This window comes from Neoarius graeffei, chromosome 16 (assembly GCF_027579695.1).
Source record: "Neoarius graeffei isolate fNeoGra1 chromosome 16, fNeoGra1.pri, whole genome shotgun sequence".
NCBI lineage: Eukaryota > Metazoa > Chordata > Actinopteri > Siluriformes > Ariidae > Neoarius > Neoarius graeffei.
In genome coordinates this window covers 2,526,173-2,666,641 of record NC_083584.1, presented here as the reverse complement: position 1 = coordinate 2,666,641, position 140,469 = coordinate 2,526,173, and the positions used below count along the sequence as shown (strand labels likewise).

The 140,469-nt window shown below is 43.3% G+C and overlaps 1 protein-coding gene across 1 annotated transcript; it reads left to right on the top strand.

Annotated features, from left to right (window-relative positions):
- Positions 1–61,815: 61,815 nt before the first annotated feature.
- stx1b (syntaxin 1B) lies at positions 61,816–122,238 on the top strand. Its single transcript, XM_060942306.1, has 10 exons — positions 61,816–61,916; positions 104,813–104,887; positions 108,477–108,576; positions 113,212–113,286; positions 114,734–114,807; positions 119,353–119,461; positions 119,546–119,619; positions 119,992–120,129; positions 120,219–120,329; positions 121,796–122,238. Exons 1-10 carry the CDS (start codon positions 61,887–61,889, stop codon positions 121,874–121,876), a joined length of 867 nt encoding a protein of 288 aa, XP_060798289.1. The 5' UTR covers positions 61,816–61,886; the 3' UTR covers positions 121,877–122,238.
- Positions 122,239–140,469: the final 18,231 nt, after the last annotated feature.

Below are 140,469 nucleotides of genomic sequence, written 5' to 3'. Positions count from 1 at the left end.
AGGAGAGGGGTTGTGGAGGGGGGAGGGGCTGAGAGGGGTGGGGAAGGGCTGAGGAGGAGGAGTTCAGGAGGGGAGGGTTGAGGAAGGAGGCAGGGCTGAGAGGGGTGGGGAGGGACTAGGGAGGGGGAGTGGCTGAGGATGGGGTGGGGAGTGGCTGAGGACGGGGTGGGGTGGGGACATAAACTCCTGTGACTGAAGGCCTCTGCATGCTCTTGCGACAAGGCTTTCGCAGATAGCTTTTCGCAGACAGTTGTAATTTATCGTTGAGCGGGGAGTATAGGCATGTATAGGCGTGCGCGATGTTATTCACCGCCACAACGCAAGGGGGCGCGAAGTCACGAAATCGCTAGGAGTAGTTGGTGGGTGTGGTTAGTGGAGTGTTTACCTTCCGGTTACTGAGCAACAGGTCATTCAACACCGCTGTCCTTATAATGACTAGAACTGGAGTCGTATAGATGTACGTACTTCCTCACTTCCTCGATCAACCGCTCTTCGTGCTGCTCCATCTTCGCTCGTGTTTTTAAAAATGGCGGTCGTGAAAACAAACCAAACCGGGGAAGTAGGGAAGCGGAAGTGCATGTACAGCGGATGTAGAGTGGACCAATCAGAGCCCTCTTGTCTGCGACGCTGTCTGCGAGGCTGTCTGTGGTGGTCACAAATTTTGGGAGGTGCGCGTAGAGTGTCTGCAAAGCGGGGGGGGGGGGGGGGGGGGGGGCTTCGCAGACGCCATCTGCGACGCCGTCTGCGAGGACTGGGTTGTCAGCATAAATTTGCCCCGAGTCTCCATCAGCAGATATTTAAACCTGAGCAGGTTCACAGATGATCAGTCTCATTATTTTTGGAGCTCATTTTTATAAAGGGCTGATTTTATTCAGTGAAACATCAACAAGGGTTAAACTGTTTGATTCTGTTTTTCTATTTAATTTTTTACTTCATAAAATATGTTTATATCCTGTCAACGACAATAATTATTAAAGTAAAAAAAAAAAATCAATCAGTTAATTGCAAATGTGATCATGTGACCTCTCCACTTAATTTATTTTTAGCCAGTGGCCGAAACAGCCCAGTGCTAACATTAGCCAGCTAATTATTTAGCTTCCATAAGAGTAGATACGTATCATCAAGTTTATGTCTGGCTGATCAGCTTTACCACAAGCTCCGCCCTCTCCATCAGCGTTGGCAGGTTTATGCAAAATTTGTGCATCATCATAAAAAAAACAAAAACAAAAAAAAAGCCCTTTGCCTGTAGCTCTGCTGTAGCTTCAGTACAGAATCATAACCAGAACAGCAGAGGATGGAAAACATACCGACATTTTACCACAACGATTTTCAGAAATTTGTGAAACAGTTGGAATTTTGTTTGAACTTTGAGTTTCAGAAACAGAATTTTGTACTTTGAGCCTAAAAGTTTCTAAAAGCAGACATCATACTGCGTAATGATTTTACTGAGCATGACTTGTGATTATACATTTAGCTTGCAAAATATACTTTGTTTATTATTATTTTTTTATTTGTTTGCTTTGTTGTTTACTGTATTAAATGATTATTACACTTTTAATTATTTACAGTAATTAAAATTTTTGTTGTAATGAGATCTTTCTAGGCGGCACGGTGGTGTAGTGGTTAGCGCTGTCGCCTCACAGCAAGAAGGTCCTGGGTTCGAGCCCCGTGGCCGGCGAGGGCCTTTCTGTGTGGAGTTTGCATGTTCTCCCCGTGTCCGCGTGGGTTTCCTCCGGGTGCTCCGGTTTCCCCCACAGTCCAAAGACATGCAGGTTAGGTTAACTGGTGACTCTAAATTGAGCGTAGGTGTGAATGTGAGTGTGAATGGTTGTCTGTGTCTATGTGTCAGCCCTGTGATGACCTGGCGTCTTGTCCAGGGTGAACCCCGCCTTTCGCCCGTAGTCAGCTGGGATAGGATCCAGCTCGCCTGCGACCCTGTAGAAGGATAAAGCGGCTAGAGATAATGAGATGAGATAAGAGATGAGATCTTTCTAATTTCTCTACAGTCGCAGTAAAACATCCAGCACACTCATGAAATCCCAGAATGCACTGCTCTTGCATTTGCTTTTGCATTTACTATTATTTTAAATTGAAAATTTATTAAAATAATCTGTAGCATGAAATGAACCAGTTGATAAAGCTTTAATAAAATGATTATCAGAATGTGTCATCATTCCTGCAGAACAAAAGATGGAAACTAAATACTGATACTGATGAGTATAAATATTAAAAACACTTAGGGCCTCTGCATGCTCTTGCGACAAGGCTTTCGCAGATAGCTTTTCGCAGACAGTTGTAATTTATCGTTGAGCGGGGAGTAATAGGCGTGCGCGATGTTATTCACCGCCACAACGCAAGGGGTCGCGAAATCGCTATCCATGCCCAGATTCTGCGATATCTCCCTCCACGAATTATTGGAGTATGCGCGGTCCTTATAATGACTAGAACTGGAGTCGTATAGATGTACGTACGTCCTCACTTCCTCGATCAACCGCTCTTCGTGCTGCTTCGTGCTGCTCCATCTTCGTTCGTGTTTTTAAAAATGGCAGACGTGAAAACAAAGCAAACCGGGAAGCGGAAGTGCGTGTACAGCGGATGTAGAGTGGACCAATCAGAGCCCTCTTGTCTGCGAGGCTGTCTGCTGTGGTCACAATTTTTGGGAGCGTCTGCGAAGGGGGGGCTTCGCAGACGCCATCTGCGACGCCATCTGCGAGGACTGGGTTGTCAGCATAAATTGGCCTTTATAGTTGAGGTGGGGGGAAATAAATAATGGTCACTCACTGTCTCACTACAGTGTATGGTAATGCAGGAATTTCTAGTAACATTATCTTAAAGGCCATTATTGGCATAAAAGACTCATCTGACATTTAATTTTAATTTATAACAGAACAAAATGTTCAAAACTGAAAAAATGCTCCCTCAGTTAAATTCACAGTCCATCAGTTCACACACAGAGACTCTGATTTTGTGGCTGTTGGCAAATTGTTTCATGATTTTCTGCTCTTTGCTTTCTGCTAAACTGTTAGTTACTGACTCCGGAAATGAATTCCGGTGTTGTGGGTCATCAAGCTACGTTCAGTCGCTCACCAACTTCACCTGCATCCAACTGCTTTAGGCCCATCAGAGTTTCAGACACGCCCAACTCGAGTTGTTTCTGGGAATAATTAAATCAAGTCAAGTTTATTTGTATAGTGCTTTTAACAATAAACATTGTCGCAAAGCAGCTTTACAGAATTTGAACGACTTAAAATATGAGCTAATTTTATCCCTAATCTATCCCCAATGAGCATGCCTGTGGCGACAGTGGCAAGGAAAAACTCCCTCAGACAACATGAGGAAGAAACCTTGAGAGGAACCAGACTCAAAAGGGAACCCATCCTCATTTGGGCAACAACAGACAACATGACTATAACATTAACAGTCCTAACATAAAGTCAGCTTCGTTGATGCTATAAACCCCCCACCGATGGAAACCTGAGCAAAAAAACATTCATGACAACCATAGTCCCAAAGTCAGCAAGTCAACTGCAGTCCCAAAGTCAGCAAGTCAACTGCAGTCCTAAAGTCAGCAAGTCAACTGCAGTCCCCAGCCACAAAAGCACCACTGCAAGAGTCCAGAGCATCCTCCAGGCGCGACCCCCAACTGTCCACATGGGGCCGCCCTCCATGGGAGCGATGCGATGAGACTCCAACCAGACACAGGGCACCAGGATGGATCAGGTAGGTCCGAGGAGCAGAAAAGGTTCAGCATCTTGATCCCAGGACCAACATGTAACTCAGAGGGACAGATTTTTTTTTTTGGGGGGGGGGGGGGGGGGAGAGAAGGAGAGAAAACACAGGTTGTTAGGTATGCCCAATGTCACCTGAATAAGTAGGAGCAGTATACATATTGCACTGAGTACACGCAGGGACTCCAGCAAAACTAACTATGACAGCATAACTAAAAGGGGAGAGCCAGAAGGTAACACAAGCATGAGGGAGCCCCGGGACATAAAGCAGCAGCCACTACACCATCAACAAACTCGAGTGAGCAAGCAAGTGGGGACTGACAGCATCCATACATCCCAGTTTACCAAAACACTCTGTCTGAGGATCCTCCAGATCTACACCTTTACCTCATAAACACCATTAGCACAAGGCTTGACTAAACAGATATGTTTTCAGCCGAGACTTAAACACTGAGACTGTGTCTGATTCCTGAACATTACTTGGAAGGCTGTTCCATAACCGTGGGGCTTTGTAAGAAAAGGCTGATGTAGCCTTCACTATACGAGGTACCAGCAGATAGCCTGCACCTTTTGATCTAAGTAGGCGTGGCAGGTCATAGAGGAGCAGAAGTTCACTCAGGTACTGTGGTGCGAGACCATTCAGTGCTTTAAAGGTCAATAGTGGTATTTTATAATCAATACGAAATTTGATTGGGAGCCAATGCAGTGTGGATAAGACAGGGGTGATGGGGTCATATTTTCTAGTTCTAGTAAGGACTCTTGCTGCTGCATTTTGAACTAACTGGAGCTCATTTATGCACTTATTGGAACATCCAGACAGTAAGTCAAGTCAAGTCAAGTTTATTTGTATAGTGCATTATAACAATAAACATTGTCACAAAGCAGCTTTACAGAATTTGAATGACTTAAAACATGAGCTAATTTTATCCCTAATCTATCCCCAATGATGAAGCCTGTGACGACGGTGGCAAGGAAAAACTCCCTCAGACGACATGAGGAAGAAACCTCGAGAAGGAACCAGACTCAAAAGGGAACCCATCCTCATTTGGGCAACAATAGCATGACTATAACATTAACAGTTTTAACATGAAGTCAGTTTCGTTGATGTTATAAACTCTTCATTGATGGAAACTTGAGTGCAAAACTGTTAATGACAACTGCAGTCCTAAAGGTAGCAAGTCAACTGTAGTCTTCAGCCATAAAAGCATTACTGTAAGAGTCCAGAGCATCGTCCAGGTGTAACCCTCAACTGGCCTCATGGGGCCGTCCCTCACAGGAGTGATGCGATAAAAGTCCGACCAGACACAGGGCACCATGATGGATCATGCAGGTCCGAGGGGCAGAAGAGGCCAGCATCTCAATCCCAGGACCAACATGTAACTCAGAGGGACAGATGGGGGGGGAGAGAGAGAGAGAGAGAAAACACAGGTTGTTAGGTATGCCCTAAAAATGACACAAGTATTAAATCTGTGTGGTAGGCTCGCAGAGATGAGAGTCTTGACATCAGGCATAATACACAACAATGGCATGTTAATATGGTTAAAAAATATCATGACCTGCTCTGGCTGGATGCTTGATTGGGTGATGGGAGCACACTCCTCAGCAATGATGGGATGCAGATGGGACCCTTAGGGCTGGCCAAGACAATTCAGTTACATTTCACCGGGTCTGGGACATGCGACAGAATGTCTGACGGCCGATTCCCTGCAGGCTACGATAGCCAGTCGAGGTCTCCACCCTCTCCACCAAAAGATTTCCTGTTAACTCCATGTAACTCAGAGGGACAGATTTTTTTGGGGGGAGGGAAAGAAAACACAAGTTGTTAGGTATGCCCAGTGTCACCTGAATAAGTAGGAACAGTATACATATTGCTCTGAGTACAAGCAGGGACTCCAGCAACTAACTATGACCGCATAACTAAAAGGGGAGAGCCAGAAGGTAACACAGGCATGAGGGAGCCCCGGGACATAAAGCAGCCAGCCACTACACCGTCAACAAACTCGAGTGAGCAAGCGAGTGGGGACTGACAGCATCCATACATCCCAGTTTATCAAAACACTCTGTCTGAGGACCCTCTAGATCTACACCTTTACCTCATAAACACCATTAACACAAGGCTTGACTAAACAGATATGTTTTAGCCGAGACTTAAAGGCTTAAGGTATTACAATAATCCAACCTGGAGGGAACGAAAGCATGAACTAGTTTTTCCATCCAGGTAATGTTATCAATGTGAGTTTCGAATGAAAGACTGGGGTCAATAATCACTCCGAGGTCTTTTACTGTCGCAAAAGAGCCATCAACATCATCAAAGACCCCACCCACCCTGCACACAAACTGTTTACCCTCCTACCGTCTGGCAAGCACTACAGCAGCATGCGTTGCAGGACTACCAGACTCAGCAACAGCTTTTTTCCCACAGGCCATCAGACTGCTCAGCTCACTCATGAAAACTCCAAGAACATAAGCCCCCACACATAAAATACCAGCAACTGTCAAACAGTATACTCAATGTCTATACAATGCTCTTTATATACACATATGCCGATATTCTTTTTTGCACAAGAACATACAAGTTTACAATACTTATTTATCTCCATGATGCTATGCTGTATTCTGCACGTTGCACTTTACCATACTGCACCTTGTATTATTGTACCCTTGTACTATTGCACCCCAGTAACATACCTCAAACGGACTACATTTCTGGAACTACAACCCCGATTCCAAAAAAGTTGGGACAAAGTACAAATTGTAAATAAAAACGGAATGCAATAATTTACAAATCTCAAAAACTGATATTGTATTCACAATAGAACATAGACAACATATCTGTTAGGGTTTTGCTGGGATTCGAACCTGGTTCGTTGGTGTGATAATCCAGCAAACCCCCACTAGGCCACCAGGGGGATGACTCAAATGCAGAGGCGTGAGGCGGAAGTAGAAAAAGAATCAAAAGGTTTATTTAAACTATATACACTATATACAGGGCAAAACAAAAGACAAAAAAAAAACCAAAGAGTATAATCCAAAAGAAAAGCAAAGTGCAAAAATACAAAAGCTAAGAAGATCAAAAAACACAGTACAAAGGAAACTGGAGATAAACATAACAGCACAAAGACTCCGTGACAAGAGGACTGAACTCAGGGGTATAAATACACAAACTAATTAAGGACACAGGTGAAGATAATTAGGCAATTAACACAAACTCAAAACACAGGAACAGTGGCGGCCTCTAGAGGCCAAAATGAACACGACATGAAAAGGAAATAACAGCGGCCTCTAGAGGCCAAAACAGTCCTAGTCCTAACAGGACCCCCCCCTCTAGGAGCGTCTCCTGACGTTCCCAGGGCGATCCGGATGGGCCGAATGGAAGTCCCGACATAGTTCTTTATCAAGGACATCCCGAGCAGGAACCCAGCAGCGCTCCTCAGGACCATAGCTCTCCCAGTCCACCAGATATTGCAACCCGCCGCGGACCCGGCGGGAGTCAAGCAGGCGATTCACAGTGAACACAGTCTGCCCCTGGAAGATGCGGGGGGGTGGGGGGTTCCTAGGGGCAGGGGCATACGTAGACGTCAGTACGGGCCGTAACAGGGAAACATGGAAAGTGGGGTTGATCCTCAGAGTCCGGGGCAACTGGAGCCGGTAGGAGACAGGGTTCACCCTGCGCACCACCTTGAAGGGGCCAATGTAGCGAGGAGCAAGCTTGCGGTTCTCCACCCGCAGTGGAAGGTCCTTAGTGGACAGCCAAACACGCTGCCCAGGGCGGAAAGCGTGTGCAGGTCTTCTATGGCGGTTGGCCTGAGTCTGGTTGGTTCTGGAGGTCTGTATGAGGGTCTTCCTGACCTTGCTCCAGGTCTTGCGACACCGTCTCACATATTGGTTGACCGAGGGCACCCCCGCGTCCTCCTCCTGGTCCGGGAACAGAGGTGGCTGGAACCCGAATTGGCACTGGAATGGCGACAGCTTGGTGGCCGATGACTGCAGGGTGTTGTGGGCGTACTCCGCCCATGGCAGCCAGGTGCTCCACGATGTCGGGTTATCCATAGCCAGGCCTCGCAGGGTGGTTTCCAGGTCCTGGTTGAGCCTCTCCGTCTGACCATTGGACTGTGGGTGAAACCCAGAGGAGAGGCTGGCAGTGGCTCCGATGACCTTGCAGAACCCGTGCCACACTCGGGAGGAAAACTGGGGCCCTCGGTCTGAGACGATGTCCTGTGGAAGACCAAAGACTCGGAAGACATGATTAAACAAAAGTTTCGCAGTTTCAAGAGCAGAGGGGAGTTTGCACAGTGGTATGAAGCGGCAGGCCTTGGAGAATCTGTCAACTAAGACCAAAATGACCGTGTTACCTTGTGACTCAGGGAGACCCGTGATAAAGTCGACTGCTACGTGGGACCAGGGACGCCGGGGAATGGTCAGAGGATGCAGGAGACCCTGGGGACGCTGTCGTGGGTTCTTGGTTCTGGTGCAAACCTCACAGGACAGGACAAATGACCTTACTTCCTTCTCCATGTTAGGCCACCAGAAGCGTCTTTTCAGGAAGTCCAGGGTCCTCCGAGCTCCCGGGTGGGCGGTGAGAGGGGAAGAGTGACCCCACTGGAGAACCTTGGCCCGGGCTTGATGTGGGACGTACAAGAGGCCTGGTGGCCCCGTCCCAGGACCGGGGTCCTGGCGTTGGGCTCGTCGGACAGCCTCCTCAATACCCCAGCGGACAGGGGCCACAATCCGGGACACAGGGATAATAGGCCCGACTTCATTCTCCCTGTTAGTGGCAGAGAACAGTCTGGACAGTGCATCAGGTTTGGTGTTCTTGGAGCCGGGGCGGTATGAGAGGGTGAAGTCAAACCGACTGAAAAACAGGGCCCACCTAGCCTGTCGAGGGTTCAGTCTCTTGGCTTGCTGGAGGTACTCCAGGTTCTTGTGGTCAGTCCAAACCAGGAATGGATGTTGTGCTCCCTCCAGCCAGTGCCTCCACTCCTCAAGGGCCAGTTTGACCGCTAGCAGTTCTCGATCCCCCACATCGTACCGGGACTCAGCAGGACTCAGGCGGTGGGAGAAGTAAGCGCAGGGGTGCAGCTTTCCTTCCGAACGTTGAGAGAGCACCGCGCCGACACCACTGTCCGAGGCGTCCACCTCCACGATGAATGGTTGGGAGGTGTCCGGGAGAACCAGAATGGGTGCCGTGCAGAAGCGGTCCTTGAGGTCTTTGAACGCCTTTTCTGCCTGAGGAGACCAGCCATAAGATCCACCTGTCCCTTTGGTGAGGTCTGACATGGGTGCTGCCACAGAACTGAAGTTCCTGATGAACTTGCGGTAGAAGTTAGCGAATCCTAAGAACCGCTGAACCTCCTTAACGGACTTGGGAGTAGGCCAATCCCGGACGGCCAGGGTCTTGGCAGGGTCCATTTGGAGTTGGCCTGTCCGTACAATAAATCCCAGAAAGGAGACCTCGGGAACATGAAATTCGCATTTCTGGGCCTTGGCGAACAGATTGTTCTGTAGCAGCCTCTGGAGAACCTGGCGGACATGGTGGCGGTGCTCCTGCACGGTCTTGGAAAAGATAAGGATGTCGTCGAGGTAGACAAAAACGTATAGGTTAATCATGTCCCTTAAGACGTCGTTGATTAGGGCCTGAAAAACAGCTGGTGCGTTGGTGAGTCCGAAGGGCATCACCTGGTATTCGTAGTGCCCAGACGGGGTGTTAAAGGCAGTCTTCCACTCGTCTCCCTGTCGGATACGGATGAGGTGGTATGCGTTCCGTAGGTCCAACTTGGTGAAGACGGTGGCGCCTTGGAGCAGGTCGAAAGCTGTGGACATCAGCGGAAGGGGATATCGGTTGCGCACAGTGATCTTATTCAGGCCCCTGTAATCAATACATGGTCGGAGCCCCCCATCCTTCTTGCCGACAAAGAAGAAGCCGGCTCCAGCAGGTGAAGTGGAGGGTCGAATAAACCCAGAGACCAGGGCATCTTTGAGGTATTCCTCCATGGCCTTGCGTTCTGGCTGAGAGAGTGAAAACAGTCTGCCACGAGGAGGGGTAGTCCCAGGGAGCAAGTCGATGGCACAGTCGTAGGCCCGGTGCGGAGGAAGAACGGCGGCCCTGCTCTTGCTGAATACCTCCTTGAGATCCCAGTACTCTGTGGGAACTTGAGATAACTCGGTGAGATCAGGGGGCTCGGCAGGAGACACAGGAGAGCTAGAGAGCAGACAAGAGGCATGGCATGCAGGGCCCCATTCCACAACCTGGCTTGTTACCCAGTCTATGCGAGGGTTGTGGCGAGTAAGCCAAGGAAGGCCTAGAATAACTGGGAACTCAGGTGAAGGAATCAGGTGCAGGGATATTTCTTCCTTGTGACCTTGAGACTGGAGGAAAACTGGAGAAGTAACTTGGGTGACTCTTCCATCACCTAACGCTTGGCCATCGAGGGCAGACACAGACAGAGGGACTTCAAGAGGTGCAGTAGGTATATTGATGCTTTGGGCGAAGTGAATATCCATAAAGTTCCCAGCCGCCCCTGAGTCTATCAAAGCTTGACAAGAGTGGACAGACTCACCCCAGGAGATGGAGACCGGGATGTAGATTCCTTGGCCAGGGAGTCCGGGAGAGAGGGTAGGCCCCGTCACAACCCTCCCTCGGCTGGACGGGGCGGTCCTTTTCCCAAGAGTTCGGGACATGATGCTCGGAAGTGACCAGGCTTGCCACAGTAGATGCAGCACTTGTCCCTCCTTCTGCGCTCCCTCTCAGATGCGGAGAGGCGAGTACGACCCACTTGCATGGGTTCTGGACAGTCACTGAAGGAGGTAGACGGTCTCCAGGTAGAGGTAGGGAGGCTGGGGGGGCTCAAGGCTTGGTGGCGTTCTCTCATCCTGTTGTCCAGACGAATAGCATGTGAGATGAGGGTTTCGAGGTCACTTGGGCATCCAATAGAGGCCAGACCGTCCTTGATGGGGTCAGACAGACCATGGTGGAAGGCTGACACCAGGGCAGTCTCGTTCCATCCACTTACTGCTGCGAGTGTTCGGAACGAGATGGCGTAATCTGCGACGCTTCCTCCTTGCCGGATGGACATGAGCTTTCGGGCTGCGTCGGTACTGATGTCTGCCTGATCGAAGACCCGAAGCATCTCTTCAGAAAACAGCTGGAAATCAAAGCACTCAGGTCCCTGTCTTTGCCAGATAGCAGTAGCCCAGGCTCGCGCCTTACCAGCTAATAAGGTGATCACAAAGGCAATCTTGCGGCGATCCGTAGTGTAGGTGGTAGGCTGAAGCTCAAAGGTGAGTTGACACTGGGTAAGGAACTCTCGGCACTCACTGTGCTTGCCGTCATACCTCTGTGGTGCAGGAAGGCTGGGTTCGCGAGGTGAAGAAGGCAGCATTGCAGGAGGCACTGGAGCAGGAGTGGGAGCTGGATCAGGAGCAGGAACTGGATCAGGAGCAGGAAATGCAGGCAGAGATGTCAGCTGTGCCAGGGTTTTCCCAATTTGCTGAAGCAGTTCCTCGTGGCGAGCGAGGGCCTCACGTTGGCTGGTGAGCGTACGTCCATGAGCGTCCATGGTTGCTCCGAAGCGTGTCAAAGCTGCCATAATTCCCTGAAGGTTGGCCGGGTAGACAGTTGAAGCAGCCTCTGCTGAGTCGGTCATGACGGAGTCTTTCTGTTAGGGTTTTGCTGGTATTCGAACCTGGTTCGTTGGTGTGATAATCCAGCAAACCCCCACTAGGCCACCAGGGGGATGACTCAAATGCAGAGGCGTGAGGCGGAAGTAGAAAAAGAATCAAAAGGTTTATTTAAACTATATACACTATATACAGGGCAAAACAAAAGACAAAAAAAAAACCAAAGAGTATAATCCAAAAGAAAAGCAAAGTGCAAAAATACAAAAGCTAAGAAGATCAAAAAACACAGTACAAAGGAAACTGGAGATAAACATAACAGCACAAAGACTCCGTGACAAGAGGACTGAACTCAGGGGTATAAATACACAAACTAATTAAGGACACAGGTGAAGATAATTAGGCAATTAACACAAACTCAAAACACAGGAACAGTGGCGGCCTCTAGAGGCCAAAATGAACACGACATGAAAAGGAAATAACAGCGGCCTCTAGAGGCCAAAACAGTCCTAGTCCTAACAATATCAAATGTTGAAAGTGAGACATTTTGAAATTTCATGCCAAATATTGGCTCATTTGAAATTTCATGACAGCAACACATCTCAAAAAAGTTGGGACGGGGCAATGAGGCGCTGGAAAAGTTAAAGGTACAAAAAAGGAACAGCTGGAGGACCAAATTGCAACTCATTAGGTCAATTGGCAATAGGTCATTAACATGACTGGGTATAAAAAGAGCATCTTGGAGTGGCAGCGGCTCTCAGAAGTAAAGATGGGAAGAGGATCACCAATCCCCCTAATTCTGCGCCGACAAATAGTGGAGCAATATCAGAAAGGAGTTCGACAGTGTAAAATTGCAAAGAGTTTGAACATATCGTCATCTACAGTGCATAATATCATCAAAAGATTCAGAGAATCTGGAAGAATCTCTGTGCGTAAGGGTCAAGGCCGGAAAACCATACTGAGTGCCCGTGATCTTCGGGCCCTTAGACGGCACTGCATCACATACAGGCATGCTTCTGTATTGGAAATCACAAAATGGGCTCAGGAATATTTCCAGAGAACATTATCTGTGAACACAATTCACCGTGCCATCCGCCGTTGCCAGCTAAAACTCTATAGTTCAAAGAAGAAGCCGTATCTAAACATGATCCAGAAGCGCAGACGTCTTCTCTGGGCCAAGGCTCATTTAAAATGGACTGTGGCAAAGTGGAAAACTGTTCTGTGGCCAGACAAATCAAAATTTGAAGTTCTTTATGGAATCAGGGACGCCGTGTCATTCGGACTAAAGAGGGGAAGGACGACCCGAGTTGTTATCAGCGCTCAGTTCAGAAGCCTGCATCTCTGATGGTATGGGGTTGCATTAGTGCGTGTGGCATGGGCAGCTTACACATCTGGAAAGACACCATCAATGCTGAAAGGTATATCCAGGTTCTAGAGCAACATATGCTCCCATCCAGACGACGTCTCTTTCAGGGAAGACCTTGCATTTTCCAACATGACAATGCCAAACCACATACTGCATCAATTACAGCATCATGGCTGCGTAGAAGAAGGGTCCGGGTACTGAACTGGCCAGCCTGCAGTCCAGATCTTTCACCCATAGAAAACATTTGGCGCATCATAAAACGGAAGATATGACAAAAAAGACCTAAGACAGTTGAGCAACTAGAATCCTACATTAGACATGAATGGGTTAACATTCCTATCCCTAAACTTGAGCAACTTGTCTCCTCAGTCCCCAGACATTTACAGACTGTTGTAAAGAGAAAAGGGGATGTCTCACAGTGGGAAACATGGCCTTGTCCCAACTTTTTTGAGATGTGTTGTTGTCATGAAATTTAAAATCACCTAATTTTTCTCTTTAAATGATACATTTTCTCACTTTAAACATTTGATATGTCATCTATGTTCTATTCTGAATAAAATATGGAATTTTGAAACTTCCACATCATTGCATTGCATTGCATCATTTCGTTTAGTTGTGTGTCAATTTTTTTAATACTGCACATTTTTGAGTTTGGGAAAACACAATTTCAATCCCCTGTGTAATTCTGTTACATGGTCTGATTGACAATAAAGTTCACTTTGACTTTGACGCACGTGAAGAAACAGAAAGGCCATCCAGAGTTACTGTGAAATCAGAAAACTTACTTCTAGCTGCATGTGGTCCTAGTACAAGTGCTTCAGTCTCGTCAGAGTTAAGCAGAAGGAAGTTAATAAGCATCCAGTGTCTAATGTCCTTCACACATTCCTCAATTCTATTAAGCTGGTGTCTCTCCTCTGGTTTTGCAGAAACATACAACTGTGTGTCATCAGCATAACAGTGGAAACTAATACAATGGTTATGAATAATATCACCCAGAGGGAACATATATAAAGAAAGAAGCAGTGGACCCAAGACAGAACCTTGTGAAACACCAAACTTTACCTCAGTACGTCTAGAAATATCACCATTTATATCAACATACTGATAGCAATCAGTTAAATAAGACCTGAGCCAGGAGAGGGCCGTTCCCTTAACTCCCACAACATTTTCTAGTCTATCCAGGAGAATGGAATGATCAATGGTATCAAATGCTGCACTAAGGTCAAGCAACACAAGCAGCGAGACACAGCCCTGATCAGACGCCAGCAGTAGGTCGTTTACTACTTTAACCAGAGCTGTCTCTGTGCTATGATGAGGTCTAAATCCTGACTGATACATTTCATGGATGTTATTTCTATGCAAATATGAGCATAACTGTTGTGCCACAGCTTTTTCAAGGATCTTGGAGATAAAGGGGAGGTTTGATATTGGCCGATAATTGGAGAGCTGACAAGCATCAAGGTCAGGTTTTTTAATCAGGGGTTTGATAACTGCTAGTTTAAAGGATTTGGGTACATAGCCAATCGTAAGAGAATAATTTATTATTTTTAGAAGCGGTTCAATTACTTCAGAATCAGAATTTATTAATCCGCAGAGGGAAATTCAAATTTACAACCAAGCTCCTGAATCAAAGAAGAAGTAAACATGTCTAAAAATAGAAGATAAAATAGTCTTTAAAAAAAGAATAAATAAAAATAAAATAGGGGTGGCACGGTGGTGTAGTGGTTAGCGCTGTCGCCTCACAGCAAGAAGGTCCTGGGTTCGAGCCCCGGGGCCGGCGAGGGCCTTTCTGTGTGGAGTTTGCATGTTCTCCCCGTGTCCGCGTGGGTTTCCTCCGGGTGCTCCGGTTTCCCCCACAGTCCAAAGACATGCAGGTTAGGTTAACTGGTGACTCTAAATTGAGCGTAGGTGTGAATGTGAGTGTGAATGGTTGTCTGTGTCTATGTGTCAGCCCTGTGATGACCTGGCGACTTGTCCAGGGTGAACCCCGCCTTTCGCCCATAGTCAGCTGGGATAGGCTCCAGCTTGCCTGCGACCCTGTAGAAGGATAAAGCGGCTAGAGATAATGAGATGAGATGAAAAATAAAATAAATTTAAATAAGTTCAATAACTTAAGTAAAAGCAAAATGAAGTGATTTTATATACAATGATTCCTATATACATACAGTGGTGCTTGAAAGTTTGTGAACCCTTTAGAATTTTCTATATTTCTGCATAAATATGACCTAAAACATCATCAGATTTTCACACAAGTCCTAAAAGTAAATAAAGAGAACCCAGTTAAACAAATGAGACAAAAATATTATACTTGGTCAATTATTTATTGAGGAAAATGATCCAATATTACATATCTGTGAGTGGCAAAAGTATGTGAACCTTTGCTTTCAGTATCTGGTGTGACCCCCTTGTGTAGCAATAACTGCAACTAAACGTTTGCAGTAACTGTTGATCAGTCCTGCACACCGGCTTGGAGGAATTTTAGCCCGTTCCTCCGTAAAGAACAGCTTCAACTCTGGGATGTTGGTGGGTTTCCTCACATGAACTGCTCGCTTCAGGTCCTTCCACAACATTTCCATTGGATTAAGGTCAGGACTTTGACTTGGCCATTCCAAAACATTCACTTTATTCTTCTTTAACCATTCTTTGGTAGAATGACTTGTGTGCTTAGGGTCATTGTCTTGCTGCATGACCCACCTTCTCTTGAGATTCAGTTCATGGACAGATGTCCTGACATTTTCCTTTAGAATTTGCTGGTATAATTCAGAATTCATTGTTCCATCAATGATGGCAAGCCGTCCTGGCCCAGATGCAGCAAAACAGGCCCAAACCATGATACTACCACCACCATGTTTCACAGATGGGATAAGGTTCTTCTGCTGGAATGCAGTGTTTTCCTTTCTCCAAACATAACGCTTATCATTTAAACCAAAAAGTTCTATTTTGGTCTCATCCGTCCAGAAAACATTTTTCCAATAGCCTTCTGGCTTGTCCACGTGATCTTTTGCAAACTGCAGATGAGCAGCAATGTTCTTTTTGGAGAGCAGTGGCTTTCTCCTTGCAATTCTGCCATGCACACCATTGTTATTCAGTGTTCTCCTGATGGTGGACTCATGAACATTAACATTAGCCAATGTGTGAAAGGCCTTCAGTTGCTTAGAAGTTACCCTGGGGTCCTTTGTGACCTTGCCAACTATTACACGCCTTGCTCTTGGAGTGATCTTTGTTGGTCGACCACTCCTGGGGAGGGTAACAATGGTCTTGAATTTCCTCCATTTGTACACAATCTGTCTGACTGTGGATTGGTGGAGTCCAAACTCTATAGAGATGGTTTTGTAACCTTTTCCAGCCTGAGGAGCATCAACAACGCTTTTTCTGAGGTTCTCAGAAATCTCCTTTGTTCGTGCCATGATACACTTCCACAAACATGTGTTGTGAAGATCAGACTTTGATAGATCCCTGTTCTTTAAATAAAACAGGGTGCTCACTCACACCTGATTATCATCTCACTGATTGAAAACACCTGACTCTAATTTCACCTTCAAATTAACTGCTAATCCTAGAGGTTCACATACTTTTGCCACTCACAGATATGTAATGTTGGATCATTTTCCTCAATAAATAAATGCCCTGGTATAATATTTTTGTCTCATTTGTTTAACTGGGTTCTCTTTATCTACTTTTAGGACTTATGTGAAAATCTGATGATGTTTTAGGTCATGTTTATGCAGAAACATAGAAAATTCTAAAGGGTTCACAAACTTTCAAGCACCACTGTATATTGTGCCTGAGTTAAGGTTACATGGTAAGACAGTGTAGCACAGTTATACAGTGGCATTGTACAGCTTGACTGCAACAGGTAGGAATGATTTCCTGTGTCTCCCAGTTGTGCAGCATGGAAGAATCAGCTATTTACTTCAGGCATTATCTGTTTGAATAGATGTGTCGGTAAGGGATCTAGTACACAAGTTGAGGCTTTTGATGCGGAGATTAATGAAAGTAATTCAGTTTCTCTAAGGGGAGTAAAACATTCTAATTGCTGATCTGATACAGTTATATTGTTAACTACAAGGTCACTTACATTGTCTGACCTTAAATTAGTAGTTTGAATTTTTTGTCGGATATTCTCAATTTTGTCATTAAAAAAATTCATGAAGTCGTTGCTACTACATACTGCAGGTGTGCATGTGTCTATAGTGGACTTATTCCTGGTTAATTTTGCTACAGTATTAAATAGGAATCTAGGATTATTTTTGTTATCTTCTATTAGGGAGGAGAGATATGTTGATCTCGCAGCACTAAGAGCTTTTCTATACTTCAGGAAGCTCTCCTTCCACGCTAATTTGAACACTACCAATTTTGTTTGACGCCATTTACGTTCCAATTTTCGAGTGGTCTGTTTTAAAGTGCGAGTGTCATCATTATACCAGGGTGCTAATTTTTTTTGTCTCTGACCATTTTCCTTTTAAGAGGAGCTACATTATCTAAAGTATGGCGGAATGTTGACTCTAAGCATTCAGTTGCCTGATCAAGTTCTGCAGGGGCTGACAGTGACCCAATCAAAGCTGATAACTCTGGGAGATCATTTATAAAGCTCTGTGCAGTAGTTGACGTGAATGTATGTTTAATACAGTAGCGTGGTGAGGTGCATATATTATTACTCAGACATATTGTGAATGAGATGAGATAATGATCTGAGAACTTCAGACTGTGGAAGTATGACTATATTTTCTACGTTTAACTCGAATGTTAGTATTAGATCGAGAGTGTGACCACCATTATGGGTCGGTCCTATGACATTCTGCTTAATCCCGACTGAATCTAAAATGGACACAAACGCTGTTTTCAAAGGGTCTTCTGGGTTATCGAAGTGAATATTAAAATCTCCAACAGTTAAAGCTTTGTCTAAGGAAATAACCAGATCTGAGATAAAATCCGCAAATTCAGAAAGAAACTCAGAATATGGCCCCGGGGGCCTGTAAATAATAAGTAACAGAATTAACTGGGTAGACTTATTTTTTGAGGCTACATACATTATATGAGTATGAAGAACTTCAAATGTATTAAATTTATAACCAGGTTTTTGTGTTACACCTAGATAATCATTATAAATAATGGCGACGCCTCCTCCTCTGCCAGTTAGACGAGGCTGGTGTATATAACTGTATCCAGGAGGACTCGCTTCATTTAATGCTATATATTCATTTGGCTTCATCCATGTTTCAGTTAAACACAGTACATTAAACTCCTGATCAGTAATGAGTTCATTAACCATTAGCGCTTTAGATGTAAGAGAGCTACTATTTAATAGCCCCACCTTTAGATCAAAGGTGCTGGCAGCAGCTGTACAGTCAGTCTGATCTAATTTTATATTGATTAGGTTACTGGAACAAACTCTCTGACTATTTCTACCTTTTTGTTGAGCTCGGGGAACAGACACAGTCTCGATGTAGTGGGCCCTGAGTGACGACTCTGTGCAGCTAGCAGACAGTCGGTTTAGCCTGTTCGTCTGCTCCCTGGCCTTGGCTCTGGATTGTTAGAAATTAACTAGGCCTGTTCTGAGACTATGACCTATGCTGCAGGAAATGAGAGCAGCACCTTCCCGAGTGGGATGGATACCGTCCCGCCCTAACAGGCCAGCAGTGCCCTCAAAATTAGCCCAATTATCTATAAAGCCCACACTGTTTTCAGAGCACCACCTGGACAACCAGCAGTTCAGCGACCATAACCTGCTGTAAGCTACATCGCCACGCCACATTGGGATGGGGCCAGAGCATACTACAGCATCGGACATTGCCTTCGCTAATTTAAACACCTCTACAAAGTTACTCTTAGTAACCTCAGACTGACGAAGGCGTATATCATTAGCTCCTGCATGGATAACTATCTTTGAGAACCTATGCTTGCCTCGGACCCTAAGATTACCTGCTATGTCTGGCACCCTGGCTCCCAGTATACACCTGACTAAAGCTGCTGGTGCCCCTAAAGGCTGAGCTAATTTCACATGCCATATGATAGAGTCCCCTATAACCAGAGCTCTTTCAGGTTTCTCAGCGGGTGCATCCTGTTCACAGGAGAGCAAACCTGTTCGACCCGTGATGCGGACAGGAGTGGTGCTCCCATGGGTGAGCCTCAGCGGTAGCTTTGGCTCTACGCTTATGCCGCCAAGTCGTCACCCATTCGCCCCGCTGTAAGGGCTCTAATGCCGGAGTTGGGGGATTGCTAACTCCACCTAGGGCATCCAGACTTTCCCCTACAGAAACTACACTGTTCTCACGCTCACTAACCTGCTTTAAAGCCTGGACACATGCTTCTAGCACTATAATCTTCTCCGTCAGAGAGATAACTAATCTGCACTTATCACAAATAAAGCTATCGCTAGCGACGGAGGAAGAATGACTAAACATCCTGCACTCAGCACACTGAACAGGCTGAAGGTGTGCCATGATGAAAGGGTTCACGTACCTTAATCGAAGATCTGTTGATATTAAAGCAGATCTGATGTGGATGACCTCTGCTTGTGGTCTTTACGCAGGAGGAGAAAAAAAAGAACATTAATTCATTTACAGTTATTCCATGAAATCGAGTCGTACACGAGCTGATAGTTCATGAGGCGCGTAGCTCTGAGTTGTCTATAATCCATGTACAATGAGATTGAGTGGAATCACTGTTTTATTCTATCCACATTCACTGGATTTTGAGAAACAGAGCATTTTCATTTTTATTTTTTGCAAATTCGATAAATAAAAATACAACATGTCCGACAAAATAATTTCCGCTTAGAATGTAAACAAACCAGCAAAATGACAGGAGCAATTTGTGAAAAATGCAATAATAATAATTCTTGAAAAATAAAAAAATAGTTCTTACCATCAAATACTTTATTCCATATTTTGTTATTGTTTTTTTGGGTTTTGTTTTTGAGCAGTTTTTATTTCATCCTCAGTTGGTTCAGTTACATGCTCTGCCATTTTCTTCTTCTTTAGGGTTTTTTGGCAGTTGGCAAACCAACTTAAAGATGCATTACTGCCACCAACTAGGCTGGAGTGTGGAACAGGAGATATTGGGGGGAAAAACAAACTATATTCTTTTAGCTATTTCTGTTTCTTTTAAATACTTGATAAAGTGATATATCTCACTTGATGCACTCCGCCATTTTGTTTATCTCTACTCATGGTATATGAGCTGATATCCTAGTAGTAGAGTAGCCAATCAGAACGTGCGATCGCTCAGATCCAAGGAACGTGGAGAGAATAATCACTGATATCTGAAGTAATCCTTGGTGCAGTTTCTCGTCTGTTTTTGTTGTTTTGTTTTGTTTACTTCACTCAGTGTGCTGCTGGTCTCTCTGTGTCTGTGGTTTGTACATCATCTGCTTTCACTCACAGTCCTACAGGTTTTGCAGATCTGGTGAATAAAGTGGCCTTCCCTGTAGAAAACAAATAATAAACCATTTCTTAAGACTTACTTCCCTTTTCTTAAACATTTTGTAATTACTTTTAAACAGTTGGTCTCAAGGTAATTTATAGTATATTATTTAACAATTATTCACCAAAGTTGAGGTTATTATTCACCGATATTCACTGAGCCTGAGGCAGATACTTGTTTTAGTATAAATACACAGGTGAATATTTAAATACGATTGTTTTTAAATAATCATTTATTTCAGTTTTCAAAATCTTCATGTAACTTTGTGGTGCAGACTTGTGTCAATGATCTACGGCGAGTCACACAAAATACTTTGTTTTGAAATCGATAAAATAAATCCCAACCCCACCTTCCCTTTGAATAGTTTTAACCAAACTTCAGAGCATCTTTAGTGCTTTTAGGAACGGCATTTCCTTTCATCATTTTTAATTCTTCCTCACTTACGGTGACAAAGCGATTGGACGCCAGTTTGCTGAGTCACCTGAGGTGATTATCGAGAAATAATCCAAATCTCTCGCCCAGTCAATGAGCTCAATTTCCTATAATCACCTCTGTATTTATACTTTTTTGTCAAATGTTGAACAGAAGGTCATTATTTGTAAAATATATTTACGATAAGATCTGTTGTCCTTCAAAGCTCCTCAGTATGATTACTTCAACTTCAACTTTCAACTTTATTGTCCCCAAAAGGGGCGATTGAGTGTGCAGCAAGACAACATAAACACATATAAACAACACATACACAGGACAGACCATAAAGTGCAATTGGTCATTAAAAAAAAATATAAAACTTCATTCCACGAGGACATGCATGGCACTGTTTGCTTCAACGGTGCAATCTCAGATGCCTTTCCTGTGAACAATGGTGTAAAGTATTGTTGTGTCTTGGCATCGACCCTATTCAGAGGTTTCTTCTCCATGCTCTTCCAGTATGCCTTCGCACACTGCAATGAGGGAATTTTCCTTCGCAATAGAGACAATGGGAAACTCTACAATATTGCCTGACTCCTCTCTGAAACAAAGGTCAGGGAAGTCCCCATACACGAGTTGCTATTTGCAGATGATGCAGCACTGGTGTCATATCATGAAGCTGGATTGCAGCTGTTAGTTGACTGTTTGTCTTATGCCTGTGAAGAGTTCAGGCTGACTATCAGCCTTCTTGATACCGTCACCACACTGGGGATTATCATCGACAATACCCATCTTGAAATAGTGGACTCATTCATCTACGCTGGGTCTACCATCTAAAGCTCCCTTTCCTTGGATGCTCAAGTCAAGTCAAGTTTATTTTTATTGCTGCAATGCAGCTTTACAGAAAATTAAAGACTTTAAACATGAGCTAATTTTATCCCCAATTTATCCCCTATGATGAAGCCTGTGGCGATGGTGGTGAGGAAAAACTCCCTCAGATGACATGAGGAAGAAACCTCAAGAGGAACCAGACTCAAAAGGGAACCCATCCTCATTTGGGTGATAACAGACAACGTGATTATAAATAACTTGCTTGTATAACTGTGTCCTATAGAGTCACAAAGTATAACTGGAAAACAGGAAATTCATTATAGTTGAACAGGAAGTCTGTTTTGTTGAAGTTATAAACTGTTCATTGATGGAAACTTGAGTGCAAAACTGTTCATGACAACTGCAGTCCTAAAGTTAGCAAGTCAACTGTAGTCCTCAGCCATAAAAGCATTACTGTAAGTGTCCAGAGCATCTTCCAAGTGCAACTTTCGACTGTCCATATGGGGCCGTCCTCCACAGGAGCAACATGATGAGACTCCAGCCAGATGTAGGGCATCAGGATGGATCAGACAGGTCTGAGGAGCAGAAGAGGTCAGCATCACTGGTGTCTCAGGATTGACATGTAACTCAGAAGGACAGACTGAGTGAAGGGGGGAGCAGAGAAAGAGAGAGAGAGAGAGAGAAAACAGGTTGTTAGGTATGCCCAATGTCACCTAATGACTAAGAACAGGATACATTTTGCACTGAGTGCAAGCAGGGACTCTGGCAAGACTAACTATGACAGCATAACTAAAAGGGGGAGCCAGAAGGTAACACAGGCATGAAGGAGCCCCGGGACATAAAGCAGCAGCCATTACACCGTCAACAAACTTGAGTGAGCAAGCGAGTGGGGGACTGACAGCATACATCCATCTTCTACCACTTATCTGGATCTGGGTCACAGGGGTAGCAGCCTAAGCAGAGCAGCTCAGACTTCCCTCTCCCTGGCCACCATCACCAGCTCTTCCGGGGGAATACCGAGGTGTTCCCAGGTCAGCCAAGAGATGTAATCTCTCCAGTGTGTCCTGGGTCTGCCACAGGGTCTCCTCCTGGTGGGGCATGCCCAGAAAACCTCCTTTGGGAGGCATCCAGGGGGCATCCTAACAAGGTGCCCAAACCACCTCAACTGACTCCTTTTGATGTGGAGGAGCAGCGGTTCTACTCTGAGTATCTCCCGAATGACCAAGCTTCTCACCCTGTCTCAAAGGGAGAGCCCAGCCACCTTGCAGAGAAAACTCATTTCTACCACTTGTATCCGTGATCTCATTCTTTCAGTCACTACCCATAGCTCGTGACCATAGGTGAGAGTGGGAATGCTGATGGACCAGTAAATTGAGAGCTTTGCCTTTTGGCTCAGCTCTCTCTTTACCACCACAGACCAGTTTAGCATCCGCATCGCAGTCCCTGCCCCGATCCGTCTGTCCAACTCCCGCTCCCCCTTACCCTCACTCGTGAACAAAACCCTGAGATGCTTAAACTCCTTCACTTTTGGTAGCAACTCCCCCCTGACCCGGAGTAGGCACTCCGCCCATTTCTGGCTGAGCGCCATGGCCACAGACTTGGAGGTGCTGATCCTCATCCCAGCCACGTCACACTTGGCTGCAAACTATCCCAGCGCATGCTGTACAGTAAGTCACAGACTGATGAAGCCAACAGGACCACATCATCCGCAAAGAGCAGTTCAAGTAACTTTATTTATACTTGAAGGTAAACTTGTTTTGCAGTGAAGTGAGTCAGCTTTCTCTTCCACACATGCCAAACAACACTTAAAACATCTAACATAAAACACATAAAACGCAGTGTGATAAACATTCAAGATTCAAGATTTTTATTTGTCATATACACAATAACAGACACAGTGGTTTATTATTGGGTAATGAAATTCTTATTTTGCAACTGCCCGACCAAACTATGCTTACCAATATAAAAAGAAATATATATATATAAAATACAAAATATAAAATATAAAGTGCATATGGAATGCAAAATATAAAAGTAGAATGAAAAAACAAAGATAACATTAAAAAAAGGCAAACAAACAATGTGCAAACATAGGAGTAGATATACTGTGCAATGTCTTGTGCAAAATTCCTAATATAGAGGTAGATGGTGATTATAATCCGTGGTTCAAAAGCCTGATGGCCTGGGGGTAAAAACTGTTTGTCAGTCTAGTAGTCCTTGCTTTCACACTCCTGTAGCGTCTGCCAGATGGTAGGAGTGTGAATAGTCTGTGTCGTGGGTGTGTTTGGTCCCTGATGATGCTCTGTGCCCTTTTTGTGACCCGGGTGTTGTAAATGTCCTGTAGTGAGGGGAGGACTGCTCCACAGATGAATTGTGCCATTTTAATGACATGCTGGAGAGCCTTTCTGTCCTGAGTTGTGCAGTTCCCGTACCACACAGTGATGGAATTTGTCAGGACGCCCTCCACTGTGCACCTGTAGAAGTTCCTGAGGAGTTTGGTGGACAATCCAAATTTCCTCAGCTTCCTCAGGAAGAAGAGTCTCTGTTGAGCCTTCTTGATGGTCTGCTGTGTGTTGTGTGTCCAGGTGAGATCCTCACTGATGTGAGTTCCAAGGAATTTAAATGTTTTAAACATAACATAGAATAAAAAAAACCATGATAAAAAACACGTGACATAAAACACAACATTTAAAACCTAAAAACATAAAACCTCACATGAAGCTAAGACTTATTAAAAAGGCTTATGGCAGCAGGAACAAAACTGGTTTTATAATGCTTGGTTTTACATTGTGGTACTTTATATCTACGTCCTGATGGATATAAAGACGTGATCCTGCTGCCACCAAACCGGACACCCTCCGCCCCTTGGCTGCACCTAGAAATTCTGTCTATAAAAGTTATGAACAGAACTGGTGACAAAGGGCAGCCCTGGCAGAGTCCAACGTGCACCGGGAACGAGTCTGACTTACTGCTGGCAATGCGAACCAAACTCCTGCTCCGGTCATACAGGGTCCAAATGGCCCGCAGTAGTGGGCCCTGAACCCCATACTCCCGAAGCGCCCCCCACAGGGCACCATGAGGGACACAGTTGTAAGCCTTCTCCAGGTCCACAAAACACATGTAAACCAGTTGGTCAAACTCCCATGTACCCTCCAGTACCCTTGCAAGGATAAAGAGCTGGTCCAGTGTTCCATGACCAGGACGAAAACCGCATTGCTCCTCCTGAATCCGAGGTTCGACTATCGACCGGACTCCCCTCTCCAGCACCCCAGCATAGGCTTTCCCAGGGATGCTGAGAAGTGTGATCCCCCTATAGTTGGAACACACTCTCTGGTCCCCCTTTTTAAAAAGGGGGACCACCACCCCAGTCTGCCAATCCAGAGGCACTGTCCCCGACCTCCAAGCAATGTTGCAGAGGCATGTCAGCCAAGACAGCCCAACAACATCCAGTGCCTTCAGAAACTCGGGATGAATCTCATCCACCCCTGGAGCCCGGCCACCAAGGAGCTTTTCAACCACCTCAGCCCCTGTGATGGGTGAGTCCTCCCAAGCACCCCCAGACTCTGCATCCTCCTCAGACAACATGAAGGTATAACATTTTAATGAATTGGATGGCTTTATTGGTGAATTATTCCACCAAAAAAGAACTTTACAGCCGAGGAAGGTGAGGACATTAAAAAGTCACTCGACTTTCTGGCAGAAGAAGTTTCTGTTATTAAACAACAACAGAAAACCATCATGGAGCTGGTGATGGAAGTGAAGTCGCTCAGGCTGCAGAACACCGAGAAGGACCAGCGTCTCGCCCACCTGGAAAGCAGAGTTGCTGAATTAGAACAGTACACCAGGATGAATGACATCATCATCACTGAGATTCAGATTAAACCCAGATCATATGCAAAAGCAGTGACAAGGGAGGGAAAATCTGACGAACTGGGCAGCAACTCCGTGGAGCAACAAGTGTCGGCATTCCTACACTCAAAGGGAATCGATATTGATTGCAGCAATGTTGAGGCCTGCCACATTCTACCAGGAAAGACAAGGAAAACACTGCCATCATCAGGAGATTCATCAATTGGAAACATAAAGCTGCATTGCTGAAACAAGGAAGGAAACTGAAAGGTACAAATGTCTACATCAACGAGTACCTGACAAAACGCAATGCTGACATCGCTAGAAAAGCACGACATCTGAAGAAAGAAAATAAAATTCACTCTACATGGATCACCAACTGCAAAGTATTCATTAAGTTGAACGGGACACCGGAGGAGGCGAGAGTTCTGGTCATACGAAACATCAAGGACTTGGACAAATACCAGTGATGGCTATCGGGACTGTACGGTAATCAATACCGACGTGACACTACACCAAACTCAACCATGACACACACCGAAATAATTTTTTCATCCATTACTCGGAACACTACTCGGCTCACGCAAATGCTTGTTGATTATGAAAACCTGGAACTGAAACCACATGAATTCACTGACCATAAACTATTGGATACAGAAAATCACACAGACCCGGACAATAACTTTTTCTCAACCATTAATGATAATCGCCACCATTACACAGAGGAACAGTCCAATCAGTCCACTGAGGCTGTGGGGAAATGATCAATAATATACTTCAACAGCAGAAGCATGGACGCTAACTTCAAACACATCAAGAAATACTGAAGTCAGTTTACTCATCCATTCAGCATAATCGCCATATCGGAGAGCTGGACTGACCTGGAGAAAGGAGTGGATTTCCAACTGGCTGGATATGAATTTAATTCTATAAACAGGAAAAATAAAGGTGGAGGAGAAGTGGCGGTGTATGTGGACTGTAATTTGAATTATAAGTTAATAGATGGCATGACAACGGTGATTGATAACTTATTAGAATGTTGAGCAATCAAAATTAATATTGAAAAAAGTAGAAATGTATTAATTAGCTGTATATATAGGGCACCAGAAACTAGTGTAGAGGCGTTTAAGGACTGGGTAGAAAAGACATTTACAGTAGATAATAAAAAAGTTATCTTCATTTGTGGGGATACTAATATTGATCTGCTGAACCCTAATAAGCACAGTATGACTGAGGAATTTATTAATACCATGTACAGTATGAGTCTCCACCCAAAAATTACCAGACCAGCCAGAATTACTGACCATAGTGCTACCTTAATAGATAATATATTTACCAATGATATAGATAATAACATTATAAGTGGAATATTAATCAATGATATCAGTGACCATCTACCAGTTTTTACAATTTATGACTGTAATTGTAAGAAAAATGTGACGGACCATAAACTGAAGTATAGAAGTGTTAGGACTGAGGAGGCCATGTTTGCATTAAATAATGATCATACATGTCAACCTTTGATCAATCAAACCTGTATAACCAACCTCCAAAACCTGTATTTCCCTTATAAAATCCGTATAAGATGCAAATTAAAATAATTTACCTAAAATTTGAAGGATAATTAACAATGATATATCCCAGTTACTTTTTATTCAATATTAATAACAATAAACCTTCAGAATGAATACAAAGCTCCAATGTTTGACAAAAACACAAAGTGTTATCAGCGTAGTTACGAAGGAAATACTTCGTTGTTTGGAGACAGGTTTCACCGAGCGGCTATTATGCGCGAGACTTCATATTAGCCACAAGGTCAGAAAAATCTGTTCGTAAAATTACGTTATAATGACCAAATACAATGAAAAGTATTTTTCCAGTCTCGCCTGTGAAAGGTAATCCCATGTGATCTCGTTTGGATGGTAAACCTGTTGGTACAGTTAAACGCAGCACATGAATGAGGCATCTTTATTCTCGGCTACTGTCTAGACGGTTGAAGAATCTCCACTTTGCCACATCCAATATGGCGGCGAGGATGACGTATGATTCTACACAGAAGGCGGCGTCTATGACTTCCCTGTTGGCGGGATTCTCGCAATGCGGTGTGCGCATGATCAAAAGTGGAACGAAGTCTCGCTACCACAAGATAACGCGCGATTTCATAAGACTCTTTACTGGCTTTCTGTGGTGTACAGTACGTTTGTAAATGTTATGCGCTCTTTTATCATCGTGGGAATTGATTATAGCTCTAAATAAATATTGAAGTTTTTTTAAAGAATCTGTATAACTTTATTTGTACGCCCGTATACTACGTTTATTGAATCAAATCCGTATAAAATACGGACATTCCGTATAGGTTGACATGTATGAATGATTTATTAATACAAAACTGGGAATCAGTTTCTATAGAGAATAGCATTGATCAGACCCTCCAGGATCTCGCGATGTTGCGATTTGCAACTTCAACGCAAATTCAACCAATCCCCGCGAATTCAGGGCGGGGCTGCAATTATATCCAATCACCGCAACTTTCCCGCAAATTTGACCAATCGTTGGCGTCGCCTTGAGGTGACATCAACAAACTACCTTCCGCCTTACTTCCGTGTTTCCGTTCAAGAGCAGCAGCGTGTGCGAGGGTCAGGAGAGCCTGGCTGCACACAGCACTAGTGTTAATAGTTTATTTTCTTTCTGAAGGCTGAGGCTTTTCCTTTTCACTCTGAACTCCGGGTTTATACAGGATTCAGTTATCTATAGTGGTACTGAAAGTGTGTGATGTTTACAGTGAAGGACTGTGCGCACTTACAGTTTTTTTACTTAATACAAGAAATTAATGGATGCCAACATTTTTGCCAAAATGGTATTTTATTTTCCATTGTTTAGGCAGCTTCAGCATCATACTGTGAGATTCTGTTCAAATTGTTTTTTTTTTCTTCTATGAAGCCTGAGCCATTTATTTTATTAGTTTATAATTATTGTTTAATTTAGTCTTCAGGAGAGACTGCCTGCACACAGTACTAGTATTAATAATGTTTTTCTTACATGAAAGCTGAGGCATTTATATTATATTTTAAGGTAACTTCATGTTGTGCTGTGAGGTTCTATGCACTTTAATTTTTGAACCAACAGGTGCATTTGGATAAGTAAAGCCTATTTTTCTGCATTTTTGTAGTCCTGGTAATCTTTTATATTGGTAAAGTTGTTTATAGGACCATTTCTCAGTGTCTTTGTTTTTTTTTAATCAATAGTTTTTCAGTAATAACTTAATATTTAACATATCACTCAATTTTAATCACAAAAAGAGAAAATTGCAACAATTTCTCACAACTTTCACCTCCTCCCGCAATGTAATCGCAACAAAAACCTAAAAAACACCGCAACTTTCATCGCAATTTTTTGGAAAACCCCCCGCAACATCAGACATTTTAGCCCGCAACAATCACAAAAAAGGCCCGCGGAATCCTGGGGGGACTGAATGATAGCGCATATGATAACTTAAGTATATTCAAATTATTATATGATAAAAATTGCCCACTGAAGCAAGAGAGTACAAAACAAAACGATAATGACCAACCTTGGATTACTAAGGGATTACAAAATGCTTGTAAGAAGAAAAACACTCTATATAGAGAATTTATTAAATTAAGAACCAAAGAGGCAGAAAATAAATACAAAAACAAGTTAACGAGTATCATAAGGAGATGTAGGAAGGATTATTATGGTAAATTAATATACAGTGGTGCTTGAAAGTTTGTGAACCCTTCCAAATTTTCTATATTTCTGCATAAATATGATTGAAAACATCATCAGATTTTCACACAAGTCCTAAAAGTAGATAAAGAGAACCCAGTTAAACAAATGAGACAAAAATATTATACTTGGTCATTTATTTATTGAGGAAAATGATCCAATATTACATATCTGTGAGTGGCAAAAGTATGTGAACCTTTGCTTTCAGTATCTGGTGTGACCCCCTTGTGCAGCAATAACTGCAACTAAACGTTTGCGGTAACTGTTAATCAGTCCTGCACACCGGCTTGGAGGAATTTTAGCCCGTTCCTCCATACAGAACAGCTTCAACTCTGGGATGTTGGTGGGTTTCCTCACATGAACTGCTCGCTTCAGGTCCTTCCACAACATTTCCATTGGATTAAGGTCAGGACTTTGACTTGGCCATTCCAAAACATTCACTTTATTCTTCTTTAACCATTCTTTGGTAGAATGACTTGTGTGCTTAGGGTCGTTGTCTTGCTGCATGACCCACCTTCTCTTGAGATTCAGTTCATGGACAGATGTCCTGACATTTTCCTTTAGAATTCGCTGGTATAATTCAGAATTCATTGTTCCATCAACGACGGCAAGTCGTCCTGGCCCAGATGCAGCAAAACAGGCCCAAACCATGATACTACCACCACCATGTTTCACAGACGGGATAAGGGTCTTATGCTGGAATGCAGTGTTTTCCTTTCTCCAAACATAACACTTCTCATTTAAACCAAAAAGTTCTATTTTGGTCTCATCCGTCCACAAAACATTTTTCCAATAGCCTTCTGGCTTGTCCACGTGATCTTTAGCAAACTGCAGACGAGCAGCAATGTTCTTTTTGGAGAGCAGTGGCTTTCTCCTTGCAACCCTGCCATGCACACCATTGTTGTTCAGTGTTCTCCTGATGATGGACTCATGAACATTAACATTAGCCAATGTGAGAGAGGCCTTCAGTTGCTTAGAAGTTACCCTGGGGGCCTTTGTGACCTCGCCGACTATTACACACCTTGCTCTTGGAGTGATCTTTGTTGGTCGACCACTCCTGGGGAGGGTAACAATGGTCTTGAATTTCCTCCATTTGTACACAATCTGTCAGACTGTGGATTGGTGGAGTCCAAACTCTTTAGAGATGGTTTTGTAACCTTTTCCAGCCTGATGAGCATCAACAACGCTTTTTCTGAGGTCCTCAGAAATCTCCTTTTTTTGTGCCATGATACACTTCCACAAACATGTGTTGTGAAGATCAGACTTTGATAGATCCCTGTTCTTTAAATAAAACAGGGTGCCCACTCACACCTGATTGTCATCCCACTGATTGAAAACACCCGACTCTAATTTCACCTTCAAATTAACTGCTAATCCTAGAGGTTCACATACTTTTGCCACTCACATATATGTAATATTGGATCATTTTCCTCAATAAATAAATGACCAAGTATAATATTTTTGTCTCATTTGTTTAACTGGGTTCTCTTTATCTACTTTTAGGACTTGTGTGAAAATCTGATGATGTTTTAGGTCATATTTATGCAGAAATATAGAAAATTCTAAAGGGTTCACAAACTTTCAAGCACCACTGTATAATAACAAAAATAATATTAAAGGAATATGGAATATATTAAATAGTATTATTAAAGATGGCTCTGAACAAATACATTACCCTAAATACTTTAATGACAAAGGTATCGAAAATTTTAACATGGATAGTTGCTAATAGTTTTAATAATTTTTTTTGTTAAAGTTGGACCAAGATTAGCTCAAAATATCTCTGATTCGGTAACAAATGATGATTGTATAGATAATATTATAAAGAGGAATTCTTGTTCTATGTTTCTTACACCAGTAGATGAGAGGGAAATTATTGATCTAGTTAATAAATGTAGTAATAAAATATCCACAGATTGTAATGATATTATGATACTAGTAAAAACTATTATTGGGGGGATTTCTAAACGATTAACATACATCTGTAACTTGTCATTTCAAACCGGTACATTTCCGGTTAAGACAGAGTGCTAACCTCCTAGCGGTATCCTCCGGGCAACAGCTACAGCAATGACCTTGGGTTGCAATACCACCGGGGGCATGGAGGAAACCATCAGGCCTGTCCTGTAAGGTTCTCCCTGCTCCTGGCAGGTTCTACCATGGTGGGACGGATCCCAGGGGAGCTGCTGCTGGCTAATAGCACCTGCACCACCTCAGTCCTCGATGGGCGGTCTACAAAACCAGGCGGGGTTGTGCGCAGGGCCAGCAACCCGCCACTTAAAAAAAATTCTTGCGACGAAACCTCGACAAATGAGAAACTCTGATCTGACTGATCTTAACGGAGCATTGACCCAGGAACGACTAGATATACGGAAGAAGCCTAATTGTAACACTTTGAGGATAGCAACATGGAATGTGCTGTCCATGGGAAGGGAAGGGTCAGCACAGTTAGTCTCAAATGAACTTGCATGCCTGAACATCTCCATGGTGGGCCTCACCAAGGTCCGCTGGACTGGCGCAGGAACCCATACAGCAAATGGATACACCTTTTTTTGGTCCGGAAGGGAGGACAACATACACCGCCAAGGAGTGGCACTTGCCCTCGCACCCCCAGCTCAGCGTGCTCTGATCTTCTGGAAACTTGTCGACAATAGGCTGCTCCTAGCCCGCCTATGACATAAATATGGAAGGATCACAGTCATCATAGCTTACACTCCAATGGACGCAGCCTCTGACGCTGAAAAGGATGATTTCTATATTAAGCTGTCAGACCTCACAGCCGGGATTTCCAGGCACGACATCATTTGGGTTCTAGGGGATCTAAATGCCACACCAGGCACAGACAGACAGACAGACAGTTTGAGGGGTCACTTGCGCCCCATGGTACAGGCACCTGCAACGACAGGAGACTCCAGGAGTTCTGCTCTAGCTACAACCTTCGTTCTGAACGATCCTTCTTCCCACACAAGAGAATCCACTGCATGACATGGATTAGTAATGACGGCCACACCACTAAGGAAATGGACCACATCCTCACCAGTAGGCGTTGGCATACCTCCACTGACTGCTGGGTCTACCGCAGTACAGAATTTGGAAACACAGACCATCGGCTGCTTGCCATGACTGTCAGCCTGCACCTGCAGAAGAACTCCATGTCAAGCAAGCAACACAAGTTCGATCTGTCCAGACTCAAGGCAGAAGTCATCAAAGCCACCATGGTAGAACCTGCCAGAAGCAGGGAGAACCTTACAGGACAGGCCTAATGGTTTCCCCCATGCCCCCGGTGGTATTGCAACCCAAGGTCATTGCTGTAGCTGTTGCCCAGAGGATACCGCTAGGAGGTTAGCACTCTGTCTTAACCGGAAATGTACCGGTTTGAAATGACAAGTTACAGATGTATGCTAATGGTTTAGAAATCCCCCCGATAATAGTTTTTACTAGTTTCATATCAATATTATTACAATCTGTGGATATTTTATTACTACATTTTCAACTCGATCTTCAAAACCGCTTTGCAGTATTATCTGAACCCTCTACTGAGGACAGTCCGGAGGAAATCTGGGGAGCGTTCAAAGAAAATATTACAAGCTCTGCAGCAAAGGTACTTGGCCGTAGGAGAACCAGAAAGAAGGACTTTCTATCTGAGGAGACACTCAGAGTGGTGGAGGAATAAAGAGAGGCCAGACTGAGAGGGAAACAAGATGAGTACAGATGCCTGAACCTGGTAAGAAACCAACTACTGCGCAGAGACAAGCAACAGTGGCTTGACAAACTCACTGATACAGCAGAGTACGTAGGGGGAACCAGGGCACCCTGTACAAGACACTCAGAACTCTCACAGGGAAAACAACCCCTCCCACAGCCTGTGTGACCGCTCTAGACGGATCTGACCTGGATACGCCTGAACAACAGCTGGATCGCTGGCGAGAACATTTCTCTCAACTCCTCAATTGGCCACTGCCACCCCCATCTCCAGAGCTGGACACCTTAGCAGCCCAGGCCACTGAGGACAAGTCCATCTCAACCGAGCCCCCCAGCCCAGATGAGGTAGAGAAGGCCATACGCAAGCTCCAGCCTGGATGGGCTGCTGGTGCTGATGGCATTCCTCCTGAACTGCTGCTATACGGCGGTCCACCCGTGGTGAAACAACTGCACTCTCTGATCTCCTGCGTCTGGAACTCTGAGACCATCCCTACCAACTGGCGTCATGGAATCATTCTTCCCTTTTGGAAGAAGGGCCCCAAGAGCAATTGCAGCAACTACAGGGGTATAACCTTGCTGAGCATCCCAGGGAAAGTGTTTGCCCACATCATCCTAACCAGACTGTGACCGCTTCTTCTCTGGAAGCAACGACAGGAACAGAGTGGATTTACCCCAGGTCACTCCACAGTCGATAGGATCCTGACACTTAGGCTCCTAGCAGAGATGAGACGGGAGTACAGGAAGCCTCTCTACGCTGCCTATGTGGATTTAAAGCAAGCATTTGACTCCATGGACAGGAAAGCTCTGTGGAAGATTCTCAAGTTCCTGGGAGTCCCTGCAAAGCTGCTGGACTTGCTGTCCCTCCTCTACTCCAACACAGTCTCCTGCGTAAGAGTGAACGGGATGCTGTCGGACGACTTCCTCATAAACAGCGGCGTCCGGCAGGGATGCATTTTGGCACCAACCATCTTCAACACCGCCATCGACCATGTGATGGGAAGCACTGTGGCTCAGAGTGCCTGTGGAGCTAGCTTTGGCAACGTGACCATCTCTGATCTGGACTATGCGGGCGATGTGGCCATTTTTGCCGAATTAGTTCAGACCCTCCATCTCGCCCTCAAGGTCATGGACAAGGCAACCAAACCACTGGGACTAATGATCAGCTGGAACAAAACAAAGATCCAAAGCCTAAGCAACTTCGAACCATCCCCAGCTACACCGGTAATCAGCACCCAGGAGGTGGAAGCGGTGGAGAAGTTCAGCTACCTTGGCAGCATCCTGACCTCCGACTGCAAAAGCACAGCAGACATCAGGACCCACATTGGCCGGGCTACTGCAGCCATGGCAGCCCTTTCCACCATCTGCAAGGCAAGGCAAGTTTATTTATATAGCACATTTCATACACAGTGGCAGTTCAATATGCTTTACAGAAGTAAAAGCAAAACAAGATAATAGAAACAATAGAAAATAAAATTACATAAAATAAATGGGGAAGAAAAATAATAAGAATTAAACAATAGTAGAAATAAAATAATAAAATGAAGTAAAAGTTCAGTAAAAGAAAAAAAACAGCAGAATAAAATAGAATAAAAGTTAAGTAAAATTTAAAACATGCAGAGACTGTAAAAGTTAAGAGTTTAAAACATGTAGAGATGACAATATTAATAATTTAGCAGAAAGCATCTGAAAACAGCTTGGTCTTTAGTCTAGATTTGAAGCTGCCAACAGCAGGAGCATTTTTGATGTCCTCTGGCAGTTGGTTCCATAGCTGTACTGCATAGTAGCTAAAAGCTGCTTCACCACACTTTGTTTTAACAACAGGTTTTACCAGTAAATTTTTCTGCTGCAATCTGGTAGATCTGATTGGGTTAGGCCGCTGTAACATATCAGAGAGGTAATTGGGCCCTGTACCATTTAAAGATTTGTACACCAGCAGCAATGCTTTAAAGTCAATTCTGTAGCTTACTGGAAGCCAATGAAGGGAGCTTAGAATTGGAGTAATGTGCTCTGTTCTTTTTGTTCGTGTGAGAACCCTCGCCGCTGCATTTTGAACCAGCTGAAGTCGTTTGATGGTCTTTTTTGGCAGGCCTGTGAAAAGGCCATTGCAGTAATCAACCCTACTAGAGATGAAGGCATGTATAAGTTTTTCCAGATAATTTTTTGACATAAGTCCTCTTAGTTTGGAAATGTTTTTTAGGTGATAAAATGCCGTTTTAGTGATTGCTTTCATGTGACTGTCAAAATTTAGCTCGCTATCAATGAAAACACCAAGATTTTTAACCATTTCTTTTGTTTTAATCCCTTTTGTGTCAAGAATAGTGGTAATCCTGAGTCTTTCATCTTTTTTCCCAAATAGAATTACTTCTGTTTTATCTGTGTTCAGCTGAAGAAAATTTTGTGACATCCAGTTGTTGATTTGGTCGATACACTGGTAGAGACATTCAAGGGGGGCATAATCATTAGGTGATAGAGCAAAATAAATTTGGGTGTCATCTGCATAGCAGTGATACAAAATTGAGTTGTTCTTGATAATTTGCCCAAGTGGGAGCATATAAAGGTTGAATGGTAATGGTCCAAGGATCGACCCCTGGGGGACACCACAGGTCAAGGACATTGATGTTGAGGTACAATTTCCCATGGTAACAAAGAAGCTTCTATCTTTTAAGTATGATTTTAACCAATTGATAACTTTACCAGTCAACCCAACCCAGTGTTCAAGTCGATATAGCAGTATGTTGTGATCAACAGTATCAAAAGCTGCACTGAGGTCCAGTAATACCAGGACCGATGTTTTGCCTGCATCAGTATTAAGACGTATGTCATTTATAACTTTAATCAGCGCTGTTTCAGTGCTATGATTGGCACGAAATCCTGACTGAAAGTTATCAAAACAGCTGTTTGACATCAAGAAGGCAGTTAATTGATTGAAGACAATTTTTTCAAGGATTTTCCCGATGAATGGTAGATTTGATATTGGCCTGTAGTTGTTTAATACTGAAGCATCCAGATTATTCTTTTTAAGTAGGGGCTTTACAACGGCTTTTTTCAGAGACTCAGGAACAATGCCAGTCTCTAGGGATGTATTTATGATTTGAAGCACATCTGTAATTATAAGATGAAGAACAGACTTAAAAAAGTTGGTGGGCAGAATGTCCAATTCAGATGTTGAGGAACTGAGATTTTGTAGAGTTTTTTCAAGACAGTCGTCCAACAGTCATCTCTCTCTCCACACTAAGATCAGACTGTACAACAGCCTGGTACTGTTGATCCTGTTGTACGGCGCAGAAGCCTGGACCCTGACAGCCACTCAAGAATGGCTCCTGGACGCCTTTGACAGCAAGTGTCTGCGTAGGATACTGAGGCTCCAGTGGTACAACTTCACCTCGAATGCCACAGTACGCCAGCTGACCAACCAGCCACCAGTCTCCAGACTAATCCGATCAGCTCGCCTCCGTCTCTTCGGCCACATAGCCAGAACAACACCACCTTTCGAGCTGGCCAACCTGATCAGGGAACCCGCCCCACCCCACTGGTCCCGCCCCAGAGGGAGACCCCGGACCAGGTGTCTTGACCAGCTTAAGGCAGACCTGAGAGAGGCTGGACTCAACCTCCGCACAGCCTGGCTCGCTGCCGAGAACAGAACGAACTGGAGGGTCATCTGCCGAGGCGTCACGCTCTCACGAGCCAGCGAGGATGAGTGAGTGAGTGAGTGAGTGACATTTCCAAGCAATATGAAAACAGCAAAAGTAATTCCGTTGTATAAATCTGGGGACAAACACAACTTCACAAATTACAGACCTGTTTCTTTACTTCCTCAATTCTCCAAAATTCTTGAAAAACTATTCAATAACAGATTAGATAAATTCATTGAAAAATACAAACTACTCAGTGACAGTCAATATGGATTTAGAGCAAATAGGTCAACAGAGATGGCACTAATGGAATCAATTGAAGAAATCAGTAACTCTATAGATGATAAAAAATGTTGCTGGGATATTTATTGATCTTCAAAAAGCTTTTGATACTATTAATCATGATATATTACTAAGATGGAACAATATGGGATAAGGGGAGTTGTATTAAATTGGATAAGAAGTTATTTGAGTAACAGGACACAATTTGTGAAGTTGGGTGACGCTGTGTCATCTCGTTTGAATATTACTTGCGGTGTCCCCCAGGGGTCAGTATTGGGTCCTAAACTGTTCATTCTTTATTAGATTAGATAAAACTTTATTGATCCCTTTGGGAGGGTTCCCTCAGGGAAATTAAGAATGAATTATATTCTAATTAGAATTATATAAATGATATGTGCAATGTATCAAAGCTATTTAAGATGGTATTATATGCAGATGACACGAATATGTTTTGTTCTGGAACAAATTTACATGAGTTAGAAAACATAATCTCTTCAGAATTGTGCAGGTTAAAAAGTTGGTTTGATCAAAATAAATTTATCATTAAATCTGTCTAAAACAAAAATCATGTTATTTAATAATTATAAAATAAATAAGGCAATAAATGTACAGGTAGACAGTGTTGATATTGAAAGAGTTTCGAATAATAAATTTCTTGGGGTAATAATAGATGATAGAATTACTTGGAAATCACATGTAAAATACATACTAATTAAACTATCAAGAAACATATCTGTGTTGAGTATGGCTAAGCACATCCTGGACTATAATTCACTCCGCATTCTTTACTGTTCCCTGGTTTTACCGTACTTAAATTACTGCTCAGTGGTGTGGGGAAATACGTATAAATGTTCACTTCATGCAATAACTATACTTCAAAAAAGAGCTATAAGAATAATTCATAGTGCTGGTTACCGAGATCATACTAATTCACTATTCTTAAATTCAAAATGTTTAAAATTCAGGGATATTATAGAATATAAAACTGCCTTAATAATGTACAAAGTAAGGAATTATAAAGTACCAAGGAATATCCAAACAATGTTCTCGGATAGAGAGGGGGGCTATAATTTTAGGGGGAAATTGAAATTTAAAATTCGCAGTGCTAGGACAACGTTAAAAATGTTCAGTATCTCTATTTGTGGAGTAAAGCTATGGAACAGTTTGAATGTGGAGCTCATGAAATGTACAACTATAAACCAGTTCAAAAAAAGGTATAAGGAACAGATCTTTATGAGGTATAGGGAGGAGGAATTACAATAACATTCTATTGATAATATAAGTGTTTATGTGTGGGTATATGTATGTACGGACATTATATATATATATATATATATATATATATATATATATATATATATATATATATATATATATAATGTGAGTATATATATATATATATATATATATATATATATATATATATATATATATATGCATAATTATGATATTAATGGGTGTCTGTGTATGTATGGATATGTGTATAGTTATAGGTATGTGTATATGTATGTACTGTATATATGTATTCTCTGTGTGTGTATATGCATAACATAAGTATCTGTATAGGGCGGCATGGTGGTGTAGTGGTTAGCACCGTCACCTCACAGCAAGAAGGTCCATGTTCGAGCCCCGTGGCCGGCGAGGGCCTTTCTGTGCGGAGTTTGCATGTTCTCCCCGTGTCCGCGTGGGTTTCCTCCGGGTGCTCCGGTTTCCCCCACAGTCCAAAGACATGCAGGTTAGGTTAACTGGTGACTCTAAATTGAGCGTAGGTGTGAATGTGAGTGTGAATGGTTGTCTGTGTCTATGTGTCAGCCCTGTGATGACCTGGCGACTTGTCCAGGGTGTACCCCGCCTTTCGTCCGTAGTCAGCTGGGATAGGCTCCAGCTTGCCTGCAACCCTGTAGAACAGGATAAAGCGGCTAGAGATAATGAGATGAGATGATTTGGTCGATATTATACCATGTTGGTATGTTTTCTTTTTTGTTTGTTGCTTTTGTATATATAGTTTATTATGGCGGAAAGTGACGTTTGATTAACGGTGGTATAAAGGGTTAGGATCTCATCTCATTATCTCTAGCCGCTTTATCCTGTTCTACAGGGTCGCAGGCAAGCTGGAGCCTATCCCAGCTGACTACGGGTGAAAGGCGGGGTACACCCTGGACAAGTCGCCAGGTCATCACAGGGCTGACACATAGACACAGACAACCATTCACACTCACATTCACACCTACGCTCAATTTAGAGTCACCAGTTAACCTAACCTGCATGTCTTTGGACTGTGGGGGAAACCGGAGCACCCAGAGGAAACCCACGCGGACACGGGGAGAACATGCAAACTCCGCACAGAAAGGCCCTCGCCGGCCGCAGGGCTCGAACCCAGACCTTCTTGCTGTGAGGCCACAGCACTAACCACTACACAACCGTGCCGCCCGAGGGTTAGGATTTGATAAGTTATTTACTTTTTCCTAATCCTTTCCGAACATTATTATGTTACTGCCTTGTGGCTATGCTATTCTGTTTATGACAATGTTTTAATTATTGCATTTTTTATTTTTGTATTTTATATCTTCTTTACTGTTCGGAATAAAGCAATCAATCAATCAATCAATCAATCAATCAATCAAAAAGGTGGGATTGAGGAGATCCTTAAAGTATTCCTTCCACCATTGGATGATGTCCCCAGTTGAGGTCAACAGCACTCCATCCTCGCTGTAAACAGTAGGGACAGAGCACTGCTTTCCTTTCCTGAGCCGCCGGACAGTTTGCCAGAATCTCTTCGAGGCTGACCGAAGGTCACTTTCCATGGTCTCACCAAACTCCTCCCATGCCTGAGTTTTTGCTTCAGTGACCACCAGAGCCACATTCCTCTTGGCCCGTCGGTATCTGTTAGCTGGCTCTGGAGACCCACAGGCTAACCAAGCCTGATAGTACTCCTTCTTCCATACATCCCAGTTTACCAAAACACACTGTGTCTGAGGACCCTCCAGATCTACTCCTTTACCTAATAAACACTATTAACAAAAGGCTTGACTAAACAGATATGTTTTCAGCCGAAACTTAAACGCTGATTGGGAGCCAATGCAGTGTGGATAAGACAGGGGTGATGTGGTCATATCTCCTAGTTCAAGTAAGGACTCTTGCTGCTGCATTTTGAACTAACTGGAGCTTGTTTATGCTCCTACTAGAACATCCAGACAGCAAGGCATTACAGTAATCCAACCTGGAGGGAACAAAAGCATGAACTAGTTTTTCTGCGTCATGTAGTTACATTAAAGTTCTTATCTTGGCAATATTTCCGAGGTGAAAGAAAGCTATCCGGGTAATGTTATCAATGTGAGTTTCAAATGAAAGACTGGAGTCAATGATCACACCAAGGTCTTTTACTGCTGCATGTGAAGAAACAGAAAGGCCATCCATTGTTACAGAAGTGAGCTCCAGAATCGCCAAAGTTACAGCTGTCATGGCCAGACTGAACAAGCAAGTTTGGAACAATAGCCATCCAGCTGACTGAGAAAACCAAGCTACACATCTACATAGCTTGTGTACTCAACACACTTCTATACATCAGCGAGACTTGGACAACATACACCAAACAAGAGAAGCGACTCAACAGCTTCCATCTTTGCTGTCTCAGATGTATCCTCCAGATCAAGTGGCATGAGAAAGTGGCTAACACAGAGGTCCTAAAGTGTGCTGAAATCCCTCGCCTGGTTGCACTTCTCAGCCAAAGACACCTCAGGTGGCTTGGTCATGTTCGACGGATGGAGCCAGGTCGAATTCCAAGGGACATACTTTATGGGGAGTTGGGCGCAGGGTCTTGCTCAGTTAGGCGTCCAAAACTCCAATACAAAGATGTTTCTTCACATGCAGCAGTAAAAGACCTTGGTGTGCTCATTGACTCCAGTCTTTCATTTGAAACTCATATCGATAACATTACCCAGATAGCTTTCTTTCACCTCAGAAATATTGCTAAGATAAGAAATGTAATGTCACTACATGAGGCAGAAAAACTAGTTCATGCTTTTGTTACCTCCAGGTTGGATTATTGTAATGCCTTACTGTCTGGATGCAAAAGGGACATGTGGCTAACCAACATCAACACTAACAACTGGGAATACATGACAGACAGACGTGATGAATGGAGAGCTCTCGTCAGAGATGGAGTGCAGAAGGCAGAGAACCACAGAAACATCCAGCAAACTGAGAAGAGAAGCAGAAGGAATGCAAGGGCAGCTTCAACAACAGTGCCATCTACCTTTGTCTGCAGACAGTGTGGAAGAGACTAGCCACGCTAGAAGGTGTTCTTCCAACTCCTGACGCTATACCATCGTCTCCCAAGATGGACAGGTGCATAAGTATTCACCCCCCCCCTTTCTCACATGTTATAGGTAAAATGTGTTTATTTCACTAATTCCCTTTACTGTGCCATGTCTCTTTACCGCACAGGAGTCAGAAGATATTTTGTTGAAAGTCTGGTAACTTGGCTGTGAGGACAGAAAATATTTTTTTAACACCAAAATCTTCCCAAATCACAAATGCATTAAAACTGCATCACATGCACCAAAATGTGTGAATGGAGAAACGTAGCCATCTCATAACAAAGGACATGTGACGTCAGTCTGTCAGTTTCCATCCCGGAAGTGGATGGAAACGGGTGGGTTCCCCTGAGCTGCACAATGCGCATGTGCAGTACGAAACTAAGGCTCAGACCTTTCCCATTAATGAGGTGTTACTGTGCTGACGAAGGCATGTGTACGGCAGGAGAGAGAGAGAGAGAGAGAGAGAGAGAGGAGAAAGAGAGAGAGAGAGAGAGAGAGAAGGGAGAGAGAGATACAGAGAAGGGAGGGAGAGAGAGAAGAGAAAGAGAGATACAGAGAAGGGAGGGAGAGAGAGAAGAGAGAGAGATACAGAGAGAGAGAAGGGAGAGAGAGATACAGAGAGAGACTCCACACTATTGTACTAAACAGTGTTAAAGATGAGTGCGGAAATCTCCCTAGCTAAGGGTTTTACGTCCCTGTTACCATGACAACCGGTTCCCTCTGAAATAGTAGGCACTCAGAAACATGGAGAAGAATAAACCTGAGTGATTTGAAAACCTTTAAGGCTCAGTGTAGTACCACACTACACCACACCACAATACACCACACCACAATACACCACACACGACACTACACTACACCACAATACAGTACACCAGGCCACACTACACTACACCACACCACACCACACACGACACCACACCACAATACACCACAACACACTACATCACACTACAGTACACCAGGCCACACTACACTACACCACACCACAATACACCACACCACACTACATCACACTACAGTACACCAGGCCACACTACACTACACCACACCACAATACACCACACCACACTACATTACACTACAGTACACCAGGCCACACTACACTACACCACACCACAATACACCACACCACACTACACCACACTACAGTACACCAGGCCACACTACACTACACCACACACTACACTACACCACACCACAATACACCACACTACACCACATTACAGTACACCAGGCCACACTACACTACACCACACCACACACGACACCACACCACAATACACCACACACGACACTACACTACACCACACTACACCACACACTACATTACACTACACCACAATTCAGTACACCAGGCCACACTACACTACACCACACCACACACGACACCACACCACAATACACCACAACACACTACACCACACACTACACCACACTACAGTACACCAGGCCACACTACACTACACCACACCACACACGACACAACACCACAATACACCACAACACACTACACCACACACTACATCACACTACAGTACACCAGGCCACACTACACTACACCACAATACACCACACCACACTACATTACACTACAGTACACCAGGCCACACTACACTACACCACACCACAATACACCACACCACAGTACACCAGGCCACACTACACTACACCACACACTACACTACACCACACCACAATACACCACACCACACTACACCACATTACAGTACACCACACCACACTACACTACAACACACACTACATTACATTACACCACACTATACTACACCACACTACAGTACACCAGGCCACACTGCACTACACCACACTACACTACACCACACACGACACTACACTATACCACACCACACCACACACGACACTACACTACACCACACACGACACTACATTATACCACACCACACTACACTACACCACACTACACCACACCACACTACAATGCACCACACCACATTACACCAGGCCACACTACACCACACTACACTACACCACACCACACACTACATTACTCTACACCACACTACAGTATACCAGGCCACACTACAGTACACCAGGCCACACTACAGTACACTACACCACAATACACTACAGTACACCACACCACACCACACACCAGGCCACACCACACTACACCACACACTACATTACACTACACCACACTACAGTACACCAGGCCACACCACAATACACCACACCACAATACACTACACTACACCACACACTACATTACACCACAATACACTACACTACACCACACCACACTACACCAGGGATTCTTAACCTTTTTGACACTGAGGCCCAATTTTTTCAGTGCCGAGTGACCTGGGGCCCTAAATAATCACGGTGTAGATTTAATTGATCTCACTCATTTGTATTCAATGATAAATCAAATCCACTCACAGTTTAACAAGCTAACAAGCTAAAACATGAGTAAATTTTAATGAATAATAATGAGATGATGAAATGTGATCACCACAAAGATTTTTATTAAACCTACTGTATGTTAACTTTTGTGAATCATGGAACAAATCAAGCAAGGAAAATCTGAAGGCTTACATCAGACTTATTAATAATGAAGACCAATATTTAGATTTAAGATTTAACAAAACGGGACTAAGAAAATCAATCAGTAGATCAATAAAAAGATAGTGGTTAAAACATACATTCAAAGTAACATTTCTTTAATTAAACTGTAAATAATTTTAAATGCAGGAAGAACCAAATCCTCCGCTATGGTGAAGGGGGTTTTGGTTTGTGCCACACGTCTGGCTACCAGATAACTTGCCTTTAATGCACATTTAGAGCTGCCAGTCAGTGACACGATACTTCTTTTCTGTATTTGTAGTACGTTTTCTTTTCGTTTGAAGTATTCGGTCGGCTTTCCCACCAGTGCGGGATGCTTTGTTTCGAGATGCCGCTGCAGCTTTGACGGCTTCAGCACTTCATTGGAGAGCGTGAGCCCGCACTCCACACATTGGGCTCGTGGCTCCTTCTCGCTGCCCCCATTTACAAACCCGTACTTAATAAACTCTGGGTTGTACTTACGTTCAATATTTGTTTTTTTGGGTGGGTTGTCATCTTTCTTTTCATCTTGTTTACGCTTTAAAAACTTATCCATGGCTGTGCTTGTTGCTGTTGCGTTACCAGCATGGATAATAGTTCCGGTTTGCAAACATGTCATACAACGTCACAGCATAAACATTTTATTATAATGCATTATAGTCACGTTAAAATAATAATAACTAAACTATAAATGTAGTGTGTTATTGCCTATGATTGAGTGTGCTGCCAACAAATTTCGATTCTGGAGTAAAAAATAATTTTGTGTGTCTGTAAAGCTAACAAGCTACAGTCCCACGGCCCTCGCGGCCCATTGGTCCAAAACTGAAAGTTTTTTGCGGCCCTCCAGGTGGCGCTTGCGGCCCAAGTTTGGGCCGTGGCCCTATGGTTCAGAATCCCTGCACTACACCACACCACACACTACACCACACCACATTACACTACACCACACACTACATTACACTACACCACACTACAGTACACCAGGCCACACTACACTACACCACTCCACACACAACACTACACCACACACGACACTACACTACACCACACTACAATACACCACACTACAATACACTACACCACACTACAATAAACCACACTACAATACACTACACCACACTACAGTACACCAGGCCACACTACACCACACCACACTACACCACAATACACCACACTACACACTACATTACACTACACCACACTACAGTACACCACACCACACTACACACTACATTACACTACACCACACTACAGTACACCAGGCCACACTACACTACACCACACTACACTACACCACACTACACCACACATGACACTACACTATACCACACCACACCACACCACACTACACCACACATGACACTACACTACACCACACTGCACTACACCACACCACACACGACACTACACTACACCACACCACACCACACACTACACCACACCACACCACACCACACCACACCACACACTACATTACACTACAGTACACCAGGCCACACTACACTACACCACACTACACCACACATGACACTACACTATACCACACCACACCACACTACACCACACATGACACTACACTACACCACACTGCACTACACCACACACGACACTACACTATACCACACCACACCACACTACACCACACTACAGTACACCAGGCCACACTACACTACACCACACTACACCACACATGACACTACACTATACCACACCACACCACACTACACCACACATGACACTACACTACACCACACTGCACTACACCACACCACACACGACACTACACTACACCACACCACACCACACACTACATTACACTACAGTACACCAGGCCACACTACACTACACCACACACTACACCACACCACACTACACCACACATGACACTACACTACACTACAGTACACCAGGCCACACTACACTACACCACACACTATACCACACCACATTACACTACACCACACACTACATTACACTACACCACACTACAGTACACCAGGCCACACTACACTACACCACTCCACACACAACACTACACCACACACGACACTACACTACACCACACTACAATACACCACACTACAATACACTACACCACACTACAATAAACCACACTACAATACACTACACCACACTACAGTACACCAGGCCACACTACACCACACCACACTACACCACAATACACCACACTACACACTACATTACACTACACCACACTACAGTACACCACACCACACTACACACTACATTACACTACACCACACTACAGTACACCAGGCCACACTACACTACACCACACTACACTACACCACACTACACCACACATGACACTACACTATACCACACCACACCACACCACACTACACCACACATGACACTACACTACACCACACTGCACTACACCACACCACACACGACACTACACTACACCACACCACACCACACACTACACCACACCACACCACACCACACCACACCACACACTACATTACACTACAGTACACCAGGCCACACTACACTACACCACACTACACCACACATGACACTACACTATACCACACCACACCACACTACACCACACATGACACTACACTACACCACACTGCACTACACCACACACGACACTACACTATACCACACCACACCACACTACACCACACTACAGTACACCAGGCCACACTACACTACACCACACTACACCACACATGACACTACACTATACCACACCACACCACACTACACCACACATGACACTACACTACACCACACTGCACTACACCACACCACACACGACACTACACTACACCACACCACACCACACACTACATTACACTACAGTACACCAGGCCACACTACACTACACCACACACTACACCACACCACACTACACCACACATGACACTACACTACACTACAGTACACCAGGCCACACTACACTACACCACACACTATACCACACCACATTACACTACACCACACACTACATTACACTACACCACACTACAGTACACCACGCCACACTACACCACACCACACTACACCACACACGACACCACACCACACACTACACCACACCACACTACACTACATTACACTACAACACAATACAGTACACCACACCACACTACACCACACTACACACTACACCACACTACAGTACACCACACCACACTACACCACAGTACAGTACACTACACCACACTACACACTACACCACACTACAGTACACCAGGCCACAATACACTACACCACACATGACACTACACTACACCACACTACACTACACCACACACGACACTACACTATACCACACCACACCACACTACACCACACACGACACTACACTATACCACACCACACTACACTACACCACACATGACACTACACTACACCACACACTACATTACACTACAGTACACCAGGCCACACTACACTACACCACACACTACACCACACCACACTACACCACACATGACACTACACTACACTACAGTACACCAGGCCACACTACACTACACCACACACTATACCACACCACATTACACTACACCACACACGACACCACACCACACACTACACCACACCACACTACACTACATTACACTACAACACAATACAGTACACCACACCACACTACACACTACACCACACTACACACTACACCACACTACAGTACACCACACCACACTACATTACACTACACCACAGTACAGTACACTACACCACACTACACACTACACCACACTACAGTACACCAGGCCACAATACACTACACCACACATGACACTACACTACACTACACCACACTACACTACACCACACACGACACTACACTATACCACACCACACCACACTACACCACACACGACACTACACTATACCACACCACACTACACCACACATGACACTACACTACACCACACCACATTACACTACACCACACACTACATTACACTACACCACACTACAGTACACCAGGCCACACTACACTACACCACTCCACACATGACACTACACTACACCACACTACACTACACCACACTACACCACACACGACACTACACTATACCACACCACACTACACTACACCACACACGACACTACACTATACCACACCACACTACACCACACATGACACTACACTACACCACACCACACACTACATTACACTACAGTACACCAGGCCACACTACACTACACCACACTACATTACACTACACCACACTACAGTACACCAGGCCACACTACACTACACCACACCACACACTACATTACACTACAGTACACCAGGCCACACTACACTACACCACACCACATTACACTACACCACACACTACATTACACTACACCACACTACAGTACACCAGGCCACACTACACTACACCACTCCACACACGACACTACACTACACCACACACGACACCACACCACACACTACACTACACCACACCACACTACACCACAATACACCACACTACACACTACATAACACTACAACACAATTCAGTACACCACACCACACTACACCACACTACAGTACACCACACTACACACTACATTACACTACACCACACTACAGTACACCAGGCCACACTACACTACACTACACCACACATGACACTACACTACACCACACTACACTACACCACACACACACACACACTGTTCGGTTCTTCCTGATTTTCCCACCGAACGGGGCATCAAAAGAGCACACTGGAAGGTTATAACTCGTCTTTGGTTTATTTTATTTTGTCCACAATTTGCTTCAGTAGCTGTACATGCTACAGTATTAGGCAGTACAGTACATTAGTGGCAGTACAGTAGCAGCGTTTGGCAGGTTATAAACCGGTGCCGTGTAGCTCTCTTGACAAGATGGCAATACTGACTTTGTGCGCACTCCAACTTTTATACATTCTAAATTTCATTGGATACAAACCAGCCTATGAGGATTTACCAGCTCCAAACACTTTAACAAGGTAAGTAAGAAAGTCCTCTCCACTCATTGCATCCAATTGCTTTAATTGATTGCCCAACTTGACTCCTCCTACTCACTAATAACTTAACGGACGCAACACCTCCCACTTGACCGACTGATCAAAAATGATTCAAAGAGGTCACAGCCAAACCCATTATACATCACAACATTTTTTTTTTTTTTTGACACAGTTAATAACAGTTTTCTTCACTATTCTCCGCCCTTGTACAATCCACGTCCTTTTTCTGGTGCGTAATAGAGTGGCAGCAACACCTTCATGATTCTCATCATGCGCTTCTCTTGCCACCAGGGTCGCGATCCAGGATTTAAAGGGGAGGAGAGGAACAGCTGCTCCATCTACAGTCCAGGACTGGATTCTGCCTCCACAGAGGAGTCGTCCTGACTTCTTGTCCTTGTACACAACCAAGCGGTTCAATGTTGAGTCCAGAAACTGACTGCCATTTTGGACTGCAAGGACCAGGTCTTGGAAGGCTTGTGCCCTTTCTTCAGCAGACAATGCAGGGCGAGTTACCTCCCACTTTGGATGCACAGAGACCTGGCATTTTCCCAGCCAAACTTTTGCAGCTCGTCGCGTCCATGCTATTGCAGCGCACAATCTGGACAGAGAACTGAAGCGCTCGGGATTGACAAGGCACACCAGCCCAATTCCCCAGGGTCTTTGTCTGTCTGCAGATACTGTACTTGATACATGTTGTGGAGGCGATCCATCTTTGGCTCCTTCATCCTTGATGTCAGGGTGTTCTGTGGTGTTGGACTCAGTTTTCACTTTTGACTGGGCCCGAGTAGCCACTGCCGAAAAGGCCTTTCGCTGCAATTTTCCCACAACTTCAGCAGCAGAAGATATGACTTCATTGACCATCTTCATTGGCCATTCTGATTCAGGCAATTGCAAGAATTTGGGGCCTTGTTGCCATTCTGAGCCTTCATCGAGTTCCTCAGGAGTTGCACCTCTGGTAAGTATATCAGCGATATTTCGGTTGCCTTCGATCCATCTCCAGTTCTCCACTTGAGTATCCTTCTGGATCTCACCAATTCGGTTAGCGAAGAAGGTCTGGTAACCATAGCTGTCATTCTGTACGGCTGCCAGGATTGTCTGGCTGTCCACAAAGTGAATCCAGCACCTGACTTTTATATAGCAATGCTTTTCAAAGTACTTCTTAAGACGAGTAGCAAAAACCGCACCACATAGTTCCACCTTTATCACATCTCCCTTTTGATCAAGGGGTGTCAGCTTCGCTTTTGACTCTACTAAGGTCACTATGACTTCTCCATTAGTCTCCCACTGGAGATAGAGTACAGCTCCATATGAGGACTCGCTTCCATCAGAGAATGTTATTTCCATCGGTGGGCCCAAGGCATCAGGTGGTGTAAGGCTCCTATTAAACTTAATCTGGCCCAGTCTCACATATTCTTCAAAAAGGTTTACTGCAGCATCTCGAAGCTTGGGCGAAAGTGGGACATCCCACGTGTCCTGGTTGTTCTTACCAGCCTCCTGGAATGACTCCCTAACCAACATCACTCCCTTCTGCTTTGCTAGTGAGGCAAGACCAATTGGGTCATAGAACCCAGCAATCTGACTAAGGAGTATACGTCGAGTCAGGGGGTTGGGCGTTTCTTCCCTGACTTCATCCATATGCAGATTGAGTCCAGTCCTCATTTTTCCCCTTTTCTTTGAAAAGTTCACAGATGTGAGAAGCCGAAGTTGGTCTGTTCTGGGTTCGTAGCCAGCGCCAAGTGCTTTGTTCTCACTATCGGACATTTGATTAGGCAGTACTAGTGTCTTGGGTGCAGCACCATCTTCACTGGGACCAGAAAGATCTTCACTCCTCCCACTTTGATGAGACAGGACCCAAGGCTTAAGAAAGAAGCCTCCTGCTTCCAGAATTTCCTCCACTCCTTTAATGATCCTCTTCAAAGTCTCAAGATTATTGTGGGAGGTTAGAATATCATCCACATAACTGTCCTCAGTTAGGACTCGCCGTTCTTCAGCCATGTTAGCGAACTGAGGAAGGCTGGCCGTTTCCTTCATGGCAACTTGGGCGATACAACCCACAGGTTTGTCACCAATATTGACCCTAACGACTGCATACTCCTCAATGTCATCTTCTGGGTTGTCTCTCCATAGAAAACGATGGAGGTGGACTTCATTGTCTTTAAGCCACACTGAGTTATACATTTTCTTAACATCACCCAGTGCAGCATAACGTCCACTTCTGAACCGCAAAAGGACTCCCCTAATGGGGTTGAGGACATCAGGGCCTTTGTGAAGGAGATCGTTAAGACTTATGCCATGGAACTTCTGACTGCTATTCCAAACAATTCTTACAGGGGTTGAAGAAGAATGAGGGTTAGGGGCGACGAGATGGCTAATATACCATTTGGGCCCCTTCCAAACATTAATTTCTTCCTGTGAAAGTTTCACAGCAGCTCCTCTGGAGACCATTTCATTGATTTGGTCCCGGTATGCAGACTTCCATGCAGGCTCCTTTTCCAAACGTTTCTCCATATTTTTAAATGTTGCCTCCACTGCTTGCCGATTGTCTGGAAGCATTGTAAGATCTCCTTTCCAGGGATATGCAGCATCCCAATGAGGAGAATTACTGTGTTTGTCTGCCAGCATGTAAGTAAGGCAGTCTTTAATTTTTTCAAGATCCCGCTCTTCCTTGAGGGTCATTTCTTTTCCTCCTGGGGGGCACATGCCACACTTACAGCCACCACACTGAGGACTGCAGGCCGCTCCTATGCTGTCCCACTTAAACCATTCAAGGACTTCCTTGTTGGACGTTGCTGTGCTCCAGGCTTGGGCATTTCCCTGCTGGGGTATGATTGTCTCTATGTATACAGCTGAGGCTGACCTCATACTCCTAGCAAGGTGGGTGTCAGAGCGGTGCACAGTCAAGTCCACCCTCTCAATAAGGTTGGGATGGGTTCCTCCGACGGTCTTACCCAATGGACCGTCCCAAAGTACTAGGTCCCCCACAATGTTGATTGGCTGGGGAACAAGTCGACCTTCTCGGTGACTGATCAATAGGTCTATCTTTGTGGGACGGACCAATTCGTCCCTTGACACATTTGGAAAGAACTCTTGCAGCCGCTCAGGAGATACAGCATAAGTTACCTCTGCAATGCTCTCAAGGCCATAGCAAAGGATCTTGTGCACTGCAACTTTTCCTTTGGAAGTTTTCACTTTCAGCCGCAGGAAGTAACGTTTGGTCAGGACAGTCCTCTTCATGCCCCCAACTCCATGGACTATAAGTTTAATGTTTTCACCACACAGTCCAAGGCGATCAGCCGCCACATGGGTGATGTAATTTGTGTCGGAGGCAAGGTCAATCAAGGTGCCGATTAAACAGCCGGAGTTTGTGGTGACCTCCAGTAGCATCATCACCACTGGATGTTCTTTTGCCCCATCTCTGTACTCTGTGCAAGCAGTTGATGACACCTTATTTGAGAACGCCTTCTTGTACTTTTCCCGCAGGTCCGGAGTGAGCTCAGCTAGGAACACCTCCTGTTGAGTGGTTAGGCCCAGGGGTACCTTCCCTCGGTTTCTTGTGCCACTTTGCCCTTCACTGCTACCGTCCCTTTTAGCAGTTGGTGGCTTAGAACACAGCAGGTAGTTGTGGTCCGAACCCCCTTCCTTCCGACAGTCTACCTTTGGGCAGAGAAATCTGGGCGTACATCCTTTCCCATCCTTGGGGTGAGACCGTAAACACTTAGTGCACAACCCCATTTTTTTCACATGGGCCATTTTACTTGAAAAGTTTTGTTCTCTGAACACTTTGCAAGAAAACAGCTTGCCGGCATGGGAGTTATCATCACAGACAGGACAGCTTAGCTGATCATCCTTTTGACCTGCCGTAGACTTGGTGAAAGACTTCTGGACTGTTTTGTTTGAGTGGCCTTTGAGACCTCCAGGGCCTTTTTCTGCTGGACTCTGCTCCAACTGATCCAATTCTTCCAAAATTTCTTCCTGCTTTTTTAGGAATTCCAGGAGAGAATCAAAGTGATTTAGTGGAGAGAAATGATTTGCAGGGTCAATTTTATACACTATCCACTCCTTCTTAAGAGAACTGGGCAGCTTGCTTTCTAGGGATTGAGCAACAATGCGGTTTTTTACAGCATCCTCTTCGCCCAGGATCTGGAGGCTGCACAGCGCTCTTTCCACAGCCTGAATGAGCTCGATTGTTTTCCTCGGGTTGTTTCCTTTGATGGGGGGCAGAGACTGGACCTCGTTAATGATGAGCAAAACTATCTTTGCCTTGTTCCCATATTTATTATCCAGCAATTTAAACACATCTTTAGTTGATCCACAACTGGTTAGGACAAGCTCCTTTTTGACCTTCTCATCTAAACTATTTAATAGGTGGAATTTTGCAATGCAGTCCACACCTTCTGGGTTGCCCAATTCCTGCAAGTCCTCCCACTCAGACTTCCAGTGATAATAATCCCTCATCTCACCAGAGAATGTGGGCAATCGTGCTCGTTGAAGGCTGATTTGGGGCTTGGAATTACTGTCTACTTGGGCTGGTCTTGGGCTGCTTTGCCGGGAGGGTGGCTGAGTATTTATGATTGACACCCCGACATTCATACGGGGCTTTATCTTTGTGTCAACCGACAGGTCAGGAAGGGAGAGGAAGGAAGGATCCTTTATTCGATCAGCAGCGATGTCTCCATCCACTCCTTTTCTTCCTCCACTCCTCAGCTCTTCTGCTTCGTCTTCCTCCAACTTGTCACACAATACCAGGACTCGCTTTTTCAGTCCACCATAACACATTTGCAGGTCCAAGGACTTTGGTCCCGGAATCAGCTCTTCCCACTCCATCAGCATGTGTCCAAGCTCCACAATCTCACGGTCCAGGACTCTGTTCCTCAGTCTGCGGTCCTTGAACGAGTCTTGAGAACTGATTTCCTCCTCCTCGGCTTGTGTGACAGCAGACTCAGCCATTCTGGCTTGTTTAAAAAATGCCTCCTCAGCATAATTATTCCAGAAAGTCTCTTGAGTGGTCCTTTTAACTTCCAGGAAGCGATTTTCACACTCCTGGGTCTTTTTCTCAATCTCATTTGCGCATGCTTCAGCCTCTTCACCAGGGGTTTCCCGTAGAACTTCTACATACTCATACCCCGCGTCAGTGACTTTTGAGAAGTCAGCTTTGAAACTTTTCCATTCTTTAATAATTTCAGTTGACTCCAATAGTCCTGGCTTGGTGAGTGCGTTGGCCCTCTTGGTGAATACTGCTTGTGCTCTTGAACGTGCACTTTTAAATTTATCCAAGTCTGCCATTTTACTTGAACTCCTTTTATGTTGACCGGGGAACTAACTTTTGCCACCAATGGGCCTTTAGAACTTCTTTATCCTCGTCAATGGGCTATGTAGTCAGTGGCAGGGCTGGACAATGGTGCAGGCAGGCACAGGAGTGACAGGCTGGCTATTCCACAAGCAAATAATTGAGTCCTTTTTGAATCAGTCCCAGGGATTAATTTGCTGCACTTCCTCCGGTGCAGTGGGCGTCGGTTTATAACTGTTCGGTTCTTCCTGATTTTCCCACCGAACGGGGCATCAAAAGAGCACACTGGAAGGTTATAACTCGTCTTTGGTTTATTTTATTTTGTCCACAATTTGCTTCAGTAGCTGTACATGCTACAGTATTAGGCAGTACAGTACATTAGTGGCAGTACAGTAGCAGCGTTTGGCAGGTTATAAACCGGTGCCGTGTAGCTCTCTTGACAAGATGGCAATACTGACTTTGTGCGCACTCCAACTTTTATACATTCTAAATTTCATTGGATACAAACCAGCCTATGAGGATTTACCAGCTCCAAACACTTTAACAAGGTAAGTAAGAAAGTCCTCTCCACTCATTGCATCCAATTGCTTTAATTGATTGCCCAACTTGACTCCTCCTACTCACTAATAACTTAACGGACGCAACACACACACAACACTACACTATACCACACCACGACACTACACTATACCACACCACACTACACCACACACGACACTACACTATACCACACCACGACACTACACTATACCACACCACACTACACCACACACAACACTACACTATACCACACCACGACACTACACTACACCACACCACACTACACCACACATGACACTACACTACACCACACACTACATTACACTACAGTACACCAGGCCACACTAAACTACACCACACACTACACCACACCACACTACACCACACATGACACTACACTACACCACACCACACACTACATTACACTACACCACAATACACTACACTACACCACACCACACACTACATTACACTACACCACACTACAGTACACCACAATACACACCCCACCACTCCACTCCGCACTACACCACACCACACTACACCAGACCACACTACACCACTCCACATCACACTACACTACACCACACTACAACACAGTACACCACTCGACTCCACACAACACCACACCACAATCCACCACTCCACTCCACACAACACCACACCACAATCCACCACTCCACTCTACACTACACTACACCACTCCACAGTACACCACTCCACACAAAACCACACCACAGTACACCACTCCACTTCACACTACACCACACCACACTATACAACTCCACAGTACACCACTCCACACAACACCACACCACTCCACACTAAACAACACCACAGCACACCTCACCACTTCACCACACCACAATTCACCACAACACAGTACAATTCACCACACTACATCACAACACACCACACTTCAACACACCACTTCACCACACCACACTACATCACACAATACTTCACCACAACTCATGACACTACACCACAACTCATGACACTACACCACACCACACCACACTTCACCATACTACATCACACCACACCACACTGCACCACACTACATTTCACCACACCAAACTACACTAGACAACACTTAACCACACCACAACACACTACACTACATCACACCGCACTACATCACACCACACCACACTTTACGATACAACACTTCACCACACTGCACCACATCACACGACACTTCACCACACTACACCGCACCACACCACACAAAACTTCACCACATCACACCACACAACACTACACAACACCAGACTTCACCACACCACATTTCACCACACAACACTTCAACACACTGCACCAAACCACACTACATCACACTTCACTACACCACACTACACCACACAACACTTTACCACACTACATCACACCACACTTCACTATACAACACTTCACCACACTGCACCACATCGCACTACACTTCACCACACTACACCACTCAAAACTTCACCACATCACACCACACTTCATCACACTACACCACACCACATCACCACACTACATCACACAACACTTCACCACACCACAGCGCAGCACAATATACCACACTTCACCACACGACATTACACTGCACCACACTTCAACACACTACATCACACTTCACCACACTATACAACCCTTCACCCCACCACACCACACTTCATCACACTACACCACACCACACAACACTTCACCACACTATACAACACTTCACCACACCACACTTCACCACACACACTGTGTGAAGTTGTATAGTGTGGTGTGATGTAGTGTGGTGACGTGTGGTGTGGTGTGATGTAGTGTGGTGTGGTGTATTGTGGTGTAGTGTTGTATAGTTTGGTGTGATGTGGGGTGGTGAAATGTGGTGTGGTGAGGTGTGGTGTGATGTGGTGTGGTGAAGTGTCGTGTGATGTGGTGTAGTGTGGTAAAGTGTGGTGTGATGTGTGGTGTGGTGAAGTGTTGTATTGTGTGGTGTGGTGTACTGTGATGTAGTGTTGTGTGGTGAAGTGTATTGTGACGTGGTGTCGTGTGGTGAAGTTTTGTATTGTGTGGGGAAGTGTTGTATAGTGTGGTGGGGTGAAGTGTGGTGTGGTGTACTGTGATGTAGTGTTGTGAAGTGTGATGTGATGTGGTGAAGTGTGGTGTAGTGTGTTGAAGTGTTGTGTGGTGTATTGTAGAGTGTTGTGGTGTGATGTACACTACACCACACCACACTACACACAACACTTCACCACACTATACCACACTACACTACACCACACTACATCACACTTCCCCACACCATACAAAACTTCACCACACGACACCACGTCACAATACACTACACCACACTTCACCACACCACACAACACTACAGCACACTAAATCACACCACACTACATCAGACCACATCACACCACACCACACGACTTCACCACACAACACACTTCACCACACTACATCACACCACACTTCACCACAGCACACCACATCACACTACACTACATCAGACCACATCACACTACACCACAACACTTCACCCCACTACATCACACTACATCACACAACACAACACTACATCACACTACACCACACTTCACCACACCACACTACATCACACCACACTTCACCACACCACATCACACCACACTTCACCACACCACACTACATCACACCACACTTCACCATACTACACCACACCAACCACACCACACTAAACAATACTTCACACCACATCACACCACACTATACAACACTTCACCACACTACATCACAATACACTTCACCACACGACACTACACTACACTTCACCAAATCACAATATATCACACCACACCACACTACATCACACGACACCACACGACATCACACCACACTTCACCACACAAGAGTTCACCACACAACATCACACTTCACCACACCACACTACACAAAACACGACACCACACTACATCACACCACATCACACAACACTTCACCACACTACATCATATGACACCACACAACACTTCACCACACTACAATCACACCACAACACACTTCACCACACAAACCACACTACATCACACTTCACCACACCACACTACACAAAACTTGAACACACTACACCACACCACACTTCACCACACCACATCACACGACACCACAATACACCACACAACACTACACCACACCACACCACACTTCACCACACCACATCACACGACACCACAATACACCACACCACACAACACTTCACCACACTACAGCACTTCAACACACTACACCACACCACACTTCACCACACCACATTTCACCACAACACACAACCCTTCACCCCACTACATCACACCAACACCACAATACAACACTTCACCATACCACACTTCACCACACCACAACACATCACATGACACCACACTTCACCACATCACACCACACTTCACCACACAAGAGTTCACCACACTACATCACACTTCACCACATCACATCACACTTCACCACACAAGAGTTCACCACACTACATCACACTTCACCACACCACACTACATTTCACCACAACACACAACCCTTCACCCCACTACATCACACCACACTTCATCACTCTACATCACACCACACTTCACCACTCTACACTACACCACACCACACTTCACCACTCTACACTACACCACACCACACTTCACCACTCTACATCACACCACACTACATCACACAACACTACACTACACCACACTTCACCACACAAGAGTTCACCACACCACATCACACTTCACCACACCACACTACATCACCCCACTACACCACACTACATCACACCACACCTCACCACACCACAACACTTCACCATACTACATCACACCACGCCACACTTCACCACACCTCACCACACCACACAACACGATATAACACTTCACCACAATACATCACACAACATTTCACCACACTACATCACACCACACCACACGATACAACACTTCACCACACCACACTACATCACACTTCACCACACTACACGATACAACACTTCACCTCACCACATCACACTACATCACACCACTGCATCACACGACACCACACCACACTTCACCACACCTCACCACACTACACTATACAACACTTCACCACACCACATCACACTTCAGCACACCACACCACACTACATCACACTTCAGCACACCACACTTCACCACACTACACTATACAACACTTCACCACACCACACTACATTACACCACACAACACTTCACCACACCACACTACACTTCACCACACACCACACTACACTTCACCACACACCACACTACATCACACTTCACCACACAACACCACACTACATCACACTTCACCACACAACATCACACTTCAGCACACCACACCACACTACATCACACTTCAGCACACCACACCACACTACATCACACTTCAGCACACCACACTTCACCACACTACACTATACAACACTTCACCACACCACACTACATTACACCACACAACACTTCACCACACTACATTACACCACACAACACTTCACCACACCACACCACACCACACAACACGATATAACACTTCACCACAATACATCACACAACATTTCACCACACTACATCACACCACACCACACGATACAACACTTCACCACACCACACTACATCACACTTCACCACACTACACGATACAACACTTCACCTCACCACATCACACTACATCACACCACTGCATCACACGACACCACACCACACTTCACCACACCTCACCACACTACACTATACAACACTTCACCACACCACATCACACTTCAGCACACCACACCACATCACACTTCAGCACACCACACTTCACCACACTACACTATACAACACTTCACCACACCACACAACACTTCACCACACTACATTACACCACACAACACTTCACCACACCACACTACACTTCACCACACACCACACTACATTACACTTCACCACACAACACCACACTACATCACACTTCAGCACACCACACCACACTACATCACACTTCAGCACACCACACCACACTACATCACACTTCAGCACACCACACCACACTACATCACACTTCAGCACACCACACTTCACCACACTACACTATACAACACTTCACCACACCACACAACACTTCACCACACTACACTATACAACACTTCACCACACCACACAACACTTCACCACACTACATTACACCACACAACACTTCACCACACCACAACACACTTCACCACACCACACTATAGAACACTTCACGACACTACATCACACCACAGCACACTACATCACACCATACGACACTTCACCACACCACACTATACAACACTTCACCACACTACACTTCATCACACCACACCACATTACACCACACAACACTTCACCACACCACACAACACTTCACCACACCACACTATACAACACTTCACCACAGGGGCTCAGATACGTTTTTTGAACTGGGGGGGACAAAAAACTGGGGGGGACAAAGCTGCCAGCAAACCAACCCCAACATGCCTGTCAAACTTGTTGTGGGTTACCATAGCAACCAAGCTCGAGCTCGCAACCTGTGCAGTCTGCGCAGCTAAACCAACCGAATATCAGTCTTTGTTTTGTTTTATGTGAGTTGTTGCAACTATGTATACACTGCCGTGCACCTCAATAAACCGAATGGTAATTAGTCTTTTGATTTTTCCGTGAGGTTTGCCTTATGCAAAGAAAGACAGCATAGACGTTTTTTTCCTCCCTATAAGTGGGGGGGACCGAACGAGGTGAATTTAAATCTGGGTGGGATGAATCCCACCCATCCCACCCATCCCACCCTCTATCTGCGCCCGTGCTTCACCACACCACATTACACCACACTTCAGCACACTACACAACACTTCACCACACTACACTATACAACACTTCACCACACCACACTACACAACACTTCACCACACCACACTACACTATACAACACTTCACCACACCACACTTCAGCACACTACACAACACTTCACCACACCACACTTCAGCACACTACACTACACAACACTTCACCACACCACACTTCAGCACACTACACAACACTTCACCACACCGCACTACACAACACTTCACCACACCACACTACACTATACAACACTTCACCACACCACACTTCAGCACACTACACAACACTTCACCACACCACACTTCAGCACACTACACTACACAACACTTCACCACACCACACTTCAGCACACTACACAACACTTCACCACACCGCACTACACAACACTTCACCACACCACACTACACTATACAACACTTCACCACACCACACTTCAGCACACTACACAACACTTCACCACACCGCACTACACAACACTTCACCACACCACACTTCAGCACACTACACTACACAACACTTCACCACACCACACTTCAGCACACTGCACAACACTTCACCACACCACACTACACTATACAACACTTCACCACACCACACTTCAGCACACTACACAACACTTCACCACACCACACTACACTACACTTCACCACACCACACTACACTATACAACACTTCACCACACCACACTTCAGCACACTACACAACACTTCACCACACCACACTTCAGCACACTACACAACACTTCACCACACCGCACTACAGCACACTACACAACACTTCACCACACCGCACTACACAACACTTCACCACACCACACTACACTATACAACACTTCACCACACCACACTTCAGCACACTACACAACACTTCACCACACCACACTACACTACACAACACTTCACCACACCACACTACACTATACAACACTTCACCACACCACACTTCAGCACACTACACAACACTTCACTACACTATACAACACTTCACCACACCACACAACACCATACTACATCACACAACACTACACCACACTTCATCACACCACAGTACATCACACAACACAACACCACACCACATTTCATTACTCTACATCACACCACAATACATCACACAACACCACACCACATCACACTTTATTACTCTACATCACACCACACTTCACCACACTACACCACACAGAACTAAACAAAACAGTAGACCACGTCAATGACGGATGCTGCTCGCACGTCGCCATAGCTACTGCGCATGCGTACTGCTGTATCCGCACTCCATCCCGGAGTGTTTAGTATGCGGTGTGTTGAGTGGCGCTGTCAGTGCTCCACCTCGCCTACTGTTCAGGTTTCCTCTTTAGTACGGGAGTATGCGGAAATGGATGAAGGGAGGGAAGAAAAAAAGGGGGAGGGAGTTTCGCGCATGCGCAATGTGGCTCCATCCCTCCGCATCGCTCCCCCTTTTTTTCTCTTTTCTGCAGCATCAGTACCGAGCGCGCACAGGCACACCGAGAAACGGAGAACAGGGGAAAGATTATTCCTTTTTAACAGAAAAAAACCCAGCCCACCCTTTCTTTCAGAAAATAAAGAGAGCAGGACGTTTTAAAGAGGAAGGAGGAATCCGGGGGAAAAGCGTCGGAGAGGTGAAGAAGAACCAGCTGAGGGAGAAGAGGGAGAGGTGGAAAAGCCGCTGTCTTTCATTTCTGCTGATTTCGGGGCATTGATCGCACCACGGCGGGGCAACGATGAAGGACCGCACACAGGAACTGCGGAGTGTAAGAGCTTCTTCTCCATCATCCATCATCCATCCTTTCACACTCTGCTCCTTTCCACATCCATTTGTTTGTTTGTTTGTTTGTTTGTTTTAAAGGCTCGCTGTACATTTTCACGGCCATGTTAGGGCTGTGGTGCTGAAATGGCTCGGTGTGGGGCAGAGGGAGAATCGCGCACTGCCCTGTGCAGCACAGCCTGGAGAGCAGCTTCATCTCCATCCACATGCAGTGCGCGCTCTGTAGGGAGGAGGGAGCCATTTCGGGTTCTCAATGAGTGCGCGCGCGCGCGCGTGTGTGTGCGGTTTGAGGTTCTTTAGGTGCGTTTATGTCAGGATGGTTAATCCCCCCCCCCCCCCCCCCCACACACACACACACCTGTGCTGACTAAATGCACTGCTGTAACGCTTCAGTGTGTTGCTGTAACCTGTGTGGGATGAACATGTCCCTCATCACTGCATCAAAAGCTCTCTCTCTCTCTCTCTCTCTCTCTGCATCTCTGACTGGTTTCTCCACTTCTATTGATTGCTCTGGTGGTGGTTGGAGGATGGAGAGGGGGTTGGAATTGGAGGAGGTGGTGATGGAGGAGGAGGAGGTGTGGTGTGTTGGTCAGAGTGGGGGTTATCAGGCCCAAATCCAAATCACTTGCATTTTTAGGATCGATCTGGACTCCTGGTTTTTATATTCCATCACCGTGTGTTTTATTTATTAGGAGGCTGGACATGTTGCTGCTGCTTCACTTTATTCCTCTGCATTTTATTCCTCCCTTTTTTTGCAGGAATGTTTTTGACATTTTTTAAAATGTAAAAATGTAACTTGAATTATAGAGCTGAAATGGCTGGCCATGAGGCTTTATACATACATATTAAAAAAAAGAATATATATATATATATATATATATATATATATACAAAGTTTGCAGAAAACCCGCAGGCCGCATTTTACTACCAACACACACACACACACACACGCACACACACACACACACACATATATATATATATATATATATATATATATATATATATATATATATATATATAATATGTGTGTGTGTATCTGTGTTGGTAGTAAAATGCAGCCTACAGGTTTTTTGCACCATCACTGAGAGAAAATGCCTGAACCTCAGTGCACCGTGTGTGTGTGTGTGTGTGTGTGTGTGTGTGTGTGTGTGTGTGTGTGTGTGTATAAGAGAGAGAGAGCGATCTCCCAGTGTGTGTTAGTCCACAGATATGGCTACCGCACTGCTGTACCTCATTGGCACACACCATGCATCTTTTCCTTTATCTCCCATCATCTCGTCCATTTTCAAATGTGATTACATCATCATGCTGCACAAGATATAAATATTATATAATGTAAAATATATTCAGACCTAAAAAGGAGGAACCTGAGTGTGGAGTGAGCTCGGTGTTCTTTAAAAGCACACACCAGTGAACACCTCGCCTTCAGACACGCCATTGTGTTATTTTATATATTACATAATCCCTCAGGAAAGCGCCGATGGTGGATGTGATTGTGGAAATAATGACTGAATAAATTTTATGTAATCATCATCATCAAAAGCAGCAGCAGCATCACCATGACGTGACACACATCTTCATCTCCATCATTGTCCTCCTGCGAAGAAAAGCCTGCATGGCACATAGAGACAGAGATAGAGATAGAGAGACAGTCTGAGAGAGAGAGAGAGAGATAACCACATTTAGACCACATTTTCACCTGCCGTTGCCGTTTTTCAGATCAGTGCTGCAGCATCGAGCAGGAGTGTGCACTCACTGACCTGAAGGGACCAGGAGAGTGTGTGTGAGTGTGTGATGTGGGTGGGCACTGCAGCATGAATCCTGCTCTCGTTTATCCAGTAACACACACTGCTGGGTGGAGATTTTAGAACCCAGTGCTCCAGGGGTTGAGGAAACGAGTCTAAAGTACAGAACTGATAATGCTGATGATGACGGGTGCACAGATGTTACAGATATTAAAGATGTTGGAGAAGTTATAGATGTAGGTGTTACAAATGCTGTTGATATTCTGGATGTTTTAGATGTTCTGGATGTAGATTTTGTAGATGTTATAAATGGTTTAGATGTACAGAATGAGTCAGAAGTTTGGACACGCCTTCTAATTCAGTATTTTTTCTTTATTTTTATGAATTAAAAGTCACTTCCTGTCTTAAAGTAATGATAGATGTTGTTTCTCTTTACTGAGTTGTTTGGTTCTTGATATAACATGGATGACTACAGTTGTGGTGTTGAATTGGGCTATTTACTGTAATGTTATTATTTACTATTTACTGTTTGAGCTCAAACACATTAAGAAGGTAAGAAACTCGTTCACTAATTATCTTTTGACGAGACACAGCTGTTAATTGTAAAGTATTCCAGGTGACTCCCTCATGAAGCTGGTTAAGAGAATGACAATAGTGTGTAAAGCGTCATCAGGGGAAACACTGAAGAATCTAAACTATCAAACAGATTTTGTTTAACACTTTTCTGTTTCGGGCGGCACGGTGGTGTAGTGGTTAGCGCTGTCGCCTCACAGCAAGAAGGTCCTGGGTTCGAGCCCCGGGGCCGGCGAGGGCCTTTCTGTGTGGAGTTTGCATGTTCTCCCCGTGTCCGCGTGGGTTTCCTCCGGGTGCTCCGGTTTCCCCCACAGTCCAAAGACATGCAGGTTAGGTTAACTGGTGACTCTAAATTGACCGTAGGTGTGAATGAGAGTGTGAATGGTTGTCTGTGTCTATGTGTCAGCCCTGTGATGACCTGGCGACTTGTCCAGGGTGTACCCCGCCTTTCGCCCATAGTCAGCTGGGATAGGCTCCAGCTTGCCTGCGACCCTGTAGAAGGATAATGCGGCTAGAGATAATGAGATGAGATGAGACTTTTCTGTTTCCCACATAATTCCAGATTTGTTCCAGATGTTATTACATAGTTTTAATGTCTTCAGTTTTGTTCTACAGTGTAAAGAATTGTAACAATACAGAAACACGTATCAATGAATACAAACTTTCGACTGGTGCTGTAGATGTTGTAGATTTTGCAGAAGTTATCTAAATATAGATTATTTTGATGTTGTAGATGTTGCAGATGTTGTAGATGTAAATGTTACAGGTGTTGTAGATGTTGATGTGGATCTTGTAAATGTAGAAGATGGTATAGATGTAGAGGTTGTACATGTGGAGGTTATAAAGGGTTATAGATGTTACTGATGCTGTAGACATTATAGATATTTTAGATGATGTAACTGTTACAGATGTTATAGATGTTAAATCATGTAGATGTTATAGATGTTTTAGAGTTGTAGATGTTATAGGTGATGTAGATGTTATAGGTGATGTAGATGTTATAGATGATGTAGATGTTATAGGTGATGTATATGTTGTAGATGATGTAGGTGTAGATGATGTAGATGTTATAGGTGATGTAGGTGTAGATGATGTAGATATGATAGATGATGTAGATGTTGTAGATGATGTAGGTGTAGATGATGTAGGTGTAGATGATGTAGATGTTATAGGTGATGTAGATGTTGTAGATGATGTAGGTGTAGATGATGTAGATGTTATAGGTGATGTAGGTGTAGATGATGTAGACATGATAGATGATGTAGATGTTGTAGATGATGTAGGTGTAGATGATGTAGATGTTATAGATTATGTAGATGTTGTAGATGATGTAGGTGTAGATGATGTAGATATGATAGATGATGTAGATGTTATAGATGGTCTAGATGTATCACAGCTGTCATGAGCTTTGTACATGTCCATGTTCCAAAGAACCCTTTAGATTTTACCAAGAATGGGATTGGATATTGAATGGGCTGAGGAATGAACTGACCGTGAGTTGGCCTAGTGGTTAGCGTGTCCACCGTTCGACCAGGAGATCACGAGTTCTACTCACGGTCGGGTCATACCAAAGACCATCATAAAAATGGTACCTACTACTGTCTGGCAAGGCACGCTGCAATACAGATGCGAGTGGGGAAGTCAAACTCTCGCGGTTACCAAAGGACATGCCCCCCACTGTAACCCAAGCTGTATAGGCGAGAGGCTAAGGGCTGTAGGAACGGAGATCGGTGCCGCACCCATATGCCTCAAATAGCTGGTTAGGACTGGGACAGGAGACTGCCTGGGTAGACCGTTCTGGCATGAGAGGGACTTTGACTTGAGGAATGAACTGATGGATGGATATGTTGATATGTATTGGATGAAGCAGGAGAGAGATGGATGAAGCGATAGAGACATGGATGACACAGTAGAGAGACGGATGAAGCAGGAAAGAGACAGATGAAGCAGGAGATATGAATAAAGCAGTAGAGTGATGGATGAAGCAGTAGAGAGACAGATGAAGCAGGAGAGAGAAGGATAAAGCAGTAGAGTGACTGATGAAGCAGGAAAGAGACAGATGAAGCAGGAGAGATGGATGAAGCAGGAGAAAGACTGATGAAGCAGGAAAGAGACAGATGAAGCAGGAGAGATGGATGAAGCAGTAGAGAGATGGATGAAGCAGGAGAAAGACTGATGAAGCAAGAAAGTGATAGATGAAGCAGGAGAGATGGATGAAGCAGTAGAGAGATGGATAAAGCAGGAGAGATGGATGAAGCAGGAGTGAGACAGATGAAACAGGAGATATGGGTGAAGTAGTAGAGATGGTTGTGTGGATTAGAAGATAAACAGATGGATAGATGAACAGATGAATAGGTGGATGAACAAACAAATGACTTTGCTGGTTCTGCACCACTGTATTTTATGGCCTGATTTATGGCAGTACAGCTGTATGGTTTATAATGTAATTCTGCCCCTCCCCCATAAACCCTCCCCCCACATCTCCTGATAGCCGCTGCAGTATAAATCTGACAGGATGGTGATGGAGGCCACTGACACCACCTTCAGATTAACATTTCATAACATCAGCAGTTTTTAGTGCGCACATTTTTTCCCCATTCGTTCCTCTGAACATCTGAACATCGCCTCCATCTCAGGAATCCAATCTGTAAAAACTATTAATCATGTGAAAATAAAGATGGAGTGTGCCAGAGAGAACATTATCAGTGTGGCACTTCTTGAGCTCAGTGGAAAAACACCATGACCTCCACAAAACAGACGAGTGGAACAAAGGCATACAGGATTAGAAAGATGGATGAACAGATGAATGACTGAGTAAATAGATGGATGGATGGATGGATCTCTCCTTTTGTTTAGAAAGGCATCTGCGTTTATTATATAAATGTATAATATGTAAAAAATAACACACGCTGTTATATGAATATAATCCACATCACAGTAGTGTGACAGATTCGTCCCGAGGTGAAACGGAGAGTTTTATTCCTCTGATAACACAGTGATTTACAAACAGTTACAGTTTTTATATTAGTGAACAACACGTTGTGGTTTTAGCTGTTTGTAGTTACATTTAACGTTGTTGAACATCAGTGAAAGAACTTTCTGTTTGCATGTTAAAAAAAATGCAGCTTTATCAAATAATCTGAAATCAGTCATAAATTAACTGATGGATGAATAAGTGGATCAGTTCTGTTCTGATATTCTGTTTATCACCACTTTAGTGACTTATGCAAATAGATTTTCTGTAAATAATAAATGCCCTTAAAAGACACTGGTTCTTAAACTCCCTTCTGAATGAGACACACTTTAAGTGGGTGAAATTGTGCCCTACCTAGGGACCCTCATTACTGCCGGATTTAGTTTTAACTGATTATTGAAATAATGTGCTCTGTCATGGAGTTGTGTTTACTCTGCAGTGTGTGTGTGTGTGTCTGAAGGAGAGAGACGGGTGTATAAGGTCACATACAGCCACCGGCAGCCTTTGATACTAAATTTAAAACTGCTGCGGTGGTTTGAAACTGTGGTTACGACAGAAATGTCCACTGCTGCTGAATGCTGGAACGAAGCTTCACCACCGCGTCAAATATAAAGACGTTTATTATTTAGTGTTTTTTTCATTGTCTTATCTCTTTTCAGTGCTGCAGATTATTTTTCTCAGCATATCTAAAACATTTTCTGTATTGAATAATGAATTATAAAACCTTATATGTTTGCTGTCTGAAGCCACAATGCTAATGTAGCTAACAGGTAATGGAAGTGCTTTTTTTTTTTTTATTTATTAGGTTAAAATGCAGTGCATACAAAATACAGCATGAACATGACATAAAAAACAGGATTACACAAAAAAGTGTGAACACTTGTTTCCATTGTGGTCCCAGAGACTTATCACAGACAGCCATGATTACTATACTAAGTAGCTACCCAAATTATAAATAATAATAAAACTACTACTACTACAACATAAATAAATAAATAAATAAATAAAACTGTTATGGTAACAAAAAGGACATAGCACCAGAGTAAAAAACTAGAACAAATTTACAAGAAGAAAACATGACGAGTGAACATTAACACAGACCACAGTGGAAGCTAATAGTAAACAAAAGTGTTTCTCTCCTGGTGTGATCTCTGATTAAAATAATGACTTTTTACAGCTTTCTTAAAATTAGACAGCTCTTGTATGTAGTGTAACTCTGAAAGAAGACTGTTCCATGCCTGAATACCAGTGCAAAGGAAACTAGATTTACCAAAAGACTTGACCCTAGGTATCTGCAAGGATGATGCATTAGATCTTGTATTGATTGAATGGAGTTCCTTTGTATAGTTGAAGCCTTGGGCCAAAAAATTTTGGGCAGAACCATTTAGGATTTTGAAAACAAGATTAAGCTTCAACTGGGCAATGCGCATACTCACTGGTAACATATTGGCCTGCTTAAATTCCTCAGCACCAATATGACTTCTGGCTGGTGCATTCAAATAATACCGAATTAATTTATTCTGGGATACCTGTAGTCTATTTTGGAACTTTTTCGATAACCCAGAATACCATGAAGTACTGGCGCAGTCATAGTGACTTTGAATAAGGGCTGATACGAGCAATTTCTTTGTTTCTCGGGTCACATGATTTACTTGCTGATAGAGAAACTTTAGTTTAGCATTGGATTTTTAAACTATATTATCCACAATGTTTTCTCCATTCAGAGATTTGTCTAAAGTTAAGCCCAGATACTTGACATGCGAGCAGCATGCAAGTTTGTCACCAGTACATTGCACCTGAATGGCATTTATATTGTTGAGTTTTCTCTTTGAAGCAAAGAGAATTGTCTCAGTTTTGCCGAGATGTAGGGAGAACCTATTGTCAATCAGCCATTCTCTGATTGATTCTGTTTCCCTTGAGAGTCTATGTTGGATAGCCTCAGGACTCTTGTCTGCCACAATAAAGGCTGAGTCATCTGCATATAGGAGCAATTTACATGTAACAACTGTAGGTGCAATCACAGTTATTATTAAGTGATCTCATTAAATCAGTCTCATTAAATTTGAAGGTTAATAATCAAATTGAATCAGTCTCATTTGAATCGTTGAAGTGAATCATTCGAGTGAATCATTCAAGTGAATCGAATCAGTGAATCATTCAAAGTGAATCAGTGAATCATTCAAAGTGAATCAGTGAATCATTCAAAGTAGTGAATCATTCAAGTGAATCATACCATTAATCCTGGTGCTTAATAATAAATTACCAAACAGCTAAATTATGGTATATTCCAAATTATTATGATCACTTACCATATTACATAACTTATATGCACCTTTTTGAATTCTTTGGGAGATTGGGTGACTTCGGGGCGGCACGGTGGTGTAGTGGTTAGCGCTGTTGCCTCACAGCAAGAAGGTCCTGGGTTCGAGCCCCGGGGCCGGCGAGGGCCTTTCTGTGTGGAGTTTGCATGTTCTCCCCGTGTCCGCGTGGGTTTCCTCCGGGTGCTCCGGTTTCCCCCACAGTCCAAAGACATGCAGGTTAGGTTAACTGGTGACTCTAAATTGACCGTAGGTGTGAGTGTGAATGGTTGTCTGTGTCTATGTGTCAGCCCTGTGATGACCTGGCGACTTGTCCAGGGTGTACCCCGCCTTTCGCCCGTAGTCAGCTGGGATAGGCTCCAGCTTGCCTGTGACCCTGTAGAAGGATTTATTATAACAAAGATAAAAATGGATAATCAATATATACAAACAGTGAGGTGTGTGTGTGTGTATGTGTATGTATGTGTGTGTGTTAGGCCTAGCTTGTTGCTAGCTAAAACAAAGGAATGTTATCTAAATAGAACAAAGGATTAGCTCTGTTGCTAATGTGTGCTTGTGTGTGTGGTAGGCCCTAGACTAGACCCGTGTGGCTAAGTTAAGAAGGGTGTGTTTGTGAGTGGGGGAGGGACTGCCACGTGTGGAGACAAAAGGCTAGCTCTGTGTAGCTAACCAAGGTGTGTTTGAGCACGTGGTAGGCCTAGATTAGCTTTGTGGCTAAGCTAAGACAAAGGGAAGCTATCTAAGGTGTGGTTGTGTGTATCAGGCCTGGTCAGGCCTCCTGAGCACATGTTTTCTAACGGTAGCTAACCCACTAGCTCATAACAATACTGAATCCACTGAAATCTTGATGCGATCAAGATATGTCATAAGAATCAAAATGTTAGTAAGAATAAGAGAGAGAGAAAAAAACATGCACAGCCTATTAAACAATTGAGATTAAACATAGAACAAGATAAATCAATTCAACACGCTAAGTGTCTATAGTGTGCACAATTAAACAGTTTGAGTTTAAATTCACACTTTCAATAAAGCAAATTCCTAAGACTATCTTAATTATGCCCAAAACATATTTTACTCAATATCTTGCCTCTAGCAAGGTTCTGAGAAGATGTTTGCTGTTGTAGAGCTTCGCTGTTCATGAAGCACGTGAGCCGCTCGTGTAGAAGGCGCGGAGAAACTTCTTGGGTCCGGCGTGATGAACAGAGAGTCTCTGATCAGAATAATGTGCACAGCGCTTCAATCAGGAGGAATTCTGGTTGCCCCTGATTATAAATTAACTACTTAGACTGCAGTTTGTAGTTAATTAATGAATGAAAACCGGCTATAACTCACGGAGTTTAAAATCACACTATTCTGGATTTTTACCGTGGCCAGTGGTAAACCAGAAATCGCTCTAACTCGTGGATTTTGCAAGAAAGAAAGAAAAAGACGTCTTTATCTGGTTTTCTGGTGGAGGGTCTCTCTTTTCTGCGTCCAGATGGCTTGGATCCAGACACCAGAAAGGAGGAGCTAGGAGTTCGCGGGTTGTTTTATGCTTTCATGGCGGACGCTGTAGATGATCCCGCCCCGGTGTGACGCAGGTCAACGCGGAAGTGGGCTGATGGGAAATGTAGTTTCTTAGTGGAATGTACCTACAGTCCCCCTTTTGGTCTCAGGGGTATGATGGAGTCGTAGCACTGAGAGCACAGTACCGTACAGTCCACATGTTCATAGTCCTTGAGGTAGCCTTGCTCTGCACAGTCCATGGTGTCCTGCAAAAACTGTGTAAACTCATGAGTTCCAGTAAGACAGTTGGAGGCAGAGGCATTTTGGACATGTACTCACTATAGGCATTTTGGGCATATAATCACTCTAGCTAACTAGGTCAAAATCACATCAAAAAAAAAAAAACAGTAAACATGAAACATGTAGTGTTTAATTTCCTATGCATAAAAAAACAAGAAAAGAGAAGATATGAAGGAAGGAAAGAAGTATTAGTGTTTGGGGTTGGCAAACCTAATCTTCTGGGAAGGTGATAGCCGTGGGTGGTCTGGCTAGAAAGCGTGCGCTACTGCGGCTAAAGCTGTCAGGGACGCAGACCATCTTATCCAGCTTGGCGTAGTGTCATGTATGGGTTGCCTGGGCAGAGCCAGTGGATGTCTTTAGTGGAGGTGCACATCTCTAAGTCTTGTGGATTCATAAAAATGAGGATAGCACTGCCAAGACTATATGCCAGGTGTATTTGCGATGAATACACACTAGTAATAATAGCCGATTTTAGTATTTCATCTACCATGTTATACCGAAGGGTTATTACGTCATTGGGTTGGTGAAGTCTGACCGGGAATGTTAGTGTACGCTTATAGGTGAGTGATGCGTACAAACTAGGTGGACAGGATGGGCCTAGCTGTCGTCCACCCCCTTTTGGAGTGAGGACTGTTCAAAAGGTTTGATTCGATTATTATGGACCCATCGATATGAGAGCGTTTGATTAGGTCTGGATGTCCTAATGCGATACGCGACGGGGAACGGTTTTCCCACGATCAAAAGGTCTCGACCAGGGTGGTAGGAACTTCTCTAAGATTCGGGCGTAGTAGGCTTTGTGTCCTTCTACTCTCGAATCGAGATTCTTTTGGGCACCTATAAAGGTTGACTGTAGGTGGCGTCGTAGGTCGGCGACAGGTTGATGTGCGGTGTATGCAATTGCGACGCTCATGGCCTCTGGTTTGTATAGGAGATGCGGGGGAAGAACCGTCTCTCGCCCAGTCATCATCCCAAAGGGTGTGACTTCAGTGGCGCACTGAGGGGTGGACCGAATGGCCCTTAGCACCAAGGGAAGTTTCACATCCCAAATTTTACCATGGTTTGTGACATGCTTTCGCAGCATGCTCACATTGGTTTGAATGGCTTGGTCAGCCTGACCAGAGAATTGAGGGTGGTATGCGATATGGAATTTCGCCTTGATGCCTAACATGTTCCACAGCGCAGCCATTACACCAGCAGTGAAATGGGTGTCTGTGTCTGAGTCGATGGATAGAGGGAGGTTTTTCAAAGAATTGTGGCCACTAGGGGAAATCGCTATGTCGGGTGTTTCGACACCGGACTCGGTGTGCAAAGACATGAACTGAAGTTCATCGGAAATTTGATCTCGCGTGGCGCTTGGTTGATAGGTGTTTGCACTAATCTCATCGCAACGAGTTTGTGCATGTTTTGTGGGATCCAACGACTGTGGGATTTTGTTTTGTGTGAAGCTGACTAAGTTTATGTTGCAGGGCTTGGTTGGGATTGGGTCACCTTGTGAGAGCCGTGTCTGAGAGATGGTGGTGAAGACTTTAGTGCACTTGAGAGGTGCATCTTGTGTGTTTGCCTTTGCCACCAGGGGGCCCTACATCCTGACCCTCGCCTGCTGTTTCAGAGGGATCTCCTTCCCCCTTTTACGAGATATACCCGTGGTTCCTGGCCTAGTCATGCCAGCGAATAGCTTGTCATTTTTCTTGGGCTCTTTTATCTTATCTGTTGAGGGGTCTGACCTCTTTTGTAACACTTCTTCAATCTCAGCCAACTGGGCTTTCAAAGAGTCCAGCTCTGAGCGGATCTTACCAGGTTGGTCTGAGTCACTGTGTCGGTCGTCTCTACCCTTACGTTTAGAGCTACGGTCGGAACGCTCCTGCCGTTTCTGGCCAGAGCGGGGATGACGGTCTTGCTGCCAACCGCCTTGTTCCCTACGACCCTTTTCATGTGATGGGCGGTTGCCATAGTCACTGTGGACTTGCCCTTGGTCCCTCCTGGCCTTACCTTGCCGATTTCTCCACTCACCCTTGTGATGGCTCGGCAAGGGGCGGTTTGGACCGGGATTTCTCCAGGGGGGTCCCCCTTTTGGAGCTTCGCCTCCTTCTAAGGCTAGCGGGGGCTCGTCTGCATCCTGGAGCCTAAGGACTCTGGGTTCATCATTGTTTCCGTTTGCGGTTTTGACAATGGTCTCCCAGGTCATTTGGGCTAGTCGCCTAATTTCCCTCATCGAATAGCGACCTCGTCGACACGTCAGTGTGACTTGAGTCCGCATGCTTGGGTGGAGGTTATGTAAGAAGAGAGATTTGAAACCTCTATCTTCTTCCAAGCCTGGTGCGCTACTACCCTGGAAATAGGCAGTACGTAGCCGTCTATATTATTCACGAGGCGCCTCAGACCATTTTTGTTTGATTTGTATAGCACACAATGTCTCGGAGGTTTAATCCGTGTATGGCGCATATTCTTCCCTCAAGTAATTGCGAAGTTTTGAATAACTATCGCGAATGTTTGGGGGTAGAGTCTCTAAAAAGGCGCGAATGCTGCTACTGGAGGTTTTCCAGATTAGTTTGAGTTTCTCTCGTGTTGTGGCGTTCGGCAGGTCCTTCAGGCATCGGTCTATTTCTCGCAAATAATCATTCACATTTGTTCTTTGATTGTTGGGATCGAATTGCTCGACATCTTTGGCAAGTAGGTCAATTTGCCGTAAGCGAAGGGTTTGGTGCACGTCCTTGTGCGACCTTCTTGGCTCTTCTGAGCACTCACTATCTAAGCTACTCTGGTGTTGCTCCCGTTTCGCACTAGATTCATAGCCTGATTCATCCGAAGACTGATCAGGGATACTGTAGCACACTGACCTGGGTGTGCTATGGTCCTGGGCTCGGGATGAGCACAGTACGGCTCCACCCTGGCTAAACGACAAAGTCGTGTAGCGAGTTGGAGTTTGGCAGGGTGTTTGGTTCTCGACCAGATCATCTACGGTGTCCGGTTCGGACGCCTCTTCCCGCTCTGAACTTTGGTGCATTGTTGGGGGTCTTTCATGCCCCTCGTGCTCTTCTTGGGGGGTCTGCTCTTCGGCAGCCCTCTTGGCAACCATTTCGGCTTTCTCTAACCGTTCGGTGCAATCATCAAGGGAGGTCTTCAAGAGCTCACACTCCCTATGTAAATCATTATTATCGGCTGCCAGCTCGGCGTTGCTGGTGGTCAGCCTTTCAACCTCTCCGCGGAGGCGTCTGATTTCTGAATCAGTATCTCGGAAGTATGATAGGAATAGCTTACCTAGTGCCGCTTGGACACTAAAAGTTGTTCTTTTTGGATCTCTCATATGTTCATTCGAGTTATCTATGTTGTTTTGGCATTCACTCTTACTCGTGTTCCTAATGTTTGCTTTTTCGGAGGCAGAGCAATGAATGAGGTCTGCGATGACCTCAAAGAGAGACGTCTTGAGCGTTGTCTTCAATTTCTGAGACACGAGGGGATGCCATTTTGCTTAGGCTGGATAATAGGATAATTAATTAATCAATGAGTTAATTTATTAATTAATTTTTATTAATTAACATTAACTATGTAATTAATTAATTAAGGTTTGTTTGTAAATGCTGTCTTATCCTAAGTTATGAATAGGTTATGAGTATTGGTGATATGGTTATCATGCTACTGTTAACCGTTTTAACACACCTGGGGATATACCTTTGCAGTTGATGAATCAAACTGGTAGTTTAGTTGTTGTTGCAACAATATTCAAGAAGTCAACAAACCAATCGCCTCACACGGGGCACCAATTTAACTGTAGGTGCAATCACAGTTATTATTAAGTGATCTCATTAAATCAGTCTCATTAAATTTGAAGGTTAATAATCAAATTGAATCAGTCTCATTTGAATCGTTGAAGTGAATCATTCGAGTGAATTGTTCAAGTGAACTGAATCAGTGAATCATTCAAAGTGAATCAGTGAATCATTCAAAGTGAATCAGTGAATCATTCAAAGTAGTGAATCATTCAAGTGAATCATACCATTAATCCTGGTGCTTAATAATAAATTACCAAACAGCTAAATTATGGTATATTCCAAATTATTATGATCACTTACCATATTACATAACTTATATGCACCTTTTTGAATTCTTTGGGAGATTGGGTGACTTCAGGATATTATGCACAAATAAATACACAGTTTGTTTAATAAATGAATTTATTATAACAAAGATAAAAATGGATAATCAATATATACAAACAGTGAGGTGTGTGTGTGTATGTGTATGTATGTGTGTGTGTTAGGCCTAGCTTGTTGCTAGCTAAAACAAAGGAATGTTATCTAAATAGAACAAAGGATTAGCTCTGTTGCTAATGTGTGCTTGTGTGTGTGGTAGGCCCTAGACTAGGCCCGTGTGGCTAAGTTAAGAAGGGTGTGTTTGTGAGTGGGGGAGGGACTGCCACGTGTGGAGACAAAAGGCTAGCTCTGTGTAGCTAACCAAGGTGTGTTTGAGCACGTGGTAGGCCTAGATTAGCTTTGTGGCTAAGCTAAGACAAAGGGAAGCTATCTAAGGTGTGGTTGTGTGTATCAGGCCTGGTCAGGCCTCCTGAGCACGTGTTTTCTAAGTAACAAAGGGGCTAGCCGGTAGCTAACCCACTAGCTCATAACAATACTGAATCCACTGAAATCTTGATGCGATCAAGATATGTAATAAGAATCAAAATGTTAGTAAGAATAAGAGAGAGAGAGAAAAAAAACATGCACAGCCTATTAAACAATTTAGATTAAACATAGAACAAGATAAATCAATTCAACACGCTAAGTGTCTATAGTGTGCACAATTAAACAGTTTGAGTTTAAATTCACACTTTCAATAAAGCAAATTCCTAAGACTATCTTAATTATGCCCAAAACATATTTTACTCAATATCTTGCCTCTAGCAAGGTTCTGAGAAGATGTTCGCCGTTGTAGAGCTTCGCTGTTCATGAAGCACGTGAGCCGCTCGTGTAGAAGGCGTGGAGAAACTTCTTGGGTCCGGCGTGATGAAGAGAGAGTCTCTGATCAGAATAATGTGCACAGCGCTTCAATCAGGAGGAATTCTGGTCACCCCTGATTATAAATTAACTACTTAGACTGCAGTTCGTAGTTAATTAATGAATGAAAACCGGCTATAACTCACGGAGTTTAAAATCACGCTATTCTGGATTTTTACCGTGGCCAGTGGTAAACCAGAAATCGCGCTAACTCGTGGATTTTGCAAGAAAGAAAGAAAAAGACGTCTTTATCTGGTTTTCTGGTGGAGGGTCTCTCTTTTCTGCGTCCAGATGGCTTGGATCCAGACACCAGAGAGGAGGAGCTAGGAGTTCGCGGGTTGTTTTATGCTTTCATGGCGGACGCTGTAGATGATCCGGCGTGACGCAGGTCAACGCGGAAGTGGGCTGATGGGAAATGTAGTTTCTTAGTGGAATGTACCTACACAGCTGAGGCAATATAATTTACATAGACTAAGAACAGCAACGGACCAAGAAGAGATCCTTGGGGTACACCACAGGTAATATTTGCTGGTTCAGATAATGTGTTCCCCAGTTCAACACGTTGCTGTCTGTTCTGTAAGTATGAGGCAAACCAGTCTATAGCTGATTTGTGAAGCCCTATTGCTTCCAGTTTCATAAGTAGAAATACTGTGGTCCACTGCATCAAAGGCTTTCTGGAAGCTTTCCAGCAATACCATCTCTATGTAATTCCCTTTGTCTTTTTCCAATCTTATATAATCCATAAGGTGGACCAAGCATGTTTCAGTCGAGAAAGATGATCAAAAACCTGACTGAAACTCATCTAGGAGTTTCTGATCAGAGAGATAATGGTACAGTTGGTCATACAGTACTCTTTCAAATAATTTGGAAATGGTGGAGAGGATTGACACAGGTCGATAGTTACCAGGATCCATTTTACTGTTTTTCTTATGTAGTGGAATAACTCTTGCCATCTTTAAATCATCTGGGATTTGACCTGAAGAAAGAGATAAATTTAGAATATGGGCAAGGGGTTCAGAGATGAGCTTGGCACCATCTTTAACAAATTTGGGAGATACTGTAACTGGTCCAAACCGGTAGCCTTGCTCGAATTTAGATTAGACAAGATCTTACAAACATCCTCTGTAGATACCTGGGAAAGACAAAAACCATTTACCACATTGTTATAAAATTGTTGAATGTGAGTTCTACCATATTTACCAGTGCTTTTGGGCAGTTTACTCACTAGACATGATGCAACAGTTGGAAAAAACTCATTGAACTTGTTACATACTCTTACATGATCACAGCATACTTTACTGTCAATGTCGAGACCAATAATGCTCAGTTTAGCCTTGTTTTTAGTTGATGCACCAATATTTTTCAAGATATTCCACATCTTTTTGGGTTCACAATGATATTCAGTTAGCTTGGAATTAATGTAATCAATTTTTGCTGCTTTTTTCTTGTACTGAAAAATGTTACGTAGTGAAATGTACCGTTTATAATGTTCCCAGTTTGAGGTCCTTCTAAACTTCCTATAAACATTAGTCCTTTCATGCATCAGGTGTAAAATTTCACCTGTCATCCAAAGTTCTGTATTACCCTTTACACAAATAGTCATAGATGGTGATATTTTTAGCTTATAGCTATGTGTTTAGCATTGATCACCAAACTGCATGTGTCACTCGGCACACTGTGGCCTTATAATGTTCATGTCCAAGGGAGGCACGTCTCTACAACATCCCCCTAATTAAAAACACCAGGCTTTATTAATACACATGGATATGCAAATTATGAGATGCCTCCATACAGTGCTAATTTTGCTAACTTAGTTAGTGGGTTAGCTTTTAATGCTAGTACACTAGCTCTCATGAGTCACACAATTCTTGAATTGCATTCTCGTTTTCTCACTCATTTATTTAAACCTGTCACAGTATATTTTTATGTGACCATGACAACCACCGTCTGTTGCATTGCTAAGATGAGCTGAGTTAGCTAGCTAGTTTAGCAAGCTGTGATGTAATTGGTCCAAAGTTGTGGAGGTCAATTAGTTCTTAGTGAAGTCACAATCTGATCTCATATTTAACTCTACTCCTGAATCAGTTTTATACAGAAATACCGGGAAAGGCTCTGTTTTACATGGAAAAATGTGAATTTAGCAAAACTAAAATGTTAGCAATTTTGATACAAAACTCTTAAAGTTTTAGAATAAACAGCACATTTCCATAACCATTTGTGTTCACCAATGTAATGAAGTTAACTTGTGAAAACAACAGACAAACACACTGGAGCATTTTGTCCTCAGTTAAACTGTTAACAGTTGATTTTTATTTTATTATGTTTAGGTTTTTGAGGCTTTTGAAACAATATTTTTCTTTGCTGTAACCTCAGACTCACTGAAATTCATTTACTGCCCGATTTACTGCTTTCCTAACATCTTGGAAAACTGAACTCTGTTGAATGCTTTTATTGGCTCAATGCCACAACATCTGTATAAATATGGGCGCGTCTTTGTCCATTAGATGAAAGTTGCTGCATGCTACATACATATGAGATGCAAATAAAGGAGTATGAAGCAGAGCTTATTTCCATGCAGCTGAAATTGATTCATCATTTACTTTCTGATGACTGGGAATGGAAGCAGAAAGCAGTGTGAAGTTTTTAACACCATACTCGACAGCAGTATAATAACATTTAACATTTTAGCTGTTGATCATGTGATGTGGGCTGTGCAGTTTTTTGTTTTTTAATTTTGAAAATTTATGATTTAATGTCAGAGACCTCCACATTATTATTTTAATTTGGGTTTCTGGTCATTTGGGTTTTGCAACCCAAAACTGACATGTAGGGGATCTCAGAGCAACAAGCAGCCCTGGAGGTGCAGTATGCATGACCCACCAGTGTGTGGATACACTCTGGTACTCACCAACGCTTGTCCCAGCTATGAGTTAAATAGTAGGACAGACTGGGTTCTTAGCCTTGGCAGGTAACCAGTCCAGCAGAGTCAACTCCACACAAACACAGTAAAGGATAGATGAGACTCTAGTTTGCAAGCAGCTCATCTAGGAGAAGGACACACCAAAATCAAACATGCAGCCAGCTTTCTACCTACTCTGTGGCTAACTTAGCACCAGTAGGAACCAGACAACTGGAGGAGAGAGTGGAACTTGTTCTGCACATGCAATTTCCACTTCTGTTTCTGCAGGTTGTCTCAACCACCTCAAGTCCAGTGGCAATGGAGTAGTCAAGTCAAGTCTAGTCAAGTTTATTTGTATAGCGCTTTTAACAATAAACATTGTTGCAAAGCAGCTTTACAGAATTTGAACGACTTAAAACATGAGCTAATTTTATCCCTAATCTATCCCCAATGAGCAAGCCTGTGGCGACGGTGGCAAGGAAAAACTCCCTCAGACGACATGAGGAAGAAACCTCGAGAGGAACCAGACTCAAAAGGGAACCCATTCTCATTTGGGTTCTCAACAGACAACATGACTATAACATTAACAGTTTTAACAAGAAGTCAGTTTCGTTGATGTTATAAACTCTTCATTGATGGAAACTTGAGTGCAAAACTGTTCATGACAACTGCAGTCCTAAAGTTAGCAAGTCAACTGTAGTCCTCAGCCATAAAAGCATTACTGTAAGAGTCCAGAGCATCCTCCAGGTGTGACTTTCAACTGTCTACATGGGGCCGTCCTCCACAGGAGCGATGTGATGAGACTCCAACCAGACGTAGGGCACCAGGATGGATCAGGCAGGTCTGAGGAACAGAAGAGGTTCAGCATCTCGATCTCAGGATTGACCTGTAACTCAGAGGAACAGATGGGGGGAGGAGAGAGAGAGAAAACACAGGTTGTTAGGTATGCCCACTGTCACCTGAATAAGTAGGAACAGTATACATATTGCGCTGAGTACAAACAGGGACTGTGACAAAACTAACTATGACAGCATAACTAAAAGGGGAGAGCCAGAAGGTAACACAGGCATGAGGGAGCCCCAGGACATAAAGCAGCAGCCACTACACCATCAACAAACTCAAGTAAGCAAGCGAGTGGGGGAGTGACAGCATCCATGCATCCCAGTTTACCAAAACACTCTGTCTGAGGATCCTCCAGATCTACACCTTTACCTCATAAACACCATTAACACAAGGCTTGACTAAACAGATATGTTTTCAGCCGAGACTTAAACACTGAGACTGTGTCTGATTCCCAAACACTACTTGGAAGGCTGTTCCATAACTGTGGGGCTTTGTAAGAAAAGGCTCCGCCTCCTGATGTAGCCTTCACTATACGTGGTACCAGCAGATAGCCTGCACCTTTTGATCTAAGTAGGCATGGTGGGTCATAGAGGAGCAGAAGTTCACTCAGGTACTGTGGTGTGAGACCATTCAGTACTTTAAAGGTCAATAGTAGTGACGATAGGAACAGGCAGAAATGCTGCTGGGAGTTTCCAGTCATCTACTCTGCACACAGGTGGTCTAAGGGTGACGGTTGGCTGGCCAAGAGATGGGACAGATTGACCGTTTGTACCCTCCTTAGATGACAGAACAGGCCTTTTTAGGATTAGCGCTGCTCTCAGGCTGGGGAAGGGGCGAGAGAAGGAGCCCTAAACATCGCTTGTCCCTTTTAATCTTACTGGGTAGCCACACCCAGTTGGACATCCATTCCTGCTGCAAGAACAAAACAGCATGACATCCAACCGTAGGTGTCGAGGTGATCATCCATCGTGACTGACAGGATACTCCAGATTATTTTAATTACACATTTCTGTGTGTTCTGAGTGGCCGCCACATTTATAATTTGTATCTGAGTCTAACTTTTACATACAGTTTTTATCCGCTGTTCAACATAAACATCCACAAGTGATCTCTGTGTGTAGAGCTGATTAGATTTAATGCTCTTACTTAATACTGTATTTATAATGTATGAGTGTCACTGGTGATGTTCTCACTGAGACACTAAACCAGGGGTGTCGAATTCAAACAGAAGGTTATGAATAAAATCAGAGTCCAGACATTTATTACAGTGATTATTTTTCATTGAAGAAATATAAGTAGGCGAGTAACTGTATTCAATTAAAAAAATATTGCATGCATTCACAGTTCAGATGTGATGTTTTGTCCGTGTTTGTGGGTCATTCTTACCAGCAAAACTGATTATTAAAGCACCATAGTATTTGTCCTGAACAATTTTTTTTGTGTAAAACAATAACTGTACAATTAACCAAAGCACATCTGTATCACAGTTTTTCTGTCTTTAACAAAACAACAAAGGTAATGGTTTTCGACAAAAGTGTTCGATAATACAAAATGGTCAGTGCAACGAGTCGTATCTCAAATTGTACGGCTTACTATGGAAACTTGACATGACACAACATGGCCTTTAATATCAAACCTAAGTGAAACAGGCATTATGCTTGTGTTTTACCAGGCACTCTGCACCTTTTCTTAGAACTGATCCCATCTATTCTAGACCTAATGTCCTTCACCACAACCACTTTCAATACTGAGATCAGATGCTGGTCTGTGAGGCCGGATCTTTGGGACATCTTGTTCAGTTTCATGACAGTATGTGCTTCTGTACATAGCCATGATGCGTGTACTGTTAAGGCAAAGCTGTGGCATTGATTTGAAGGGTCCAGGACCGAACTCAGCAGCCCCAACTGATTGATATGGGGTCTTCAGAGCATCATTACACTGCAAATCGCTGAGTTCCAACTGCAGGTGCTCAGGATCAGTGTCAACATCAACTGCAAATGGATTTACAAACAGATAAAGGTTGAATTTCTGTGATTCAGCAAATCTGTTGAATTCCACTTTGAGTGTGTTCAGCTTGGCAGCGTACACTTTGGTCATGAATGGGATGGTGACTGTGTCAAAGACAAGTAGGAAAGTAGGACAAGTTGCCTTGTTGCAAGCCTTCCCATAGATGCAGTTTCATTTGAAATGCCTTTACTGAGTCTCGCATTTCAGCGATCAGCTGCTTTCAACCCCAGAGTTTTACAGTCAGGGCATTGAGGTGCTCAGACATAAACGCCAAGTCATTCACTCACTTTTCATCCCCAAGCTCGGGGATGACCTTTTGTTTGCACCGCTGTGTGCTATGGCACATCCTCTAAAAGTGCCCTGAATTTTCGGTGATTCAAGCCCTGTTGTGACAGAGGGCTCTGTCTAGCTCGTCTTCAAGTTTGTTTTCCCTTTCCCAGTTAGTTACTACAGCAGGGGTGCACACCTGACTTTAGTAGCAGCACACACACACAGTAACAAACAACAGTACGTGAAAACAAACACACACACACGCGACTACACGCAAATACAATTAAACTCGCGTCTTTTTCCCTACCGCGGTAAAAACACAACTCGCTAAAATAAACATATACTTACTTGTTTGAGCTGTCTGGGTGGTGTTGGTTGTGTCTTGTGTTTGGTTTTTTTTCTGTCTTGTCCATCTTTTCCGTGGGGTTTTAGTCCGGTCGGCATTTGTTTGGGGAAGGTTTGAATGGCTTGCGTGCCGCCATGACAGGCCAACCCGAGCAGCACTAACTGAGGGCTAATTCAGTAGCGTCAGGGCTGCGCAATGCAGCGTGGGTACGGGCAAAACTAAGTTTTGAGGGGTGTTTTGTAAACTAATGAAATAATAGTGTTTGGGGGGTATAAACTGTTGTGAAATGGATGCTTATGCAGGGTATTGTTGATAAACTATTTGATGGCTGTGTTATTTATATCTGAAAATGTTTACTTGTGGTAATTTATTTAAAACTGTGTAATAGTATGACCTGGGGGAGGGTTTGAGAGCCTAAAATGTTCACCCTGATCATTCTGTGGCAGAGAGAGTGAGGGAGAAGCAACAGAGTACCAGCTCAGGTAACCAATTGTAATGCAGATTGCGGCTGTAGTTGTTGGATGTAATTTAAACTGAACTGAATTGCTTTGGAATATTCTCGTGTTTGATTTGTTACACTAGGAAAGTATTTTTTTTTTCTTTAGTGTTAGTTTCTTTTTTCTTAGTAAATTTTGCTACTGGTCAGCTTTATTTGCAATCCTCACCTTTGCACTGTTGGACTATTTGGGTGCACTTTTTAAAATAAACACCTTGCACTAAAGTGCTGCTGTGGCGGAGCCAGTTTATTTATGAGTGGACCTACACCTGAGCTGTGCTACTCCATGATACATGGTGTCAGAAGTGGGATTGGCCAGCCACAGGAAGTGCATCTGAAAGACCCAAAATGGCGGATGTAAAGGGCGAGAAGGGCGATGAGTGGGCGGATGCCTCTGAGGAGCAGTTGGAGCAGATGCAACCAGATGTACGGCCAAAGATGATGGCTAGCACACCAGCAGACCAGCATGCCAAAGCCCGAGCACGGTTCCACACAGAAGCAGCGGCTACAGCGACAGCACCTGAGACAGACAGGGCTATGGGAGAAGTAGCAGGCCTGCTGAGGGATTTCCTGACCACCCAGCAGCAACGTGAGGAGAGCATCTTGGCAGAATTCCATGGCCTAGCTACATACTTTGTCCAAGGGCAAGCAGGAGGACAACAGCCACACCACACAGCCCGGCAGCATCAACAACTGTGTCTGAGAGTCCACAGATGGGCCTCCCCACACCAACCCCCCATCGATGTCCAGCGGCCCGAGAGACACCGGCAGATTCTTTTGTTGAGTTATGGCAAGTTCCTGCTCTTCAATTCACCCAGGGTCCTGCTTCTCAGCCATCCCGGCCAGAGGGGTTGTGTGTAAGGAGCCCAAGATGCCTGTTTATCAGCAAGGGGAAGACATTGAAGATTACCTGCTGCGGTTTGAGCGCAAGGCCAGAACCTGGGCTTGGCCAGAGCGAGACTGGGCATGTCGCCTGGTGCCACTGCTGACTGGGGAGGTGCTTGCTGCATACACAGCCATGGATGAGGAGTGTTCCAACACATACAAGTATCTGCGAGAGGCCCTGCTGGAGAAGTTTGATATTGCACCGGAGACGTATCGTCAGTGCTTTAGAGCGTCCACGACACCACCTGGAGAGACCCCTACTGAGACCTATAACCACCTGAAGGGCCTCTATCGTCACTGGATACGACCTGAGCAGCATTCCAAGGAGGACATCACAGAGATGATTATTCTGGAACAGCTGATCCAAGTCCTACCGTACGACATCAGAACCTGGGTCAGAGAGCATGAGCCAAAGGATGAGCAAGTGGCTGCAAAACTTGCCATGCAGTACTTGAACGCGCATTGGAGGGGTAATCAGCGACCTCAAGCACCACTACGATCTCAAGCAACACCACCACCTCAAGCACGACCTCAAGCATCTACGCGGGACAGTAGAGGTACCGTGGGTGGGGCTGTAAGATGGGACAATGCGCAGAATAGATTTCAGGAGTTAGTCTGTTTTTACTGTCAGCAACCGGGTCATAAAGCTGTTCTATGTCCTATGAGAAAGCCAAAGCTGAATGGATTCTGTTATGTACCAAGGGAGGGGGACCGTCTTTGTGGGGATGCTGATGGTGATGAATTGAAATGTGAACTTTTGTTGAATGGTCAAGCTGTGCAAGCACTGCTTGATACTGGAAGCTCTGTGACTCTTGTTAACAAATGTGTTGTTCCTGCTGATAATCTGAACTATGAAAAGAAAATGGTTGTGCAATGTGTACATGGTGATAAGAAAGAATACCCAACAATGGAGGTCATGGTAACTGTAAATGCACAAATGTTTTTGATTAATGCTGGAGTGGTGGAGGGTTTACCAGCTGACATGGTGTTAGGCAGGGACTTACCAGTGTTGTCTGATCTTGTGACTGCCCCTAAGGGTGAAACTGCAGATGTGCATCTGTCTTGTCCAGTGTTTACAAGATCCCAAACTTGGGGAGGACTGGAGCCCCTACCAGACTTGTGTGGTAGTCTGTGCCAGGGTGGGTCCAAAGCCCCCAGAAAGATGCGTAGACAACGGCGTCTAGAGAAGCATCTGGGTACACTGGTGGTCAAACCGGAAGTAGGTGGGCTTGAAGCTGAGGGGTTGTGGGAGGTACCAGAGAACATTGGGGCCTTGCAAACTGCAGATGTGTCTTTGAAACCTTTATTTGACAAAGTAAATGGGAAAGAGGGTGATCACAAGGGGGTAGATGGGGAAAAAGTGTTGGTGGAAAATGGTATTTTGTACATTGAGGGGGATAATGTCAAATGCCTAGTCATACCAACAACATGTCGACCGTTAGTGCTTCACCTTGCACACACGCTTCCCTGGGCAGGTCATTTAGCTCTACAAAAAACCTACCTTAGGTTAAGTGCACGGTTCTACTGGCCCTCTATGTATGCCAACGTGCGTGCATATTATGCATCCTGTCCTGTGTGTCAGAAAACAGGTGCTGTGAGGAGAGCTGACAGAGTCCCTCTGCATCCACTACCCATGATCGCCACCCCCTTCCAACGGATCGCTATGGATATAGTGGGACCACTTGAGAAGAGCAGCTCTGGGTACAGGTTCGTCCTTGTCATATGCGATTACACGACTCGCTATCCAGAGGCCTTCCCACTTCAATCAATCACCACGCCGAAGGTCGTCAGTGCCCTGGTCCAGCTGTTCTCCCGGGTCGGATTCCCAAAGGAAATCTTTACCAACCAGGGGACAAACTTCACATCGAGACTGATGCAGCAGCTCCACCAACAACTGGGTATCAAAGCCCTCCGGACCAGTCCCTACCATCCACAGACGGACGGGCTTGTGGAGAGGTGCCTCAGGCATCCACAGGGTTCTCCCCATTTGAGTTGGTGTATGGCTGGCAGGTTCAGGGCCCATTGGACCTGCTGAAGAGAGCCTGGGAGAAATCACCTGACGCTTCATCAGAAGTAGGAATTGTGCAGTACATGCTGTGAATGAGGGATCGCCTGGACCAGTACAGAGAAGAGGCTGCAGAGAATCTGAGGAAGGCACAGAAGGCCCAAAAGCTCTGGTATGACCAGTATGCCAGACACCGTGAGTACAAGCCAGGTCAGAAGGTCCTGTTGCTGCTTCCCACTAGTACCAGCAAGCTCCTTGTGAAATGGCAAGGCCCTTATGTCATCACCAAGAGAATGGGTCCAGTTACATATGAGGTACATCATCCTGACAAGGGCAAGATTAAACAGGTGTACCATGTGAACTTGATGAAGGAGTGGAAGGAGATGAAGACAGATGAAATAAAAGCAGAGACAGAGGTGGACAGAAAGGAGGTGATGGCAGAGGTGGACAGAACGGAAGCCAAGGTGATGATGGTGCAGAGGGTGGAGGCAGATAGAGCGGATGAAGACAATGTGCAGACCTGGCAGCAGCAGAGAGAGGCAGAACCAACCCTTGATCATTTGAAGAATGACCTACAGAGGGATCTTCTGAAGGTCTTTGACCTCTTCCCAGCTTTGTTCCAGCCTAGACCGGGCCGCACTGGAGTGTTGGAGCACAGAATACATTTAAAAGACCCTACTCCAATTCGGCAAAGGCCTTACAGGGTGCCAGAGACCCTGGTGTCTGGACTGAGGGAAGAAATTCAAACCATGCAGGAGCTGGGGGTCATTGAGCCGTCAACAAGTGAATGGAGCAGTCCAATTGTAGTTGTCCCAAAAAGGGATGGGTCCCTGAGGATATGCATGGACTTTAGGAAACTCAACGCAGTGTCACAGTTCAATGCCTATCCAATGCCCCGAATAGATGACCTGCTAGAAAAGATTGGTCATGCCAGGTACATCACAATGCTAGACCTCTGCAAAGGTTACTGGCAGGTGCCACTGGAGGAGAAGTCCAGGGAGTATACAGCATTCAGAACACCTGTAGGGCTCTTCCAGTTTACCGTAATGCCCTTCGGGCTGCATGGAGCTCCAGCAACTTTCCAACGGCTTATGGACAGAGTCCTACAGGGGTGTGATGACTGCTGTGCTGCCTATTTGGACGACGTGGTCATCTTTAGCCAGACCTGGGCAGAACATTGCCATCACTTGCGGAGGGTCCTCCACCGTATCCAAGAGGCAGGACTGACCCTGAATGTCCAGAAGTGCGAGTGGGCCAAGGCTGAAACCAAGTACCTGGGATACCTTGTTGGCAATGGGGAGGTTCGGCCACAAGTGGACAAGGTGGAGGCCATTAAGAACAGTTCACGTCCTCGCACCAGAAAACAGGTCAGGTCTTTCCTGGGTCTTGTTGGGTGGTATCGGCGTTTCATACCCAATTTTTCCACCATTGCCACACCCCTAACTGACCTTACAAGCAAAGCCGCCAGGAATCTAGTTGAGTGGATGGAAGAGTGTGAGGGAGCTTTCACCACCCTGAAGACATGTCTGTGTTCCTCTCCTGTTCTGCAAAGTGCTGACTTCACTCAGCAATTTCTTGTGCAGGTTGATGCCTCATCTGTGGGGATTGGGGCAGTCCTGGCACAAGGGAAGCCAGGAGAAGAAAGACCAGTCCTCTATCTCAGCCGGAAGATGCTGCCCAGGGAACAAAGGTACTCCACCATTGAAAAAGAATGTCTTGCAGTTAAATGGGCACTGGATAGCCTTCATTATTATCTGCTAGGAAGAGAGTTTGATCTGGATACTGACCATCGGACCCTGATGTGGATACAGACCATGAAGGAACATAATGCCAGAGTGACAAGATGGTATCTGGCATTACAGCCTTATAGATTCCAGATCCCTCATAAAACGGGAAAACAAAATCTGATGGCTGACTACCTGTCCAGATTGCCGATGTTCTGCAATCTAGGCGAATGGGGAGGTAATGTGACAGAGGGCTCTGTCTAGCTCATCTTCAAGTTTGTTTTCCCTTTCCCAATTAGTTACTACAGCAGGGGTGCACACCTGACTTTAGTAGCAGCACACACACACGGTAACAAACAACAGTACGTGAAAACAAACACACACACACGCGACTACACGCAAATACAATTAAACTCGCGTCTTTTTTCCTACCGTGGTAAAAACACAACTCGCTAAAATAAACATATACTTACTTGTTTGAGCTGTCTGGGTGGTGTTGGTTGTGTCTTGTGTTTGGTTTTTTTTCTGTCTTGTCCATCTTTTCCGTGGGGTTTTAGTCCGGTCGGCATTTGTTTGGGGAAGGTTTGAATGGCTTGCGTGCCGCCATGACAGGCCAACCCGAGCAGCACTAACTGAGGGCTAATTCAGTAGCGTCAGGGCTGCGCAATGCAGCGTGGGTACGGGCAAAACTAAGTTTTGAGGGGTGTTTTGTAAACTAATGAAATAATAGTGTTTGGGGGGTATAAACTGTTGTGAAATGGATGCTTATGCAGGGTATTGTTGATAAACTATTTGATGGCTGTGTTATTTATATCTGAAAATGTTTACTTGTGGTAATTTATTTAAAACTGTGTAATAGTATGACCTGGGGGAGGGTTTGAGAGCCTAAAATGTTCACCCTGATCATTCTGTGGCAGAGAGAGTGAGGGAGAAGCAACAGAGTACCAGCTCAGGTAACCAATTGTAATGCAGATTGCGGCTGTAGTTGTTGGATGTAATTTAAACTGAACTGAATTGCTTTGGAATATTCTCGTGTTTGATTTGTTACACTAGGAAAGTATTTTTTTTTCTTTAGTGTTAGTTTCTTTTTTCTTAGTAAATTTTGCTACTGGCCAGCTTTATTTACAATCCTCACCTTTGCACTGTTGGACTATTTGGGTGCACTTTTTAAAATAAACACCTTGCACTAAAGTGCTGCTGTGGCGGAGCCAGTTTATTTATGAGTGGACCTACACCTGAGCTGTGCTACTCCGTGACACCTGTGAATGAATAAAGTTTATAGTTTTGGTTACTACTGTCACTACATGTCTCATACCCAACACCTTTCCACAGAGGGCTTCCTGGTGGAAGATGCAGTGGTAGGCTATCAAGTTCTTGCCTGTGTATCCCATCTTCTCTCAAACCAAACCACAGACCTCCCCACACATCATAGGTGGACCACCCATTGTTTATTCCACTTCAATTCCATTTCACTGATGCACCGCTCCACTTGTGAAAATGTCCTGTCTAGTAGTTGTCCAATGAATCACTTTTAAATGCAGAAGTTACTCAGTGATGGAAAACTGAGCATCCACTCACCCCCCTGGATGAGTCTAGAAACCTGGGCAGTGTCCATCGTGGCTATAGATTCATCTGCAGTCAATAAATACAAAACAAATTCCTTGGCTTTAGTTTTTAGCTGGATCTGTAATTCTGAGGCCATCTCATCCACCCGACAAGCCACGGTATTTCCGGAGGCTGATAGTCGCACATGCCTGCTTCTTGTCGTGGCATACATCATCACATCCCTTTTCAAAAGACGTCCGTGGACGGTTTGCATGGTCTTACCATTTCCTCTGCTATTATAAAGCTTGCCTTCACAGCTCCCTCACTATGACTGTTGACACGAGTAAACGTTTTGCTGATGTTGAAGCTTAATTTTTAATCTTTGACTTTTTGCAGCCGCTGTGCCATGTCTGTGTTTCCACAATGCTCATGCTTTGTTTCGGAATGGCTCCAGAGGTTATACTCTTTGAAAACTGCCAATGATTCTTGACATTCTCGACTTTTGTTTGAATTCACAAAACAAGTATTCTATTTCCCGTCTTTCTTGAAATTGTTGATATTCATTGTCCACTTTAATTTTTCCACCCATTGCATTAACAGCTACATTTTTTTATACTGTAGTCTAATTCTGTGATAAAAGTATGAGTGGAGCGTAGGCGCTCCTCCTGCGTTTCAGTGTTGTATTTTTCACGTATATACATTTAAACACCGGCACACGGGCCACATTAAATTGATTGTCAGAATTTATTGGAAGGCCTGATTAAAAATTGTAAAGGGCCATGTCTGGCCCATGGGCCTTGATATTGACGTATGTGCAGTAAACATTAATCTACCTCCAGCTTTGTGTGTCAGATAACAGAGCTTTAACTTTACGCTTTATTTCATTACACACACTGCTCACTGTGCATTATGGGTAATATATACACTCTCCGGCAGCATGGTGGTGTAGTGGTTAGCGCTGTCGCCTCACAGCAAGAAGGTCCTGGGTTCGAGCCCCGGGGCCGGCGAGGGCCTTTCTGTATGGAGTTTGCATGTTCTCCCCGTGTCCGCGTGGGTTTCCTCCGGGTGCTCCGGTTTCCCCCACAGTCCAAAGACATGCAGGTTAGGTTAACTGGTGACTCTAAATTGAGCGTAGGTGTGAATGTGGGTGTGAATGGTTGTCTGTGTCTATGTGTCAGCCCTGTGATGACCTGGCGACTTGTCCAGGGTGTACCCCGCCTTTCGCCCGTAGTCAGCTGGGATAGGCTCCAGCTTGCCTGCGACCCTGTAGAAGGATAAAGCGGTTAGAGATAATGAGATGAGATGAGATATACACTCTGCATACACACACAGACCAGAAGAACACTCAGACATCCCATAACCACCATCAGGAACAGTATCAGTGTTCTAGTGTTAGCATCAAATGTCATGCAAAAGTTCAAGAGTTGGAGACTTTGGAAGGGTTGCTGGTGTTGGTGGGAATGGAGATGTTTGTTGGGGTGGAGGTGTTGGATGGGGGGTTGGTGGGGTTGGAGGCGTTGGACAAGTTTGAGGTGTTGGAAGGGTTGGACGTGTTGATTGTTTGGAGGTATTGGAAGGGGCTGGAGGTGTTGGAATGGGTTGGTGAGGTTGGAGGCTTTGGAAGGGGTTGAAAGGTGTTGGTGTAGTTGGAGGTGTTGGAAGGTGTTAGAGGTGTTGGAATGGGTTGGTGGGGTTGGAGGTATTGGAAAGGGCTAGAAAGGGTTGGAGGTTTTGGAAGTAGTTGGAGGTGTTGGAAGTAGTTGTTGGGTTGGAGGAATTGGAAAGGATTGGAAGTGTTGGAAGGCGTGGTTGGCATTGGAGGTATTGGAAGCACGGGCGATTGCTCTAAGACAACGAGGGAGGCTCAGCCTCCTCTAAAAATGCCCTTATAACTTTAATGTGTGTGTGAGTTTTTCCCCCTCGTGACAGCGTGATGCAGCGCAGCCTCAGTGGACTTCAATGGCATTTGGGAGCTCTGCGCTTTTCAATCTCAAAATGCAAGACGGTTATTGGACAAATACTGCGAAAATGCCCGCCTACGGACTCCGAGCCTCACATGGGAGGGACATGGCAGTTTCCGCAAGGAGACTGGTGATTGGTGAAAGTGGCCGGATATTTTCTTTGATTGACAGCTCGTTTCAAATATAGACAGGCAGCAGTGAATCTCAGTTCAGTCCCATGCAGAATCGCAAGTGCTGTGGTGTATTGTAAGAGATCAGCTTACATTTCGATTTCATTCATTACATACGGTTTCTACCAGCTTTTTTAGTTTGTATATATTTTCATTGTAAATAAAGTGTAAATATAGTGTTGTCAAGTTTGCTATCTTAGTTCCAGAAATTTCGTTGATTTGAGTGACTGAACTTGAACTTGAGGGGGCTAGTCAGCTAGCAAGAAAGCTGCGCACGGATGCCAAGCATTGCTGATTTAATTTTCGCGAAGCCATTTGCCAGTCTTCCTTTCGAGGAAAAAATTAAAATTAAAGAGCAGGGTAGACCAACGCCTCAAATTGACTTGGTGAAAAAGGTCGGGAATAATACTCGTTCCTTTCAGCTCTCCTGGTACGAGAAAGTGAATTGGCTAACAGCAAGTGACCCACGTCAACAACAGTAAATAGGCTACTTTAGTAATATGTCATGGATGGACCAAAAATATAGAATCTATTTAAAATGTTTATGCTGAGTATATTATATTGGAATATATATTTCTCTGGATATGAATTAAACACAGCTACAATTTGGAAAACATTTTTAAACAAAAACACAGCCGAGAACATTTCACACTACAGACCTGGATTAAAAGTGAAGGGTTATCAAAATTGTCAATAAAACATTTCTCAGTCAAAATAAGTAAAATATAGGGAAAGTGTCATTGAATGAAATGTGTGGCACCCAGCTCTACTGCTGAGGTTCCTGACAAAGAGCTGCTTTCAATAATGATCAATTTTTAAACAACATGCCACAATTTTAAAATATAAAATGTTAAAATATACCCCTCCCCCCAACACCACCATCATGTATATTGGACAGTAGGCTAATGGGCCAAAAGAACCTGTTATTTCACAGTTTGTGACGCTGCCAACAATCAGCCAGATCAGAGGCAAGAGTATGGGCAAAATTGATGTGTTTTCTTTTAAAAGCTGGAAATATTGTAACCGACCAGCCTCCCCTGTTTGAAAGACTACCAGCCGCCACTGATTGGAAGGGCTTGAAGGTGTGGGAAAGTGTTGTTGGTGTTGGAAGTATTGGAGGTGGTGGAAGGGGTTGGAGGTGTTAATGGGTTTTGCGGTGTTGAAAGGGGTTGGAGGTGTTGGAAGTAGTTGTTGGAGTTGGAGGTATTGAAGGTTTTAGAAGGTATTGTTGGCACTGGAGGTATTTGAAGGGCTTGAAGGTATGGGAAGGTGTTGTGGGGGTTGGTGGTTTTAGAAGAGGTTGTGGGGGTTGGTGTTGGAAGGCATTGGAGGTGGATTGGAGAGGAATTGGAAGTGTGTTGTTGGGGTTGGAGGTGATGAAGGGGTTCATGGGGGTTGGAGGTGTTGGTGGGGTGGAAAGTGTTGGAAGGTGTTGTTGGGATTGGAGGGGTTGGAGAGGTTGGTTGGAGGGACTTTGGTCTTAGTTTCCATCAGGATTGATTTCGGAATAAATGACGCAGTTGTATTGCTGTAGAATGTAAAGAGACAGCTGGGGCAGAGGGTTAACTCGCCTCTAATGCACTTTAATCGTGCTTAGTCATTCTGAAGATAGTTTATCGATCACTTGCTTCAGGATGCAGAAAACAAAACCCACAAATCCCACAAAGAGCTGCGATGTGCAGCAGACTACTAAAATAACCATCACTACAGCTCCGGGAGAAGGACACACACTGCTCTGTTTTTTCTTCAAGGAAAGAAAAATAAACACACTGATAATCATCATGGATGGAAGGATGGAAACACTCACTCTCATATTTCATGATATAATTATGATCCTTCTGCGGCGCTTCAATGCCAGTTCTTAAACACCCCCCACACGGTGATGAGTCACATCACACTCACATGTACATCTGTCTTTAAAAGTATCATTTATTCTGATCCATGCCTGTGCATCCAGAGCAAATAAATTTCCATCTCAATACCAATATCATTTCCCTAAACTCCTGCACACAGGCCGCACCCGGGAGACCGAATGGTTGGATCATGGAGTTTTCAGCCAATCAGATTCTGTTACCTGAAGTCCGAGTGAAGTGTGAGTTTGAGCTCTGCCTCTCAGTGTCTCTGTTCGAATGGATTTTCTGAGCTTCACATTCAGATCATTGAAATCACCTGTGTGAAGTTCATGCCTCTGAGGTTGCCAGATGTTTCTGTGTAGAAACATCAGAAACAGAGTTTTTTCAACAGCATCTAGACCACTGGCTTTAAACACAAACACTCACTTTTAAAGCTGAAAAAAAACTATCAGGGATAGAAAATGTGGACTGAAATAACTTGTTTTCTTTGGTGACCATGACCGTGCTAACCGCTTACACCACCGTGCCACCCTAATATAAAAGCAAAATAATTTAAAAATTAAAAATAAAAGGCTAAGCTGATGATATATAAATGAGAAGATGGCAAGTGTTGAAATAAGTCTTGGACATCACTAATATATTACTGCATGAACAGTCCCAGTTGTCATGATCACTAGATTAATTTAACAGAACGGCTTCCACACTCATTATTCAGCACAGAGAATAGCACTTGATCCAGCACAGAGTGTTATTTTACATTTTATGCTCTAACAGTTACTTGAGTACAATTTAATGAAGCCATGAGATTCTAAATCAAGGTGATGAAATCATAATGTGTGTTAATTCACTATTCTCTCCTGTAAAGACAACATGCTCATAGTGTGAAGGATAATCTGACCAAGCGCTCATCTGCTACGCGTACAGTTGTACATATTAAATTGAATGGTGTTCCAGCGTAAATTTCAGCGGGACATACTGAGATTCCATCACACTGTCAGACAGTGGCTCTGGGGTCAGTACCGCTCCTCACTCGAGCTCAAATCACGCAAGAAAACTGCGCTGAAGTTCAAGATCAGAGTCACACCTCTGTTTTAGACAAACTCCGCCTTCTGTGTGTGTAAGTCTCACATGGCTTCTGGATAGCGCTTTCGTCTATAGTTATGTCTGAGGTCTGAGTAGTGGTGTGTGTAATGTCAGGATTAAATTGACTCTGAATTCAGGCCTAAGTCGATGCAAACATTATTTCAGATTGTCACACTCACCTCAGATTAATGACTGTGCTGGTTATTAAATACAGTTTCATATGCTGCAGTTTCATCGGCTGTTTTATACGCATTAGTGGCTTCAGTATAGAGAATAATATTAGATTGTTTATGATTATATTCATTTAGCCAGAGAAGTTAGATGAGCAGCAGTGCACATTGGGACTAAAAAGTGATTCTGTGTTTTTGTTCATCTTCAGTAATGGCTTTCTGCTGCTCAGAGTCACGCCGGGTTAAATACGAACCTGTTCATATTTTGGGAACCAATTAAGTTTAACAGAAAAATATCTCAGGCAGGTACAAGCAAAAATAATACGGACAGAGTTAATAAAACAGTCTCTCTCTCTCTCTCTCTCACACACACACACACACACACACACCATATGAGTCAAATGTGGTAGCATAAAGCGCCACTATGAAACAAAGTGACCACTTTGACTTGATTTATTTATAACCAGTAATTAATCATTCATGTTTAAAAGTTAACTGCTGTTATTCAGGGGTGTGACCGTTTTTTTTTTCTTCATGTAATGAGAGCTTTATAGTTTAGTTAAATATGAGTTTGATTTGTCCTGTAGATATTTATCATGGAATAAACCACACTGTACAGTAAATTAGCATACTACTACTATTACTGATGGTAATAATAATAATAATAATAATAATAATAATAATAGTCAAACGGTATTGTTATAGGAAACACTATACACCTGCTTTCCACTTCACCTGAGGCTCCTAAAGTCCGTCCCATTATCAACCTTCTCATGTGTTAGCCTGTTTACTTGTCAGGGAGATTTTTTTTTTTGAGAAATCAGTCCCATAATTCTATTCAGCAGTTCGCCTGTGTACTGGAAAGCTCCACCCACCTGACATCATCAACTCTGTTCCACATGTTTACCTACACTGCTTACATTAAGGTCACACAGCTACTATACTCTGCGTGTGTGTGTGTGTGTGAAGCTGACAGATGGTCTGAGGTGTGTAATCTGAACCTTGTTTTATGCAATGCTGCACTGTTCATCTCACACACATCCAGCACAGTCGTAAACTAAAACCATACACCCTGATTTAGATGTAAAAAAATCAACATAGTGTCATTACCGAATATTAAAATATTAATTAGATTTTATTACACCACAGGGCTGATGAATTAAATTAAAGCACTCATTCTGATACATTATTGTTTCTATAGTAACAGCTCATTCACAGGGGCGTGTCCAGCAGACGCTCCACTGATCATAAACTGATCGAACAGTTGTTGATGTGAAGTTTTCGTAAAGTAAGGAGATGTTTATTTGTGTAATGTTTCTGGAAGGAGTCTCCAGTGTGAGCGCTGTGTATCAGTCAGAGGTGAAGCTGGAACTTGAAGTTTTCTGACGTCTTCAGGACAGAGGAGTTTACACTTTACGGTTTCTCTGTTTTTTAAATCTTATTAACTTATGTCACAGCAGTAAATGTAACTATAAACAGATAAAATGTATGATGTCATTCTTTAATGATTAATACAACCCCGATTCCAAAAAAGTTGGGACAAAGTACAAATTGTAAATAAAAACGGAATGCAATGATGTGGAAGTTTCAAAATTCCATATTTTATTCAGAATAGAACATAGATGACATATCAAATGTTTAAACTGAGAAAATGTATCATTTAAAGAGAAAAATTAGGTGATTTTACATTTCATGACAACAACACATCTCAAAAAAGTTGGGACAAGGCCATGTTTCCCACTGTGAGACATCCCCTTTTCTCTTTACAGCAGTCTGTAATGCCGCTTTTCCACTACAAACGCGGCTGAGTCGGGCTGAGCCGTGCCGTGCTGAGTCGAGCTGAGCGGGGCTGTTGGAGTTGCATTTCGACTACAACCGCGCTGAACCGTGCTGGCTGGAAGTGGGTGGACACATTGGGTGGAGTTAGCGAAAGTGGGTGGACGTCACGTGATGTCGTTAAGCAGCGCAAACAGTGACATCAGTGAGCTTTTAAGCGGTAGTCTCACGACCCGAATAGTAAACAATAAACATGGAGGACATGGAGTCGTTAGTGTTGCTGGTCTTGATGCTGTGGCTTGTTGACGCCGACAACGCCAACAGATACTGGCAAGAGCGTATAGATGAGGCGAGGCGCATAAGGCTTCAGAAATTCTCGTAATTCTTCTTCCGGGTTTACAGTGTTTACAGATCCCAGCGTGCTCGCGGGGCGTGTGTGGGCATGTGAGGACACTCCTCCTCACCAATCAGTGCACAGGGGAGTGTCTGCTCATGCCCCCAGCCCCACTTAGCTCGCTTTGGCTCGCTTCAGCCCCACTCCAAAACCGTGTGAGTTTTAGGGGCTAAGCAGGGCTGAAGCGAGCTGAGTCGTGCTGTTCTTTGGTAGTCGAAACGCGAGCCATGTCGGGCTGAAGCGAGCTGAAGTGAGCTGAAAAAGGGTAGTGGAAAAGGGCCATAAATGTCTGGGGACTGAGGAGACAAGTTGCTCAAGTTTAGGGATAGGAATGTTAACCCATTCTTGTCTAATGTAGGATTCTAGTTGCTCAACTGTCTTAGGTCTTTTTTGTCGTATCTTCCGTTTTATGATGCGCCAAATGTTTTCTATGGGTGAAAGATCTGGACTGCAGGCTGGCCAGTTCAGTACCCGGACCCTTCTTCTACGCAGCCATGATGCTGTAATTGATGCAGTATGTGGTTTGGCATTGTCATGTTGGAAAATGCAAGGTCTTCCCTGAAAGAGACGTCGTCTGGATGGGAGCATATGTTGCTCTAGAACCTGGATATACCTTTCAGCATTGATGGTGTCTTTCCAGATGTGTAAGCTGCCCATGCCACACGCACTAATGCAACCCCATACCATCAGAGATGCAGGCTTCTGAACTGAGCGCTGATAACAACTTGGGTTGTCCTTCTCCTCTTTAGTCCAAATGACACGGCGTCCCTGATTTCCATAAAGAACTTCAAATTTTGATTCGTCTGACCACAGAACAGTTTTCCACTTTGCCACAGTCCATTTTAAATGAGCCTTGGCCCAGAGAAGATGTCTGCGCTTCTGGATCGTGTTTAGATACGGCTTCTTCTTTGAACTATAGAGTTTTAGCTGGCAACGGCGGATGGCACGGTGAATTGTGTTCACAGATAATGTTCTCTGGAAATATTCCTGAGCCCATTTTGTGATTTCCAATACAGAAGCATGCCTGTATGTGATGCAGTGCCGTCTAAGGGCCCGAAGATCACGGGCACCCAGTATGGTTTTCCGGCCTTGACCCTTACGCACAGAGATTCTTCCAGATTCTCTGAATCTTTTGATGATATTATGCACTGTAGATGATGATGATGTTCAAACTCTTTGCAATTTTACACTGTCGAACTCCTTTCTGATTTTGCTCCACTATTTGTCGGCGCAGAATTAGGGGGATTGGTGATCCGCTTCCCATCTTTACGTCTGAGAGCCACTGCCACTCCAAGATGCTCTTTTTATACCCAGTCATGTTAATGACCTATTGCCAATTGACCTAATGAGTTGCAATTTGGTCCTCCAGCTGTTCCTTTTTTGTACCTTTAACTTTTCCAGCCTCTTATTGCCCCTGTCCCAACTTTTTTGAGATGTGTTGCTGTCATGAAATTTCAAATGAGCCAATATTTGGCATGAAATTTCAAAATGTCTCACTTTCGACATTTGATATGTTGTCTATGTTCTATTGTGAATACAATATCAGTTTTTGAGATTTGTAAATTATTGCATTCCGTTTTTATTTACAATTTGTACTTTGTCCCAACTTTTTTGGAATCGGGGTTGTATTACATTATAGGCATTTAGCATATGCTCTTATCCAGAGCGGCATATAGCATACCCAGAGCAGCCTGGGGAGCAGTACAGGGTTCAGTGCCTTGCTCAAGGGCACTTCAGCCATTCCTACTGGTCCAAGGAATTGAACTGGTGACCTTCTGGTCCCAAAGCTGCTTCTCTATCCTTTAAGCCATGGCCTCCCATATGGAATAAGATGCCCTTATATGTTATACATCAGAGTAGAGTGAAATCTTTTTCTTCACATATCCAAACTTGTTAGGATCTCGGGGTCAGTACTCAGGGTCAAGTGTGATTCAGACCCCTGGAGCACAGAAGGTTAAGGGCCTTGCTCAAGGGCCCAACAGTGGCGGCTTGGTGGTGACCAATGACTGAAGGAAATACGGACGGTGTGGCTCCATGCGTTTACATTTTAGAAAATGAAGCTGAAATTCCTCCGCCATCTTGTCAAATTTGGAGCCAGACTCGAAGTCAGGTATACCTACTTATTTGGTAGTCCTGCCCGCTTCTCCCAATACCAAGATCCAGTGCATCACCAAGGCTGTCAATCACTTCATTCCCAAGTGTATCCACAACTTCTTATGATGCAGTAGAATAACATTTTAAAAACTAATTTCTGGGGGAAAATTTAAAAAATGTGCAGAAGTCAGCATATAAAAAACTAACTCTTTGAATTATTCATTGTGGATGGAAGGACAATTCAGACTGCTTTGTCATCGAAGCAGATGGGAATGGGCGGAGCTACACATTGTACTTCAGCCAGCCAGCAGGGGTGCTAGACCTGTGGTGGCTTAACTTTTTAGAGACAGCTATGTTTTTCACAGTCCTTGGTGGTGACTTTCTAATCAGTAACTCAGAGCCTTTAACCATTGAGCCACTGTTGTGGTATAAGGGGGATAAAACACAAGGGAATGTGATATTATTGGAGAATAATCAACTTTTCTGTGCTAACAGTGACTCCACTTTGTGTCGGTCCATACTGCAGCCCCCCGATGTTGATTATATTCCTTTAACAGCAGCCCAGCGTGTGTAATTCCTCAGATATTAAACTCGTCCTGGATCTTTATTGTGATTCTGTAGATTTTAGTGTTTTGATAAAATTTGTACTGAAGTCACACTTTTCCTTTTGAAACTGTGCCAATCAGCTTCAGCTGCCTGGAAACAAGCTCTCCACACTAGTCTTTTATTTACTCCAAATGTGGATGACACACCCAGTTTACCTTCATAGAGTTACCTAATTTACATAAAACACTCCCCAGTTTGTGCATGTGTTGCGACTGAGCCAATAAAAGGAAACAATTCAGCAACGTGCAGTTAGCCAAGATCACAGAAAATTAAAGTGAGTAAACTGAATTAAACTAACTAAAGGTGATTTAGAGGCTACTGCAAATAAAACTATTTTAAAGGCCTCGAATAACTTAAAATGAAATAAAATCTTATCTTTGATTTTAAAGAAATTACTGGTATATTATATTGGAGAATAAATGATTGAACACATTGTCTGACCGCTAAAACACACACACACACACACACACACACACACACACACACACACACACACACACAAAGCCCCAGGGTGTGGCACACAGTGTGTGTGTGTTTATTTCAAGGGTAAAGTCGTTCTGTCAGTGAGCTGAACACAGCTTTAGTTCTTATTTCAGCTCTGATGTGTTTAATATTGTCCATGAACACAAACACACGTCTCTCAGCACTTTACACGTCTTTATATTTTACATGACAGTTTATGTTAGAGATATATAAATGTATACAGACTTAAACACACACCCACATTACCTCACTCAGCTCTCAGGACATCCCTCATGTACATATATAGACTAAAAGGCAACTCCCACATTCCTATGTTTGGTTTGCAGGAAGGGCATGGCCTGGTGCACACTGAGGATGGCATTAAAATTGAAGTGTGTGTGTGTGTGTGTGTGTGTGTGTGTGTGTGGCCAGACAGAGTGAGACAGCAGTAAACTTCATCCATTATTCACCAGCAGATAAACACAAAAACATGAGGAAGTGGAGGGCGGCACGGTGGTGTAGTGGTTAGCGCTGTCGCCTCACAGCAAGAAGGTCCGGGTTCGAGCCCCGTGGCCGGCGAGGGCCTTTCTGTGTGGAGTTTGCATGTTCTCCCCGTGTCCGCGTGGGTTTCCTCCGGGTGCTCCGGTTTCCCCCACAGTCCAAAGACATGCAGGTTAGGTTAACTGGTGACTCTAAATTGAGCGTAGGTGTGAATGTGAGTGTGAATGGTTGTCTGTGTCTATGTGTCAGCCCTGTGATGACCTGGCGACTTGTCCAGGGTGAACCCCGCCTTTCGCCCGTAGTCAGCTGGGATAGGCTCCAGCTTGCCTGCGACCCTGTAGAACAGGATAAAGCGGCTACAGATAATGAGATGAGATGAGATGAGGAAGTGGCAGTGAGACACACTGATGATCAGTCATGCAATACATCTGTGATATTACACACACATTACTGTAATAAGTACAGTGTGAACAGTACAGTGTGATGAGTACAGAGTGGACAGTACAGTGTGATGAGTACAGCACAATGAGAACAGTACAGCGTGGTGAGAACAGTACAGTCAGAATAGTACAGCACAGTGAGAACAGTACAGTGTGATGAGTACAGTACAGTGAGAACAGTACAGCATGGTGAGAACAGTACAGCGTGATGAATACAGTACAGTGAGATGAGTAGAGCACAGTCAGAATACAACCCCGATTCCAAAAAAGTTGGGACAAAGTACAAATTGTAAATAAAAACGGAATGCAATGATGTGGAAGTTTCAAAATTCCATATTTTATCCAGAATAGAACATAGATGACATATCAAATGTTTAAACTGAGAAAATGTATCATTTAAAGAGAAAAATTAGGTGATTTTAAATTTCATGACAACAACACATCTCAAAAAAGTTGGGACAAGGCCATGTTTCCCACTGTGAGACGTCCCCTTTTCTCTTTACAACAGTCTGTAAACGTCTGGGGACTGAGGAGACAAGTTGCTCAAGTTTAGGGATAGGAATGTTAACCCATTCTTGTCTAATGTAGGATTCTAGTTGCTCAACTGTCTTAGGTCTTTTTTGTCGTATCTTCCGTTTTATGATGCGCCAAATGTTTTCTATGGGTGAAAGATCTGGACTGCAGGCTGGCCAGTTCAGTACCCGGACCCTTCTTCTACGCAGCCATGATGCTGTAATTGATGCAGTATGTGGTTTGGCATTGTCATGTTGGAAAATGCAAGGTCTTCCCTGAAAGAGACGTCGTCTGGATGGGAGCATATGTTGCTCTAGAACCTGGATATACCTTTCAGCATTGATGATGTCTTTCCAGATGTGTAAGCTGCCCATGCCACACGCACTAATGCAACCCCATACCATCAGAGATGCAGGCTTCTGAACTGAGCGCTGATAACAACTCGGGTCGTCCTTCTCCTCTTTAGTCCGAATGACACGGCGTCCCTGATTTCCATAAAGAACTTCAAATTTTGATTCGTCTGACCACAGAACAGTTTTCCACTTTGCCACAGTCCATTTTAAATGAGCCTTGGCCCAGAGAAGACGTCTGCGCTTCTGGATCGTGTTTCGACATTTGATATATTGTCTATGTTCTATTGTGAATACAATATCAGTTTTTGAGATTTGTAAATTATTTTATTCCGTTTTTATTTACAATTTGTACTTTGTCCCAAGTTTTTTGGAATCGGGGTTGTAGTACAGCACAGTGAGAACAGTACAGCGTGGTGAGAACAGTACAGTGTGATGAGTACAGTACAATGAGAACAGTACAGCATGGTGAGAACAGTACAACGTGGTGAGAACAGTACAGCGTGATGAGTACAGTACAGTGAGATTAGTACAGTGTGGTGAGTACAGCACAGTCGGAATAGTACAGCACAGTGAGACCAGTACAGTGTGGTGAGAACAGTACAGTGTGATGAGAACAGTACAGTGTGATGAGTACAGTACAGTGAGAACAGTACAGCACAGTGAGAACAGTACAGCACAGTGAGAACAGTACAGCGTGATGAGTACAGAACAGTACAGTGTGGTGAGAACAGTACAGCGTGACGAGTACAGAACAGTACATCACAATGAGAACATTATTGTGTGATGAGTACAGAGTGATTAGTAGAATGAGAACAGTACAGAGTGAACAGTACAGGGTGATGAGTACAGAGTGAAAAACTGATGAATAGTCATACATTAGCGTTATTACATCACTGAACATCAATGGCCCTCACTGTGTGTGTGTGTGTGTGTGTGTGTGTGTGTGTGTGTGTGTGTGAGAGAGATCATGCCGATACCGGTGTCTTTCAGAAGGTAGTGCTGGACAGTTATGCGCCCTGAGATTCTTTAATTTGGATAATTTTTACATTCAGGTTAATGTCTGAAATTAATGCTGTAAATATTTACACACGGCCAGATTCAGAAGTTCACAATTCAGACTTTACATGAGAGTTACACTGTAGTTTATCTGAAAGGAGGACAATATTAAATACGTAAATATGACACTATTAATTAATTTATAATGTTGTTTTGAGAATCATTGCTTTATGTTGATCTTCTTCTGATCTCTGACGCAGCGCTATGTTCAGTGCCCATAGTTGAGTATCACACAGGGCTGTGTTCTGACTTTTACAAAAGGAGAAGTTACAGAGAATTCATGAAGAAGTCGATTTCCAAAATAATGCCTGAATATTTAGCTGATAATCATATCAATAGGAATGAGTGTCTGATGAAATGGAGAGGATCCTTCTGTCAACATCAGAACACAGTGAGATAATCGACTCCTGGTGGTGAACAGGGCGCCGTGTCAGCGAGCAGAGGAAGAGAACAATAAAACGCTGAGTGCAGAAACACACATTTTCTATAGTTTATTTACAGTTACTGAAGGAAACACACACAGGGCTATCTCTGTATGCATCTACTCCATGTTCTCGCACATTTATAATCACATTCTGAGCCTCTCAGTAGCCAAAGCAGTGTTTTACTGTAACGCAGATGTTCATTCTGTAGGATTATGGTGTACAGTTGGTTTGCAGTTGCTAGTTATGGCATTCCAACTCAATACTGCACTGATTTCTATCGTTTTTGTCCGTGGTAAATATTTGGACCCAAAGAAATTGGAAAATAGGGCCCAGGTTAAAAAATCCCCGTAAAGTGCACAAAAGTTTTTTTTTTTTTTTAATTTTTTCAAATGGAGGAAACATGTTTGAAACCGAGACAGTTTATTTCCAGGAGTGAAGCTGTGCTTGGTCAGATTATCCTTCACACCGCGAGCACGTTTCCTTTAGCAGAGAAAAGTGCCTGTACAGAAACACGCAGTAATCTCATCTCATCTCATTATCTCTAGCCGCTTTATCCTGTTCTACAGGGTCGCAGGCGAGCTGGATCCTATCCCAGCTGACTATGGGCGAAAGGCGGGGTTCACCCTGGACAAGTCGCCAGGTCATCACAGGGCTGACACATAGACACAGACAACCATTCACACTCACATTCACACCTACGCTCAATTTAGAGTCACCAGTTAACCTAACCTGCATGTCTTTGGACTGTGGGGGAAACCGGAGCACCCGGAGGAAACCCACGCAGACACGGGGAGAACATGCAAACTCCACACAGAAAGGCCCTCGCCGGCCCCGGGGCTCGAACCCGGACCTTCTTGCTGTGAGGCGACAGCGCTAACCACTACATCACCGTGCCGCCCAGTCACATGACATTCACTATAAAATTAAATTTCATTCATTAAAGGAGCTCATGTGACAGCTGTCATGAAGTTTGATTGGCTGATGATTCAAACACTTTCATTTGTTTCACACATAAAATTATGAAGAGGGATTTCAGTTGATATAGGTGAACATCTCTGCCCACACGGCCATATGTGAGCGCTCTCTCTCTCTCTCTCTCTCTCTCTCTCTCTCACACACACACACACACACACACACACACACACAGAGTTATTTATATCGCACTCATGCAGTCTCTCTACATGTGATCTGTGTATCAGTGGCCCATTTTTCCGGTCAACATGTGAAGAGCAGCAGCGTGTGATTTCATGTCCTTCATGCAGCTGCCATGCTGTAAACGAATTTCCCTTCCTGTGGTTCGCACTACTGAGCAGTGTGTGTGTGTGTGTGTGTGTGTGTGTGTGTGTGTGTGTGTGTGTGTGTGTGTGTTCTAAAAAAATAACACAGCACTAATCAAGTGTAAAATCTCTGTTTGATTGTCTCTGGATCTCAACCAATCTATAACAGACTCCCAGAAGTTAACCCGAATAAGGCGTGTGGTTTGGGACACGCCCACAGTGGACAGATGATGGTGTTTATATATTTTGAAGCTGTTTAATAGATTTTGTTTCTTGTAAAATTTAGTTTAATGTGTGTGTGTGTGTGTGTGTGTGTAATTGTTGATTTTTGTGTGTTTGCAGGCTAAGGACAGTGATGATGATGAGGAAGTCGTTCACATCGACCGAGGAAACTTTATGGATGAGTTCTTCGAGCAGGTTCGTCATCAGGAATGCACTTATTATAAACAAGGAAACAAATAAATAAAAATACATCAGCAAACTTCAGGAAGAGAATGTGTCAGAAAGCCACGCTGCTGTCTGTAAACAATACGCCATAGTGCCCTACTTCTCCTCCCTACAGACACCACAGTGCATTATGGGTATTCTGTCTACAGCATTTGGACAGTGAACCTGCCCCAGTGCATTGTGGGAATTTAACTGTGTTTTGGAAATTTGCTGCTACTGCTGTAACGTGCAGAACAAATAGTGAACAGACTGGACTGAGACACCATGCAGAGGGGTGTGTGTGTGTGTGTGAGATCAGGAAGCAGGTGATCATGTTGAAATAAATTCTCAATATTTGTTTGTTGCATTATTTGATCCCATCATGTCACAGCACTCACTATGCCCTCTGCTGGACCTGTGTGTGTATGTAGGTTCACTACACACACACACACACACACACACTCTATATCCTGGGATCCTGGGATTGAGATGCTGGCCTCTTCTGCCCCTCGGACCTGCTTGATCCATCCTGGTGCCCTGTGTCTGGTCGGAGTTTTATCGCACCGCTCCTGTGAAGGACGGCCCCATGAGGACAGTTGAGGGTTATACCTGCTAAAACTGTTAATATTATAGTCAGGCTGTCTGTTGTTGCCCAAATGAGGATGGGTTCCCTTTTGAGTCTGGTTCCTCTCGAGGTTTCTTCCTCATGTCATCTGAGGGAGTTTTTCCTTGCCACCGTCGCCACAGGCTTCATCATTGGGGATAGATTAGGGATAAAATTAGCTCATGTTTTAAGTTGTTCAAATTCTGTAAAGCTGCTTTGCGTCAATGTTTATTGTTAAAAGCGCGATACAAATAAACTTGACTTGATTTGATTTGATATATGCCCTATACACACCACTGTACACACTATACACATTATACACACTATACACCACTATACACCCTGTACACACTACTATACATGCTACACACGTTATACACACTGTACATTATACACTACTATACATCACTATACAACAGTATACACACACTATCCACACTGTACACACTACTACACACACTACACACATTATACACTACTATACCCTATATACACACGCCACTATACACCGCTGTACATGCTACACATATAATAAACCCTGTACACACCATTATACACACTGTACATAATACACACTATACACCACTACATACATTGTATACTATACACACCACTATACACACTACACACTTTATACACACTATACATCATACACAGTATGTGCTACTAAACCCATTGTACACGATATACACCACTATACACACATTATTCACACTATAAACTCTGTACACACCATACAGAATGTACAGGCTATATCCACTCTGTGGGAATTTGACACACTGTAATATGAAACTTTTTAAATTGTGTAAAATTTATAAAAAAAACGAAACTACACACACACACACACACACACACACACACACACACACACACACACACACACACACACACACACACCAGTGTGGGAAATAAGGAATTTTAAGCAGACTGTTACAGGACAGACGAGTCTGAAATGTTGTCTGTCTGTCCAAATTTCAGTCTGTCCAAATGATGGGCCAAAGGCCTGGAACAATGCAGCTGGGGGTCTGGGGCCCGCCTTAGGGCTTTAGATGCCTGAAGATGCTTCTCAGCTATTTCCAGGCACATTTTTGTGATCTTCAAAGGCCAAATTACACTCGACATTAGTTGCTAATTACACTACAAACTGAATATAATTTACAAGAAAATGTCAGAAGATTCAAGAAAAACATGTTTAAAGTTCTACCCAAGAAAACAGTAGCACATACAGGTCAGTTCCATGTCTAGAACAAAGTCTGGGGCCCAAGGATGTTCCAGTTGGTTACAGCTTACTGGGACTCATATATCGGTACTATATAACACTCATCAAACATTCTGTCAGCAATGACTATTTTATACTGTGTTTATAATCAGTCTGTTGTGTAGTAATTAACAACACAGCTCATCTCATTATCTGTAGCCGCTTTATCCTGTTCTACAGGGTCGCAGGCGAGCTGGATCCTATCCCAGCTGACTATGGGCGAAAGGCGGGGTTCACCCTGGACAAGTCGCCAGGTCATCACAGGGCTGATACATAGACACAGACAACCATTCACACTCACATTCACACCTACGCTCAATTTAGAGTCACCAGTTAACCTAACCTGCATGTCTTTGGACTGTGGGGGAAACCGGAGCACCCGGAGGAAACCCACGCGGACACGGGGAGAACATGCAAACTCCACACAGAAAGACCCTCGCCGGCCACAGGGCTCGAACCCGGACCTTCTTGCTGTGAGGCGACAGCGCTAACCACTACACCACCGTGCCACCACAACACAACTCTTTTTATATAATAGAGTTAAAATTTTGAGAACGAGATTCCAAGTAACTTTGTAAGAAAATAACTTTTAAAATGACTCAAAACTCGACATGGTCATATCATTCGGCATTCAGACTCAAATCTGTGGGACTAGAACTTAGAAAATAGAAGAAAATTCTATTAAACTATTAAAATATAAATCTACATCCTATAAAGCATAGAACTGACTGTCATTCTTATTATGAATAAAAAAGTGCACATAATAACAAAACCATTGATTGGCAGTTTGGGACTTAACCTAATACTGTACTGCAAAGTTTCATATAAACTGAACTCTTAATCATCCGACTGGATCCATCAGAGACCGTCAACCCTAAAACACGAGTTCACCTGCATCGTGCAATAAAAACAACAGTGAACTCTGAGTGGATTATTATTGTCTTATTTAGTGTGACACTCAGGGAGAGGGCGGGGCCTGTAAACTTGGCCCAGTTATGAATTTTTAAATCCTCGTGCATGCAAGTGGCTCGAACCAGAGCTTGTGTTAAAGTTTTCCGCAATCCACCCTTGCTCCTGACGTCATAGCAGGCCGAGCCTGTGCTGGTTCAAAAGGGGCCTGTAAATTTGGGCAGGGCTGGGACCATCAGTGGCTGAGTTATGAATTTTTAAAGCCACGCCCACGGGGCCCCCGTTTCACAGGCCGTGTTATGACATACTGTAATGTCTTCACCCAGTGTAACATTTGGAAGAAAATTAGAAGTAGATTAGATCCATATCTTTACCGTCTTTCATGGGCCATCCGGTCTGAGGAGTTTGAAATACAGACGGACAAACACAAAAATTACCGGTCAGTGTCCACCAGTCCGGCCTTATTTCACACACACACACGCACACGCGCGCACACAATCTAAAAGTAAAACTGGGACGAAAGCTAAGGCAGTGCTGATGATCAGAAACTAATCACACATTTGTGTTGAGTTGTTGAGCGGTCTTTTGTGGTGTTGTACTGTTATTTTTGTTGTACGGTGTGTATTGGTGTGCAGTGTGTATTGGTGTGCAGTGTGTTGAGTTATTGTTAATAATAAAATAATAATCCTGTTTAATGTTCACAGTGATTTCTCTTTCCCTGAATGAGTTGTGTTCCAAAGACAATCACAGCACTAACACACAGATATTAGTCCAAACGTGTGTTTAAGTGTGTGTGTGTGTGTGTATAGGTGGAGGAGATCCGCGGCTGTATCGAGAAGCTGTCGGAGGACGTGGAGCAGGTGAAGAAACAGCACAGCGCCATCCTGGCAGCTCCCAATCCTGATGAAAGTGAGTGCTGTTTGTTCATCACGCTGAGACTCCTGAAGTTTACTCCTCCCACCTACAGCCACACACTCAACACTCATACAGACTTCCCTTTAAAGAGGAGGGTGCCTAGGTCGTCCACTTTTATAAACATGACCCATCAGAATGAAGAGGTCTCTGTAAGCGTCCTTCTCTGAAGATCGATCCCGAAATGAACAGCCGGTCTTCGAGAGAACTGATGATCGTTTTTTAGCCCAAACAATCAGCAGCCACGTTAATAAAACACACAGGCAGCTCCATGAAAATGTGGACATTGACAGAGTTGTTGTTATTTTCGCTTGACGTCATGACTATTATGTAACAATCATAAATTAAACTTTTAACTTGGTTGCAAATCTTTTGGAGTAAATGAGAGCCTGAAGTCTGGAACCCATCAACATCACCGCCTGGGTTTCTTCCCTGATGAAGTTCTGCTAGTCCTTGAAGTCCAGTGTGTGTAAATGTGAGCAGATAATGTCGCCCTGTACACCTCAGGATCCCTCCTGCTGCTTTTGTCAGCGGTCACATAACCAATAAATCCAAGTGAACCAGGTCCACTGCAGCCGTACACACGCCCACGCCATGAGATGTGGTGCTTCAGATCGTCAGGCCATCCTTAAAAAAAATCCATTTCCTGTCCACCGGGTGAGCAAAAAAATTTTCAGTCGGGAGGGAGGGATTTATTTTTTTTATAATATATGGATGGATAAGAAATCGCAATGCTGTGTTTGCTTTTTCTTTCAGTACTTTTTTATTACAAAAGCAGACACATTTAATAAAATGACGGTTTAATCAACTGAAACTTGTACAAAAACTTTAAGTTAGCATTTTAAATGCTGACTGCAACATTTGCAAAACTTTTACAAAGGTACTTAAAGTGTCCAACACACGGACTTTTTGTAGTTCTAAATCGAGCGTTAGGCCGAGTTCGGATGAAATTACACTATTAAAATGATCACTGAATGATTTGTTTTTCTGAATCTTTACTATTTTGTTGTTCGCTAGAATACCATTTTGCGATTTCACACTTAAGCAAATGTTTGAAAACTCCGGATCTCCTTCCTTCATGGTGGCGGACATTTTTTTGTGCCGCACGGCGCATGCGCAGAGCTGATTCAGTTCAGAGTGCGCGTGCACTCGGCGGAGGCAGTAGTGTGTCGGAGGGAACAGAAGCAGAGATGACGCTTATTGTGTCTCCGGTAAACCAGTCTTCTCTCGTTCAATTACGTGCTGGCATCAAAAGACACCGTTGGTTGTAAATGAACCCAAACTGAGTGGTTGGAGTGTATTTTCATACACAAATGGAGAAATGTTGGCTGAGTGTGTAATTGTGTAGCCCCACTGCAGACCGTTGTCGTTGTTAATTCATAGCATGCTCAGCTGCGTGAATGTGTCATGCACCGAAAATAAGAGATTTACAAGCCAGGAACGCCTCATGATGCAATACACAAGAAAAGAAAGAAGATTTACTGCCATTTTACTTTGTATTTGAGTAAAGTGAATAAATAAATGGTCTGTGGAAAATACATTTAATCCTGGGAACTGCGTGCACAGGAGTTTATTTTGTGTTTACTCCCCCGGCTGGCTACTTATTTGTCATGGCTGGCTAGTATGAGTTTTAGTGGAAAGCCCTGGGAATGCGGAAATGTCAAGTTAAATTTTAGATTTACGAACCCGAAAAAAAATGTCGAAAAACCGGCGTTAAAAAAAAAAATTTCAACCACACAAACGGCACTCACCCGGCCAGTGGACCGGAAACAGAACATTTTTTAATAATGGCCTCAGCAGTTCCTTCATCCTCCACACTCTTCTCTTCCCATCATTCTGCTCCAAGCTCATCTTCATCTCATTCATCCATAAAATATTGTGCCAGAACTGTACAAATTTTTTTAGATTATTTTGTCAGATTTTAACCTGGTCTTCCTGTTTGTGAGGCTCACTGATGGTGTCCATGTTGGAGTAAAGCCTCTGTATTTACTCTGAGGAAGTCTTCTGGTGATTGTTGACTTGGACACAGATCCTCCGACCTCCTGGAGGGTGTTGATTTCTCACCTCTTTGGACTTCATACGAAGTGTTAACAGTAACAGATTCCAAATGTGAATGCTTTTGATCTGTGTATGAAATCGTGAGGGAATCACACACACCTGGCCACGGAAGAGCTGAACAACGAGCTGCACTTTGCGAAAATAACAATAACTTTGTCAGTGTCTGAATATTTACGGACCTTGCTGTGTATCAGGTGATGAGGATGAAGGGGTGTGTCAGAGGATGGAAATGTTCCGAAACTGTGTATTGTTTTACATCTCAGTTTTATTGATTCATTTCACTTCTCCTCAATCCTTACTTTCTGTTCTCACTGTTTCGATCGAATTTTTTAGGAATTCTCCACTTTTATTTGCTGTTTAAGTTGTGAGTGGGCTTTAATCACACACTCAATCCTGCTGATGTGTGGTGATTCATTTTTGCATCACAAGTGTGTGTGTGTGTGTGTGTGTGTGTTGGTTACAGCTTTGACTCACTGCATGCTTGTTTTTATTTTATTTTTATTGTTTATTTTCCCCATTTTTCTGCCCTTTTTTCCTCCTTTTCTTTTTTGCTGCATGCTGCATGAAGGACACGGAGTGAGTGACACCATTGCTATGAAACACAAAATACATTTTACACGCACACACCTGCACCATATTCATGCAGTTATGTAATCAGGAAACCACATGGCAGCATTGCAATGCAAAACATCTTGCAGATACAGATCTAGAGCTTCAGTTCATGTTACATTACATTACAGGCGTTTATCAGATGCTCTTATCCAGAGTAACATACAACATGCCCAGAGCAGCCTGGGGAGCAGGTGGGGGTTCAGTGCCTTGCTCAAGGACACTTCAGCCGTTCCTGCTGGTCCAGGGAATCAAACCAGTGACCTTTTGGTCCCAAAGTCTGATCTCTGTGACTTGAGCTATGACATGGTTGTTGGTATTAGAAGGGCTGGTTTGATCCATTCATTATCTGTAAGTGCTTATCCTGTGCAGGGTCGTGAGCGAGCTGGAGTCTATCCCAGCTGACTATAGGCGAGAGGCGGGGTACACCCTGGACAAGTCGCCACATCATTGCAGGGCTGGTTTGAGTATTTCAGAAACTGTTGATCTCCTGAGTTTTCACACACATCAGTCTCTAGAGTTTACACAGAGTGGTGTGAAAAACAAAAAAACACTGAATTAACGACACATATCTAGATATGTTCAAAAATATTGGAACATGTGCTGGACAGGTGTTTCTTGTTGCCCTGTTAGATTGATCATTTAATCAGTTCATAGCTCTGAATGTCTGTTCTTGGTCTGAGCTCTGGGTTTCACCTGTGAAGACTGCATTAGTTGTTAAAAAGGATAAACCAACATAAAGACCAGGGAGCTGTCTCTGGGAGAAAAGTAAGATATTTTGAAGCAGAGAAAAGAAGAAAAATCCATCAGAGCCACTGCACATGAACTGGGCATCGCTAATACAACAACATGGGATGTCCTGAAAAAGAAAGAAACCACTGAGATACTAACAACCAGACATGGAGCAGGCTGGCTGAGGAAAATGACAGTATGATGAGGGAAACATCAAAAAAAAATCCAAAAACAACAGTCAGTGACATCATCATCAACCTCCACGGGGCAGGAGTGAAGGGATCACAGTCCACTGTTCAAAGAAGACTCTGAGAGCAGAAATATCGAGGCCATACCACAGGATGCAAACCTCTCATCAGCAGTAAGAATGATGGGCTTCATGGCTGTTTCTGGAACAGACTCACTGATCTTTATTGATGAGGAACTCATGATGGTATCAGCAGAATGAATTCAGACATCTACAAAAACATTCTGTCTGATAATTTACACAGAAATGCATCCGATCTAACTGGGAGGAGCTTCATCATGCAGCAAGACAACAACTCAAAACACACTGCAACACAACACAGGACTTCATCAGGGGGAACAGTGGAAGGGTTTAGACTGGACGAGTCCATCAGCAGACCTGAACCCACCTGAGCAGCATTTCACCTCCTGAAGAGGAGACTGAAGGGAGAACCCCCCCAAAACACACAACTACTGAAAGGAGCTGCAGTACACATCTGGAAAAGCATCACAGAAGAAGACTGCAGCAGTTTGGTGATGTCAGAGGGTCACCGGCTCGATGCAGTTACTGCAAACAGGCAACACGCAACAAATATTATGGTTGTCTATTCCAATACTTTTGCTCACCTAAAAATTGTGTGGTCTGCCACCAGAGGTGTGATGTTATAAGTTGTTTAGCACATCTAGATAGAAATATCAGGAAATAAAAACTGAAATTCTGATTTATTGTCTCATCTTTTTATCTCAAACCCTTCAGTGTAAATCAAAAACAATAAAACTGGCCTCGCTGTTCCAATACTTCCAGAGGGGAGTGTGTAATAAATCTAAACTATATTATATTACATGATGTTGAATATTGTGTGACATAATACACGTAAATGTATGTATTTGCTTCTTGCACACATGTAATATCATACTGTAAGTAAATAAATAAATAAACAAATGTGCAGTTTCACAACTTTGAACCTTGTCCATCCCTCATATCTCTGTCTGTCTGTCTTTAATCAGAAACCAAGCAGGAGTTGGAGGATCTCACAGCTGACATTAAGAAGACAGCCAATAAAGTACGCTTAAAATTAAAAGGTAATGTTGACTTTATTAGCTTCATCATCAGTGTAGCATTGCTTTAAAGATGCAGTCATCAATTCTAATGCAATACATGTCTTGTCAAATTCAGTGATTATCTTTTGATGGTCCGCTAGCTGTCCATTCTGTGTGCATGCTGAAAAACAAACTGGTGTTCACACACAGCCCTGGCTCTTTAAATGTGACACAAACAACGTTCTGACTGACAGGGGGCGGGGTGTTTATGCGTGTGCACAGGACAGGAGGAAGGGGAGGGGGGAGTGAGAGGTGACAGTGAGCCACACTGCAAACCAGTTGGTGGCGATAAAGCACCAGTTTGTTCTTTGCCAACTGCCAGTAAACCTCAAACATGAAGAAATAAATGAGGCCCATTGACTGGGAGAGGGAGCATCATAAGCGGTGGGTGTGTGAGGAAGTGGAAAAAAAAGAATCTGTATCTGGCTGGTTCTCCTGTCAATCCTGCATTCCAGTGGCTGCTTCCTGGACATTAAACTGGACTACATCTGACTCCAGCAGACTTCTCAGAGCAGTTTATTCAGCTATACAGCTCACATAGACAGAAATGTAAAAATCTCTCTGCATTAGGGCTCACGGTGGTTACTTGTGTATTTACATCAACACGGAATGGTGCAAGAACTCGGTGCTCGTTTCTAGTTACTGCTCTTTATTCACACCAGAACTGTGTGCCCTTTTTTTTTTAACATTTACTATTGCCCTATTTTAGTAATTGTTGTAGTGTCTTGTGATGTTTGCACATGTGCACTTTATGTAGTCCTGTGTAGTTGTGTGTTGTTTGTGTAGCACCCTGGTCCTGGAGGAACATTGTTTGTTGCGCTGTGTACTGCACACTGGGGTTATTTGGATTGATGCTATCCTAGCTAACGTTACTTTCCTCGTTAGCTCCAAACCTACAATCCTCTCTTCATCAGTATTTTTACAAAACTATAATCTAAACAGCTACTGTAACTCTCACTAGGCTTTACTTCCTTGTGGTTTGGATGATATGTTCGTGTGCTCACATGTTGTTCGTTTGATGATGTTTTATATTATAATGTTTGTTTTGCATCAGCTGTGAGAAAGAGACGTTTCTCTTTTGGTCAGCAAGGCCAGTTCTTCGTGTCGTTGCCCATGAATTTGGGGGCAGAGCTTCTGAAGGAGCACTGAAGGAAGGTGTGAATTTGTTCGGCTGTTGATTTTGAATATCAGCGATATTTTTCCAGAATTGATGACTCACCCTTTATTACAAACAGCTAACAAAACAAAACAAAAAAATAATCCCTTGAATTTGTAGTGTGTTTGTTGAGGGATTTGCTGTTTGCTGATTTGGACCTTGCTGGTCATTTATCAGCTCATATCCTACTGTGTGCATCTTTGTTTTCAAATTTTTTTAATGGGATTTAAATTTTTTTTTTATTTTAACTGGTTTGGATTTCTTTTCCCTTAGCAATCGAGCAAAGCATTGAACAGGAGGAGGTGATGAACAGATCATCAGCAGACCTGCGAATCCGTAAGACACAGGTGAGGAAGTGTAAATGACTGGGAAATATAGAATGGAGTTTATTTTACCACTGCATCAGCACTGACTACACAATTTGTTAATTTTACATCTCATGAGATTTGATTACATTAAAATTGGCAAAGGAGTTCAATTAAAAGATGAAGTTAAAAATGTGCAGTTTATTTTTGTGAGCTGTGTTTTTAGATTATAGTGAAATGAGGAAAAAAAAATCACTTTTCAGTCCCGTGAATGTTTGTAACACTGCTGTAAATGAATAACTGAATATGAATTAATGAAAAACCTCAGTAAGATGTAAATGTTGAAGGCTGCATGCTTCAGGCAGAATGGTCTCGATGCTGTAGGCCATTTTTAGATCTTTATTCTCCGTGGTGTGGTGAGGAGGCTGCCGCTTTCAGATCCCACATGATTACATAACACAGTGTGATAGAAGTTTCTGTAAAGACAAGCGAGGATTATAAATGTTTATATTGTGCTTCAATGTTTCATTCACACACGCACACACCAGGGCTTTACATTAGCACCCGCCCACCCGCCAAATGCGGGTAAAATCCGGCTTTGGCGGGTAATGACTTTAGTCCCACTAGCCACTTTGGCGGGTGGTTTATTCTGTGGTATGACAATATATTTTAATTGTAGTTTTCTCTGAAGGCATCTGATATAATAAACACATTGCAATGTAATATTATGCGCCGACAACTCCCATGAGCCCCTGCATAAACATTCTGACACAACATGTTAGAATTGTTTAGAACGTTCGTTAACGTCTCAGATAAAATCAGTGATGCGGTAACCTGCGGTTAATGAACGAAGCAACAAAGTTGCTGACGACTGACAAGCGCACTACTGTATGTGGCGGCACATAGCTGGAGTTTCAAACCCTGCTGCTGAGGGAAAAAGGGGCAGAGATGATCAGGGCCGGAGCAGCATTTTAAAATCACCAAGATCCGTGATGCGCAAAGCGCGCGCCGAAAAATGTTCGACATATTTAAATGAGAGGGTGAATTACACACCACACAAGAGATCTGTTCCTGAAATTACTTTTAATGGTGTTTGAACTGAATATCATCAGTTTTGAAAAAAATCATGTATGTGGCAAGAATCAGAATAATTTAAGCTTGTTTAATGGTTTGATCTGCACTGTAAAAAATGTAACTTGCAAAATTGTTGAGTGAAAAAAGGATTCTAAGTTGAATTAACAAATTTCCCTTCTAATTGTTAAAGTAACTAAAAAAAATAGTTGAGACGCCTTTCCTTCGCCACAAGTTCATAGGAATTGGAAAATTAAGTTAAGTGAACTTATATATTCAAGTGCTGATTGACACCCCTTAACCGATGCCACTGCGCATGCGCACTTCACAAGTTCGAAAGTTTCAACAGTCGGGTGGAGTGAGAGTCCGTGGAAACTGACACGAGACGTTGTATAGGAGTCTAGACTAAGCTTTCCTCAACAGAGGCCAGGGAATTCCCTCCTTGTATGTCGGTATTTGTTTCTGTTTGTGTAATACAGTAATAGGCAAAGTGAAGTAGAACTTAAGTGTTGAGAGGTTTGTGTTAACTAAAAAATGTAATGCACACTAAATCATTGTAAAAAAAAAATAGTCAAGCCAACTTAAAAATGTAATGCAACCTGCTGCCAAAGGATTTTGAGTAAACTCAACTTAGAACCATGATGTGCCAACTTGCTCTTCTAAGTTAATTGGCATTATTATTTCAATTTATTTCAACTAAACAATTTGTTGGACTGAACTTCTAAAGGCAAGTCAAATCAACTTCTGCGTGAACTTAAAAGAACATTTTGGGGTGTCGTGGCTCAGGTGGATAAGGTGCCATACCATAAATCTGGGGACCTGGGTTTGATTCCGATCTGAGGTCGTTTCCTGAGCTCTCCTGCTCATTTCCTGTCTCTACACTGTCCTATCCAATAAAGGTGGAAAAAGCCCAAAAAGAATAGTTTAGGATAACAGTTTTTTTGTGCCAACTTGCTTTTCCAAGTTAACTGGAATGATTATTTTAATTTATTTCAACATCACAATTTGAATGCACTGAGCTTGCTAAATAAAGTAAGGTCAACATAAAATACTCGTCTGTGTCGACTTAAAAGAGCAAGTCAGCACAACTATTTGGCCCGGAGTTGAGTTTACTCAAAATCCTTTGGCAGCAGGTTGCATTACATTTTTAAGTTGGCTTGACTAATTTTTTTTTACAGTGTGGCCCAAGCAATGAAGACAAAAGATACCCGAACCATGTAGCCTATGGAACTGAGATACATTAACAATCTGGCATCCGTTACACCTACACAAAAAAAAAAATTCTGGGAAAAAAATCAGTATACACCACCATGTTTTAGGCAAAGTTATCCAAGCCAAACATAAGTTGAAACTTTCCACTCTATTGCTTTGGCTTATCGAATTATTTATTTTTAAAATCACAAACAAGGCAGGCTACAACTGCACTGCTTCGAAAATGTAAATTTAACAGCTTGATGAAAATGCACTGATGGTTACCATGGAAACCCCGTGTCTCCTGCACTGCATTCCTCCGCCAAGTCGCACGCTCATTCGCTTTTGTGTTCTTGGTCTCAGAGCCGCACGCACCAAACACACACAGAATCAACATTTAACATAATTAACAGTGCACTTTTTACAGAGACATTTTAATGTCATTCTTTATTTTTTTATCCAGTTGAATATTTAGCGTACAAATGTATTTTCAGCTCTTAAAAATGACTGAGGTCCGGACCGCGGGGGCCTCAGAGCTGGCTACGGCCATGGAGATGAACAAGACGCTAATAGGAAGATAAGACAGTTCAATGGCAAATGGAAGTTCGGGTGAGATTGGCTAGTTCATAGCAAAACCGAAAATACCATGTACTGCGAAGACTGTAGAAAGTCTGGCAAAGACAGACACCAGTAATTTTAAACTCGAAACTATAAAGGACCACGCAAAGTCAAATGCACACATCGGTACTATAGCATCAAAACCGGTGAAGACGGCTGGTTCACTACAGGACAGCATTGCTTTCAGTCCCTGGCTGTCATGAAGTCGGCTGAGCTGGAGAGGATGGAGCTGCTGGTTAGAAACGTTCACGCGATTGGAAAGAAGTTGATCCGCCCCAGCTATCAACTTACGGCCTGCTGGAAGCCTCAGGTCACGAAGACCATTTTTCATGGACCATTCAGACTCATCTGATGATGAATGTGATGAGGACATTTAATGTCTCTCTCTACACACACACACACACACACACACACACACACACACACACACACACACACACACACACACTATTAATAGATAATCCATAATATACACAATAATACTTGATAATGCACAGAATACTTGCATATCAAAACATCAAATGTTTTTCAATGATAAATGTTTTGAATTGGACTTTTAATATTAGAATCAGTTCAGTTGTACTGAATGTTATTTTTTATATTATACGATATTTCATATTGTAAGGGGCTTGAATTTGAGTTCAATAAACAGAATACTCTGTTTATATTTTTGTCTGAACTGGTTGCATGTTCTCATATAGGGAGCGACCTTAACAGCACTGAATACTTGAGTGCTACTGTAGAGATACATTATACGCTGCCGTTCATAATTACATCTAGATCTTCCGAACTTTAACGTATCATGGTGAAGAAAAAACTGCGATTTCCTGGCAACAAAATTGTGGCTAGTGAAAAAGCTGAATGGCTAGTGACTCGGGAAAACCACTAGCCACAGTGTCCAGTGAGCAATAAAGTTAATGTAAAGCCCTGACACACACACACACACACACACACATGCACAATTCATATTCACTGATCACTGATCTTATTCGCATACCAGAAATTGAACAGATGATGATTGGCACCATTTTAATTCTCCTTTTTAAAAAAATTATCTCTCACTTTGACTTTAATGAACTGTTATACTGTTTGATGTAATAACAGTCACTGAAAAGGCGAATACGCGCAGTCATAATACTGAATGGATTTTTGACATTCCACAAGTACTGAATGATAAAGTTTCGCGCCCGGAGCATGAGACTGTGTGTCATCTCTGTCATTTTTTACACATCAGCAGCAGTGACACAGTGACAGTCATGACCCAACCCCTGACCAAGTGCCAAATATGCAGATAATACAGCAGTGTGTGATTTGGGACACAGCCACAGTCGCCTTGATTCAGTCAGGCTCTCTTTATTCAGGGCTCCTCCTGCTGGTCAGAAATGGAATTAACATTAAATGATCATTTTTGCCACTGCAGCAGAAGCAGAAGTCGAGACTCAGATGTAGAGTTTGATCCTTTACCTACTGACATCACTTCACTCATAGCCAACTGATTTTACATGTATTGTTATTAATATTAATAAAAGTTGCACATTAAGATGTTAAATATTGTCTATATGATACACTCCACCTCTTTAACCTGTTTAACCTTCATATTTTTTCTGCTTCCTAAAATGTTCTTTTGCCTGTTAGCCTGGGTGCTACATTGCTAATTGGTGTGTTAGTGTGTAAGCTATAAGTCAGTGTGCTTGTTTCTCCCCTCAGCATTCCACCCTGTCACGCAAGTTTGTGGAGGTGATGACCGAGTACAACACGACGCAGTCCAAATACAGAGATCGCTGCAAAGACCGCATTCAGAGACAGCTGGAGATCAGTGAGTCTCACACACCAACATGGTTTAGCTTCAGTTAGCACACCAACATTATGGTTTTTAATTATTTCATTTCACATCCATCAGCTGGAAGAACGACCACCAACGAGGAGCTGGAGGACATGCTGGAGAGCGGGAAACTTGCCGTCTTCACTGATGATGTAAGCAACATGGCCGATGTGCCGTAACCTCAGAGCTAAACCTAAAGTTCTCACTGTTTTCCTAAATTTAAATGTTTCAAGATGTTAAACGTTACAGTGAAGTTTTATTGGAATTTCAACTCTTTAAAAAGTGCTTTACAAAAATCTTCTTTCGTATTTTATTGATGTCTAATGGCATCATCTCTCTGTATAGCTTAACACTAATGATAGACCTGTTTTATAGAGTCAGATCACGGTACACAGTCTCACTGATGCATCGTCCAGCCGCTGATAAACCACTACACTTCTGCTCAGGTGTTCATTATTAATGAGCCGTCTGTAAATTAAAGCTCAGTCATATGTTGTTTATGTCTGTGTGTAAAACGCTGGTAGATTAAAATGGACTCCCAGATGACCAAGCAGGCCCTGAATGAGATTGAAACTCGTCACACAGAGATCATCAAACTGGAGAACAGCATCCGCGAGCTGCATGACATGTTTGTGGACATGGCCATGTTGGTGGAGAGCCAGGTACGAGCGCTATCACACGCCATGATGTTACACTGGCTAAAAGGACTGGATGTAAAACATGTTAATAAAACCCGTGTGTGTGTTTTCAGGGGGAGATGATTGACAGAATCGAGTATAACGTGGAACATTCGGTGGATTATGTAGAGCGAGCTGTTTCTGACACCAAGAAGGCCGTTAAATACCAGAGTCAGGCGCGCAAGGTAACACTAATGACAGTTACGCTGTAAATACTGCCAAGCTGCAATGACTGCTATAATACAGTGACTGTTACTCCGTAATGACACTGTAATGATGCGACACCTTTAGTACGATTATGTTGCAATGACTGTTATGCTGTAATGACCGCTACAGCTGTTATACTGTAATGACTTATGCAGTAACAACTGTTACACTGTAATTACTCCGTAATGACCGTTACTGCATCGTTAACGTTAACGTTACTCCATAATGACTTTACACTGTAATGTCTGTTACTCCGTAATGACATTACTCTGTAAAGATGTTATACCATAATGACGTTACACCATAAAGACCGCTGCTGCGTAATGACTAACGTTACTTTGTCATGACTTTATGCTGTAATGGTGTCATACTGTAATGACCGTTACTCCATAATGACATTAATCCGTAGGGATGTTATACCATAATGACATTACTCTGTCATGATGTTATACCGTAATGACTTTAAGTTGTAATGACTGTTACTCTATAATGATGTTTACTCTATACTGACCATTACTCCATAATGTTACCCTGTAATGACTTTATGCTGTAGTGACCGTTACTCCGTAATGACGTTACTCCATAAAAAGGTTACTCTGTAATGACTTTAGGCTGTAATGACTGTTATTCCATAATGATGTTATGCTGTAATGACCATTACTCCATAATGACGTTACTCTGTAATGACGTTACTCTGTAATGACGTTACTCTGTAATGATGTTATACCATAATGACTTTACACTGTAATGACGTTACTCCGTAATGATCGTTACTCTGTAACAGTGTTTCTTCATAATGACCATCATTTTTTTACCCTCAGGCCATCAGGCTTTTGAACCACGGATTATAATCACCATCTACCTCTATATTTCCATCAGGCTTTGAACCACGGATTATATTAGCAATTTTTGTACAAGACATTGCACAGTATATCTACCTCTATGTTTGCACACTGTTTTGTTTGCCTCTTTTTTAATGTTATCTTCTTTTTTCACGCTACCTTTATATTTTGCATTCCATATGCACTTTATATTTTATATTTCATATTTTATATATATATTTCTTTTTATATTGGTAAGCGTAGTTTGGTCGGGCAGTTGCAAAATAAGAATTTCATTACCCAATAATAAACCGCTGTGTCTGTTATTGTGTATATGACAAATAAAAATCTTGAAATCTTGAAATCTATGCTGTAGTGATGTTACTCCGTAATGACATTACGCTGTAATGAGCATTACTCTATAATGACTGTTACTCTGTACTGACCATAATGACATTACTCCATAATCACCATTATGCTGTCATGAAATGACCGTTATGCTGTAATGGCGTTACTCTGTAATGACCGTTACACTGTAGAGTAGCTGTTACTCACTGTGTTCCAAATGACCCTGAATTGTGAAACACTCACCAGTATGTTTGTGTGTATTTGTCTTTTTGCAGAAGAAGATCATGATCATCATCTGCTGCGTAATCCTGGGTGTGGTCTTGGCATCCAGTATCGGAGGAACTCTGGGCCTCTAGATTCACCAAGCAGAGAAGAAGAGGAGCAAATGCACCAGACATATATATCACATCATTAGGAGATACACAAACTCCTGTCGGGTTATAAATCATATAAAAACAAAAACTCACCAAAAAAAAAAACCAAAAGCATAACTAGTGGAATAAACCATATACGAGAGGAGAAGGGATCAAATACATCAAAACGCTCTATTTACACACTGTACATGTAAATGTATTGAACAGGAGAAACAGCACATGGGTTTAAAAACCTGTACAAATATAAAGCTCTTGATTTGCTTCTTCTTATTTCTTTTTTGGTTTTTCTTTCTTTCTTTCTTTCTTTTTTTGGAAGCGTTTAATTTTTTGGGGATGTTCATTCCAGGACAGCGTCACGGGCTGTGTTTCATTAGAACAGTGAGATCAGGCACTTCCTCTTGAGGGTGTGTCAGGAAGTGAAACTCCGTTCTGGTCATGGTTTCGTCAGGAGGGACTCCCTGTAGACCGACACCATCAATCATTCTGTAGATCTGCGCAGTGTTTAGTTTCAATGAACCAAAATGTCTTTAAAAATTTCAGGCAGGAAAAACAATAAAGAAGGCCTTATAGGGACGGAGAGGAGAAGTGAGCGCATTGTCATGCTAGCACACGTCTGTAAGACGCCCCTCAGAGAGACGTGTTAAACTATGCAGCTTTCATACACAAACAAACCTGCTTTTAATATCCTTTAATGCGGAGAGTAAAACCATTATAAATAGAAATTAAATTTATTCTTGGGAACGTGAATGGATTGTCGTGACTAGATTAAAGTTTGTTATTATTCCACTGATTTATGATTTATATATGCAACACCAGTGCTGCTTTAATTTTATTTGCTGTTTCAAAACAAATCTTCTGTTGTTTTTTTTTTGCCTCCATATCTGAGGAGTCTGAAAGTTTTAAATCCTAATGAAAGATTTCAGGCTGCACCCTACGTAGGGAACTTCTGTTGGTAAAACATGATCACTCTTCCACCTATCAGACGAGTGTTCAGCGTTCAAACACTACACTCAAGGACTTATTGGTATCCATCAGAAACGGAAGTGTTGCCTGTATGTAGTGGGCGTATTTGTGGGCGGAGACGATTCTCAGGCGACCTGTATTGCAGTTGGTGTTGTGTGCAGAGTCGAGGCTTGCTCGCTGCACATAGACGGATTTAGCGCCGAATCATAAAGCTTCGAAATCTTCCTCACACCCAACATGAACTACTAAAACCTTGCTAAAGACTGTCTCTGATTGGCCGATGCATTTATTACATCAGAATCAGGATAAGTTCAACTCCGGTGTGCTTTTTTAGTGGATGATGGAATATAATGTCCATCAACACGATGATATTGATGACTAGTGCATTTTTTTGATGAATAGCAAAAAGTCCTATGTGTTTGTGAAGCTCCGCCTTCAATCACTCCCATAACTGAAAAGACCCCGCCCCATATTCCAGGTACAGGCACTAAGAACAAGTGGCAGTACGTAGCCCCTGAGGAACCTAAAAGAGTAGCTCTGAGGACATCAGTGCTGTTAGATCCAGACTTTGGGACACAGCGATTGGGTGGAAAACTCAGCTGCCCCGTTGAGTTCAGCTCTGTAATATTGTAAATGTGATAAAATGTTAAAATAATCATCCAGCAGATGCTTGTAAAAGCTCCAGTACACACATAGTGTGTTTGAGTCCCTCCATTCGAAACGCGACCCTCGCTCTGCTCTATGGCGTGTGTGATATTAGCGTGTGCGCGTTACTGTAATACGGTGTGTGTTGTATCTCACTGCAGCATGGTTTAGTCGTGTGTGTCGAGTGTCTGATCGCGTACACGTACGGGGTTCAATATACGCATTGTCGTTGTCGCTGTTTATATTTTTACTCTTTGTCAGAAAAGGCATGCAGCGTCTGATTGGTTGGTTTTTGCATGATGACTTATTGATCCAGTGTGCACTTTACAGTTTGAGAACACACACCTACACACAGTTCAGCTTTTATCTACAAGGCTGTGTTGGGGGATTCTTTATTACACACACACACACACACACACACACACACACACACACACACACACACACACACACCTGGTGTCAGTGAGACAGTGAGTTCTGTTCTGTTTCATCACTTAGAAAAAGGGAGGGGACATGAGAACTAGGGCACTAGAAAGAAGAAAGTAAGGGCACTAGAGAGTCGCAATCCGCCGTAAGGACACTGGTGCTGGTGGCTCTGGAAGTTCCTGTAAACTTCCAGAGTTACTTCCACTTTGTGTTTTTATTTATCATGGACACCTGTGGTGCGCACGCGTGCGTGTGTGTGTAATAAAACCCAACTGTTATGCTAACTTGATAAATTGCTAAGCTGCTTATTTACAAATGAACTCAGTCGTTTCGCTCGTTAACTGGTTTATGCTTTTACAGTTTATCACTCTACAATATTTTCTGTCTTTGGTCCACAGTGATGTTTCATCTCACTTTCTCTCTCATCATCAAATATTACCATGAGAAGAAGAAGAATAGTAATGTGGGCGCTGACCTGGATGAAAGCTTTCTCACGCTTTATAAATATATTTATATATTTATTTATTTACATATTTATTTAATAATAATTTTTTGTAACTGACAGATGATTTAAGTCTAATTTTGTTTGAGGTTGTTGAGAAATTCCACAAAAAATCAGCATAAAAATTAATTTTGTGATTTTCAGCGATCTCAAATGGTTCACTTTTGTTATATATGTTTTTCTTTTCTATTATTATTATTATTATTATTATTTCTTCTTCATTATATCTCATTGTTTGTCAACGTGTCAGTGGATTTTTCCCCACTCTGCTCTGGGGACAGTGTTTCTGCGTTCCGGTGTTTATGAAGGAGCACAGAGGATATTTATAATATCGTATATATCTCATAATCGGAAAAAATATGAAATAAAATCCAGTGATGTTTTGGCAGGGGGAGGGGATGATGATGATGTTGATATCAGTAATTGATAATGAGTGAAAATCTGAGGAAGTTGTGTTAAAGTAATAGTCATAGTCACATTGAATGCGCGCAATTTAATCAAGCTGAACTGGATCTTTGTGTCTGTAATTATTGTAAATAATTTAAAGAGAGATTAAAAAAAGACCTGCATGTCTATGTATAAAAACAATCTCAGTGGTTCCTGTCAAAGTTGACACTTTTGGTTTTTTTCCGCCCTGAGTTTCCGTCTCTCCGACTGCCTGCAGCTTTTATTTTGAAATTTAAAATGTTCTTGATAAATCTGAAACAAACAGAAATATCAGGCAGTTTGTTTGAAACCAATACGCTCAGAGTTCAGAGAAAGAGACTCTGAGAAAATGTGCTTCCTCTATTTCTCTCACACAGGTGGAAACAAAAGTGCAGCCGGGGTCAAAGGTCACGGTTTATCTCCAACCCTTCGGAGGAATAAACACAGCTGCTCATTTAGTGAAATAAAATGTGATTAACGTGACGTTGTGTGTTGATGTAGATGCAATTTTAGATCAGTGACCGTAAAACACTGACTCCAGGTTGATAATCGGTTCTGCGAAAGATCACAATATTTAGTTTTAAAATCTCACCACTGAGTGAAATATTTCAGGAGAAGGTGAAGTGTGTCTCCTTTGGAAAGGCTGTGAGGTTCTTCTTCCTCAAATGGTGTTCCCTCGTTCCTCTGGATGAAGGAACCGTCGCTCTGACTGAGGGATAAGTTAATAGACGCCTAATTGTATTTCTTTGTATAATAAAACGCGTGAGATCAGGACACCGTTATCTAACATTAGGCTTTTTATTTCACATAAATCTGTGCAATACTCAGTAAAGGGCTTTCTAAACCACATAAAAAAGAATGAAGGCCAAGTGAACAAGTGAAACGCTATCGACCTGCCTGCAATTCTGTTTCCACCCTGACAGGACGAGACAGACAACAATAACTGGGCGGGAAAAACAAATTCAAATTCAGTTAACGAGGCCAATTAATAAGCTGCAACTTTGGCGGGAATCAACACTTTGTGTCCTTTTTTTTCCTTGTATGTGTGTGTGTGTGTGTGTGTGTGTGTACTGTATTGTATAAAAAGAAAAGACAGAAACACGCTATCCTTCTCTCTCTCTCTCTCTCTCTCTCTCTCTTGCATTCTCTCTCTCTCGTACTACTGTTTGCTGTTCTGTTTAGTTAGTGTGATGTGCCAGTATACCCTCTTGACCTTTGACCCTTGTGCCCGCATTCTTCTTCCCCTCCCCCTCTCTCCATGGATCTTTAAGACGACGACTCTATGCAGATGCTGTCTTTTATAAGTGTGTCAAAAAAAATTTAAGTTTGAAAAAAAAATTAAAAAAAGAGAAACCCCGTCCAACAGACATTATGAAATGAAACAGAAAATGAATAAAGAAAAGCATTGTTCAGTGTAGCGACCGCTGTGTGTGTGTTTATTTACTTCCATCAGAGAATTTAAATAAATAAAAAATAAATAAATATTAGGAAAGGACAAGTACAGGGGAATAAAGGAAATAGAAAAATGGAGATGGGAACAACAACAAAAAAATCTGGAAGCTAGAAACAAGAAAAGCATGAAACTATGAAGCAAACCAAAGCAGAGAAGATAATCAGAAAGAGAGGAAAGGGAACAACAAACAAAAAAGGAATGACAAACAGGAAGCCTGGAGAACCGGGGAAAAAAGGAAACTAGAAATGAAAAAACCAATGAGAAATGGAATAAACACGAGAAACTGTCACTACCAAAAGCAGGAGAACACAACACAGAAGCAGCAGGTCATCCTGACACAAACACAGAAACTAGTGAAGGAACAGACAGCAGAGACCTTACACACACCAGGTGGGATCCACCCCATTCCACATCTGCATGACCCCTGTAACAGATGTGATTGGCTGGTTGAGTAGCTATATCTTTTCCCATCTCTGTGTGGGGTCGGCGTGGAAAGGGTTGAGCAGGTAGGGTTAAGGGCCTTGCCCAGGGGGACAACAGCGCCAGGCCTATCAGCGCCGGGGCTCAAACCACTGACCACCTGAGCAACCCAGCATCATAACAAACCGCCCATACACATAACATATATGACTTTTTGTGACCATAAATCTGAAAGCTGCATGTTTCCACACTTCAACAGACGGTTCCTCGAAATCAGCAGCAGTGATGTACAGTGTCTTGCAAAAGTATTCACCCCCTTGGTGTTTGTCCTGTTTCGTTGCATTACAGGCTGGAATTAAAATGGATTTTTGGAGGGTTGGCACCATTTGATTTACACAACATGCTGACCACTTTAAAGGTGCATATTGTTGCTTTATTGTGACACAAACAATAATTAGGATGAAAAAACAGAAATCTCGAGTGTGCCTAGATATTCACACACACACCCCTGCCCCCAAAGTCAATACTTTGCAGAGCCAACTTTTGCTGCAATTACAGCTGCAAGTCTCTTGGGATATGTCTCTATTAGCTTAGCACATCTAGCCACTGGGATTTTTGCCCATTCCTCAAGGCAAAACTGCTCCAACTCCTTCAAGTTAGATGGGTTGCATTGGTGTTCAGCAATCTTCAAGTTATGCCACAGATTCTCAATTGGATTGAGGTCTGGTCTTTGATTAGGCCATTCCAAGACATTTAAATGTTTCCCTTTAAACCACTCCAGTGTAGCTTTAGCAGTGTGTTTACGGTCATTGTCCTGCTGGAACGTGAACCTTCGTCCCAGTCTCAAACCTCTGGGCGACTCAAACAGGTTTTCCTCCAGAATTGCCCTGTATTTAGTGCCATCCATCTTTCCTTCAGTCCTGACCAGCTGTCCTGTCCCTGCAGATGAAAAACATCCCCACAGCATGATGCTGCCACCACCATGCTTCACTGTAGGAATGGTGTTCTCAGGGTGTTGGGTTTGCGCCACACATAGCGTTTCCCATGATGGCCAAAAAGATCAATTTTAGTCTCATTTGACCAGAGAATCTTCTTCTATGTGTTTGGGGAGTCTGCCACATGCTGTTGGGCAAACTCCAAACGTATTTTCTTAAGCAGTGGCTTTTTTCTGGCCACTTTTCCATAAAGCCCCGCCCACTTTGTGGAGTGTATGGCTTAAAGTGGTCCTATGGACAGATACTCCCATCTCCACTGTGGATCTTTGCAGCTCCTTCAGTGTTATCTTTGGTGTCTTTGTTGCATCTCTGATTAATGCCCTCCTTGGCCGGTCTGTGAGTTTTGGTGGGCGGGGCCTTCTCTTGTCAGGTTTGTAGTGGTGCCATATTCTTTCCATTTTGCTATAATGGATTTAATGGAGCGCCGTGGAATATTCAAAGTTTGGGATATTTTTTATGACCCAACCCTGATCTATACTTCTCCACAACTTTGTCTCTGACCTGTTTGGAGGCTCCTTGGTTCTCATGTTGTTTGCTTAGTTGTGTTGCAGAGTCAGGGTCCTTCCAGAACAGGCTGATTTATACAGACATCATGTGACAGATCATGTGACACTTTGATTGCACACAGGTGGATCTTAATCAACTAATTATGTGACTTATGAAGTGAATTGGTTGAACTAGCTCTTATTTAGAGGTTTCATATGAAAGGGGGTGAATTACTGTGCACACTCCAGATTTCTGTTTATTATCTTAATTGTGTCATAATAATTAAAAAAAAAAACATTTTGCACCTTTAAAGTTGTAGGCATGTTGTGTAAGTCAAATGGTGCTAACCTCCCAAAAATCCATTTTAATTCGAGCTTCTAATGTGACAAAACAGGACAAACACCAAGGGGGATGAATAATTTGCAAGACACTGTACCAGATTAAAGTCCTGCCCTTTCGGTTAGTGCTAGCATCCAGGCTCTTCAGAAAAGTGTGTCACCATCAAGCCCTTGCACTGCCAGTGTCAGAGTCTATCCTCCTTTATCTGGATGAGAAAACAGTCCCAATTGTTGGTGATGGTGCTTGTAATCTCAGATATAGAAGCTCATGAGAAGATATCTGACTCATTTCCATCAGCAGTAAGATCACCTCCTTTACTAAGTTTTTAGAGACAGCAGTCTCTATTTTGGAGGCAGTCAGGGAACCTGTAGGTGGCTGAACTTCACCCATGTGCTGATTGTCTGTTGGTATCACTACATTCAGTAGTAAAACACGTTGCATTTTAGGAGAAATTTTCATGGGCACACAATCTGAGACACTGGTGCAGTGCATGGTTCAGCCTTCAGGGCATACCCTTAAGTGTTGTCCTTGCAAAGGCATGGTTTTCCCCAAAGCGTTTTAGCATGTCGGGCCCGATACACTTGCTCTGCCTGCTGATACGCTTCGTCGCTTTAGTTAAAACCCGATACGCTTAGATTTATACCAACACGTTAAATTTCCTACCCACAAGTAACTAGATACCTAGGAGAGCAAATAACAGATCCATTTACATACTGATTGATATTTGTGTTAAACAAGCGCTCTTTTTTTCTGTTTGTGTTGATTCTGTCAAAGTAATATGTCCGCGTGGTATGATGTAAACAAACTGTCATCTATTGGTGATGTCAAGATCACGTGTTCAAACTGAACAATAAAAATATCGAAAGAAAATGTCAGACATCCCAGAATTTTCCGATTCATTATAAGCGATCTCATTGGCTGCCGATGTCGTCCCCCACCAGACGGACAAAGCTGACTGATTTATTTGATAGACTATTCTGTTTCTGTTTAGATTGTGAACGAGGCTTCTCCTGCCTAAAGAGAATTCAGCGAGGAATAAGCTAGAAGGAGACTCGCTGGACAATTTGATCCACATCAGCATGGATGACAGCGAGATGGACCATGAGAGGGCTGCCCAACATTGGGCCAAGCAAAAGCCAAGGAGAATTAATCTGCTTTAAAGGAGTAAAAAACTTAATCCATTAGTTTGGGTTTGCAGAAAGATTATGTACTTATAAACACTCTCACGAAGTGAAGTTGTCCAAATGTGTCAAATACAGCATCATTTCAAATAATGATCATAAGCATTTTTGGCAGTGTGATGTCACTGGGATCCATTTAACAAAAGAAGGTTCCGGATTATTCTTTTGTTAAAGGCTCACCGTGACATCACACTGCCAAATACGCTGATCATTATTATTCGCAATTATGCTACATTTGACACTTAGTAACAAATTATCTTCATGAATGTGTTTATAAGTACATAATCTTTCTGAAAACTTAAATGTATGAATTAAGTTTTCTTTTCCTTTAAATATGTTTTAATCTTAATCTAGTCCATTTAATAAAGTGTCAAAATGTAAACTTTATAATATGCAGTTGCCTGACTTTTCTTTTCAGTGTATCTTAGTTATACATATATTATGGTAATTGTATCAGAAACATTCTAAATCATTACAGTTATAGTAATACAGCAACTTATTTTAAGGTGGCAGTTCTTAGGTTCAGATCCCTTTGTGATCAACAGGAGGTCATGATGATCGATTCTCTTCATTGGGTTGCATAAGATGGAGCAAACCACTGTTCATATTTTCATGCATATTTTTGTTACAACACGACTTGATCAGAGATAATTAAGGGATCCCCGTAGATTCTCAATCTAACAAAACAGTTTAACTTGCATGTTAAACATTTAAGGTGAAATTTCAAATGTGTTTACATTAATACTATTTAGGTCAGAAATCATTGAAACACTGGTAAAATCTATCCTATAATCATGGATCTAAAACCTCTCAGAGACCCTGAAAATGCACCTGAGAACATCTATTTTCAAAAAAATTTTCTGGGGGGGCATGCCCCTGCACCCTCCTAGTTTCACTTCACGCCTTCGGCGCTTGCTTTCGCGCCGTTGGCACTCAATTGTCTGTGTATTATCATGCCAGAATTGGGGGCTTTCATTTTTTTCTGGGGAAAACACTGCAAAAGGGCAAACTGTAATGACAGATGCCTCCTAGCAAGGCAGGCGGGACACATGGAAAGTTATGTGAGTGAAAGACGAGTCTTAACATCAGCTTCTTTGAAATGATGTCCGTGTGGCTAGTGCAGTTTTCAGGAAGCCCTGAGGGGGTCTACACATGGTAACTGTGTGGAACAACAATACCACAGAGGTGTTTTCCATGGACTACCAAGGGGGTAGAAAATTGCAAGCCTGTTCAAGGTCTGTGAACAAGCTCTAGAAGGGGGCAGATACACCTTCTTGGTCTGTTTGTGAACTCAGGCTACTCACAGTCCAGGCAGAGAGATGCTTTTATTTCCTCCTTTGCTGTGGATGAAATGGGGGCAATGAGAGTGAGAAACAGAACCAAGGTTCAAAGGAAAACTAGAGAATGAGAAAGAAGGGATTGAGGGGAAACTCGGACTTGGACATAATGAATTAAGGTAATCAGGGAAACAAAGAAGAAATTAAAGGAACTTAGCAGAAAGTTGGTGGTATTTTTCAAATGAAAAAGATGTTTTAAAGCAAAGACGTCTTTGGTGGTTTCAGTTTGTACTCCGCAGCAGAGTTTTTAATCAGAACTCCTGAAAACTCTGTTTTTAGTTCCAAGACCTTCCAACTGTAATTGGTCCAAATATCACATGGTCAACTGTGGGAGTGTACAGAGTGATGGTTTAAGTACCGTTTTCGTCACCTGTGTGTTTACTCGTGCACACGCTTGATTTTAACTCAATTATACAACTTTAACAATCTTTTCTGATACATTTTTCTTTGCTAAACTAACATTTTTTTTCTGCTGCAGTTACTGTATGTTCATTTCACTGCCAGAATTAAGTGTACATTACATAATTGCATAATTACATAATACATACATTAATGGCATTTAACAGACACTCTTATCCAGATTGATGTACAATATACACAGGGCAACCTGGGGAGCAGTTGGGGGTTAGGTACCTTGCTGCTGGTCCAGGGAATCGAACTGGTAACCTTTTGGTCCCAAAGCTGCTTCTCTAACCATTAGGCCACAAAATCAATATGTCATGTATTTCAAGTCAAGTCAAGTCAAGTTTATTTGTATAGCACTTTTCAGAGGTGGAAAGTAATGAATTACATTACTCACGTTACTGTACTTGATTAGCTTTTTTGTGGTCTTATACTTTTTCAAGTAATTTTTAAAGAGTGTACTTTTACTTAAGTATGTTTTCTTTTAAGTAGTGTACTTCAGTACATTTTACATCACAACCGTTACCGAGTAAAAAAATAAATAAATAAAAAATAAAAAAAGGCTAAAACGGAGAAGGGGAAATGCGTTCTGGAAATGAATCACGGGAAGGACAGTTGTCGCGCGCGCGAGTCTCACACAGACAATGGCGGACATGCACCGGCGCTTTAAGGGGGGGGCTTCGGGGGGCTCAAGCCCCTGGGCCACAGCCAATCAGGGGCCTTGTAATATTAATAAAATAATAAACTGTCAGAATCGTGGGCCTGCATTAATGTACGGATAGAAATAAGGTTAGAAATAAATGAGCGCACAGTAGCCTGCTGTAAGAGACATGGTGGATGTGGTTCGCGAAACGAACACCCACAACTGTACCAGAATAAAATGTAACAAAATGTAACGTCACGCACGAAAGCGCGCCAAAGACTGCAGACTACTGAGACACAAATTTAGAGGCTTTGAAAGATGAAGCGTTCACATGTTAGCGGGGCGCATAAAAGGAAAAAAAGAGAGATGCAGGTAATGATAGAATCGTTGCCTAAAGTCACAGACTTTTTAAGGTAAGGATCACCAATCTGTTCAGAATGTCAGCTACTTATCAGTTATCAGCCTACCAGCAGCTAGGCTATGTGCAGCTAGGCTAGATATGCTATGATCTGTCCAACAGTAAAATAAATCAGTTGTGATTTGAATACGTGTCGTGTGATTTGAGTTATAATCCTGTTAGTATAATAGCATATTTCGATGGGGATAATAAAATGTCTAAAACGGCATCTACTGAAGAAACTGATGAAAAGATTGTAGCCTATAATTGTCACAGTTCGGGTAGCAGACAGAGTAAGCATACTGAGAGGAATAGCAATACAAAGCTAGCGCAGATCCACATTTCTCGCTAGCTGTGTTGGGTGTGTTGTTAACCCGTGTGGATTTAAGTGAAATACTTGAGAAGTTCTGTGGTCAAGACAATGTTTTAAGGTAAGGACACTTGATTATTAATGTTTGCCCGCTGTGGCTTGTTGTTGACGAAAGGCCCACATGATTTTGCCTTATGCAGCTACTGCTAGCGTCATGCTTTGAACTAGGTTAAGCTCATTTGCGCTAAAGGATGGGTTTATTGAAGGACTTTGATGTAGCTAGTTTCTTTTTAAAAAATCGTATGCTCAAAACAGTATGCCCGTGTTCATCATGTTTAACTTTTTTCTTGATGGAGTGCGTGAAATATTGTTGCAAGTGGTATTTCGATGCAGTCATGTCAAAAAGGCAGTTGAATGCACGGTCTTATTCAAGGAGAAGGAAGACTTGCATGATGCTTGAACATAGATCGGTAAAATAGACCCTAGTAGGATTTGGTTTCGTGTATTTCGGTCTGTAGAGTTAGGAGTTTGGCCGCTGTCCATGGTGTTTACATTTCATGTGGCCGCCGAGCCAAGTACCTTCATCATCATCATCATGTTCCCCTGTCAAAAGTTAAACTCTCTAGGGGTGTTTCTGCTGTAGCAGTTGCAGCAGTTGCTCAAAGTTTGATTTGTCCATCATCATACGTCTTATCTGTTGGGTGTCTATGCCCAGCAGATTTTCCCATTTCGTCCATTTGTAACCATTTTTGTCAAACAGGAGCTGCTTTTGCACTTGGTTATTGCCCATCCAGCAAACGTGAGCAATATACTTTAGTTGTTGTACGTAGCAGGATAGTTTTATATCCTGGGTTCCTGTCAGTTTCCGGAGGTCAGCATTGGACATCTTGTAGCTCCAGTCTATATCTTCATTTGTAGTGTTCTTTTGGTCTGGGGCATTCTTTCGTTTATATCCACCTTTAATCATTTTCCTTAGGAAGCCGTGCCACACTACCTCAATTTTGTGAATTTCACTGGATGATAGTTGCCATGCCTGTGTGCTGTACAGGAGGCGAGATATAACGCATGCCACTAGGAACTTTATACGGGTTTTTAGTAGTATTCGGTGGTCGGTTAGAACGTGTTTCAGTTCATTCCATTTCATGAATGCAGCACTTATCCTAGCATGCAGGAAGTGTGAGGATTCATCACAGTTGCTGACATTATAACCAAGATATTTAAAGGTGCGGACGTTTTTAATATTAGTGCCGCCAAGGGAAATGATACTTGGTTTACATTTGATATCCTCATTGACGTTAAAAGCCATTGTTTCTGTTTTGACATATGATATTTGTAAACCAAAGCGGGTGTAGGTCTTATCATACAACTGAAGAATATTCTGAAGCTCCTCGATGGATCCAGCGAGTATGGCCTGATCATCTGCGTATAGAATCTCTGTTATGCAACCCTCTCCTGATGCTCGTGCTTTCGTACGCATTTCTCTTGTGGATACCTCATTTGGAATGCAATATCTGAACTTGAAGCCTGTATCTGGATACAGTTTTGATATCTCATGCTGTGCAATCCTGACAACAAAGTCCATACAGATATTAAAAACTGATGGTGATTCTAGGGCACCTTGTCTTGCAGTGAATGTTTGTTTTCATGCTGCCGAGCTATTTTTATGTATTTTATTTTTTAAAAGGACTTGTCTGTAGGTGTGTGTGTTTTATGTTTACAACACATAGGTCTACATTAGCGCACGCGCGCTTGTGTGGTTATCTCTGGCCACGCCCCTGCGTGAAAGTTACGCAGTATCACTGTCCTGTCCGTGGTAATAATCAGAACCGGCTCTGTAATGATAATGCGCACATTCTTCTCTCCCTCTGTGGTCGGATGTGTTGAGCGATGTGAGCGTGGGCCTTGCGCAGCTACGCTGAGCCAAACGTAACCTATTGTAGGCTTCTAGGCTAATTACGCGCTTACACTGTAAATGCTTGACATGTACTGCAAATAAAATAAGAGTGTTTTCCTGGCCAACGGTAAGGGTAGGGTTGACAGGTAGCCTATGAGGGGCCTAGCCCCTGGGCCACGGGTGTTGATAAAGCGCCCCTGCGGACATGGAGGAGACCGAGGAACCTGTGGTGGACGACCCTGCAGAAAACGCAATTTCTTCCAGTAATGAAGTGCACCCCTGGCCCTACATACGTGATCACTTCAGCTTCGTAGAGAAAAGGGGTGACAGTTTCATTATGCAATGCAGATTATGTGTGCCCAAGAAGACAACCATTGCGGCATACAAAAATTCGACGTCTAATCTGCGCAAGCATGTTGAGGTAAGTATTGTCATTGGCATCATAATCACGGGCGCAGATAGAGGGTGGGACGGATGGGATTTGTCCCACCCAGATTTAAATTCACCTCGTCCGGTCCCCCCCACTTATAGGGAGGAAAAAATGTCTATGCTGTCTTTCTTTGCATAAGGCAAACCTCACGGAAAAATCAAAAGACTAATTACCATTCGGTTTATTGAGGTGCACAGCAGTGTATACATAGTTGCAACAACTCACATAAAACAAAACAAAGACTGATATTCGGTTGGTTGAGCTGCGCAGACTGCACAGGTTGCGAGCTCGAGCTTGGTTGCTATGGTTACCCACAACAAGTTTGACAGGCATATCGGGTTTGGGGTTGGTTTGCTGGCAGCTTTGTCCCCCCCAGTTTTTTGTCCCCCCCAGTTTTTTGTCCCCCCCAGTTCAAAAAAACGTATCTGCGCCCCTGATCATAATGTTTCCTTTCCATAGTAAAACCGACAATAGGCTGGTTATATTCCAAAAATAGTGGATGGCATTGCTAATGTTGAAGTAGCAACCTGTTGGTACTGTAACATAACGGTAACTAGTCTGTTATTCGGTTGGCTAATCATGCAAGCAAGTTAGCTCGCCAACCTGACGTGATCAGTCCTCCTACCATTCTACATCCAACAGGCCAGAAAGGAATACTAAGCAAAACAAATAATGTTTGAATTGAATTGTTCAATAACACACAGTGCACACAGGCAAGCTACGAGATTTCGGTGCAACATTGCACTTTCATATTTCGTGTACAATGCTTTGTGTGTGGTCAGGGCGCCGTAAACGACATGACTGTGTGTATTGACCTTTTTTGTTTGTCTCAGTTTTAATGCAGCATTATCCTAAGCATTCAATTGGATACACTTCCTTTAAATAAAACATCTGGGTTGAGATGTACATATATCCTTGTTTCCTCTTCTTTTTCATTTTTGCACAACACAATGGAGGCAGAAAACACCAATTGTTAAAAGTAACGTTTTACTTTTACTCAAAGTTCATTTTAAATGATCTACTTTTTACTTTTACTTGAGTAGATTTTTTGTCTGGTAACTTTACTTGTACTTAAGTAAAATTTCATCAGAGTAACAGTACTTGTACTTGAGTATAATATTTTAGTACTCTTTCCACCTCTGGCACTTTTAACAATAAACATTGTCGCAAAGCAGCTTGACAGAATTTGAATGACTTAAAACATGAGCTAATTTTATCCCTAATCTATCCCCAATGAGCAAGCCTGTGGCGATGGTGGCAAGGAAAAACTCCCTCAGATGACATGAGGAAGAAACCTCGAGAGGAACCAGACTCAAAAGGGAACCCATCCTCATTTGGGCAACAACAGACAGCATGACTATAACATTAAAAGTTTTAACATGAAGTCAGTTTTGTTGATGTTATAAACTCTTCATTGATGGAAACTTGAGTGCAAAACTGTTCATGACAACTGCAGTCCTAAAGTTAGCAAGTCAACTGTAGTCCTCAGCCATAAAAGCATTACTGTAAGAGTCCAGAGCGTCCTCAAGGTGTAACTTTCAACTGTCCTCATGGGGCTGTCCTCCACAGGAGCGATGCGATAAGACTCCAACCAGACACAGGGCACCAGGATGGATCAAGCAGGTCTGAGGGGCAAAAGAGGTTCAGCATCTCGATCTCAGGACCGACATGTAACTCAGAGGGACAGATGGGCGGGGGGAGAAAACACAGGTTGTTAGGTATGCCCTAAAAATGACAAGTATTAAGTCTGTGTGGTAGGCTCGCAGAGACGAGAGTCTTGACATCAGGCATAATACACAACAATGGCATGTTAATATGGTTAAAAAATACCATGACCTGCTCTGGCTGGATGCTTGATTGGGTGATGGGAGCACACTCCTCAGCAATGATGGGATGTAGATGGGACCCTTAGGGCTGGCCAAGACAATTCAGTTACATTTCACCGGGTCTGGGACATGCGACAGAATGTCTGACGGCCGATTCCCTGCAGGCTACGATAGCCAGTCGAGGTCTCCACCCTCTCCACCAAAAGATTTCCTGTTGACTCCATGTAACTCAGAGGGACAGATTTGGGGGGAGGGGGGGAGAGAGAGAGAGGGAAAGAAAACACAGGTTGTTAGGTATGCCCAATGTCACCTGAATAAGTAGGAACAGTATACATATTGCACTGAGTACAAGCAGGGACTCCGGCAACTAACTATGACAGCATAACTAAAAGGGGAGAGCCAAAAGGTAACACAGGCATGAGAGAGCCCCGGGACATAAAGCAGCCAGCCACTACACCATCAACAAACTCACGTGAGCAAGCGAGTGGGGACTGACAGCATCCATACATCCCAGTTTACCAAAACACTCTATGTCTGAGGACCCTCCAGATCTACACCTTTACCTCATAAACACCATTAACAAAAGGCTTGACTAAACAGATATGTTTTCAGCCGAGACTTAAACACTGAGACTGTGTCTGATTCCCGAACACTACTTGGAAGGCTGTTCCATAACTGTGGGGCTTTGTAAGAAAAGGCTCTGCCCCCTGATGTAGCCTTCACTATATGAGGTACCAGCAGATAGCCTGCACCTTTTGATCTAAGTAGGCGTGGCGGGTCATAGAGGAACAGAAGTTCACTCAGGTACTGTGGTGTGAGACCATATAGTGCTTTAAAGGTCAATAGTAGTATTTTATAATCAATACGAAATTTGATTGGGAGCCAATGCAGTGTGGATAAGACAGGGGTGATGGGGTCATATTTTCTAGTTCTAGTAAGGACTCTTGCTGCTGCATTTTGAACTAACTGGAGCTTGTTTATGCACTTATTGGAACATCCAGACAGTAAGGCATTACAATAATCCAACCTGGAGGTAACGAAAGCATGAACTAGTTTTTCCACGTCATGTAGTGACATTAAATTTCTATTTATATTGTTATATTGTCCTATTTATATTGTTACAAGATCTGGATTATTTGGAACACTCAAAATAGAACTCTATTTCTATTTAAAAGCACTGCTTCTAAACTCATAACAGCAGGACTACTCAGTTGTGTGAAATAGTTTCAGAAACCAAGGTCATAAAATTGTCTTACATTAGAGAGGTCATAAATAATAACTAAGAAATAAACCAATTGACTGGGACACTGTGTTTTATATTCAGACAGAACATCCAGAGCTAATGTTAAGAATGTAATCAAGAGGCAGTGCATCAGATGAACCTGACCTGCATGTGAACAGTTTTACATGCAGAAGCATAAATAAATAAAAAACTGGCAGAACCTTCACCCTGGAAACACTGAAGTGTTTGAATGTTAGAATGTTCCTGTGAAACCAAGTGGTGTAGATTTTTCTGGAATTGTGTACACTTGGGAACAATTCCTTTTATATGTTTGGGGTTGAGTTGTTTTTATTTTACTCTTCTTTCACCTGATGTATACCACCAGCTTTTGGAAAGTCTTAAGAATAAGTAAGTGTATCTTTTCAGTTAGAAATTGTTAGTTGAGCGAAGTATTCTGTCAGGGATGGTAGGAGATGTATGTATGTGCAGAAGGTGTTTATTATAAAAACAGGAATTAGGCCAACAATCCAAAAGGGCAGGCAAAATCGTAAATGGTGTAACGAGCAATAGGTTGGGTGAGACACAAACAAAATATCACAGGCAAAAGCAGAATCACAGACTAGGGACAGGAATCAGGAAAACAATATACAACCACGGCTCGGTAATGTGTCAACAACGCAACACTTCACAAACTGAGAGTACATTCAAAGTCCTTATTTAGGCGCGCTGATTGCGCCTTAATCCCATGCAGGTGTGATTCATAAGCAGCATGTGCACATGAATCAGTTTGCAGTGCACGTCTGGAGTCCAGAAGAAGCTAAACAGGATAGTGAAGACAGCCAGCAGGATCACTGGTGCCCCACTCCCTTCCTTGATGGAGAGCTACTAGAAGCGCTGCACTTACAGGGCTATCTCCATCATTAATGACCCTTCTCGCCGCATCTTCTCCCTCCTACCATCTGGGAAGAGGTACAGAAGCATCAGCTGTAGAACTAACAGCTTCTTCCCACAAGCTGTAAGAATAATAAATGGACTGTGTCCCCTACCCAAACCTTTATTTATTTTTTTTAACACACACCCATATTCCCCCCCCAAAAAAACAAAAACAAACAAACAAACAAACAAACAAAAAAACAGTTTGACAGCTAGTCACCTGTCAAGGTGATACAACCTCATTAGGACTGAAACTAAACTGAAACAGTACAAATTGTTGTGAGCTTGGTTGCTAAGGGGTGTTTGAACATTTGATTGTTTTTAGTACTACTTTAGAGAGCAGTTGTGTTTAAATGGTTGTTTTAGATCTATTTTAAGAGAGATTGACAATATAACTTTTTAACTGAAAGGTTTTTTTTTTAATTGCACTGCATCATGCTGATGAGAAATACTTTAATTTCTTTCTGCATATGTAAATACTCAGGGAAATGACAAAGTGAAACTGAGTCAGCCAAAAGGTGCGGGTGTGACAGAACCCCCCCAAAAGAGCTCCCTCTAGGAGTTTAAATACATCTTTACTGGCCCCAGGGAGGAGGGCCTGATGCTGGACACCATCGGTGCTCCGCTCTGTGCCAACGTGGCACCGGATTCTTGGCTCTGGTGGGGGCTTGGGTTCGGGCTCTGGATCAGACCTGGACATTGGACTAGACATGGGCTTGGGCTCAGGACAGGACCCAGACTTTGGACTGGACATAGAGTCGCGCTCTAGACTGGACTTGGGCTCTAGCCTGGATCTGGGTTCTGGACCAGACATGGGCTCCTGACTTGACCTGGGCTTGAGCTCTGGCCAGAACTTGGGTTCCTGACTAGACATAGATTGGACCTGGGCTCCGGACTGGACATGGGTTTGAGCTCTGGACAAGACTTTGGCTTCGGATTGGACATAAGCTCCTGATGGGACATGGGCTTGAGCTCTGGACTAGCCCTGAACTTCAGAATCAGAATCACTTTTATTGCCAGGTATGTAGACACACACGAGGAATTTGACTCCAGCTTCACTTAGCTCTCATAGTACAAAACAGATAAAAAGCGTATACACAAAAACAAACAAACAAAATGGTGCAATAGGTGCATAGTAATCCAAGTAAATCAAGTATGGAATAGATAAATATAAAGTATACAGTGTGCACAGAATTACGGTATGAGTGTGCAGATATTTTACAAGTGATATTACTGATATATGAATCTGGATTTTAGCTGTTCATCACAGAGACAGCCTGAGGGAAGAAACTGTTCTTGTGTCTGGTTGTTTTTGCATACAGTGATCTATATCGCCTCCCTGAGG

Bases quoted from the DNA above. Each gene is read 5' to 3' on its own strand.
- stx1b (XM_060942306.1), top strand. From the start codon at position 61,887: ATGAAGGACCGCACACAGGAACTGCGGAGT. The intron at 61,917-104,812 runs GTAAGAGCTTCT...GTGTGTTTGCAG, and splicing joins GCACACAGGAACTGCGGAGT to GCTAAGGACAGTGATGATGA. The intron at 114,808-119,352 runs GTGAGGAAGTGT...TTCTCCCCTCAG, and splicing joins TGCGAATCCGTAAGACACAG to CATTCCACCCTGTCACGCAA.